The sequence below is a fragment of the Petromyzon marinus genome, unplaced genomic scaffold (genome assembly GCF_048934315.1).
Source record: "Petromyzon marinus isolate PM22_M1 ecotype Great Lakes invasive population unplaced genomic scaffold, UKy_Petmar_22M1.pri1.0 PM_Scaffold_234, whole genome shotgun sequence".
NCBI classification, from domain to species: domain Eukaryota; kingdom Metazoa; phylum Chordata; class Hyperoartia; order Petromyzontiformes; family Petromyzontidae; genus Petromyzon; species Petromyzon marinus.
The window spans coordinates 37,609-144,163 of NW_027423207.1; the positions used below are offsets into that span (position 1 = coordinate 37,609).

At 52.1% G+C, this 106,555-nt stretch overlaps 3 protein-coding genes across 3 annotated transcripts; all 3 read right to left on the reverse strand.

The window, feature by feature from the left end:
- Positions 1-11,682: 11,682 nt before the first annotated feature.
- Positions 11,683-16,267, reverse strand: LOC142922966 (uncharacterized). The gene is made up of 2 exons (XM_076063904.1): positions 14,521-16,267; positions 11,683-14,283 (listed from the first exon to the last, which is right to left on the reverse strand). The coding sequence occupies exons 1-2, from the start codon at positions 16,265-16,267 to the stop codon at positions 13,697-13,699; spliced, it is 2,334 nt and encodes a 777-aa protein (XP_075920019.1). The 3' UTR covers positions 11,683-13,696.
- Positions 16,268-16,304: 37 nt separating this feature from the next.
- Positions 16,305-56,527, reverse strand: LOC142922967 (two pore channel protein 2-like). Its single transcript, XM_076063905.1, has 8 exons — positions 56,481-56,527; positions 47,805-47,876; positions 45,733-45,806; positions 43,085-43,163; positions 40,053-40,135; positions 29,394-29,475; positions 27,587-27,687; positions 16,305-17,472 (listed from the first exon to the last, which is right to left on the reverse strand). The coding sequence occupies exons 2-8, from the start codon at positions 47,871-47,873 to the stop codon at positions 17,394-17,396; spliced, it is 567 nt and encodes a 188-aa protein (XP_075920020.1). The 5' UTR covers positions 47,874-47,876; positions 56,481-56,527; the 3' UTR covers positions 16,305-17,393.
- Positions 56,528-58,667: 2,140 nt separating this feature from the next.
- LOC142922965 (two pore channel protein 2-like) lies at positions 58,668-104,680 on the reverse strand. Its single transcript, XM_076063903.1, has 11 exons — positions 104,613-104,680; positions 98,372-98,437; positions 94,460-94,524; positions 91,093-91,196; positions 80,846-80,927; positions 76,111-76,197; positions 71,979-72,098; positions 65,943-66,002; positions 60,430-60,558; positions 58,822-58,872; positions 58,668-58,691 (listed from the first exon to the last, which is right to left on the reverse strand). Exons 2-11 carry the CDS (start codon positions 98,433-98,435, stop codon positions 58,668-58,670), a joined length of 786 nt encoding a protein of 261 aa, XP_075920018.1. The 5' UTR covers positions 98,436-98,437; positions 104,613-104,680.
- Positions 104,681-106,555: the final 1,875 nt, after the last annotated feature.

Genomic DNA, 106,555 nt, shown 5'->3' on the forward strand with positions numbered 1-106,555 from the left:
GATGTTGGCTGTAGTGGCCTGTAACCGCACCGCCTGTGCCAGGCTGGGTGCACTTTGTAGGCCACCACGTGAAGTGTCGAATGCTCGCTGCTGACAGGATAGTAGTCAGGGGACAGACCCACACGCACACGTCCAGTTCTCTGGATTCGTGGTCCGGATGGTGGACTAGGAGATGTTGACTACCTCGCCTGGTATGCAGGAGGTTGTGGGTTCGAACCGGACCCTGACAAAAAAATGTGATACTCCGACTGATGCTGCTGTTGTTGTGGAGTAACTCATACAGCCAGCTATGGCTCTAGGATTTGGTGTTAAATGTTATTTATGTAGTTTATTGGAATAGGTTTTACCCTTTTAACTGGCACAAAAACTGACACCTTTATTCAAGGCATCATGTTTGCAATAACCACAACACAAGCAGTCAAAATGCAAACAAAAGAGACAACTCTGATAATAATATCCACTGTCCTTGAATTTGATTGGTCCACACCCGAGACAGCTTTTCTTAGAGCCTAGTCTCCACTGGTGTTGGACCAGAAGACGCCTTTTGGCGCCTTTTGTCGTCTTCTGGTCCAACACCAGTGGAGACTTGGCTCTAAGAAAAGCCGTCTCGGGTGTGGACCAATCAAATTCAAGGACAGTGCTAATATTATTATCAGAGTTGTCTCTTTTGTTTGCATTTTGACTGCTTGTGTTGTGGTTATTGCAAACATGATGCCTTGAATAAAGGTGTCAGTTTTTGTGCCAGTTAAAAGGGTAAAAACCTATTCCTATATCTTGTTTCTGGCAAAGGAGGTCTCATAATATGTAGTTTATTGTTAAAATCCGGTCACAGTCCCTGTGATCACTGTTACGTTGCAATTATGGACTTTATTTTTTGGTGATTTGGAGAACGTTTTTTGGTTTGGACATGTTTGTTTTGTTGTAGTACGGAGTTAGACTGACGGCCTTAATCTAAGTTTTCTTGTGGTTGTTGTTGTTGTTGTTTGACTTTGCATCCCACTGGGATTTTTTGCACACAGCGCTGGTGGTGTACACGGTGCATTTTTTTCAGGAATATTTTTGCTGGTTTTTTTTTCCATGGATTTTCTGTTTGCACGGTCACACACACAAAGTCACTTTAAGATGTTTTTCTTGTTCATGTTTTTGTGTTTGTTGTAGTTGCACCCCGATTCAAGAGCCGAATGTCTCGCAGGGCTATACCCAAAATAAACTGAAACTGAACTGAACGATGCCTGGCTGCTACTGCTGCTGCTGTATATTTGGAGTCTGCGTCTCTCTCTCTCGCGTCATTGAGATTCACCGTTTCTCGTGAATGTCACGTCCTTTATTTAACCACCAGGTGAGAACCCCCCCACATTGAGATTCACCGTTTCTAGTGAATGTCACGTCCTTTATTTAACCACCAGGTGAGAACCCCCTCACATTGAGATTCACCGTTTCTAGTGAATGTCACGTCCTTTATTTAACCACCAGGTGAGAAACCCCCCCCCCCCCCCCCATTGAGATTCACCGTTTCTAGTGAATGTCACGTCCTTTATTTAACCACCGGGTGAGAACCCCCCCACATTGAGATTCACCGTTTCTAGTGAATGTCACGTCCTTTATTTAACCACCAGGTGAGAACCCCCCACATTGAGATTCACCGTTTCTAGTGAATGTCACGTCCTGTATTTAACCACCAGGTGAGAACCCCTCCCCCACATTGAGATTCACCGTTTCTAGTGAATGTCACGTCCTTTATTTAACCACCAGGTGAGAACCCCCCACATTGAGATTCACCGTTTCTAGTGAATGTCACGTCCTTTATTTAACCACCAGGTGAGAACCCCCCACATTGAGATTCACCGTTTCTAGTGAATGTCACGTCCTTTATTTAACCACTAGGTGAGAACCCCCCCACATTGAGATTCACCGTTTCTAGTGAATGTCACGTCCTTTATTTAACCACCAGCTGAGAACCCCCCCCCCCCCATTGAGATTCACCGTTTCTAGTGAATGTCACGTCCTTTATTTAACCACCAGGTGAGAACCCCCCCACATTGAGATTCACCGTTTCTAGTTAATGTCACGTCCTTTATTTAACCACCAGGTGAGAACCGCCCCCCCCCCCCAACATTGAGATTCACCGTTTCTAGTGAATGTCACGTCCTTTATTTAACCACCAGGTGAGAACCCCCCACCACATTGAGATTCACCGTTTCTAGTGAATGTCACGTCCTTTATTTAACCACGAGGTGAGAACCCCCCACATTGAGATTCACCGTTTCTAGTGAATGTCACGTCCTTTATTTAACCACCAGGTGAGAACCCCCCACATTGAGATTCACCGTTTCTAGTGAATGTCACGTCCTTTATTTAACCACTGGGTGAGAACCCCCCACATTGAGATTCACCGTTTCTAGTGAATGTCACGTCCTTTATTTAACCACCAGGTGAGAACCCCCCACATTGAGATTCACCGTTTCTAGTGAATGTCACGTCCTTTATTTAACCACCAGGTGAGAACCGCCCACATTGAGATTCACCGTTTCTAGTGAATGTCACGTCCTTTATTTAACCACCAGGTGAGAACCCCCCCCCCCCCCCCCCATTGAGATTCACCGTTTCTAGTGAATGTCACGTCCTTTATTTAACCACCAGGTGAGAACCCCCCCCCCCCCATTGAGATTCACCGTTTCTAGTGAATGTCACGTCCTTTATTTAACCACCAGGTGAGAACCCCCCCCCCCCCCCCCATTGAGATTCACCGTTTCTAGTGAATGTCACGTCCTTTATTTAACCACCAGGTGAGAACCGCCCACATTGAGATTCACCGTTTCTAGTGAATGTCACGTCCTTTATTTAACCACCAGGTGAGAACCCCCCCCCCCCCCCCCATTGAGATTCACCGTTTCTAGTGAATGTCACGTCCTTTATTTAACCACCAGGTGAGAACCCCCCCCCCCCCCATTGAGATTCACCGTTTCTAGTGAATGTCACGTCCTTTATTTAACCACCAGGTGAGAAACCCCCCCCCCCCCCCCATTGAGATTCACCGTTTCTAGTGAATGTCACGTCCTTTATTTAACCACCGGGTGAGAACCCCCCCACATTGAGATTCACCGTTTCTAGTGAATGTCACGTCCTTTACTTAACCACCAGGTGAGAACCCCCCCCCCCCCCCCCACATTGAGATTCACCGTTTCTAGTGAATGTCACGTCCTTTATTTAACCACCAGGTGAGAAACCCCCCCCCCCCCCCCATTGAGATTCACCGTTTCTAGTGAATGTCACGTCCTTTATTTAACCACCGGGTGAGAACCCCCCCACATTGAGATTCACCGTTTCTAGTGAATGTCACGTCCTTTATTTAACCACCAGGTGAGAACCCCCCCCCCCCCCCACACATTGAGATTCACCGTTTCTAGTGAATGTCACGTCCTTTATTTAACCACCAGGTGAGAACCCCCCACATTGAGATTCACCGTTTCTAGTGAATGTCACGTCCTGTATTTAACCACCAGGTGAGAACCCCTCCCCCACATTGAGATTCACCGTTTCTAGTGAATGTCACGTCCTTTATTTAACCACCAGGTGAGAACCCCCCACATTGAGATTCACCGTTTCTAGTGAATGTCACGTCCTTTATTTAACCACCAGGTGAGAACCCCCCACATTGAGATTCACCGTTTCTAGTGAATGTCACGTCCTTTATTTAACCACTAGGTGAGAACCCCCCCACATTGAGATTCACCGTTTCTAGTGAATGTCACGTCCTTTATTTAACCACCAGCTGAGAACCCCCCCCCCCCATTGAGATTCACCGTTTCTAGTGAATGTCACGTCCTTTATTTAACCACCAGGTGAGAACCCCCCCACATTGAGATTCACCGTTTCTAGTTAATGTCACGTCCTTTATTTAACCACCAGGTGAGAACCGCCCCCCCCCAACATTGAGATTCACCGTTTCTAGTGAATGTCACGTCCTTTATTTAACCACCAGGTGAGAACCCCCCACCACATTGAGATTCACCGTTTCTAGTGAATGTCACGTCCTTTATTTAACCACGAGGTGAGAACCCCCCACATTGAGATTCACCGTTTCTAGTGAATGTCACGTCCTTTATTTAACCACCGGGTGAGAACCCCCCACATTGAGATTCACCGTTTCTAGTGAATGTCACGTCCTTTATTTAACCACCAGGTGAGAACCCCCCCACATTGAGATTCACCGTTTCTAGTGAATGTCAAGTCCTTTATTTAACCACCAGGTGAGAACCCCCCCCCCCCCCCATTGAGATTCACCGTTTCTAGTGAATGTCACGTCCTTTATTTAACCACCATGTGAGAACCACCCCCACATTGAGATTCACCGTTTCTAGTGAATGTCACGTCCTTTATTTAACCTCCAGGTGAGAACCCCCCACATTGAGAGTCACCGTTTCTAGTGAATTTCACGTCCTTTATTTAACCACCAGGTGAGTAACCCCCCCCCCCACATTGAGATTCACCGTTTCTAGTGAATGTCACGTCCTTTATTTAACCACCAGGTGAGAACCCCCCACATTGAGATTCACCATTTCTAGTGAATGTCACGTTCTTTATTTAACCACCAGGTGAAAACCCCCCACATTGAGATTCACCGTTTCTAGTGAATGGCACGTCCTTTATTTAACCACCAGGTGAGAACCCCCTCCCCACATTGAGATTCACCGTTTCTAGTGAATGTCACGTCCTTTATTTAACCACCAGGTGAGAACCCCCCACATTGAGATTCACCGTTTCTAGTGAATGTCACGTCCTTTATTTAACCACTAGGTGAGAACCCCCCCCACATTGAGATTCACTGTTTTTAGTGAATGTCACATCCGTTATTTAACCACCAGGTGAGAACCCCCCACATTGAGATTCACCATTTCTAGTGAATGTCGCGTCCTTTATTTAACCACCAGGTGAGAACCTCCCCACATTGAGATTCACCGTTTCTAGTGAATGTCACGTCCTTTATTTAACCACCAGGTGAGAACCCCCCACATTGAGATTCACCGTTTCTAGTGAATGTCACGTCCTTTATTTAACCACCAGGTGAGAACCCCCCACATTGAGATTCACCGTTTCTAGTGAATGTCACGTCCTTTATTTAACCACCAGGTGAGAACCCCCTCCCCACATTGAGATTCACCGTTTCTAGTGAATGTCACGTCCTTTATTTAACCACCAGGTGAGAACCCCCCACATTGAGATTCACCGTTTCTAGTGAATGTCACGTCCTTTATTTAACCACCAGGTGAGAACCACGCACATTGAGATTCACCGTTTCTAGTGAATGTCAAATCCTTTATTTAACCACCAGGTGAGAACCCCCCCCACATTGAGATTCACCGTTTCTAGTGGATGTCACGTCCTTTATTTAACCACCAGGTGAGAACCCCCCACATTGAGATTCACCGTTTCTAGTGAATGTCACGTCCTTTATTTAACCACCAGGTGAGAACCCCCCACATTGAGATTCACCGTTTCTAGTGAATGTCACGTCCTTTATTTAACCACCGGGTGAGAACCCCGCACATTGAGATTCACCGTTTCTAGTGAATGTCATGTCCTTTCTTTAACCACCATGTGAGAACCCCCTCCCCCACATTGAGATTCACCATTTCTAGTTAATGTCACGTCCTTTATTTAACCACCAGGTGAGAACCCCCTACATTGAGATTCACCGTTTCTAGTGAATGTCACGTCCTTTATTTAACCACCAGGTGAGAACCCCCCACATTGAGATTCACCGTTTCTAGTTAATGTCACGTCCTTTATTTAACCACCAGGTGAGAACCCCCCCCACTGAGATTCACCGTTTCTAGTGAATGTCACGTCCTTTATTTAACCACCAGGTGAGAACCCCCCCACATTGAGATTCACCGTTTCTAGTGAATGTCACGTCCTTTATTTAACCACCAGGTGAGAACCACCCACATTGAGATTCACCGTTTCTAGTGAATGTCACGTCCTTTATTTAACCACCAGGTGAGAACCCCCCCACATTGAGATTCACCGTTTCTAGTTAATGTCACGTCCTTTATTTAACCACCAGGTGAGAACCCACCCCCCCCCCCCCCCCATTGAGATTCACCGTTTCTAGTGAATGTCACGTCCTTTATTTAACCACCAGGTGAGAACCCCCTACATTGAGATTCACCGTTTCTAGTGAATGTCACGTCCTTTATTTAACCACCAGGTGAGAACCCCGCCCCCACATTGAGATTCACCGTTTCTAGTGAATGTCACGTCCTTTATTTAACCACCAGGTGAGAACCCCCTCCCCACATTGAGATTCACCGTTTCTAGTGAATGTCACGTCCTTTATTTAACCACCAGGTGAGACCCCCCCCCCATTGAGATTCACCGTTTATAGTGAATGTCACGTCCTTTATTTAACCACTGGGTGAGAACCCCCCACATTGAGATTCACCGTTTCTAGTGAATGTCACGTCCTTTATTTAACCACCAGGTGAGAGCCCCGCCCCCACATTGAGATTCACCGTTTCTCGTGAATGTCACGTCCTTTATTTAACCACCTGGTGAGAACCCCCCACATTGAGATTCACCGTTTCTAGTGAATGTCACGTTCTTTATTTAACCACCAGGTGAGAACCCCCCACATTGAGATTCACCGTTTATAGTGAATGTCATGTCCTTTATTTAACCACTGGGTGAGAACTCCCCCACATTGAGATTCACCGTTTCTAGTGAATGTCACGTCCTTTATTTAACCACCAGGTGAGAGCCCCGCCCCCACATTGAGATTCACCGTTTCTAGTGAATGTCACGTCCTTTATTTAGCCACCAGGTGAGAACCCCCCACATTGAGATTCACCGTTTCTAGTGAATGTCACGTCCTTTATTTAACCACCAGTTGAGAATCCCCACATTGAGATTCACCATTTCTAGTGAATGTCACGTCCTTTATTTAACCACCAGGTGAGAGCCCCGCCCCCACATTGAGATTCACCGTTTCTAGTGAATGCCACGTCCTTTATTTAATCACCAGGTGAGAACCACCCCCACATTGAGATTCACCGTTTCTAGTGAATGTCACGTCCTTTATTTAACCACCAGGTGAGAACCCCCCCACATTGAGATTCACCGTTTCTAGTGAATGTCACGTCTTTATTTAACCACCAGGTGAGAACCCCCTACATTGAGATTCACCGTTTCTAGTGAATGTCACGTCCTTTATTTAACCACCAGGTGAGAACCCCCCACATTGAGATTCACCGTTTCTAGTGAATGTCACGTCCTTTATTTAACCACCAGGTGAGAACCCCCCACCATTGAGATTCACCATTTCTAGTGAATGTCACGTCCTTTATTTAACCACCAGGTGAGAACCCCGCCCCCACATTGAGATTCACCGTTTCTAGTGAATGTCACGTCCTTTATTTTACCAACAGGTGAGAACCCCGCCCCCACATTGAGATTCACCGTTTCTAGTGAATGTCACATCCTTTATTTAACCACCAGGTGAGAACCCGCCAACATTGAGATTCACCGTTTTTAGTGAATGTCACGTCCTTTATTTAACCACCAGGTGAGAACACCCCCACCATTGAGATTCACCGTTTCTAGTGAATGTCACGTCCTTTATTTAACCACCGGGTGAGAACCCCCCACATTGAGATTCACCGTTTCTAGTGAATGTCACGTCCTTTATTTAACCACCAGGTGAGAACCCCCCACATTGAGATTCACCGTTTCTAGTGAATGTCACGTCCTTTATTTAACCACCAGGTGAGAACCCCCCACATTGAGATTCACCGTTTCTAGTGAATGTTACGTCCTTTATTTAACCACCGGGTGAGAACCACCCCCTCATTGAGATTCACCGTTTCTAGTGAATGTCACGTCCTTTATTTAACCACCAGGTGAGAACCCCCCACATTGAGATTCACCGTTTCTAGTGAATGTCACGTCCTTTATTTAACCACCGGGTGAGAACCCCCCAAATTGAGATTCACCGTTTCTAGTGAATGTCACGTCCTTTATTTAACCACCAGGTGAGAACCCCCCACATTGAGATTCACCGTTTCAAGTGAATGTCACGTCCTTTATTTAACCACCAGGTGAGAACCCCCCCACATTGAAATTCACCGTTTCTAGTGAATGTCACGTCCTTTATTTAACCACCAGGTGAGAACCTCCCACATTGAGATTCACCGTTTCTAGTGAATGTCACGTCCTTTATTTAACCATCAGGTGAGAACCCCCCACATTGAGATTCACCGTTTCTAGTGAATGTCACGTCCTTTATTTAACCACCAGGTGAGAACCCCCCCACATTGAGATTCACCGTTTCTAGTGAATGTCACGTCCTTTATTTAACCACCAGGTGAGAACCCCCCACATTGAGATTCACCGTTTCTAGTGAATGTCACGTCCTTTATTTAACCACCAGATGAGAACCACCCCACATTGAGATTCACCGTTTCTAGTGAATGTCACGTCCTTTATTTAACCACCAGGTGAGAACCCCCCACATTGAGATTCACCGTTTCTAGTCAATGTCACGTCCTTTATTTAACCACCAGGTGAGAACCCCCCCACATTGAGATTCACCGTTTCTAGTGAATGTCACGTCCTTTATTTAACCACCAGGTGAGAACCCCCCACATTGAGATTCACCGTTTCTAGTGAATGTCACGTCCTTTATTCAACCACCAGGTGAGAACCCCCCACATTGAGATTCACCGTTTCTAGTGAATGTCACGTCCTTTATTTAACCACTGGGTGAGAAGCCCTCACATTGAGATTCACCGTTTCTAGTGAATGTCACGTCCTTTATTTAACCACCAGGTGAGAACCCCTACATTGAGATTCACCGTTTCTAGTGAATGTCATGTCCTTTATTTAACCACCAGGTGAGAACCCCCCACATTGAGATTCACCGTTTCTAGTGAATGTCACGTCCTTTATTTAACCACCAGGTGAGAACCCCCCACATTGAGATTCACCATTTCTAGTGAATGTCACGTCCTTTATTTAACCACCAGTTAAGAACCCCCCACATTGAGATTCACCGTTTCTAGTGAATGTCACGTCCTTTATTTAACCACTAGGTGAGAACCCCCCACATTGAGATTCACCGTTTCTAGTGAATGTCACGTCCTTTATTTAACCACCAGGTGAGAACCCCCCAACATTGAGATTCACCGTTTCTAGTGAATGTCACGTCCTTTATTTAACCACCAGGTGAGAACCCCCACCCACATTGAGATTCACCGTTTCTTGTGAATGTCACGTCCTTTATTTAACCACTAGGTGAGAACCCCCCACATTGAGATTCACCGTTTCTAGTGAATGTCACGTCCTTTATTTAACCACCAGGTGAGAACCCCCCACATTGAGATTCACCGTTTCTAGTGAATGTCACGTCCTTTATTTAACCACCAGGTGAGAACCCCCTCCCACATTGAGATTCACCGTTTCTAGCGAATGTCACGTCCTTTATTTAACCACCAGGTGAGAACCCCCCTAACATTGAGATTCACCGTTTCTAGTGAATGTCACGTCCTTTATTTAACCACCAGGTGAGAACCCCCCCCCCCATTGAGATTCAACGTTTCTAGTGAATGTCACGTCCTTTATTTAACCACCAGGTGAGAAACCCCCCACATTGAGATTCACCGTTTCTAGTGAATGTCACGTCCTTTATTTAACCACCAGGTGAGAACCCCCCCCCCCATGAGATTCACCGTTTCTAGTGAATGTCACGTCCTTTATTTAACCACTGGGTGAGAACCCCCCCTACATTGAGATTCACCGTTTCTAGTGAATGTCACGTCCTTTATTTAACTACCAGGTGAGAACTCCTCCCCCCACATTGAGATTCACCGTTTCTAGTGAATGTCACGTCCTTTATTTAACCACCAGGTGAGAACCCCCCACATTGAGATTCACCGTTTCTAGTGAATGTCACGTCCTTTATTTAACCACTGGGTGAGAACCCCCCCCCCCCCCCCCCACATTGAGATTCACCGTTTCTAGTGAATGTCACGTCCTTTATTTAACCACCAGATGAGAACCCCCCACATTGAGATTCACCGTTTCTAGTGAATGTCACGTCCTTTATTTAACCACCAGGTGAGAACCCCTACATTGAGATTCACCGTTTCTAGTGAATGTCACGTCCTTTATTTAACCACCGGGTGAGAACCCCCCACATTGAGATTCACTGTTTCTAGTGAATGTCACGTCCTTTATTTAACCACCAGGTGAGAACCCCCCACATTGAGATTCACCGTTTCTAGTGAATGTCACGTCCTTTATTTAACCACCAGGTGAGAACCCCCCACATTGAGATTCACCGTTTCTAGTGAATGTCACGTCCTTTATTTAACCACTGGGTGAGAACCCCCCACATTGAGATTCACCGTTTCTAGTGAATGTCACGTCCTTTATTTAACCACTGGGTGAGAACCCTCCCAACATTGATATTCACCATTTCAAGTAAATGTCACGTCCTTTATTTAACCACGAGGTGAGAACCCCCCACATTGAGATTCACCGTTTCTAGTGAATGTCACGTCCTTTATTTAACCACCAGGTGAGAACCACCCACATTGAGATTCACCGTTTCTAGTGAATGTCACGTCTTTATTTAACCACCAGGTGAGAACCCCCCACATTGAGATTCACCGTTTCTAGTGAATGTCACGTCCTTTATTTAACCACCGGGTGAGAACCCCCCACGTTGAGATTCACCGTTTCTAGTGAATGTCACGTCCTTTATTTAACCACCAGGTGAGAACCCCCCACATTGAGATTCACCGTTTCTAGTGAATGTCACGTCCTTTATTTAACCACCAGGTGAGAACCCCCTCCCCACATTGAGATTCACCGTTTCTAGTGAATGTCACGTCCTTTATTTAACCACCAGGTGAGAACCCCCCACATTGAGATTCACCGTTTCTAGTGAATGTCACGTCCTTTATTTAACCACCAGGTGAGAACCACGCACATTGAGATTCACCGTTTCTAGTGAATGTCAAATCCTTTATTTAACCACCAGGTGAGAACCCCCCCACATTGAGATTCACCGTTTCTAGTGGATGTCACGTCCTTTATTTAACCACCAGGTGAGAACCCCCCACATTGAGATTCACCGTTTCTAGTGAATGTCACGTCCTTTATTTAACCACCAGGTGAGAACCCCCCACATTGAGATTCACCGTTTCTAGTGAATGTCACGTCCTTTATTTAACCACCGGGTGAGAACCCCCCACCCCCCACATTGAGATTCACCGTTTCTAGTGAATGTCACGTCCTTTATTTAACCACCGGGTGAGAACCTCCCCACATTGAGATTCACCGTTTCTAGTGAATGTCACGTCCTTTATTTAACCACCAGGTGAGAACCCCCCACATTGAGATTCACCGTTTCTAGTGAATGTCACGTCCTTTATTTAACCACTAAGTGAGAACCCCCCCACATTGAGATTCACCGTTTCTAGTGAATGTCACGTCCTTTATTTAACCACCGGGTGAGAACCTCCCCACATTGAGATTCACCGTTTCTAGTGAATGTCACGTCCTTTATTTAACCACCAGGTGAGAACCCCCCACATTGAGATTCACCGTTTCTAGTGAATGTCACGTCCTTTATTTAACCACCAGGTGAGAACCCCCCCCCCCCCACATTGAGATTCACCGTTTCTAGTGAATGTCACGTCCTTTATTTAACCACCAGGTCAGACAGCCCCCCCAAACCCCCATTGAGATTCAACGTCTCTGCGATGTTTAAAAAGGGAGGGGCATATTTACAATAATTTAATCACAAATATAAATTCTGTTTCCTGTTTAAAAAAAAATAAAAAAATATCAGCCGTGAACGAACGCTCCTAATGGACCGCGTCTTGCAGGATAAGTCGACGACATCATCATGAACATCACCACCATCATCATCACCAACATCACCAACATCACCATTACCACCACCATCACCACCACCGCCATCATCATCATCACCACCACCACCAACACCACCACCACCATCACCACCATCACCACCATCATCATCACCACCACCATCATCATCACCACCACCATCACCATCATCATCACCACCACCATCACCACCACCACCATCACCACCACCACCATCACCACCATCACCACCAACATCACCACCATCACCACCACCGCCATCATCATCATCACCACCGCCATCATCATCATCACCACCACCAACATCACCACCACCGCCATCATCATCACCACCGCCATGATCATCACCATGATCATCACCATCATCATCACCACCATCATCACCACCACCAACATTACCAACATCACCACCACCGCCATCATCACCACCATCACCACAATCACCATCACCACCATCACCACCATCACCACCACCATCACCACCACCATCACTACCACCATCACCATCACTACCACCATCACCATCACTACCACCATCACCATCACTACCACCACCACCATCAACATCACCACCATCAACATCATCATCACCACCACCAACTCCGCCACCGCCATCGTCATCAAATCACCATCATCACTACCACCACCACCATCATCACTACCATCACTATCTGGGGGTGGGTGGGGGGAGTGCCACTAAAATCAATACTACTTTGCTGGATACGCGCCAAAGTTGTGGTCAACCCTACTACGGATGGACTCACCCCACTGGTGAGTCTCTCCGTCTCCCGTTTTGATTCCGAGAGAGACGCGAGGCAAGAACAGGAGGGGCTTGAACCTGGCCCCTCGGTGTCTCCGACACGGCCGTTATAACACAGACGCGGCTATTTGAAATTGATATGCTCGATTAGGAAATTTACACGGCGATTATACAATTCATATGCCCATTAGGAAATTGTCACGGGCCATTATGGAATTCATATGCCCATTAGGAAATTGTCACGGGCCATTATGGAATTCATATGCCCATTAGGAAATTTCCACGGGCCATTATGGAAGTCATATGCCCATTAGGAAATTGTCACGGGCCATGATGGAATTAATATGCCCATTAGGAAATTGTCACGGGCCATTATGGAATTCATATGCCCATTAGGAAATTGCCACGGGCCATTATACAATTAATATGCCCATTAGGAAATTGTCACGGCCGTTATGGAAGTCATATGCCCATTAGGAAATTGCCACGGGCTATGATGGAATTCATATTCCCATTAGGAAATTGCCACGGGCCATTATGGAATTCATATGCCAATTAGGAAATTGCCACGGGCCATTATAAAATTCATATGCCCATTAGGAAATGGGCACGGGCCATTATACAATTCATATGCCCATTAGGAAATTGCCACGGGCTATTATGGAATTCATATGCCCATTAAATAGCCACGGGCCATTATGGAATTAATATTCCCATTCAGAAATTGCCACGGGCCATTATGGAATTCATATGCCAATTAGGAAATTGCCACGGGCCATTATGGAATTCATATGCCCATTAGGAAATGGGCACGGGCTATTATGGAAGTCATATGCCCATTAGGAAACTGACACGGGCCATTATGACCCTGACACGCCCATTAGGAAATTGACACGCCCATTAGGAAATTGACACGGCTATTACGATCCTGACACGCCCATTAGGAAATTGACACGGCGATTACGATCCTGACACGCCCATTATGGAATTGATATACACATTAGTAAATTGACGCTGCCATTATAAATCTGACACGAGCATGTGTGTACACGTGTATGTGTGTGAAGGTGTGTACACGTGTATGTGTGTGTACACGTGTATGTGTGTGAACGTGTGTACGCGTGTATGTGTGTAACGCGTGTATGTGTGTGAAGGTGTGTACGCGTGTATGTGTGTACACGTGTATGTGTGTGAAGGTGTGTACACGTGTATGTGTGTGTACACGTGTATGTGTGTGAACGTGTGTACGCGTGTATGTGTGTAACGCGTGTATGTGTGTGAAGGTGTGTACGCGTGTATGTGTGTGAAGGTGTACACGTGTATGTGTGTACACGTGTATGTGTGTGAAGGTGTGTACACGTGTATGTGTGTAACGCGTGTATGTGTGTGAAGGTGTGTACACGTGTATGTGTGTACACGTGTATGTGTGTGAAGGTGTGTACACGTGTATGTGTGTAACGCGTGTATGTGTGTGAAGGTGTGTACGCGTGTATGTGTGTGAACGTGTGTACACGTGTATGTGTGTGAAGGTGTGTACACGTGTATGTGTGTAAAGGTGTGTACACGTGTATGTGTGTGAAGGTGTGTACACGTGTATGTGTGTGAACGTGTGTACGCGTGTATGTGTGTAACGCGTGTATGTGTGTGAAGGTGTGTACGCGTGTATGTGTGTGAAGGTGTGTACACGTGTATGTGTGTACACGTGTATGTGTGTGAAGGTGTGTACACGTGTATGTGTGTAACGCGTGTATGTGTGAAGGTGTGTACACGTGTATGTGTGTACACGTGTATGTGTGTGAAGGTGTGTACACGTGTATGTGTGTAACGCGTGTATGTGTGTGAAGGTGTGTACGCGTGTATGTGTGTGAACGTGTGTACACGTGTATGTGTGTGAAGGTGTGTACACGTGTATGTGTGTGAAGGTGTGTACACGTGTATGTGTGTGAAGGTGTGTACACGTGTATGTGTGTAACGCGTGTATGTGTGTGAAGGTGTGTACACGTGTATGTGTGAAGGTGTGTACGCGTGTATGTGTGTGAACTTGTGTACACGTGTATGTGTGTGAACGTGTGTACACGTGTATGTGTGTGAACGTGTGTACACGTGTATGTGTGTGAACGTGTGTACACGTGTATGTGTGTGTACGTGTGTGAAGGTGTGTACACGTGTATGTGTGTACACGTTTATGTGTGTGAACGTGTGTACACGTGTATGTGTGTGAAGGTGTGTACACGTGTATGTGTGTGAAGGTGTGTACACGTGTATGTGTGTGAAGGTGTGTACACGTGTATGTGTGTGAAGGTGTGTACACGTGTATGTGTGTGAACGTGTGTACACGTGTATGTGTGTGAAGGTGTGTACGCGTGTATGTGTGTGAAGGTGTGTACACGTGTATGTGTGTGAACGTGTGTACACGTGTATGTGTGTGAAGGTGTGTACACGTGTATGTGTGTGAAGGTGTGTACACGTGTATGTGTGTGAAGGTGTGTACACGTGTATGTGTGTGAAGGTGTGTACACGTGTATGTGTGTAACGCGTGTATGTGTGTGAAGGTGTGTACACGTGTATGTGTGAAGGTGTGTACGCGTGTATGTGTGTGAACTTGTGTACACGTGTATGTGTGTGAACGTGTGTACACGTGTATGTGTGTGAACGTGTGTACACGTGTATGTGTGTGAAGGTGTGTACACGTGTATGTGTGTGTACGTGTGTGAAGGTGTGTACACGTGTATGTGTGTACACGTTTATGTGTGTGAACGTGTGTACACGTGTATGTGTGTGAAGGTGTGTACACGTGTATGTGTGTGAAGGTGTGTACACGTGTATGTGTGTGAAGGTGTGTACACGTGTATGTGTGTGAACGTGTGTACACGTGTATGTGTGTGAAGGTGTGAAGGTGTGTACGCGTGTATGTGTGTGAAGGTGTGTACACGTGTATGTGTGTGAACGTGTGTACACGTGTATGTGTGTGAAGGTGTGTACACGTGTATGTGTGTGAAGGTGTGTACACGTGTATGTGTGTGAACGTGTGTACACGTGTATGTGTGTGAAGGTGTGTACACGTGTATGTGTGTGAACGTGTGTACACGTGTATGTGTGTGAAGGTGTGTACACGTGTATGTGTGTGAAGGTGCGTACACGTGTATGTGTGTGAAGGTGCGTACACGTGTATGTGTGTGAAGGTGTGTACACGTGTATGTGTGTGAACGTGTGTACACGTGTATGTGTGTGAACGTGTGTACACGTGTATGTGTGTGAAGGTGTGTACACGTGTATGTGTGTGAAGGTGTGTACGCGTGTATGTGTGTGAAGGTGTGTACGCGTGTATGTGTGTGATGGTGTGTACACGTGTATGTGTGTGAACGTGTGTACACGTGTGTGTGATGGTGTGTACACGTGTATGTGTGTGAACGTGTGTACACGTGTATGTGTGTGATGGTGTGTACACGTGTATGTGTGTGAAGGTGTGTACACGTGTATGTGTGTAACGCCTGTATGTGTGTGAAGGTGTGTACGCGTGTATGTGTGTGAACGTGTGTACACGTGTGTGAACGTGTGAACACGTGTGTGTCCACGCGTGTGTCCACGCATGTGTACACGTGTGTGAACACGTGTACACGCGTGTGTACACGCATGCGCGTTTGTACACGTGTGTGTGTACACGCGCGTGTGCGTGTGTGTGTACACGCGCGTGTGCGTGTACACGTGTGTGTGTACACAGCCAGTCATCTCAGTCAGTCGACCCGTGGCACCTGCTGGGTCTGCCCCGTGACCTCCTGCCAGCGGGCGTTCGACACTTCACGTGGCCTCAGGGTGCACATAGCCTGGCACAAGCGTCGTGGTGACGTCACCGCCACTTAGTGGCGCATGGCGGTTGTTGTTCTACACGTGTGTGTGCGTGTGTGTGTGTACACTGTGTGTGTACACGCGTGTGTGTGTGTGTACACTGTGTGTGTGTACACTGTGTGTGTGTGTACACTGTGTGTGTGTGTGTACACCGTGTGTGTGTGTACACTGTGTGTGTGTACACTGTGTGTGTGTGTGCACTGTGTGTGTGTACACTGTGTGTACACTGTGTGTGTGTGTGTACACGTGTATGTGTGTGTGAGTACACTGTGTGTGTGCACACGTGTATGTGTGTGTGTGTACACTGTGTGTGTGTACACTGTGTGTGTGTACACTGTGTGTGTGTGTACACTGTGTGTGTGTGTGTGTACACTGTGTGTGTGTGTACACTGTGCATGTGTGTACACTGTGTGTGTGTACACTGTGTGTGTGTGTACACTGTGTGTGTGTACACTGTGTGTGTGTGTACACTGTGTGTGTGTGTACACTGTGTATGTGTGTGTGTGTACACTGTGTGTGTGTACACTGTGTGTGTGTACACTGTGTGTGTGTGTACACTGTGTGTGTGTACACTGTGTGTGTGTGTACACTGTGTGTGTGTGTACACTGTGTGTGTGTACACTGTGTGTGTGTGTGTGTACACTGTGTGTGTGTGTACACTGTGTGTGTGTGTGTACACTGTGTATGTGTGTGTGTGTACACGCGCATCACGGCTCTTTGCTGTGAATCAGGAACGGATGAGTTTGCTGGGGCGGTCTTTGTCGTCGTCGTCGTCGTGAACCACAGCGACAGGAGTCCAGCCGCTGGCTGAGCGGGTGACCTCGTCCCTCCTCTAGGTCCGCTCCGACGCAAACGGTCCTGGCCGGAGCTGTCAGGGCCGCAGGTGGACGTGGGGGTGGTGCCTGAGGCTCTGCAGCAGCTCCTCCTCGGTGGGCTCCTCCACGTCCTTCCTGCAACGCGGCAGCAGCAGTGAGCCTCACGCTGACCCTGAGACTCAGTGAGACTCACGCTGACCCTGAGTCTCTCACTGAGTCTCACTGAGTCTCACTGAGTCTCTCACTGGGTGTCACTGAGTCTCTCACTGAGTCTCACTGAGTCTCACGCTGACCCTGAGTCTCACTGAGTCTCACTGAGTCTCTCACTGAGTCTCACTGAGTGTCACTGAGTCTCTCACTGGGTGTCACTGAGTCTCTCACTGGGTGTCACTGAGTCTCTCACTGAGTCTCACTGAGTCTCACTGAGTCTCACGCTGACCCTGAGTCTCACTGGGTCTCACTGAGTCTCACAGGGTCTCACTGAGTCTCAGTCTCACTGAGACTCAGTGAGACTCACGCTGACCCTGAGTCTCACTGGGTCTCACTGAGTCTCACTGGGTCTCACTGAGTCTCAGTCTCACTGAGTCTCACTGGGTCTCACTGAGTCTCACTGGGTCTCACTGAGTCTCACAGGGTCTCACTGAGTCTCAGTCTCACTGAGACTCAGTGAGACTCACGCTGACCCTGAGTCTCACTGGGTCTCACTGAGTCTCACTGGGTCTCACTGAGTCTCAGTCTCACTGAGTCTCACTGGGTCTCACTGAGTCTCACTGGGTCTCACTGAGTCTCACAGGGTCTCACTGAGTCTCAGTCTCACTGAGTCTCACTGGGTCTCACTGAGCCTCACTGGGTCTCACTGAGTCTCAGTCTCACTGAGTCTCTCACTGAGTCTCACTGAGCCTCACGCTGACCCTGAGACTCAGTGAGACTCACGCTGACCCTGAGTCTCACTGGGTCTCACTGAGTCTCTCACTGAGTCTCACTGAGTGTCACTGAGTCTCTCACTGGGTGTCACTGAGTCTCTCACTGAGTCTCACTGGGTCTCCCTGAGTCTCACGCTGACCCTGAGTCTCACTGGGTCTCACTGAGTCTCACTGGGTCTCACTGAGTCTCAGTCTCACTGAGTCTCACTGAGACTCAGTGAGACTCACGCTGACCCTGAGTCTCACTGGGTCTCACTGAGTCTCTCACTGAGTCTCACTGAGTGTCACTGAGTCTCTCACTGGGTGTCACTGAGACTCTCACTGAGTCTCACTGAGTCTCACTGAGTCTCACGCTGACCCTGAGACTCAGTCTCTCACTGAGTCTCACTGGGTCTCCCTGAGTCTCACTCTGACCCTGAGACCCGGTCTCCCTGAGTCTCACTCGGACCCTGAGACCCGGTCTCCCTGAGTCTCACTCTGAGTCTCACTCTGACCCTGAGTCTCACTGAGTCTCCCTGAGTCTCACTGAGTCTCACTGAGTCTCACTCTGACCCTGAGACCCGGTCTCCCTGAGTCTCCCTGAGTCTCACTCTGACCCTGAGACCTGGTCTCCCTGAGTCTCACTCTGACCCTGAGAGTCTCACTCTGACCCTGAGTCTCTCACTGAGTCTCACTGAGTCTCACTGAGTGTCACTGAGTCTCACTGAGTCTCACTGAGTCTCACGCTGACCCTGAGACTCAGTCTCTCACTGAGTCTCACTGGGTCTCCCTGAGTCTCACTCTGACCCTGAGACCCGGTCTCCCTGAGTCTCACTCTGACCCTGAGACCCGGTCTCCCTGAGTCCCACTCTGACCCTGAGACCCGGTCTCCCTGAGTCTCACTCTGAGTCTCACTCTGACCCTGAGTCTCACTGAGTCTCCCTGAGTCTCACTGAGTCTCACTCTGACCCTGAGACCCGGTCTCCCTGAGTCTCCCTGAGTCTCACTCTGACCCTGATACCTGGTCTCCCTGAGTCTCACTCTGACCCTGAGACCCGGTCTCCCTGAGTCTCATTCTGGCCCTGAGACCCGGTCTCCCTGAGTCTCACTCTGACCCTGAGACCCGGTCTCCCTGAGTCTCCCTGAGTCTCACTCTGACCCTGAGACCTGGTCTCCCTGAGTCTCACTCTGACCCTGAGACCCGGTCTCCCTGAGTCTCACTCTGGCCCTGGGACCCGTCTCCCTGAGTCTCACTCTGACCCTGAGACCCGGTCTCCCTGAGTCTCCCTGAGTCTCACTCTGACCCTGAGACCTGGTCTCCCTGAGTCTCACTCTGACCTTGAGACCCGGTCTCCCTGAGTCTTACTCTGGCCCTGGGACCCGGTCTCCCTGAGTCTCACTCTGACCCTGAGACCCGGTCTCCCAGAGTTTCCCTGAGTCTCACTCTGACCCTGAGACCCAGTCTCCCTTAGTCTCCCTGAGTCTCACTCTGACCCTGAGTCTCCCTGAGTCTCACTGAGTCTCACTCTGACCCTGAGACCCGGTCTCCCTGAGTCTCACTCTGACCCTGAGACCCGGTCTCCCTGAGTCTCACTCTGACCCTGAGACCCGGTCTCCCTAAGTCTCCCTGAGACTCACTCTGACCCAGAGACCCGGTCTCCCTGAGTCTCACTCTGACCCTGAGACCTGGTCTCCCTGAGTCTCACTCTGACCCTGAGACCCGGTCTCCCTGAGTCTCACTCTGACCCTGAGTCTCACTGAGTCTCACTCTGACCCTGAGTCACCGGAAGATGATGTGTAGGTTGCTGCCGTATGCGAGGTGCTCCTCCTGAGTCTCCCTGAGTCTCACTCTGACCCTGAGTCTCACTGAGTCTCACTCTGACCCTGAGTCACCGGAAGATGATGTGTAGGTTGCTGCCGTATGCGAGGTGCTCCTCCTGAGTCTCCCTGAGTCTCACTCTGACCCTGAGACCCGGTCTCCCTGAGTCTCCCTGAGTCTCACTCTGACCCTGAGTCTCCCTGAGTCTCACTCTGACCCTGAGTCTCACTGAGTCTCACTCTGACCCTGAGTCACCGGAAGATGATGTGTAGGTTGCTGCCGTATGCGAGGTGCTCCTCCTGAGTCTCCCTGAGTCTCACTCTGACCCTGAGTCTCCCTGAGTCTCACTCTGACCCTGAGTCTCCCTGAGTCTCACTCTGACCCTGAGTCTCCCTGAGTCTCACTCTGACCCTGAGTCTCACTGAGTCTCACTCTGACCATGAGTCTCACTGAGTCTCACTCTGACCCTGAGTCTCACTGAGTCTCACTCTGACCCTGAGACCCAGTCTCCCTGAGTCTCCCTGAGTCTCACTCTGACCCTGAGTCTCCCTGAGTCTCACTCTGACCCTGAGTCTCACTCTGACCCTGAGTCTCACTGAGTCTCACGCTGACCCTGAGTCACCGGAAGATGATGTGTAGGTTGCTGCCGTATGCGAGGTGCTCCTCCTGAGTCTCACTGAGTCTCACTCTGACCCTGAGTCTCACTGAGGCTCACTCTGACCCTGAGTCACCGGAAGATGATGTGTAGGTTGCTGCCGTATGCGAGGTGCTCCTCCTGAGTCTCCCTGAGTCTCACTCTGACCCTGAGTCTCACTGAGTCTCACTCTGACCCTGAGTCACCGGAAGATGATGTGTAGGTTGCTGCCGTATGCGAGGTGCTCCTCCTGAGTCTCCCTGAGTCTCACTCTGACCCTGAGTCTCACTGAGTCTCACTCTGACCCTGAGTCACCGGAAGATGATGTGTAGGTTGCTGCCGTATGCGAGGTGCTCCTCCTGAGTCTCCCTGAGTCTCACTCTGACCCTGAGTCTCCCTGAGTCTCACTCTGACCCTGAGTCTCACTGAGTCTCACTCTGACCCTGAGACCCGGTCTCCATGAGTCTCCCTGAGTCTCACTCTGACCCTGAGTCTCACTGAGCCTCACTCTGACCCTGAGTCACCGGAAGATGATGTGTAGGTTGCTGCCGTATGTGAGGTGCTCCTCCTGAGTCTCACTGAGTCTCACTCTGACCCTGAGACCCGGGCTCCCTGAGTCTCACTCTGACCCTGAGTCTCCCTGAGTCTCACTCTGACCCTGAGTCTCCCTGAGTCTCACTCTGACCCTGAGTCTCACTGAGTCTCACTCTGACCCTGAGTCTCCCAGAGACTCACTCTGACCCTGAGTCTCCCTGAGTCTCACTCTGACCCTGAGTCTCACTGAGTCTCACTCTGACCCTGAGACCCGGTCTCCCTGAGTCTCCCTGAGTCTCACTCTGACCCGGAGTCTCCCTGAGTCTCACTCTGACCCTGAGTCTCACTGAGTCTCACTCTGACCCTGAGTCTCTCTGAGTCTCACTCTGACCCTGAGTCTCCCTGAGTCTCACTCTGACCCTGAGTCTCACTGAGTCTCACTCTGACCCTGAGTCACCGGAAGATGATGTGTAGGTTGCTGCCGTATGCGAGGTGCTCCTCCTGAGTCTCCTTGAGTCTCACTCTGACCTTGAGTCTCACTGAGTCTCACTCTGACCTTGAGTCTCACTGAGCCTCACTCTGACCCTGAGTCTCACTGAGTCTCACTCTGACCCTGAGTCACCGGAAGATGATGTGTAGGTTGCTGCCGTATGCGAGGTGCTCCTCCTGAGTCTCCCTGAGTCTCACTCTGACCCTGAGTCTCCCTGAGTCTCACTCTGACCCTGAGTCTCACTGAGTCTCACTCTGACCCTGAGTCACCGGAAGATGATGTGTAGGTTGCTGCCGTATGTGAGGTGCTCCTCCTGAGTCTCACTGAGTCTCACTCTGACCCTGAGACCCGGGCTCCCTGAGTCTCACTCTGACCCTGAGTCTCCCTGAGTCTCACTCTGACCCTGAGTCTCCCTGAGTCTCACTCTGACCCTGAGTCTCACTGAGTCTCACTCTGACCCTGAGTCTCCCTGAGTCTCACTCTGACCCTGAGTCTCCCTGAGTCTCACTCTGACCCTGAGTCTCACTGAGTCTCACTCTGACCCTGAGACCCGGTCTCCCTGAGTCTCCCTGAGTCTCACTCTGACCCGGAGTCTCCCTGAGTCTCACTCTGACCCTGAGTCTCACTGAGTCTCACTCTGACCCTGAGTCTCTCTGAGTCTCACTCTGACCCTGAGTCTCCCTGAGTCTCACTCTGACCCTGAGTCTCACTGAGTCTCACTCTGACCCTGAGTCACCGGAAGATGATGTGTAGGTTGCTGCCGTATGCGAGGTGCTCCTCCTGAGTCTCCTTGAGTCTCACTCTGACCTTGAGTCTCACTGAGTCTCACTCTGACCCTGAGTCTCACTGAGGCTCACTCTGACCCTGAGTCACCGGAAGATGATGTGTAGGTTGCTGCCGTATGCGAGGTGCTCCTCCTGAGTCTCCCTGAGTCTCACTCTGACCCTGAGTCTCACTGAGTCTCACTCTGACCCTGAGTCACCGGAAGATGATGTGTAGGTTGCTGCCGTATGCGAGGTGCTCCTCCTGAGTCTCCCTGAGTCTCACTCTGACCCTGAGACCCGGTCTCCCTGAGTCTCCCTGAGTCTCACTCTGACCCTGAGTCTCCCTGAGTCTCACTCTGACCCTGAGTCTCACTGAGTCTCACTCTGACCCTGAGTCACCGGAAGATGATGTGTAGGTTGCTGCCGTATGCGAGGTGCTCCTCCTGAGTCTCCCTGAGTCTCACTCTGACCCTGAGTCTCCCTGAGTCTCACTCTGACCCTGAGTCTCACTGAGTCTCACTCTGACCCTGAGACCCGGTCTCCATGAGTCTCCCTGAGTCTCACTCTGACCCTGAGTCTCACTGAGTCTCACTCTGACCCTGAGTCACCGGAAGATGATGTGTAGGTTGCTGCCGTATGTGAGGTGCTCCTCCTGAGTCTCACTGAGTCTCACTCTGACCCTGAGACCCGGGCTCCCTGAGTCTCACTCTGACCCTGAGTCTCCCTGAGTCTCACTCTGACCCTGAGTCTCCCTGAGTCTCACTCTGACCCTGAGTCTCACTGAGTCTCACTCTGACCCTGAGTCTCCCAGAGACTCACTCTGACCCTGAGTCTCCCTGAGTCTCACTCTGACCCTGAGTCTCACTGAGTCTCACTCTGACCCTGAGACCCGGTCTCCCTGAGTCTCCCTGAGTCTCACTCTGACCCGGAGTCTCCCTGAGTCTCACTCTGACCCTGAGTCTCACTGAGTCTCACTCTGACCCTGAGTCTCTCTGAGTCTCACTCTGACCCTGAGTCTCCCTGAGTCTCACTCTGACCCTGAGTCTCACTGAGTCTCACTCTGACCCTGAGTCACCGGAAGATGATGTGTAGGTTGCTGCCGTATGCGAGGTGCTCCTCCTGAGTCTCCTTGAGTCTCACTCTGACCTTGAGTCTCACTGAGTCTCACTCTGACCTTGAGTCTCACTGAGCCTCACTCTGACCCTGAGTCTCACTGAGTCTCACTCTGACCCTGAGTCACCGGAAGATGATGTGTAGGTTGCTGCCGTATGCGAGGTGCTCCTCCTGAGTCTCCCTGAGTCTCACTCTGACCCTGAGTCTCCCTGAGTCTCACTCTGACCCTGAGTCTCACTGAGTCTCACTCTGACCCTGAGACCCGGTCTCCATGAGTCTCCCTGAGTCTCACTCTGACCCTGAGTCTCACTGAGTCTCACTCTGACCCTGAGTCACCGGAAGATGATGTGTAGGTTGCTGCCGTATGTGAGGTGCTCCTCCTGAGTCTCACTGAGTCTCACTCTGACCCTGAGACCCGGGCTCCCTGAGTCTCACTCTGACCCTGAGTCTCCCTGAGTCTCACTCTGACCCTGAGTCTCCCTGAGTCTCACTCTGACCCTGAGTCTCACTGAGTCTCACTCTGACCCTGAGTCTCCCTGAGTCTCACTCTGACCCTGAGTCTCCCTGAGTCTCACTCTGACCCTGAGTCTCACTGAGTCTCACTCTGACCCTGAGACCCGGTCTCCCTGAGTCTCCCTGAGTCTCACTCTGACCCGGAGTCTCCCTGAGTCTCACTCTGACCCTGAGTCTCACTGAGTCTCACTCTGACCCTGAGTCTCTCTGAGTCTCACTCTGACCCTGAGTCTCCCTGAGTCTCACTCTGACCCTGAGTCTCACTGAGTCTCACTCTGACCCTGAGTCACCGGAAGATGATGTGTAGGTTGCTGCCGTATGCGAGGTGCTCCTCCTGAGTCTCCTTGAGTCTCACTCTGACCTTGAGTCTCACTGAGTCTCACTCTGACCCTGAGTCTCACTGAGCCTCACTCTGACCCTGAGTCTCACTGAGTCTCACTCTGACCCTGAGTCACCGGAAGATGATGTGTAGGTTGCTGCCGTATGCGAGGTGCTCCTCCTGAGTCTCCCTGAGTCTCACTCTGACCCTGAGTCTCCCTGAGTCTCACTCTGACCCTGAGTCTCACTGAGTCTCACTCTGACCCTGAGACCCGGTCTCCATGAGTCTCCCTGAGTCTCACTCTGACCCTGAGTCTCACTGAGTCTCACTCTGACCCTGAGTCACCGGAAGATGATGTGTAGGTTGCTGCCGTATGTGAGGTGCTCCTCCTGAGTCTCACTGAGTCTCACTCTGACCCTGAGACCCGGGCTCCCTGAGTCTCACTCTGACCCTGAGTCTCCCTGAGTCTCACTCTGACCCTGAGTCTCCCTGAGTCTCACTCTGACCCTGAGTCTCACTGAGTCTCACTCTGACCCTGAGTCTCCCTGAGTCTCACTCTGACCCTGAGTCTCCCTGAGTCTCACTCTGACCCTGAGTCTCACTGAGTCTCACTCTGACCCTGAGACCCGGTCTCCCTGAGTCTCCCTGAGTCTCACTCTGACCCGGAGTCTCCCTGAGTCTCACTCTGACCCTGAGTCTCACTGAGTCTCACTCTGACCCTGAGTCTCTCTGAGTCTCACTCTGACCCTGAGTCTCCCTGAGTCTCACTCTGACCCTGAGTCTCCCTGAGTCTCACTCTGACCCTGAGTCTCACTGAGTCTCACTCTGACCCTGAGTCTCCCTGAGTCTCACTCTGACCCTGAGTCTCCCTGAGTCTCACTCTGACCCTGAGTCTCACTGAGTCTCACTCTGACCCTGAGACCCGGTCTCCCTGAGTCTCCCTGAGTCTCACTCTGACCCGGAGTCTCCCTGAGTCTCACTCTGACCCTGAGTCTCACTGAGTCTCACTCTGACCCTGAGTCTCACTGAGTCTCACTCTGACCCTGAGTCACCGGAAGATGATGTGTAGGTTGCTGCCGTATGCGAGGTGCTCCTCCTGAGTCTCCTTGAGTCTCACTCTGACCTTGAGTCTCACTGAGTCTCACTCTGACCCTGAGTCTCACTGAGGCTCACTCTGACCCTGAGTCACCGGAAGATGATGTGTAGGTTGCTGCCGTATGCGAGGTGCTCCTCCTGAGTCTCCCTGAGTCTCACTCTGACCCTGAGTCTCACTGAGTCTCACTCTGACCCTGAGTCACCGGAAGATGATGTGTAGGTTGCTGCCGTATGCGAGGTGCTCCTCCTGAGTCTCCCTGAGTCTCACTCTGACCCTGAGACCCGGTCTCCCTGAGTCTCCCTGAGTCTCACTCTGACCCTGAGTCTCCCTGAGTCTCACTCTGACCCTGAGTCTCACTGAGTCTCACTCTGACCCTGAGTCACCGGAAGATGATGTGTAGGTTGCTGCCGTATGCGAGGTGCTCCTCCTGAGTCTCCCTGAGTCTCACTCTGACCCTGAGTCTCCCTGAGTCTCACTCTGACCCTGAGTCTCACTGAGTCTCACTCTGACCCTGAGACCCGGTCTCCATGAGTCTCCCTGAGTCTCACTCTGACCCTGAGTCTCACTGAGTCTCACTCTGACCCTGAGTCACCGGAAGATGATGTGTAGGTTGCTGCCGTATGTGAGGTGCTCCTCCTGAGTCTCACTGAGTCTCACTCTGACCCTGAGACCCGGGCTCCCTGAGTCTCACTCTGACCCTGAGTCTCCCTGAGTCTCACTCTGACCCTGAGTCTCCCTGAGTCTCACTCTGACCCTGAGTCTCACTGAGTCTCACTCTGACCCTGAGTCTCCCAGAGACTCACTCTGACCCTGAGTCTCCCTGAGTCTCACTCTGACCCTGAGTCTCACTGAGTCTCACTCTGACCCTGAGACCCGGTCTCCCTGAGTCTCCCTGAGTCTCACTCTGACCCGGAGTCTCCCTGAGTCTCACTCTGACCCTGAGTCTCACTGAGTCTCACTCTGACCCTGAGTCTCTCTGAGTCTCACTCTGACCCTGAGTCTCCCTGAGTCTCACTCTGACCCTGAGTCTCACTGAGTCTCACTCTGACCCTGAGTCACCGGAAGATGATGTGTAGGTTGCTGCCGTATGCGAGGTGCTCCTCCTGAGTCTCCTTGAGTCTCACTCTGACCTTGAGTCTCACTGAGTCTCACTCTGACCTTGAGTCTCACTGAGCCTCACTCTGACCCTGAGTCTCACTGAGTCTCACTCTGACCCTGAGTCACCGGAAGATGATGTGTAGGTTGCTGCCGTATGCGAGGTGCTCCTCCTGAGTCTCCCTGAGTCTCACTCTGACCCTGAGTCTCCCTGAGTCTCACTCTGACCCTGAGTCTCACTGAGTCTCACTCTGACCCTGAGACCCGGTCTCCATGAGTCTCCCTGAGTCTCACTCTGACCCTGAGTCTCACTGAGTCTCACTCTGACCCTGAGTCACCGGAAGATGATGTGTAGGTTGCTGCCGTATGTGAGGTGCTCCTCCTGAGTCTCACTGAGTCTCACTCTGACCCTGAGACCCGGGCTCCCTGAGTCTCACTCTGACCCTGAGTCTCCCTGAGTCTCACTCTGACCCTGAGTCTCCCTGAGTCTCACTCTGACCCTGAGTCTCACTGAGTCTCACTCTGACCCTGAGTCTCCCTGAGTCTCACTCTGACCCTGAGTCTCCCTGAGTCTCACTCTGACCCTGAGTCTCACTGAGTCTCACTCTGACCCTGAGACCCGGTCTCCCTGAGTCTCCCTGAGTCTCACTCTGACCCGGAGTCTCCCTGAGTCTCACTCTGACCCTGAGTCTCACTGAGTCTCACTCTGACCCTGAGTCTCTCTGAGTCTCACTCTGACCCTGAGTCTCCCTGAGTCTCACTCTGACCCTGAGTCTCACTGAGTCTCACTCTGACCCTGAGTCACCGGAAGATGATGTGTAGGTTGCTGCCGTATGCGAGGTGCTCCTCCTGAGTCTCCTTGAGTCTCACTCTGACCTTGAGTCTCACTGAGTCTCACTCTGACCCTGAGTCTCACTGAGCCTCACTCTGACCCTGAGTCTCACTGAGTCTCACTCTGACCCTGAGTCACCGGAAGATGATGTGTAGGTTGCTGCCGTATGCGAGGTGCTCCTCCTGGTTGCAGTCGGCAGGTCCCTGGTTCTGGCTGCGGTCCCACTTGGTGATGAAGCTCTGCCCATCACCAACATCACCACCAACATCACCATCATCATCAACATCACCAACATCACCATCGTCACCATCGTCACCATCGTCACCACCAACATCATCATCATCAACACCACCAACATCACCATCATCACCAACATCATTATCAACATCACCAACATCACCATCATCATCAACATCACCATCATCATCACCACCAACATCGTCACCATCGTCACCACCAACATCACCATCATCATCAACATCACCAACATCACCAACATCACCATCATCACCATCGTAACCATCGTCACCACCGTCACTATCATCACCAACATCATCACCAACATCATCATCAACATCACCAACATCACCATCATCACCAACATCATCATCACCAACATCACCATCGTCACCATCATCATCAACATCACCACCAACATCACCATCATCACCAACATCACCATCATCAACATCACCAACATCACCAACATCATCAACATCACCACCGTCACCATCGTCACCATCGTCACCAACATCATCACCAACATCATCATCATCAACATCACCATCATCACCATTATCATTAACATCACCATCATCATCAACATCACCATCGTCACCAACATCACCATCATCAACATCACCAACATCACCATCGTCACCAACATCACCACCAACATCACCATCATCATCAACATCACCATCGTCACCAACATCATCACCAACATCACCATCATCACCAACATCACCATCATCATCAACATCACCACCAACATCACCACCGTCACCACCGTCACTATCGTCACCATCACCACCATCACCAACATCATCACCATTATCATCAAACAGAGACAAAGATCCCCCGTGTAGCCTCTAACAGGCTGCAGGGGCAAGTGCTGTTAGCTAGCACCTCACACACAGACAAAGGTCCCCCGTGTAGTCTCTAACAGACTGCAGGGGCAAGTGCTGTTAGCTAGCACCTCACACACAGACACAGACAAAGATCCCCCGTGTAGCCTCCAACAGACTGCAGGGGCAAGTGCTGTTAGCTAGCACCTCACACACAGACACAGACAAAGATCCCCCGTGTAGCCTCTAACAGACTGTAGGGGCAAGTGCTGTTAGCTAGCACCTCACACACAGACACAGACAAAGGTCCCCCGTGTAGCCTCTAACAGGCTGCAGGGGCAAGTGCTGTTAGCTGATCGGTACTGCTCATCAGTGGCAGGGTTGTTCTATCGATGATCGATCGGTGGGTATTGATCGCCAGGTTCAGAGTTGTTCCATCATTGATCTATCGGTGGGTACTGATCGCCAGCGGCAAGGTTGTTCCATCATTGATCGATCGGTGGGTATTGATCACCAGGTTCAGGGCTGTTCCGTCATTGATCGATCGGTGAGTACTGATCGCCAGCGGCAAGGTTGTTCCGTCATTGATCGATCGGTGGGTATTGATCATCAGTGGCAAGGTTGTTCCATCATTGATCGATCGGTGGGTATTGATCATCAGTGGCAGGGTTGTTCCATCAATGATCGATCGGTGGGTATTGATCACCAGGTTCAGGGCTGTCCCAACATTGATTGATCTGTGGGTATTGCTCGTCAGGTTCAGAGTTGTTCCGTCATTGATCGATCGGTGGGTACTGATCGCCAGCGGCAAGGTTGTTCCATCATTGATCGATCGGTGGGTATTGATCATGTATTGATCATCAGGCCCGGGTTATCACCTCGAGAATGAGTGCCACGAAGAGGTTGACCCAGATGACGGAGGAGACGAACCACCAGCACACAAAATAGAGCTGAGACCACCTGCAGGGAGACACGCGGAGACACGCGGAGACACAGTGGAGACACAGTGGAGACACAGAGACACACAGAGACACACAGAGACACAGTGGGGACATAGTGGAGACACACAGAGACACACAGAGACACAGTGGAGACACACAGAGACACACAGAGACATAGTGGAGACACACAGAGACACACAGAGACACAGTGGAGACACACAGAGACACAGTGGAGACAGTGGAGACACACAGAGACACACAGAGACACAGTGGAGACACACAGAGACACACAGAGACATAGTGGAGACACACAGAGACACACAGAGACACAGTGGAGACACACAGAGACACACAGAGACACAGTGGAGACACACAGAGACACACAGAGACACAGTGGAGACACAGTGGAGACACACGGAGACACAAAGAGACACAGTGGAGACACAGTGGAGACACACAGAGACACACGGAGACACAGTGGAGACACACAGAGACACACAGAGACACAGTGGGGACATAGTGGAGACACACGGAGACACAGTGGAGACACACAGAGACACAGTGGAGACACACAGAGACACAGTGGAGACACACAGAGACACACAGAGACACACAGAGACACAGTGAACCAGATGACGGAGGAGACGAACCACCAGCACACAAAATAGAGCTGAGACCACCTGCAGGGAGACACGCGGAGACACAGTGGAGACACAGTGGAGACACACAGAGACACACAGAGACACACAGAGACACAGTGGAGACAGTGGGGACACACAGAGACATAGTGGGGACACACAGAGACACAGTGGAGACTCACGGAGACACACAGAGACACACAGAGACACACAGAGACACAGTGGGGACACACAGAGACACAGTGGAGACACACAGAGACACAGTGGAGACTCACGGAGACACACAGAGACACACAGAGACACACAGAGACACAGTGGAGACACACAGAGACACACAGAGACACACAGAGACACACAGAGACACAGTGGGGACACACAGAGACACACAGAGACACACAGAGACACACAGAGACACACAGAGACACAGTGGAGACACACAGAGACACACAGAGACACAGTGGAGACACACAGAGACACACAGAGACACAGTGGAGACACAGTGGAGACACACAGAGACACACAGAGACACACAGAGACACACAGAGACACAGTGGAGACACAGTGGAGACACACAGAGACACACAGAGACACACAGAGACACAGTGGAGACACACAGAGACACACAGAGACACACAGAGACACACAGAGACACAGTGGGGACACACAGAGACACAGTGGAGACACACAGAGACACAGTGGAGACTCACGGAGACACACAGAGACACACAGAGACACACAGAGACACAGTGGAGACACACAGAGACACACAGAGACACACAGAGACACACAGAGACACAGTGGGGACACACAGAGACACACAGAGACACACAGAGACACACAGAGACACAGTGGAGACACACAGAGACACACAGAGACACAGTGGAGACACACAGAGACACACAGAGACACAGTGGAGACACAGTGGAGACACACAGAGACACACAGAGACACACAGAGACACACAGAGACACACAGAGACACACAGAGACACACAGAGACACAGTGGGGACACACAGAGACACAGTGGAGACACACAGAGACACAGTGGAGACACAGTGGAGACACAGAGACACACTGAGACATACAGAGACACACAGAGACACACAAAGACACACAGAGACACACAGAGACACACAGAGACACAGTGGAGACACAGTGGAGACACAGAGACACACAGAGACACACAGAGACACACGGAGACACAGAGAGACACACAGAGACACACAGAGACACAGTGGAGACACACAGAGACACACAGAGACACAGTGGAGACACAGTGGAGACACAGTGGAGACACACAGAGACACACGGAGACACACAGAGACACACGGAGACACACAGAGACACACAGAGACACACAGAGACACAGTGGAGACACCGTGGAGACACACAGAGACACACAGAGACACACAGAGACACAGTGGAGACACAGTGGAGACACACAGAGACACACAGAAACACACAGAGACACACGGAGACACACAGAGACACAGTGGAGACACACAGAGACACACAGAGACACAGTGGAGACACAGTGGAGACACACAGAGACACACAGAGACACACAGAGACACAGTGGAGACACACAGAGACACACAGAGACACACAGAGACACACAGAGACACAGTGGGGACACACAGAGACACAGTGGAGACACACAGAGACACAGTGGAGACTCACGGAGACACACAGAGACACACAGAGACACACAGAGACACAGTGGAGACACACAGAGACACACAGAGACACACAGAGACACACAGAGACACAGTGGGGACACACAGAGACACACAGAGACACACAGAGACACACAGAGACACAGTGGAGACACACAGAGACACACAGAGACACAGTGGAGACACACAGAGACACACAGAGACACAGTGGAGACACAGTGGAGACACACAGAGACACACAGAGACACACAGAGACACACAGAGACACAGTGGAGACACAGTGGAGACACACAGAGACACACAGAGACACACAGAGACACAGTGAACCAGATGACGGAGGAGACGAACCACCAGCACACAAAATAGAGCTGAGACCACCTGCAGGGAGACACGCGGAGACACAGTGGAGACATAGTGGAGACACAGTGGAGACACACAGAGACACAGTGGAGACACACAGAGACACAGTGGAGACACAGTGGAGACACAGAGACACACTGAGACATACAGAGACACACAGAGACACACAAAGACACACAGAGACACACAGAGACACACAGAGACACAGTGGAGACACAGTGGAGACACAGAGACACACAGAGACACACAGAGACACACGGAGACACAGAGAGACACACAGAGACACACAGAGACACAGTGGAGACACACAGAGACACACAGAGACACAGTTGAGACACAGTGGAGACACAGTGGAGACACAGTGGAGACACAGTGGAGACACACAGAGACACACGGAGACACACAGAGACACACAGAGACACACAGAGACACAGTGGAGACACCGTGGAGACACACAGAGACACACAGAGACACACAGAGACACAGTGGAGACACAGTGGAGACACACAGAGACACACAGAAACACACAGAGACACACGGAGACACACAGAGACACAGTGGAGACACACAGAGACACACAGAGACACACAGAGACACAGTGGAGACACAGTGGAGACACACAGAGACACACAGAGACACACAGAGACACAGTGGAGACACACAGAGACACACAGAGACACAGTGGAGACACACAGAGACACAGTGGAGACACACAGAGACACACAGAGACAAAGTGGAGACACAGTGGAGACACACAGAGACACAGTGGAGACACACAGAGACACAGTGGAGACACACAGAGACACAGTGGAGACACACAGAGACACACAGAGACACAGTGGAGACACACAGAGACACACAGAGACACAGTGGAGACACAGTCTAGACACAGAGACACACAGAGACACACAGAGACACACGGAGACACAGAGAGACACACAGAGACACACAGAGACACAGTGGAGACACACAGAGACACACAGAGACATACAGAGACACACAGAGACACAGTGGAGACACAGTGGAGACACACAGAGACACACAGAGACACACAGAGACACAGTGGAGACACACAGAGACACACAGAGACACACAGTGACCCAGATGACGGAGGAGATGAACCACCAGCACACAAAATAGAGCTGAGACCACCTGCAGGGAGACACGCGGAGACACAGTGGAGACACAGTGGGGACACACAGAGACACAGTGGAGACATAGTGGAGACACACAGAGACACAGTGGAGACACACAGAGACACACAGAGACACAGTGGAGACAGTGGGGACACACAGAGACACAGTGGGGTCACACAGAGACACAGTGGAGACACACAGAGACACACAGAGACACACAGAGACACAGTGGAGACACACAGAGACATAGTGGAGACACACAGAGACACAGTGGAGACACACAGAGACACAGTGGAGACACACAGAGACACACGGAGACATAGTGGAGACATAGTGGAGACACAGTGGGGACACACAGAGACACACAAGAGACACACGGGGACACAGTGGAGACACACAGAGACATAGTGGAGACACACAGAGACACACAGAGACACAGCGGAGACACAGTGGAGACACACAGAGACACAGTGGAGACACAGTGGAGACACACAGAGACACAGTGGGGACACACAGAGACACACAGAGACACACAGAGACACACGGAGACACACAGAGACACACAGAGACACACAGAGACACAGTGGAGACACAGTGGAGACACAGTGGAGACACACAGAGACACACAGAGACACACAGAGACACAGTGGGGACACACAGAGACACACAGAGACACAGTGGAGACACAGTGGGGACACACAGAGACACACAGAGACACACAGAGACACAGTGGAGACACAGAGACACACAGAGACACACAGAGACACAGTGGAGACACACAGAGACACACAGAGACACACAGAGACACACAGAGACACAGTGGAGACACAGTGGAGACACACAGAGACACAGTGGGGACACACAGAGACACACAGAGACACACGGAGACACAGTGGAGACACACAAAGACACACAGACACACACAGAGACACAGTGGAGACACAGTGGAGACACACAGAGACACAGTGGAGACACACAGAGACACACAGAGACACACGGAGACACAGTGGAGACACACAAAGACACACAGAAACACACAGAGACACAGTGGAGACACACAGAGACACACAGAGACACAGTGGAGACACAGTGGAGACACACGGAGACACACAGAGACACACGGAGACACACGGAGACACACAGAGACACACAGAGACACAGTGGTGACACAGTGGAGACACACAGAGACACACAGAGACACACAGAGACACACGGAGACACACAGAGACACACAGAGACACACATAGACACACAGAGACACAGTGGAGACACACAGAGACACACAGAGACACAGTGGAGACACACAGAGACACACAGAGACACACAGAGACACACAGAGACACAGTGACCCAGATGACGGAGGAGACGAACCACCAGCACACAAAATAGAGCTGAGACCACCTGCAGGGAGACACAGTGGAGACATAGTGGAGACACAGTGGAGACACACAGAGACACACAGAGACACACAGAGACACACAGAGACACAGTGGAGACACAGTGGGGACACACAGAGACACACAGAGACACAGTGGAGACACACAGAGACACACGGAGACATAGTGGAGACATAGTGGAGACACAGTGGGGACACACAGACACACACAGAGACACACGGGGACACAGTGGAGACACACAGAGACATAGTGGAGACACACAGAGACACACAGAGACACAGCGGAGACACAGTGGAGACACAGTGGAGACACAGTGGAGACACAGTGGGGACACACAGAGACACACAGAGACACACAGAGACACACAGAGACACAGTGGAGACACACAGAGACACACAGAGACACACAGAGACACAGTGGTGACACAGTGGAGACACACAGAGACACAGTGGAGACACACAGAGACACAGTGGGGACACACAGTGGAGACACACAGAGACACACAGAGACACAGTGGAGACACAGTGGAGACACACAGAGACACACAGAGACACACAGAGACACAGTGGAGACACACAGAGACACACGGAGACACAGTGGAGACACACAGAGACACACAGAGACACAGTGGAGACACAGTGGAGACACACGGAGACACACAGAGACACACGGAGACACAGGGAGACACACAGAGACACACAGAGACACAGTGGTGACACAGTGGAGACACACAGAGACACAGTGGAGCCACAGTGGAGACACACAGAGACACACAGAGACACACAGAGACACAGTGGAGACACAGTGGAGACACAGTGGAGACACAGTGGGGACACACAGAGACACACAGAGACACAGTGGAGACACACAGAGACACACAGAGACACACAGAGACACAGTGGAGACACACAGTGGAGACACACAGAGACACAGTGGAGACACACAGAGACACAGTGGAGACACACAGAGACACAGTGTGGACACACAGAGACACACAGAGACACACAGAGACACAGTGTGGACACACAGAGACACACAGAGACACAGTGGGGACACACAGAGACACACGGAGACACACAGAGACACACAGAGATACACGGAGACACACAGAGACACACAGAGACACACAGAGACACAGTGGAGACACAGTGGAGACACACAGAGACACACAGAGACACACAGAGACACACAGTGACCCAGATGACGGAGGAGACGAACCACCAGCACACAAAATAGAGCTGAGACCACCTGCAGGGAGACACGCGGAGACACAGTGGAGACATAGTGGAGACACACAGAGACACACAGAGACACAGTGGAGACACACAGAGACACACAGAGACACAGTGGAGACACAGTGGAGACACACAGAGACACACAGAGACACACAGAGACACACGGAGACACACAGAGACACACAGAGACACACGGAGACACACGGAGACACACAGAGACACATGGAGACACGCGGAGACACACAGAGACACACGGAGACACATGGAGACACGCGGAGACACAGCGGAGACACACGGAGACACACAGAGACACGCGTAGACATGGAGACACACGGAGACACACGGAGACACAGCGGAGACACACGGGGACACGCGGAGACACACGGAGATACGCGGAGACAGGGAGACACACGGGGACACACAGAGACACGCGGAGACACAGCGGAGACAGGGAGACACACGGGGACACACAGAGACACAGTGGAGACAGGGAGACACACGGGGACACACAGAGACACGTGGAGACACAGCGGAGACACAGTGCGTGTGCGTGTGCCCATCAACTGCTTCAGCATCGGTGATGGGTCAGTGGTGGAGAGTTAGTGGAGAATTCCACACTAGCCATGTGTCTCTGTGTCTCTGTGTCTCTGTGTCTCCCCGTGTGTCTCTGTGTCTCCTTGTCTCCCCGTGTGTGTCTGTGTCTCCCCGTGTGTCTCTGTGTCTCTCCGTGTGTCTGTGTCTCCTTGTCTCCCCATGTGTCTCTGTGTCTCCTTGTCTCCCCGTGTGTGTCTGTGTCTCCTTGTCTCCCCGTGTGTCTCTGTGTCTCCTTGTCTCCCCGTGTGTCTCTGTGTCTCCTTGTGTGTGTCTGTGTCTCCTTGTCTCTCCGTCTGTGTCTCCTTGTCTCCCCGTGTGTCTCTGTGTCTCCTTGTCTCCCCGTGTGTGTCTGTGTCTCCTTGTGTGTGCCTGTGTCTCCTTGTCTCTCCGTGTGTGTCTGTGTCTCCTCGTCTCCCCGTGTGTCTCTGTGTCTCCTTGTCTCCCCGTGTGTCTCTGTGTCTCCTTGTCTCTCCCTGTGTGTCTCTGTGTCTCCTTGTCTCCCCGTGTGTGTCTCTGTGTCTCCTTGTCTCTCCGTGTGTCTCTGTGTCTCCTTGTCTCCCCGTGTGTCTCTGTGTCTCCTTGTCTCCCCGTGTGTCTCTGTGTCTCCTTGTCTCTCCGTGTGTGTCTGTGTCTCCTTGTCTCCCCGTGTGTCTCCTTGTCTCCCCGTGTGTCTCTGTGTCTCCTTGTCTCTCCGTGTGTCTCTGTGTCTCCTTGTCTCCCCGTGCGTGTCTCTGTGTCTCTGTGTCTCCCCGTGTGTCTCTGTGTCTCCTTGTCTCTCCGTGTGTCTCTGTGTCTCCTTGTCTCCCCGTGTGTCTCTGTGTCTCCTTGTCTCCCCGTGTGTGCCTGTGTCTCCTTGTCTCTTCGTGTGTGTCTGTGTCTCCTTGTCTCCCCGTGTGTGTCTGTGTCTCTCCGTGTGTCTCTCTGTCTCCTTGTCTCCCCGTGTGTCTCTGTGTCTCCTTGTCTCCCCGTGAGTCTCTGTGTCTCCTTGTCTCCCCGTGTGTCTCTGTGTCTCCTTGTCTCCCCGTGTGTCTCTGTGTCTCCTTGTCTCCCCGTGTGTCTCTGTGTCTCTGTGTCTCTCCGTGTGTGTCTGTGTCTCCTTGTCTCTCCGTGTGTGTCTGTGTCTCCTTGTCTCTCCGTGTGTCTCCTTGTCTCCCCGTGTGTCTCCCCGTGTGTCTCTGTGTCTCCCCGTGTGTCTCTGTGTCTCCCCGTGTGTCTCTGTGTCTCCCCGTGTGTCTCTGTGTCTCCCCGTGTGTCTCTGTGTCTCTCCGTGTGTCTCTGTGTCTCCTTGTCTCCCCGTGTGTCTCTGTGTCTCCTTGTCTCCCCGTGTGTCTCTGTGTCTCCTTGTCTCTCCGTGTGTGTCTGTGTCTCCTTGTCTCCCCGTGTGTCTCTGTGTCTCCTTGTCTCTCCGTGTGTGTCTGTGTCTCCTTGTCTCCCTGTGTGTCTGTGTCTCCTTGTCTCCCCGTGTGTCTCTGTGTCTCCTTGTCTCCCCGTGTGTCTCTGTGTCTCCCCGTGTGTGTCTGTGTCTCCCCGTGTGTCTCTGTGTCTCCTTGTCTCCCCGTGTGTCTCTGTGTCTCTCCGTGTGTCTCTCTGTCTCCTTGTCTCTCCGTGTGTGTCTGTGTCTCCTTGTCTCCCCGTGTGTCTCTGTGTCTCCTTGTCTCCCCGTGTGTCTCTGTGTCTCCTTGTCTCCCCGTGTGTCTGTGTCTCCTTGTCTCTCCGTGTGTGTCTGTGTCTCCTTGTCTCTCCGTGTGTGTCTGTGTCTCCTTGTCTCCCCGTGTGTCTCTGTGTCTCCTTGTCTCCCGGTGTGTCTCTGTGTCTCCTTGTCTCCCCGTGTGTCTCTGTGTCTCCCCGTGTGTGTCTGTGTCTCCCCGTGTGTCTCTGTGTCTCTCCGTGTGTCTCTCTGTCTCCTTGTCTCTCCGTGTGTGTCTGTGTCTCCTTGTCTCCCCGTGTGTCTCTGTGTCTCCTTGTCTCCCCGTGTGTGTCTGTGTCTCCTTGTCTCTCCGTGTGTGTCTGTGAGCAGTGGACAGTTATATCCTGTGCCTCCCCTAGGTCGACTCAGCCTCAACTGAGTAGCTGGTGTAGCGGTGTGCAGTGAACATCGCTACCACTGGGGGAGAGACAAAGGCGGCCGGGCGTGGTGCTGGCCACCCACCCCATCTGTGTGTGCCACAGTGCCGGTAGCCTTCATAGGTTGCTGCTGCTACTCGCTACTAACAGCACTTGCCCCTGCAGTCTGTTAGAGGCTACACGGGGGATCTTTGTCTGTGTCTGTGTGTGAGGTGCTAGCTAACAGCACTTGCCCCTGCAGCCTGTTAGAGGCTACACGGGGGATCTTTGTCTGTGTCTGTGTGTGAGGTGCTAGCTAACAGCACTTGCCCCTGCAGTCTGTTAGAGGCTACACGGGGGATCTTTGTCTGTGTCTGTGTGTGAGGTGCCAGTTAACAGCACTTGCCCCTGCAGTCTGTTAGAGGCTACACGGGGGATCTTTGTCTGTGTCTGTGTGTGAGGTGCTAGCTAACAGCACTTGCCCCTGCAGTCTGTTAGAGGCTACACGGGGGATCTTTGTCTGTGTCTGTGTGTGAGGTGCTAGCTAACAGCACTTGCCCCTGCAGCCTGTTAGAGGCTACACGGGGGACCTTTGTCTGTGTCTGTGTGTGAGGTGCTAGCTGACAGCACTTGCCCCTGCAGCCTGTTAGAGGCTACACGGGGGATCTTTGTCTGTGTCTGTGTGTGAGGTGCTAGCTAACAGCACTTGCCCCTGCAGCCTGTTAGAGGCTACCCGGGGGACCTTTGTCTGTGTCTGTGTGTGAGGTGCTAGCTAACAGCACTTGCCCCTGCAGCCTGTTAGAGGCTACACGGGGGACCTTTGTCTGTGTGTGAGGTGCTAGCTAACAGCACTTGCCCCTGCAGTCTGTTAGAGGCTACACGGGGGACCTTTGTCTGTGTCTGTGTGTGAGGTGACACCTAACAGCACTTGCCCCTGCAGTATGTTAGAGGCTACCCAGGGAACCTTTGTCTGTGTCTGTGTGCGAGGTGCTAGCTAACAGCACTTGCCCCTGCAGTCTGTTAGAGGCTACACGGGGGATCTTTGTCTGTGTCTGTGTGTGAGGTGGGTGCTAGCTAACAGCACTTGCCCCTGCGGCCTATTAGAGGCTACACGGGGGACCTTTGTCTATGTCTGTGTGTGAGGTGCCAGCCAACAGCACTTGCCCCTGCAGCCTGTTAGAGGCTACACGGGGGATCTTTGTCTGTGTCTGTGTGCGAGGTGCCAGCTAACAGCACTTGCCCCTGCAGTCTGTTAGAGGCTACACGGGGGATCTTTGTCTGTGTGTGAGGTGGGTGCTAGCTAACAGCACTTGCCCCTGCGGCCTATTAGAGGCTACACGGGGGACCTTTGTCTATGTCTGTGTGTGAGGTGCCAGCCAACAGCACTTGCCCCTGCAGCCTGTTAGAGGCTACACGGGGGATCTTTGTCTGTGTCTGTGTGCGAGGTGCCAGCTAACAGCACTTTCCCCTGCAGCCTGTTGGAGGCTACCCGGGGGACCTTTGTCTGTGTAACTCACGGGCCTGCGTATCTGGAGAAGACGTCCAGGAAGACTTGCCAGTTGTTCACGACCATCACGTCCCACAGCAGCATCAAGGCAGCCTACAGCAAGGCCGTAGTGAAGATCATCACAGAGAGACACAGACAGACACAGACAGAGACACAGAGACACAGAAACACAGAGACCCAGAGACACCCAGACCCAGGACTCAAACCCAGACCAGAGACACAGAGACACAGACACACAGAGACACACAGAGACAGAAACACAGAGACACAGATACAGAGACACACAGAGACACAGAGACACACAGAGACACAGACAAACAGAGACACAGACACACAGAGACACAGAGACACATAGACACCCTGACCCAGGACTAGAACCCAGGCCAGAGACACAGAGACACAGAAACACAGAAACACAGAGACACAGAGACACAGACACAGAGACACAGAGACACAGATACAGAGACACAGAGACACAGAGAGACACAGAGAGACACCCTGACCCAGGACTAGAACCCAGGCCAGAGACACAGAGACACAGAAACACACAGAGACACAGAGACACAGACACAGAGACACAAAGAGACACCCAGACTCAGGACTTGAACCCAGACCAGAGACACAGAGACACAGAGACACACAGAGATACAGAGACACAGAGACACACAGAGATACAGAGACACAGAGACACACAGAGACACAGAAACACACAGAGACACAGAGACACACAGACCCAAGGACTCGAACCCAGACCAGAGACATAGAGACAGAGACACAGAGACACAGAGACACAGACACACAGAGACACACAGAGACAGAGACACAGAGACACACAGAGACAGAGACACACAGAGACACAGATACAGAGACACAGAGACACAGACACAGAGACACAGAGACACAGACACACAGAGACACAGACACACAGAGACACAGACACACAGAGACACAGAGACACAGACACACATAGAGACACAGAGACACAGACACACAGACACAGAGACACAGACACACAGAGACACAGACACACAGAGACACACAGAGACACCCTGACCCAGGACTAGAACCCAGGCCAGAGACACAGAGACACAGAAACACAGACACAGAGACACAGAGACACACAGAGACAGAGACACAGACACAGAGACACACAGGGACAGAGACACAGAGACACCCAGACCCAGGACTCGAACCCAGACCAGAGACACAGAGACACAGAGACACACAGAGACAGAGACACAGAGACACACAGAGACAGAGACACAGAGACACACAGAGACACAGAGAGACACAGAGACACAGAGACAGAGACACAGAGACACAGACACACAGAGACACAGACACACAGACACACAGAGACACATAGACACACCCAGACCAGAGACACAGAGACATAGAGACACAGAGACACAAACACACCCAGACCCAGGACTCGAACCCAGACCAGAGACACAGAGACAGAGACACAGAGACACACAGAGACACACAGAGACACACAGAGACACAGAGACACACAGAGACAGAGACACAGAGACACACAGAGACAGAGACACAGAGACACAGAGACACAGAGACTCAGGACTTAAACCCAAGCCAGAGACACAGAAACACAGAGACACAGAGACACAGTGAGACAGAGACACAGACACACACAGAGACACAGACACAGAGACACCCGGACCCAAGACTCGAACCCAGGCCAGAGACACAGAGACACAGAGACACAGACACCCAGGACGCGAACCCAGGCCAGAGACACAGAGACACAGACACACAGAGACACAGAAACAGAGACACAGAGACAGAGACACAGAGACACAGAGACACAGAGACACACAGAGACACACAGAGACAGAGACACAGAGACACAGAGACACACAGAGACACAGAGACACACAGAGCCACAGATACAGAGACACAGAGACACAGAGATACACAGAGACACAGACACACAGAGACACAGACACACAGAGACACATAGACACCCTGACCCAGGACTAGAACCCAGGCCAGAGACACAGAGACACAGAAACACAGACACAGAGACACACAGAGACAGAGACACAGAGACACAGACACAGAGACACAGACACACAGAGACACAGAGACAAAGAGACACAGACACACAGAGACACAGAGACACAGAGACACCCAGACCCAGGACTCGAACCCAGACCAGAGACACAGAAACACAGAGACACAGAGACACAGAGACAGAGACACAGACACAGAGACACAGAGACACAGACACACCCAGACCCAGGACTCGAACCCAGGCCAGAGACACAGAGACACAGAGACACACAGAGACACAGACACACAGAGACACAGAGAGACACAGACACACAGAGACACAGAAACACAGAGACACAGAGACACAGAAACACAGAGACCCAGGACTCGAACCCAGACCAGAGACACAGAGACACAGACACAGAGACACAGACACAGAGACACAGAGACACAGAGACACAGAGACACACAGAGACAGAGACACAGAGACACCCAGACCCAGGACTCAAACCCAGACCAGAGACACAGAGACACAGACACACAGAGACACAGAGACACACCCAGACCCAGGACTTGAGTGGGTGGGTGAGCGGGTGGCTGAGCGGGTAGGTGAGTGAGCGAGTGGGTGAGCGAGTGGGTGAGCGAGTGAGTGAGTGGGTGGGTGAGCGAGTAAGTGGGTGAGAGAGTGGGTGAGTGAGCGAGCGGGTGGGTGAGTGGGTGGGTGAGTGAGTGAGTAAGTGGGTGAGCGAGTGAGCGAGTGAGAGGGTGGGTGAGCAAGTGGGTGAGTGAGCGAGTAAGTGAGTGGGTGGGTGGGTTAGTAAGTGGGTGAGCGAGTGAGCGAGTGAGTGAGTGGGTGCGTGGGTGGGTGAGCGAGTGAGCAAGTGAGTGGGTGAGCGAGTGAGTGAGTGAGTGGGTGGGTGGGTGAGTGAGTGGGTGGGTGAGCGAGTGAGTGAGTGAGTGGGTGAGTAAGTGGGTGAGTGAGTGGGTGAGCGAGTGGGTGAGCGAGTGGGTGAGTCACTCTGTTCTCACCGCAAAGTCATCAAAGTTGCTGGACCAGTACTGCAGCTGCTCGTAGCTGCCACACGCCGAGGCGTTTCGGACACCGGTCCTACATCAGCAGCAACGCCATCAGCATCGCCGTCACCGTGATTACGAGCGTCCCTGTGTGGTGTCTCTGTCTCTGTGTGAGTCTCTGTGTGAGTCTCTGTGTGTCTCTGTGTGTCTCTGTGTGTCTCTGTGTGAGTCTCTGTGTGTCTCTGTGTGGTGTCTCTGTGTGTGTCTCTGTGTGGTGTCTCTGTGTGTGTCTCTGTGTGTCTCTGTGTGTGTCTGTGTGTGTGTGTGTCTCAGTGTGTCTCAGTGTGTCTCTGTATGTGTCTCTGTGTGTCTCTGTGTGGTGTCTCTGTGTGTGTCTCTGTGTGTGTCTCTGTGTGTGTCTCTGTGTATGTCTCTGTGTGTGTGTCTCTGTGTGTGTCTCTGTGTGTGTCTCTGTGTGTCTCTGTGTGTGTGTCTGTGTGGTGTCTCTGTGTGGTGTCTGTGTGTGATGTCTCTGTGTGTCACTGTGTGTGTGTCTCTGTCTGTGTCTCTGTGTGTCTCTGTGTGTGTCTCTGTGTGGTGTCTCTGTGTGGTGTCTCTGAGTGTCTCTGTGTGTGTGTCTCTGTGTGTGTCTCTGTGTGTCTCTGTGTGTGTCTCTGTGTGGTGTCTCTGTGTGTGTCTCTGTGTGTGTCTCTGTGTGTGTCTCTGTGTATGTCTCTGTGTGTGTCTCTGTGTGTGTCTCTGTGTGTGTCTCTGTGTGTCTCTGTGTGTGTGTCTGTGTGGTGTCTCTGTGTGGTGTCTGTGTGTGGTGTCTCTGTGTGTCACTGTGTGTGTGTCTCTGTCTGTGTCTCTGTGTGTCTCTGTGTGTGTCTCTGTGTGGTGTCTCTGTGTGGTGTCTCTGTGTGTCTCTGAGTGTCTCTGTGTGTGTGTCTCTGTGTGTGTCTCTGTGTGTCTCTGTGTGTGTCTCTGTGTGTCTCTGTGTGTGTGTCTCTGTGTGTCTCTGTGTGTCTCTGTGTGTGTCTCTGTGTGGTGTCTCTGTGTGTGTCTCTGTGTGTGTGTCTCTGTGTGTGTCTCTGTGTGTGTCTCTGTGTGTGTCTCTGTGTGTGTCTCTGTGTGTGTCTCTGCGTGGTGTCTCTGTGTGTGTCTCTGTGTGTGTCTCTGTGTGTGTCTCTGTGTGGTGTCTCTGTGTGTCTGTGTGTGTGTCTCTGTGTGTGTCTCTGTGTGTCTCTGTGTGGTGTATCTGTGTGGTGTCTCTGTGTGGTGTCTCTGTGTGTCTCTGTGTGTCTCTGTGTGTCTCAGTGTGTGTCTCTGTGTGGTGTCTCTGTGTGTCTCTGTATGTGTCTCTGTGTGTGTCTCTGTGTGTGTCTCTGTGTGGTGTATCTCTGTGTGTCTCTGTGTGTGTCTCTGTGTGTGTCTCTGTGTGTGTCTCTGTGTGTGTCTCTGTGTGGTGTATCTCTGTGTGTCTCTCTGTGTGTCTCTGTGTGTGTCTCTGTGTGGTGTCTCTGTGTGGTGTCTCTGTGTGTCTCTGAGTGTCTCTGTGTGTGTGTCTCTGTGTGTGTCTCTGTGTGTCTCTGTGTGTGTCTCTGTGTGTGTGTCTCTGTGTGTCTCTGTGTGTCTCTGTGTGTGTCTCTGTGTGGTGTCTCTGTGTGTGTCTCTGTGTGTGTGTCTCTGTGTGTGTCTCTGTGTGTGTCTCTGTGTGTGTCTCTGTGTGTGTCTCTGTGTGTGTCTCTGCGTGGTGTCTCTGTGTGTGTCTCTGTGTGTGTCTCTGTGTGTGTCTCTGTGTGGTGTCTCTGTGTGTCTGTGTGTGTGTCTCTGTGTGTGTCTCTGTGTGTCTCTGTGTGGTGTATCTGTGTGGTGTCTCTGTGTGGTGTCTCTGTGTGTCTCTGTGTGTCTCTGTGTGTCTCAGTGTGTGTCTCTGTGTGTCTCTGTGTGTGTCTCTGTGTGTCTCTGTGTGTCTCTGTGTGTGTCTCTGTGTGGTGTCTCTGTGTGTGTCTCTGTGTGTGTCTCTGTGTGGTGTATCTCTGTGTGTCTCTGTGTGTGTCTCTGTGTGTGTCTCTGTGTGGTGTCTCTGTGTGTCTCTGTATGTGTCTCTGTGTGTGTCTCTGTGTGTGTCTCTGTGTGGTGTATCTCTGTGTGTCTCTGTGTGTGTCTCTGTGTGTGTCCCCGTGTCTCCGTGTCTCCATGTGTCCCCGTGTCTCCGTGTGTCCGCGTGTCTCCATGTGTCTCACCCATTGGTGTCCACGTGTCTCCGTGTGTCTCCGTGTGTCTCCGTGTCTCCGTGTCTCCGTGTGTCTCCGTGTGTCTCTGTGTGTCCCCGTGTCTCCGTGTGTCCCCGTGTGTCTCCGTGTGTCTCCGTGTCTCCGTGTGTCCCCGTGTGTCCCCGTGTCTCCGTGTGTCCGCGTGTCTCCATGTGTCTCACCCATTGGTGTCCACGTGTCTCCGTGTGTCTCCGTGTGTCTCCGTGTGTCTCCGTGTCTCCGTGTGTCCCCGTGTGTCCCCGTGTCTCCGTGTGTCCGCGTGTCTCCATGTGTCTCACCCATTGGTGTCCACGTGTCTCCGTGTGTCTCCGTGTGTCTCCGTGTCTCCGTGTCTCCGTGTGTCTCCGTGTGTCTCCGTGTGTCTCCGTGTGTCCCTGTGTGTCTCACCCGTTGGTGTCCACGTAGATGATGCTGCCTCTGAACAGCTCCATGCCCACGATGGCAAATGCATAGTAGACGACCTAGACAACAACAACAACATCAACAACAACATCAACAACAACAACATCAACAACAACATCAACAACAACATCAACAACAACATCAACAACAACAACAACAACGACAACAACATCAACAACAACAACATCAACAACAACAACATCAACAACATCAACAACCCATAGTAGACGACCTAGACAACAACAACAACAACATCAACAACATCAACAACAACAATAACATCAACAACAACCCATAGTAAACTACCTAGACCATCACAACAACATCATCAACATCAACAACATCAACAACAACAATAACATCAACAACAACCCATAGTAAACTACCTAGACCATCACAACAACATCATCAACATCAACAACATCAACAACAACATCATCAACAACAACAACATCAACCCATAGTAGACCACCTAGACCATCACAACACCATCAACAACACCAACAATAACATCAACAACATCAACAACAACAACATCAACAACAACATCAACAACATCAACAACCCATAGTAGACCACCTAGACCATCACAACAACAACAACATCATCAACAACATCAACAACATCATCAACATTAACAACATCATCAACAACATCATCAACATCAACAACAACAACATAACAACAACAACAACAACAACCCATAGTAGACTACCTAGACCATCACAAAAACAACATCAACAACAACATCAACAACATCAACAACAACATCAACATCATCAACATCAACAACATCAACAACATCAACAACATCAACAACAACCCATAGTAGACTACCTAGACCATCACAACAACATCAACAACATCAACAAGATCAACAACATCAACAACATCAACAACAACATCAACAACATCAACAACAACATCAACAACAACAACCCATAGTAGACTACCTAGACCATCACAACACCATCAACAACAACAATAACATCAACAACAACACCATCAACAACAACATCAACAACATCATCATCATCAACAACAACAACAACAACCCATAGTAGACTACCTAGACCATCACAACAACAACAACAACATCAACAACAACATCAACAACAACATCAACAACATCAACAACAACATCAACAACATCAACAACAATAACATCAACAACAACAACAACAACCCATAGTAGACCACCTAGACCATAATAACAACAACATCAACAACAACAACATCAACCCACAGTAGACCACCTAGACCATCACAACAACAACAACATCATCAACAACATCAACAACATCATCAACATCAACAACATAACAACAACCCATAGTAGACCACCTAAACCATCACAACAACAACATCATCAACAACATCAACAACAACAACATCAACAACATCAACAACATCATCAACAACAACAACAACAACCCATAGTAGACCACCTAGACAACATCATCAACATCATCAACAACAACAACATCAACAACATCAACAACATCAACAACATCAACATCAACAACAACCCATAGTAGACTACCTAGACCATCACAACAACAACAACATCAACAACATCAACAACATCATCAACAACATCAACATCAACAACAACATCAACAACATCATCAACAACAACAACAACCCATAGTAGACTACCTAGACCATCACAACAACAACATCAACAACATCAACAACAACATAATCAACATCAACAACATCATCAACATCACCACCACCACCATCACCACCACCACCGTCACCACCGTCACCACCGTCACCACCTCCTCCACCACCACCATCACCACCACCACCTCCACCACCTCCACCACCACCACCACCACCACCACCTCCACCACCTCCACCACCACCTCCACCACCTCCACCACCACCTCCTCCACCTCCTCCACCACCTCCACCTCCTCCACTTCCTCCACCTCCACCACCTCCACCACCTCCACCACCTCCACCACCTCCACCTCCTCCACTTCCTCCACCTCCACCACCTCCACCACCTCCACCACCACCTCCACACTCACCGCGCTCACCACACTCACCAGGAGGATTCCAGCGAAGGATCTCAGGTTACGGATGAGGTCCAGCAGAGTTCCTGCGACCAGCGCCATTCCCTTCACACAGACACACACACACAGAGATACACACAGACACACACACAGAGATACACACAGAGATACACACAGAGATACACACAGAGATACACACACAGAGATACACACAGAGATACAAAGAGATACACACAGACACACACACAGACACACACACAGACACACACACAGAGATACACACATAGAGATACACACATAGAGATACACACAGAGATACACACATAGAGATACACACATAGATACACATAGAGATACACACATAGAGATACACACATAGAGATACACACATAGATACACACATAGAGATACACACAGAGATACACATAGAGATACACACATAGAGATACACACATAGAGATACACACAGAGATACACACAGAGATACACACAGAGATACACACAGAGATACACAGACACACACAGAGATACACACAGAGATACACACAGATACACACAGAGATACACACAGAGATACACAGAGATACACACAGAGATACACACAGAGATACACACATAGAGATACACACAGAGATACACACACAGAGATACACACAGAGATACACACACAGAGATACACACAGAGATACACACATAGAGATACACACATAGAGATACACACACACAGACACACACACAGAGATACACACATAGAGATACACACAGAGATACACACAGATACACACACACAGAGATACACACACAGAGATACACACAGAGATACACACAGAGATACACACACAGACACACACACAGAGATACACACAGAGATACACACACAGAGATACACACAGAGATACACACAGAGATACACACATAGAGATACACACAGAGATACACACAGAGATACACACAGAGATACACACATAGAGATACACACAGAGATACACACAGAGATACACACAGAGATACACACATAGAGATACACACAGAGATACACACAGAGATACACACAGAGATACACACACAGAGATACACACAGAGATACACACATAGAGATACACACAGAGATACACACAGAGATATACACATAGAGATACACACGGAGATACACACAGAGATACACACAGAGATACACACAGAGATACACACAGAGATACACACAGAGATACACACATAGAGATACACACAGAGATACACACATAGAGATACACACACAGATACACACAGAGATACACAGAGATACACACATAGAGATACACACATAGAGATACACACAGAGATACACACACAGAGATACACACAGAGATACACACATAGAGATACACACAGAGATACACACATAGAGATACACACAGAGATACACACATAGAGATACACACAGAGATACACACATAGAGATACACACAGAGATACACACATAGAGATACACACAGAGATACACAGAGATACACACAGACACACACACAGACACACACACAGAGATACACACAGAGATACACACAGACACACACACAGAGATACACACAGAGATACACACATAGAGATACACACAGAGATACACAGAGATACACACAGAGATCCACACAGAGATCCACACAGAGATACACACACAGACACACACACAGACACACACACAGAGATACACACAGAGATACACACAGAGATACACACATAGAGATACACACAGAGATACACACATAGAGATACACACATAGAGATACACACAGAGATACACATGGAGATATACACATAGAGATACACACAGAGATACACAGACACACACACAGAGATACACACAGAGATACACACATAGAGATACACACAGAGATACACACATAGAGATACACACAGAGATACACACAGAGATATACACATAGAGATACACACAGAGATACACAGAGATACACACAGAGATACACACAGAGATCCACACGGAGATACACACATAGAGATACACACAGAGATACACAGAGATACACACAGAGATACACACAGAGATCCACACAGAGATACACACAGAGATACACAGAGATACACACATAGAGATACACACAGAGATACACAGAGATACACACAGACACACACACAGAGATACACACATAGAGATACACACACAGAGATACACACAGAGATACACACACAGAGATACACACAGAGATACACACATAGAGATACACACAGAGATACACACATAGAGATACACACAGAGATACACACAGACACACACACAGAGATACACACATAGAGATACACACACAGAGATACACACAGAGATACACACACAGAGATACACACAGAGATACACACATAGAGATACACACAGAGATACACAGAGATACACACAGACACACACACAGACACACACACAGAGATACACACAGAGATCCACACAGAGATACACACATAGAGATACACACATAGAGATACACACAGAGATACACAGAGATACACACAGAGATACACACAGAGATACACACAGAGATACACACATAGAGATACACACAGAGATACACACATAGAGATACACACATAGAGATACACACAGAGATACACACATAGAGATACACACAGAGATACACACAGAGATACACACAGAGATACACACACAGAGATACACACATAGAGATACACACATAGATACACACAGAGATACACAGAGATACACACAGAGATACACACATAGAGATACACACAGAGATACACAGAGATACACACAGAGATACACACAGAGATACACAGAGATACACACAGACACACACACATAGAGATACACATAGAGATACACACAGAGATACACAGAGATACACACAGAGATACACACATAGAGATACACACAGAGATACACACAGATACACACACAGAGATACACACAGAGATACACACAGAGATACACACAGACACACACACAGACACACACACAGACACACACACAGAGATACACACAGAGATACACACACAGAGATACACACACAGAGATACACACGGAGATATACACACAGATACACACAAAGAGATACACACAGAGATACACACAGACACACACACATAGAGATACACACAGAGATACACACAGAGATACACACAGAGATACACACAGAGATACACACAGAGATACACACAGAGATACACACAGAGATACACACAGAGATACACACACAGAGATACACACATACACACACACAGAGATACACACAGACACACACACAGAGATACACACATACACAGATACACAGAGATACACACATAGAGATACACAGAGATACACACATAGAGATACACACATAGAGATACACACAGAGATACACAGAGATACACACAGAGATACACACATAGAGATACACACATAGAGATACACACAGAGATACACACAGAGATACACACATAGAGATACACACATAGAGATACACACATAGATACACACAGAGATACACACAGAGATACACACATAGAGATACACACAGAGATACACAGAGATACACAGAGAGATACACACAGAGATACACACAGAGATACACACAGAGATACACAGAGATACACACAGAGATACACACAGAGATACACACACAGAGATACACACAGAGATACACACAGAGATACACACAGAGATACACAGAGATACACACAGAGACACACACACAGAGATACACACAGAGATACACACATAGATACACACATAGAGATACACACAGAGATACACACAGAGATACACACAGACACACACACAGAGATACACACATAGAGATACACACATAGAGATACACACAGAGATACACACAGAGATACACACAGAGATACACACAGAGATACACACAGAGATACACACATAGAGATACACACAGAGATACACAGAGATACACACAGAGATACACACAGAGATACACACACAGAGATACACACACAGAGATACACACATAGAGATACACACAGAGATACACACATAGAGATACACACAGAGATACACACATAGAGATACACACAGAGATACACACAGAGATACACACAGAGATACACACAGAGATACACACAGAGATACACACAGACACACACACAGAGATACACACATAGAGATACACACATAGAGATACACACAGAGATACACAGAGATACACACAGAGATACACACAGAGATACACACAGAGATACACACATAGAGATACACACAGAGATACACACAGAGATACACACACAGAGATACACACAGAGATACACACATAGAGATACACACAGAGATACACACAGAGATACACACAGAGATACACACAGAGATACACACATAGAGATACACACAGAGATACACAGAGATACACACAGAGATACACACAGAGATCCACACAGAGATACACAGAGATACACACAGAGATACACACAGAGATACACAGAGATACACACAGAGATACACACATAGAGATACACACATAGAGATACACACAGAGATACACAGAGATACACACAGAGATACACACAGAGATCCACACAGAGATACACACAGAGATACACACGGAGATATACACACAGATACACACAAAGAGATACACACGGAGATACACACAGAGATACACACAGAGATCCACACAGAGATACACACAGAGATACACACGGAGATACACACATAGAGATACACACAGAGATACACAGAGATACACACAGAGATACACACATAGAGATACACACAGAGATACACACAGAGATACACACAGAGATACACACATAGAGATACACACAGAGATACACAGAGATACACACAGAGATACACACAGAGATCCACACATAGAGATACACACAGAGATACACACAGACACACACACAGACACACACACAGAGATACACACAGAGATACACACATAGAGATACACACAGAGATACACAGAGATACACACAGAGATACACACAGAGATCCACACAGAGATACACACAGACACACATAGAGATACACACAGAGATACACACAGAGATACACACAGAGATACACACGGAGATCCACACAGAGATACACACGGAGATATACACACAGATACACACAAAGAGATACACACAGAGATACACACAAAGAGATACACAGAGATACACACAGAGATACACACAGAGATACACACATAGAGATACACACAGAGATACACACAGAGATACACACAGAGATACACACAGAGATACACACATAGAGATACACACAGAGATACACAGAGATACACACAGAGATACACACACAGACACACACACAGAGATACACACAGAGATACACACAGAGATACACACAAAGAGATACACACAGAGATACACAGAGATACACACAGAGATACACACAGAGATACACACAGACACACACACAGAGATACACACAGAGATACACACATAGAGATACACACAGAGATACACAGAGATACACACAGAGATACACACATAGAGATACACACAGAGATACACAGAGATACACACAGAGATACACACAGAGATCCACACAGAGATACACACGGAGATATACACACAGATACACACAAAGAGATACACACAGAGATACACACAGAGATACACACAGACACACACACAGACACACACAGAGATACACACAGAGATCCACACAGAGAGCCACACAGAGATACACACAGAGATACACACACAGATACACAGATACACACAGAGATCCACACAGAGATACACACACAGACACACACAGAGATACACACAGAGATACACACAGAGATACACACAGAGATACACACATAGAGATACACACAGACACACACACAGACACACACACAGAGATACACACAGAGATACACAGAGATACACACAGAGATCCACACAGAGATACACACAGACACACACACAGAGATCCACACAGAGATACACACAGAGATACACACAGAGATACACACATACACACATACACACAGAGATCCACACAGAGATCCACACAGAGATACACACAGAGATACACACACAGATACACACAGAGATACACACGCAGATACACACATACACACAGATACACACATACACAGATACACACAGAGATACACACAGAGATACACAGAGATACACACACATACACAGATAGACACACAGATACACACAGATACACACATAGATACACACAGATACACAGAGATACACACAGAGATACACAGAGATACACACAGAGATACACACATACACAGATACACACATACACACATACACAGATACCCACAGATACACACAGACACAGAGACACACATAGAGACACAGATACACACACAGAAATACACACAGAGATACACACAGAGATGCACACATACACAGATACACACATACACAGATACACACATACACAGACACACACATACACAGATACACACACAGATACACACAGACACACACAGAGATACACACAGAGACACACAGACACACACAGAGATACACACACAGATACACAGATACACACAGACACACACAGATACACACAGACACACACAGATACACACAGAGACACACAGACACACACAGAGATACACACAGAGATACACACAGACACACACAGACACACATACAGACACAGAGATACACACATAGATACACACAGAGATACACACACAGATACACACAGAGATACACACACAGATACACACCGAGATACATACACAGACACACACAGATACACACAGACACAGAGACACACATAGAGACATAGAGACACACAATGATACACACAGATACACACACAGACACACAGATACACACAGAGATACACACACAGACACACACAGATACACACAGACACATAGAGACACACATAGAGACAGAGATACACAGTGATACACACAGATACACACACAGACACACAGATACAAACAGATACAGAGATACACACATACACAGATACACACAGAGATACACACACAGACACACAGATACACACAGACACATAGAGACAGACATAGAGACATAGAGATACACACAGACACACACAGATACACACAGATACACACACAGACACACACAGATACACAGAGATACACACAGATACACACAGAGATACACAGAGATACATACACAGATACATAGATACATACAAATACACACAGAGATACACACAGACACACACAGATACACACAAATACACACAAATACACAGATACACACAGATACACACAGACACATAGAGACAGACATAGAGACATAGAGATACACACAGACACACACAGATACACACAGATACACACACATAGACAAACACAGATACACACAGATACACACAGATACACACAGAGATACATACACAGATACATAGGTACATACAAATACACACCGAGATACACACAGATACACACAAATACACACAGACACACACAGATACACACAGACACACACAGACACACACAGACACACACAGACACACACAGAGACACACAGACACACACAGAGATACACACAGAGATACACACAGACACACACAGACACACATACAGACACAGAGATACACACATAGATACACACAGAGATACACACACAGATACACACAGAGATACACACACAGATACACACCGAGATACATACACAGACACACACAGATACACACAGACACATAGAGACACACATAGAGACATAGAGATACACAATGATACACACAGATACACACACAGACACACAGATACACACACAGATACACACACATACACAGATACACACAGAGATACACACACAGACACACAGATACACACAGAGATACACACACAGACACACACAGATACACACAGACACATAGAGACACACATAGAGACATAGAGATACACAGTGATACACACAGATACACACACACACAGATACACACAGATACAGAGATACACACATACACAGATACACACAGAGATACACACACAGACACACAGATACACACAGACACATAGAGACAGACATAGAGACATAGAGATACACACAGACACACACACAGATACACACAGATACACACACACAGACACACACAGATACACAGAGATACCCACAGATACACACAGAGATACATAGAGATACATACACAGATACATAGATACATACAAATACACACAGACACACAGATACACACAAATACACACAGACACACACAGATACACACAGACACACACAGATACACACAGACACACACAGATACACAGACACACACAGATACACAGAGAGGTGGTAGAGCTATCACTGTGGTGGTGGTGGTGGAGCTGTGGTGGTGGTGGTGGTGGTGCAGCTATCACTGTGGTGGTGGTGGAGCTATCACTGTGGTGGTGGTGGTGGAGCTATCACTGTGGTGGTGGTGGTGCAGCTATCACTGTGGTGGTGGTGGAGCTATCACTGTGGTGGTGGTGGAGCTATCACTGTGGTGGTGGTGGTGCAGCTATCACTGTGGTGGTGGTGGAGCTATCACTGTGGTGGTGGTGGAGCTATCACTGTGGTGGTGGTGGAGCTATCACTGTGGTGGTGGTGGAGCTATCACTGTGGTGGTGGAGCTGTGTGGTGGTGGTGGTGGAGCTATCACTGTGGTGGTGGAGCTGTGTGGTGGTGGTGGTGGAGCTGTGTGGTGGTGGTGGTGGTGCTGTGTGGTGGTGGTGGTGGTGCTGTGTGGTGGTGGAGCTGTGTGTGGTGGTGGTGGTGGTGGTGGTGGAGCTATCACTGTGGTGGTGGAGGTGGTGGAGCGTCCCCCACCTTGATGTGAGGGATGATGCGCACGAGTCTATCACTGTGGTGGTGGAGCTGTGTGGTGGAGCTGTGGTGGTGGTGGAGCTGTGTGGTGGTGGTGGAGCTGTGTGGTGGTGGTGGTGGTGGAGCTGTGTGGTGGTGGTGGTGGTGGAGCTGTGTGGTGGTGGTGGAGCTGTGTGGTGGTGGTGGTGGTGGAGCTGTGTGGTGGTGGTGGAGCTGTGTGGTGGTGGTGGTGGTGGAGCTGTGGTGGTGGAGCTGTGGTGGTGGAGCTGTGTGGTGGTGGTGGAGCTGTGTGGTGGTGGTGGTGGTGGAGCTGTGGTGGTGGAGCTGTGGTGGTGGAGCTGTGTGGTGGTGGAGCTGTGTGGTGGTGGTGGTGGAGCTGTGTGGTGGTGGTGGTGGAGCTGTGGTGGTGGAGCTGTGGTGGTGGTGGAGCTGTGTGGTGGTGGTGGTGGTGGAGCTGTGGTGGTGGAGCTGTGGTGGTGGAGCTGTGTGGTGGTGCTGTGTGGTGGTGGTGGTGGTGGAGCTGTGTGGTGGTGGTGGAGCTGTGTGGTGGAGCTGTGTGGTGGTGGAGCTGTGTGGTGGTGGTGGTGGTGGAGCTGTGGTGGTGGTGGTGGTGGAGCTGTGTGGTGGTGGTGGAGCTGTGTGGTGGAGCTGTGGTGGTGGTGGAGCTGTGTGGTGGTGGAGCTGTGTGGTGGAGGAGGTGGAGTGTCCCCCACCTTGATGTGAGGGATGATGCGCACGAGTTTATCACTGTGGTGGTGGTGGAGCTATCACTGTGGTGGAGCTGTGTGTTGGTGGTGGAGCTATGTGGTGATGGAGGTGGTGGAGCTGTGTGGTGGTGGTGGTGGAGCTGTGTGGTGGTGGTGGAGCTGTGTGGTGGAGCTATCACTGTGGTGGTGGAGCTGTGTGGTGGAGCTATCACTGTGGTGGTGGAGCTGTGTGGTGGAGCTATCACTGTGGTGGTGGAGCTGTGTGGTGGTGGTGGAGCTGTGTGGTGGAGCTGTGGTGGTGGAGCTGTGGTGGTGGAGCTGGTGGAGTGTCCCCCACCTTGATGTGGGGGATGATGTGAACGAGTCTATCACTGTGGTGGAGGTGGTGTAGCTGTGTGGTGGTGGTGGAGCTGTGTGGTGGTGGTGGAGCTATCACTGTGGAGGAGGTGGAGCTGTGTGGTGGAGGAGGTGGAGCTGTGGTGGTGGAGCTGTGTGGTGGTGGTGGAGCTGTGTGGTGGAGCTATCACTGTGGTGGTGGTGGAGCTATCACTGTGGTGGAGCTGTGGTGGAGCTGTGTGGTGGAGCTGTGGTGGTGGAGCTGTGTGGTGGAGCTGTGTGGTGGAGCTGTGGTGGTGGAGTGTCCCCCACCTTGATGTGAGGGATGATGCGCACGAGTCTGAGGACGATGAGGAGGTTGACGATGCGAACGATCTCCCACAGTGAGAGGGACCCACGCACCTCGGGGTTCCTGAAGCACGCGGGGGGAGGGGCCGTGGGGGGGGGGAGGGGCCGTGGGGGGGGGGAGGGGCCGTGGGGGGGGGGCGGTGGGGGGGGCGGTAGCGGGGGAGGGGCCGTGGGAGGGGAGGGGCCGTGGGGGGGGAGGGGCCGTGGGGTGGGGAGGGGCCAGTGGGGGGAGGTGCCGGTGGGGGAGGGGCCGTGGGGGGGGAGGGGCCGTGGGGGGGGGCGGTGGGGGAGGGGCCGTGGGGGGGGGGAGGCGCCAGTGGGGGGAGGCACCGGTGGGGGAGGGGCCGTGGGGGGGGGGAGGGGCGGTGGGGGGGGCGGTAGGGGGAGGGGATGGTGAGGGGGGGAGGGGCCGGTGGGGGGGAGGGGCCCGTGGGGGGGGAGGGCCGTGGGGGGGGGATGGTGAGGGGGGGAGGCGCGGTGGGGGGGGGAGGGGCCGTGGGGGGGGCGGTGGGGGGGCGGTGGGGGGGAGGGGATGGTGAGGGGGGGAGGGGCCGTCGGGGGGGAGGGGATGGTTAGGGGGAGGAGGCGCCGGTGGTGGGGGAGGGGGGGTCATCGGGTTCGAGAGGTCACGTGGAGGTCAAACCAAATATTCTTTCGGTAAAAGTGACGACGATTGAAACATTTAAAACGCGGACAAAATAAATAAAAAAATAACGCCGACAAAATGTAAATAATGTCGACTGTAGCCTGCTTCTTAACCTCGGTGAGCGTGCTTTCATTATTTTTTTATTATTATTCTTCAATATTCGTGACAGCACAATTCCTGCAGTTGCGGAAAGTTTTAAGTGACACATTTTTCGCTTCAAAAGTCAAACCGAATGTTCGTTTTATTATTTGTGTGACTCGAGCAGAGATGAGGTGAGATGATGAGGCGATGAGGAGGTCCCCCTTACCAGCCTGGGTGTGGGGAAGCCGTAGACAGACACACAGACGATCTCCACCACCTGCAACATCATCGCCATCATCATCACCATCATCATCATCACCACCATCATCATCATCAGCACCATCAGCACCACCATCATCACCACCATCATCACCATCACCATCAGCACCATCATCATCAGCACCATCAGCACCACCATCATCACCACCATCATCACCATCACCATCAGCACCATCAGCACCATCATCATCAGCACCATCACCACCATCATCACCATCAGCACCACCTTCGCCACAACCCTCACCACCACCCTCGCCACCACCACCACCACGCTCACCACCACGCTCACCACCACCACGCTCACCACCACCACCCTCACCACCACCCTCACCACCACGCTCACCACCACCCTCACCACCACGCTCACCACCACCCTCACCACCACGCTCACCACCACCCTCGCCACCACCCTCACCACCACGCTCACCACCACGCTCACCACCACCCTCACCACTACGCTCACCACCACCTTCGCCACCACCACGCTCACCACCACCCTCGCCACCACGCTCACCACCACACTCACCACCACGCTCACCACCACGCTCACCACCACGCTCACCACCACACTCACCACCACCTTCGCCACCACCCTCACAACCACCCTCGCCACCACGCTCACCACCACCACCTTCGCCACCACCCTCACAACCACCCTCACCACCACGCTCACCACCACGCTCACCACCACGCTCACCACCACGCTCACCACCACCCTCACTACCACGCTCACCACCACCCTCACCACGCTCACCACCACCACCCTCACCACCACCACCTTCGCCACCACCCTCGCCACCACGCTCACCACCACCACGCTCACCACCACCACCCTCACCACCACCACGCTCACCACCACCACGCTCACCACCACCACCCTCACCACCACCACGCTCACCACCACCACTCTCAGCACCACCACGCTCACCACCACCACGCTCACCACCACGCTCACCACCACCCTCGCCACCACGCTCACCACCACCACGCTCACCACCACCACCCTCACCACCACCACGCTCACCACCACCACTCTCAGCACCACCACGCTCACCACCACCACGCTCACCACCACGCTCACCACCACCCTCGCCACCACGCTCACCACCACCACGTTCACCACCCTCACCACCACGCTCACCACCACCAGCACCCTCACCACCACCACGCTCACCACCCTCACCACCACGCTCACCACCACCACCACCACTCTCAGCACCACCACGCTCACCACCCTCGCCACCACGCTCACCACCACCACCACCACTCTCAGCACCACCACGCTCACCACCCTCGCCACCACGCTCACCACCACGCTCACCACCCTCACCACCACGCTCACCACCACCAGCACCCTCACCACCACCACGCTCACCACCCTCGCCACCACGCTCACCACCACCACCACCACTCTCAGCACCACCACGCTCACCACCCTCGCCACCACGCTCACCACCACCACCACCACTCTCAGCACCACCACGCTCACCACCCTCGCCACCACGCTCACCACCACGCTCACCACCCTCACCACCACCACCACCAGCACGCTCACCACAAGACAAAGGGTAAAGGCTCCGTCCATTGCGTTGCTGGTGGAGGTGGTGAACGACCTCCAGCCCAGAGCCAGGAGCTTGAGCAACTGCTCCAGCAGATAGTAGGCAATGAAGGAGCAGTTCATTACCTACACACAAACACACACACAGTGACACACACACAGTGACACACACATAGTGATACACACACAGTGACACACACACAGTGACACACACAGTGACACACACAGTGATACACACACAGTGACACACACATAGTGATACACACACAGTGACACACACACAGTGACACACACACACAGTGACACACACACAGTGACACACACACAGTGATACACACAGTGACACACACACACACACAGTGACACACACACACAGTGACACACACACACAGTGACACACACACAGTGATACACACACAGTGACACACGCAGTGACACACACAGTGACACACACAGTGACACACACACAGTGACACACACACAGTGACACACACACAGTGACACACACAGTGACACACACACAGTGACACACACACACAAACACACACAGTGACACACACAGTGATACACACACAGACACAGTGACACACACACAGTGATACACACACAGTGATACACACACAGTGACACACACACAGTGACACACACACACAGTGATACACACACACAGTGACACACACAGTGATACACACACAGTGACACACACACAGTGACACACACACACAAACACACACAGTGACACACACACACACACAGTGATACACACACAGACACAGTGACACACACACAGTGATACACACACAGTGATACACACACAGTGACACACACACAGTGACACACACACAGTGACACACACACACAGTGATACACACACACAGTGACACACACAGTGATACACACACAGTGACACACACACAGTGATACACACACATACAGTGAAAACACACACAGTGATACACACACAGTGATACACACACACACACACACAGTGATACACACACACAGTGATACACACAAACACACACAGTGATACACACACAGTGATACACACGGTGATACACACACACAGTGATACACACAAACACACACAGTGATACACACACACACGGTGATACAATCCTGCGGAACCCGTCCAATGGTCCAGACTGTTGTTATGATCTCATATAGGGCAGTCAGTGCACAAACGCCACCCTCCCTCAGCATTTCGCTTGGGAGATCATCTCTGCCCGGTGCCTTTCCTGGTCTCAAACTCCGGATCGCCTTCAGTACTTCCCCAACAGATGGCACCGCAGCCAGCCACTCACAGGGGGTGACTTCTTCCAATATTTGAGGCACTGCAGCCTCAGCAGGGTCATCCCCACTTTGTGCCACGATGTTATCCTGGCTGAGGGATTTCCCCTCCCCCAGGATCTCACAGAAATGCTCAGCAAATCTGCAAAACTGTTCCTGGGGGGTCGAAGATTGAATCACCGTTTTTTCCTCTGATGGTAATAGGTGTGGCGCTACAGGTTACTTTCTTGATGGAGTTAAATCTTTCCAATCGTGCACCAAAAGCAGCCATTGCTGCTTCGGGTGCATGATCAGGAGGAGTGGGGGACGATGCCAACCCCAGCCGCAAGCGATGATGAAATTCTCGCTTGCAACTTTCATCAGCTAGCTGAGACCAGGCCACTCTCTGAGTTTGATTGTGATCCTGGGTGTACACCCACCACCGGAGTGGAAGAATGTCAGGCGCATCTTACAGATGACTAGTCGAAGGTCAGAGGGCAGATCAGCTCCACGGTAGGTCCTGGTGTCAAGGACATAGGCTCGCATCCACTGGTCCGTCACTATGTAGTCCAGCAGATGTTCTTGCTTGGACCCGGCGTGCATCCATGATGCTGTGTGGATGCGCCGATGCCGGCACAGCGTGTTGGTAATTACAAGCCCATGGGCTGCACAAAAATCTAGCAGCCTCCTACCGTTGTTATTGAGCTGATCTGGCCCATGTCTTCCAATCATTCCAGACCAGGTGCTAGCATCATGACCAACTCGGGCATTGAAGTCACCCAACAAGATGACTATCCCGAGGGGCCACTTTAGCCAGCACCTGTGACAGGAAGTCATAGAAGGCATCTGACTCATCGGCCTTGCCTGCATCCCTCCACGGATGTTCATCTTCGGTGGGGGCATAAGTAACCACGACCACCAATCCTCGCCTCCGATTGATGGGAAGGCGAGCCCAAAGTAGCCTGGGGCTTACAGCTTCCCACACCTCACCACCATGCTCCCACGCCCCCTTCATTCTTTTGTTCAGAAGAAGAGCCACTCCCTGTTGTTTGGCAGTCTGCTGCCCCAAGTAGAGGACTGTCCACCCCTCATGGTGGCAGGAGCCAGAACCGATCCACCGGACCTCCTGAACACCACAGAGATCCAGGCGGTACCAGTCCAGCTCCCGTCAGAGGAGTGGCAGCCTCTCCTCCGCAGTGAGCGTTCGAACATTCCACGTGGCCACACGCAGTGGCTTTTTGCTTCTTCCGGAGGAACCCCGAGGGTAAGGATTCAGTCTCCTGGCTCCGCCAAATGGGGTTTGGCCAGAATACGTCAGGAACGGCTGTTCCCCCCGGGGCCTCCGGCAAAAGCTTCGCTTGATATTTTTCTCATGGTAATTCATCTGAAGGTGGTGGAGGGGTCACCAGACCCTTGCACTCCGTCTAGAGCCTCCATTTGGCCGCTGTGGAGGCTACAAACGCCCCAATCGAAATTGGCCCTCACCCCCCACGGCACTGCTCACCACAGCGTTGCCGTCCGGCACCAACGAGGAGGTATATACAGTGAGGGAAAAAAAAGTATTTGATCCCCTGCTGATTTTGTACGTTTGCCCACTGACAAAGAAATGATCAGTCTATAATTTTAATGGTAGGTTTATTTGAACAGTGAGAGACAGAATAACAACAAGAAAATCCAGAAAAACGCATGTCAAAAATGTTATAAATTGATTTGCATTTTAATGAGGGAAATAAGTATTTGACCCCCTCTCAATCAGAAAGATTACTGGATCCCAGGTGTCTTTTATACAGGTAACGAGCAGAGATTAGGAGCACACTCTTCAAGGGAGTGCTCCTAATCTCAGCTTGTTACCTGTATAAAAGACACCTGTCCACAGAAGCAATCAATCAATCAGATTCCAAACTCTCCACCATGGCCAAGACCAAAGGGCTCTCCAAGGATGTCAGGGACAAGATTGTAGACCTACACAAGGCTGGAATGGGCTACACGACCATTGCCAAGCAGCTTGGTGAGAAGGTGACAACAGTTGGTGCGATTATTCGCAAATGGAAGAAACACAAAATAACTGTCAATCTCCCTCAGCCTGGGGCTCCATGCAAGATCTCACCTCGTGGAGTTGCAATGATCATGAGAATGGTGAGGAATCAGCCCAGAACTACACGGGAGGATCTTGTCAATGATCTCAAGGCAGCAGGGACCACAGTCACCAAGAAAACAATTGGTAACACACTACGCCGTGAAGGACTGAAATCCTGCAGCGCCCGCAAGGTCCCCCTGCTCAAGAAAGCACATATACATGCCCGTCTGAAGTTTGCCAATGAACATCTGAATGATTCAGAGGACAATTGGGTGAAAGTGTTGTGGTCAGATGAGACCAAACTGGAGCTCTCGTTGGCATCAACTCAACTCGCCGTGTTTGGAGGAGGAGGAATGCTGCCTATGACCCCAAAAACACCATCCCCACCGTCAAACATGGAGGTGGAAACATTATGCTTTGGGGGTGTTTTTCTGCTAAGGGGACAGGACAACTTCACCGCATCAAAGGGACGATGGACGGGGCCATGTACCGTCAAATCTTGGGTGAGAACCTCCTTCCCTCAGCCAGGGCATTGAAAATGGGTCGTGGATGGGTATTCCAGCATGACAATGACCCAAAACACACGGCCAAGGCAACAAAGGAGTGGCTCAAGAAGAATCACATTAAGGTCCTGGAGTGGCCTAGCCAGTCTCCAGACCTTAATCCCATAGAAAATCTGTGGAGGGAGCTGAAGGTTCGAGTTGCCAAACGTCAGCCTCGAAACTTTAATGACTTGGAGAAGATCTGCAAAGAGGAGTGGGACAAAATCCCTCCTGAGATGTGTGCAAACCTGGTGGCCAACTACAAGAAACGTCTGACCTCTGTGATTGCCAACAAGGGTGTTGCCACCAAGTACTAAGTCATGTTTTGCAGAGGGGTCAAATACTTATTTCCCTCATTAAAATGCAAATCAATTTATAACATTTTTGACATGCGTTTTTCTGGATGTTTTGTTGTTATTCTGTCTCTCACTGTTCAAATAAACCTACCATTAAAATTATAGACTGATCATTTCTTTGTCAGAGGGCAAACGTACAAAATCAGCAGGGGATCAAATACTTTTTTACATCACCGTACATACACACAGTTACACACAGAGATACACACAGACACACACAGTGATACGTACAGACACACAGATACACACAGATACATACACACAGTGATACACACAGACACAAAGTGATACAAACAGACACACACAGTGATACACACAGATACATACAGTGATACACACAGACACACACAGTGATACACACAGATACACACAGTGATACATACAGATACACACAGTGATACAGACAGATACACACAGTGATACACACAGACACACACAGTGATACATACAGACACACAGATACACACAGACACACACAGACACGCAGACACACAGATACACACAGATACACACAGTGATACATACAGACACACACAGATGCACACAGATACACACATAGATACACACAGATACACACACAGATACACACAGAGATACACACACAGATACACACAGAGATACATACAGACACACACAGATACACACACAGATACACACAGACACACACAGATACACACAGTGATACATGCAGACACACACAGATACACACACAGATACACACAGACACACACAGATACACACAGTGATACATGCAGACACACACAGATACACACAGACACACACAGATACACACAGTGATACATGCAGACACACACAGATACACACACAGATACACACAGACACACACAGATACACACAGTGATACATGCAGACACACACAGATACACACACAGATACACACAGACACACACAGATACACACAGTGATACATGCAGACACACACAGATACACACACAGATACACACAGACACACACAGATACACACAGTGATACATGCAGACACACACAGATACACACAGTGATACATGCAGACACACACAGATACACACACAGATACAGATCATCATCAGCCCATCTCTTGTCCAGCCCCAATCACCCACCCACTCCCTCACCCACTCCCTCACTCACCCCCTCACCCACCCCCTCACCCACCATCCCCCTCACCCACCCCCTCACCCACCCCCTCACTCACCATCCCCCTCACCCACCCACCCACCCCACCGTGAACCCCCCCCCCCCCCTGTGTGGTGAGAGTTGGGTGCTCACCCCCAGGAAGTAGTCGTCCCTCTTGTCCGGAGCCTTGCGAGCGTCGATCGCCAACTCCACCTGAGCAGGGCGAGGATTCCCCAGCCACACACCCAGCCACACACCCAGCCACACACACAAACACCCAGCCACACACCCAGCCACACACCCAGCCACACAGCCACCCAGCCACACAGCCACACACCCAGCCACACACACACCCAGCCACCCAACCACCCAGCCACCCAGCCACCCAGCCACACACACAGCCACCCAGCCACACACAAACACCCAGCCACCCAGCCACCCAGCCACCCAACCACCCAGCCACACAGCCACACACACAAACACACAGCCACACAGCCACCCAGCCACACACACAAACACCCAGCCACACACCCAGCCACACACACAAACACCCAGCCACACACAAACACCCAGCCACACACCCAGCCACACACACAAACACACAGCCACCCAGCCACACACCCAGCCACACACACACCCAGCCACCCAGCCACCCAGCCACACACACAAACACCCAGCCACACACACAAACACCCAGCCACACACAAACACCCAGCCACACACCCAGCCACACACACAAACACACAGCCACCCAGCCACACACCCAGCCACACACACACCCAGCCACCCAGCCACCCAACCACACACACAAACACCCAGCCACACACACAAACACCCAGCCACACACACAAACACCCAGCCACCCAGCCACCCAGCCACCCAACCACCCAGCCACACAGCCACACACACAAACACACAGCCACACAGCCACCCAGCCACACACACAAACACCCAGCCACACACCCAGCCACACACACAAACACCCAGCCACACACAAACACCCAGCCACACACCCAGCCACACACACAAACACACAGCCACCCAGCCACACACCCAGCCACACACACACCCAGCCACCCAGCCACCCAGCCACACACACAAACACCCAGCCACACACACAAACACCCAGCCACACACAAACACCCAGCCACACACCCAGCCACACACACAAACACACAGCCACCCAGCCACACACCCAGCCACACACACACCCAGCCACCCAGCCACCCAACCACACACACAAACACCCAGCCACACACACAAACACCCAGCCACACACAAACACCCAGCCACACACCCAGCCACACACACAAACACACAGCCACCCAGCCACACACCCAGCCACACACACACCCAGCCACCCAGCCACACACACAAACACCCAGCCACACACACAAACACCCAGCCACACACAAACACCCAGCCACACACCCAGCCACACACACAAACACACAGCCACACAGCCACACACCCAGCCACACACCCAGCCACACACACAAACACACAGCCACACACACAGCCACACACCCAGCCACACACACAAACACACAGCCACACAGCCACACACCCAGCCACACACCCAGCCACACACACAGCCACACAGCCACACACCCAGCCACACACCCAGCCACACACACAAACACCCAGCCACACACCCAGCCACACACACAAACACACAGCCACACAGCCACACACCCAGCCACACACCCAGCCACACACACAAACACACAGCCACACACCCAGCCACACACACAAACACACAGCCACACAGCCACACACCCAGCCACCCAACCACCCAGCCACCCAGCCACACAGCCACACACCCAGCCACACACACACCCAGCCACCCAGCCACACACCCAGCCACACACCCAGCCACACACACAAACACAGCCACCCAGCCACACACCCAGCCACACACACAGCCACACACACAGCCACACACACAGCCACCCAGCCCACACACACAAACACACAGCCACACACACAAACACACAGCCACACACACAAACACACAGCCACACACACAAACACACAGCCCACACACCCAGCCACACACACAAACACAGCCACCCAGCCACACACACAGCCACACACCCAGCCACCCAGCCACCCAGCCACCCAGCCACCCAGCCACACACACAGCCCACACACAAACACCCAGCCACACACACAGCCACCCAGCCCACACACCCAGCCACACGCACAGCCACCCAGCCACACACACAAACACACAGCCACCCAGCCACCCAGCCACACACCCAGCCACACACCCAGCCACACACCCAGCCACACACCCAGCCACACATACAAACACACAGCCACCCAGCCCACACACCCAGCCACACAGCCACACACACAGCCACACACCCAGCCACACACCCAGCCACACAGCCACCCAGCCACCCAGCCACACACCCAGCCACACACCCAGCCACACACACAGCCACACAGCCACACACCCAGCCACCCAGCCCGCACACAGCCACACAGCCACCCAGCCACCCAGCCCACACACAGCCACCCAGCCACACAGCCACCCAGCCACCCAGCCACACACCCAGCCACACACACAGCCACCCAGCCACACACACAAACACCCAGCCACACAGCCACCCAGCCCACACACACAAACACCCAGCCACACAGGCACCCAGCCCACATACACAAACACACAGCCACCCAGCCACACACACAGCCACACACCCAGCCACCCAGCCACCCAGCCCACATACACAAACACACAGCCACCCAGCCACACACACAGCCACACACCCAGCCACCCAGCCACCCAGCCCACATACACAAACACACAGCCACCCAGCCACCCAGCCACACACCCAGCCACACACACAGCCACACACACACAGCCACACAGCCACACACCCAGCCACCCAGCCCACACACCCAGCCACCCAGCCACACACCCAGCCACACACCCAGCCACACACACAGCCACCCAGCCCGCACACACAAACACACAAACACAACGCGTAGCCCTTCAACACACCGCAGGATGACGGTGGCTGTTCGTAGTAGCGAGCGGCGAGCGGCGACAGCGGCCAAAGTGAAGGCGACCGGGCGCTGTGGCAAGGTGGGGGAGTGTGGGGGGGGGGAGGGGATGGTGGGGGGGGGATGGTGGGGGGGCCGGCGGCTACCCCGGCACCGGCCCCGGCACCGGCCCCGGCACGGGCACCGGGCGGCCTCCGCCATGCAACCGCCCACCGCTAACGTGTCAGCTACGTCGCCTTCTCGGCTCTTTCGGTAAGGTCACGGGGGAAGGGGGGAACGGTGACGTAATAAAAAAAAACTTAAAACATCGTGAGATTAATCGAAATGTAAATTTTTTTTTTTTTTTTAAAAAGGGAGCTACTTCCGTTGTGGGAGTCCGCTTAGGTCAGGGGCTGGGGAAACTTGCCGGGCCCGCGGAATCATTTGGCCTCCGTGGCCCTGGCCAAGGGCAACCGGAATTTTTAATGAATCTAGGAGAGCAAAGCGTGGAAAAGCGGTCTGCGGGCAGCGGCGGCGGCGGCGGCGGCCAAACATCATCACCGCACTCCTCGCCGAGGAGGAGGAGGATGAGGAGGAGGAGGATGAGGAGGAGGAGGAGGAGGATGAGGACGAGGAGAAGGAGGATCAGGATGAGGAGGAGGATGAGGATGAGGAGGAGGATGAGGAGGAGGATCAGGATGAGGAGGAGGATGAGGAGGAGGATGAGGATGAGGAGGAGGAGGAGGATGAGGAGGATGAGGAGGAGGATGAGGATGATGAGGATGAGGAGGAGGATGAGGAGGATGAGGAGGAGGAGGAGGATCAGGATGAGGAGGAGGAGGATGAGGAGGAGGATGAGGATGAGGAGGAGGATGAGGAGGAGGATGAGGAGGATGAGGATGAGGAGGAGGATGAGGATGAGGAGGAGGATGAGGATGAGGAGGATGAGGAGGAGAAGGAGGATCAGGATGAGGAGGAGGATGAGCATGAGGAGGAGTTGCCAGCCCATCGCAATTAGGGGGCGAGCAAATCAAATGTTGGACGAAAATATATAACGGGCAAAAACATTTTTTTTGACAATAGGGGGTTTTTCTCTCTCACTCGCCTTTTTTTTGCCCCGCCGGCAAAACTGGAACCTTTTTTTTATGTTTTTGACGAGGATTCATATCTGCTGCATTAACCACAGTACCTGCGGTCAAAATGCAAACAAAATACAACCTACCGTGATAATATATAAACGTGGCATTGTCCTTGAAACTGATTGGTCCACACCAAGGGACGGCTTTCTTTTGAGCCTCGACCCAATTGGTGCTCGGCCACGTGACGTCAAAAGACGTCACACAGCTCAGAGACAATGCCGCTATCAAAGTAATGAGGCGCTCGGGGTGAGCATCTACATCATCATTAGACCTCCTTTGTCAGTACCAAAATATAAGAATAATAATAGGGTTTTTCCCCTTTTTTCTAGCAACAAAACTGAAACCTTTTTAACAAGGATTCATATCTACTGCATTAACCACAGTACCTGCGGTCAAAATGCAAACAAACAACATACTATGAAAATATAAACGTGGTATTGTCCTTGAAACTGATTGGTCCACAGCAAGGGACGGCTTTCTTTCGAGCCTCGACCCAATTGGTGCTCGGCCACGTGACGTCAAAAGACGTCACACAGCTCAGAGACAATGCCGCTATCAAAGTAATGAGGCGCTCGGGGTGAGCATCTACATCATTAGACCTCCTTAAAAGTACCAAAATGTAATAATAATAGGGTTTTTCCCCTTTTTTCTGGCAACAAAACGGAAACCTTTTTAACAAGGATTCATATCTACTGCATTAACCACAGTACCTGCGGTCAAAATGCAAAAAAAACCAACACACTATGATAATATAAACGTGGCATTGTCCTTGAAACTGATTGGTCCACAGCAAGGGACGGCTTTCTTTTGAGCCTCTACCCAATTGGTGCTCGACACAGCTCAGAGACAATGCCGCTATCAAAGTAATGAGGGCTCGGGGTGAGCATCTAAAATGTTGAAGTTGATGAGTTCGTATGGCCCACGAATGATGTTATGTAAATATCCGAATGGCACTTGACAGAAACACAGGTTCCTCCACCCCTGGCCTGGAGTGAGGCCCGGGACCGGTTCAGGTTAATCGTCCCAACGGCGTTGATGGCCGTGAGAAGGAATCGAGTTTGTGGCGCAGCGTGGCACTGTGTGTGTCACTGTGTGTGTCACTGTGTGTGTCACTGTGTGTTTCACTGTGTCACTGTGTGTGTCACTGTGTGTGTGTGTCACTGTGTGTGTGTGTCACTGTGTGTGTGTGTCACTGTGTGTGTGTCACTGTGTGTGTCACTGTGTGTGTGTGTGTGTCACTGTGTGTGTGTGTCACACTGTGTGTGTGTGTCACTGTGTGTGTGTCACCGTGTGTGTGTCACACTGTGTGTGTGTCACACTGTGTGTGTCACTGTGTGTGTCACTGTGTGTGTGTGTGTCACTGTGTGTGTCACTGTGTGTGTGTGTCACTATGTGTGTGTCACTGTGTGTGTCACTGTGTGTGTGTTTCACTGTGTGTGTGTCACTGTGTGTGTGTGTCACTGTGTGTGTCACTGTGTGTGTGTGTCACTGTGTGTGTCACTGTGTGTGTGTTTCACTGTGTGTGGCGCTGTGTGTGTCACTGTGTGTGTGTGTGGCGCTTTGTGTGTGTGTGTATCACCGTGTGTATCACTGTGTGTGTGTCACTGTGTGTGTCACTGTGTGTGTGTCACTGTGTGTGTGTCAGTGTGTGTGTCAGTGTGTGTGTCAGTGTTGTGTGTGTCACTGTGTGTGTGGCGCTGTGTGTGTGTCAGTGTGTGTGTGTCAGTGTTGTGTGTGTCACTGTGTGTGTGTCAGTGTGTGTGTGTGTCACACTGTGTGTGTCACACTGTTTGTGTGTCACTGTGTGTGTGGCGCTGTGTGTGTGTCAGTGTGTGTGTGTCAGTGTTGTGTGTGTCACTGTGTGTGTGTCAGTGTGTGTGTGTGTCACACTGTGTGTGTCACTGTGTGTGTCACTGTGTGTGTCACTGTGTGTGTCACTGTGTGTGTGGCACTGTGTGTGTGTCAGTGTGTGTGTGTCAGTGTTGTGTGTGTCACTGTGTGTGTGTCAGTGTGTGTGTGTGTCACACTGTGTGTGTCACACTGTGTGTGTGTCACTGACGGTGATGCACAGCACGTTGGCGAGCGCGAAGACGTTGCCCACGTAGTCAAAGTAGCGGTGACGACAAACTCTCTGCAGGAGCACGAGGAGGCGATGATCGTACTGAGGGGCACTGGGGACCTGGCACAGTGACACACAGTGACACACACACACACAGTGACGCACACAGTTACACACACACACACACACAGTGACACACACACAGTGACACAGTGACACACACAGTGACACAGTGACACACACAGTGACACAGTGACACACACAGTGACACACACACACAGTGACACACACACACACACAGTGACACACACAGTGACACACACACAGTGACACAGTGACACACACACACAGTGACACACACACACAGTGACACACACAGTGACAACAACAACAACCGCCATTCGCCACTAAGTGGCGGTGACATCACCACGACGCTTGTGCCAGGCTATGTGCACCCTGAGGCCACGTGAAGTGTCGAACGCCCGCTGGCAGGAGGTCACGGGGCAGACCCAGGTGCCACGGGTCGACTGACTGAGATGACTGGCTGATGCACCACCTGTGCCCCTACTGTGCCAACCTGCTGTGCTTTAGCCACCCGGCGTTCCGCTCGTTGTTCTGAGCGTCGCTCCTCCGCCCTCCGTTGTTGTTGGAGGGCGACTGCCTCCAACTACCCAGTAGCATCCTTCACGAGCCTCCTCCACAGAGGCCGATCTTGACACCGCTGGTACCAGTCATCGGCAAGTCCACTCATCTCCACGTCCTCCTGTACCACATCACTCCATCTCTTCTCTAGCCCGTGCCGCGCCCGCTTAGCCCCCTCAATCCGGCCAAACAAAAGCTGTTTCGGCATGTGGTGGCTGGGCATGCGGGCTACATGACCCAGCCATCGCAGCCTTGCCTGCCGGAGGAGCTCACTGATGGGACCTTTCCCAGATCTTTCAAGGATTTGTGAGCTCCTCACACAATCCAGTCCGGTTAAACCCAGGATGGATCGTAGACAGGCCAGCCTAAATGTTTCTAACCGGCGAAGATGTTCCATTAGGGGGGTCCACGTTTCGCAAGCGTAGAGAAGGTAGGGAATGACCGCGGCCGAGAAGACCTGAAGCTAAGTGCGGAGCGACAGACCATGTAGCTTCCACACAGTGTTACACAAACGATGAAAAGATATTGCCACTCGACTGATTCGGAGTGAGACCTCTGCTGTTAAACTGGAGCCGGTCATAGGCACACTGCCCAGGTATGGGAAACTCTCCACTTTCTCCACAACTGCCCCATCACCAATTGGGAGTTGTGGGGGTGGAGTGTCCGATGGTACAAAATACCCAGGCAGGTGCTTACTTTTGGTGGGGCTGATGGTAAGGCCCCACCTCTTAGTGGCACGCTCCAGTCTCAGCAGCAGCGTCTCCAACTCCTCCTCCGAATGTGCAGCTATTACCAAGTCATCAGCATACATAACGTGTTTGAGCAATAGGGAGCCATCCCTTGACCGCACCTGGGCATCTATCAGCCTCCCATTATATATGTACCAAATGGAGATTCCCCCGGTACAGCTATTAAAGGCTTCACGAACTACGTGGTCAAAATAGATGTTTAATAATGTGGGAGCCAGAGGACATCCCTGTCGCACCCCAAGGTGTACAGGGAATGGCTCTGACTCCAGGCCACGTAGTTTTACCCGGGACCGCTCATCATCATGAAGGTACTTAATGATCGTGAGCAGAGGGTCAGATACTCCAAAAGCACGAAGAACGACCCAGAGCCCAGGGCTACTGATGGTATCATAGGCCTTGACCAGGTCATTAAAGCAGAGATGTAGGTCTTGTTGGAATTCCCTACACCTCTGCTGTAGCAGACGGACAGAAAATATGGCATCTGTGCAGGACCGCCCCATCCTGAAACCGCATTGGGGCTCCGCAAGCCTCTCCTTAGCGTGCCTGGCAAGGTGATGTTGAATAATCCTTGCCAGGACCTTTCCCGGCACACTGAGGAGTGAGATGCCCCTGTAGTTGTTACAGTCTGTGCGGTCCCCCTTCTTAAAGAGGGGGACCACCAGGGCATCCTTCCAATCCTGCGGAACCCCCCGTCCAGTGGTCCAGACTGTTGTTATGATGTCATATAGGGCAGTCTGTGCACAAACGCCACCCTCCCTCAGCATTTCGCTTGGGAGATCATCTCTGGCCGGTGCCAATCCAGGTCTCAGACTCCAGATCGTCTTCAGTACTTCCTCAACAGATGGCACTTCAGCCAGCCACTCACAGGGGGTGACTTCCTCCAATGTTTTCCCGGCTGAGAGATTTCCCCTCCCCCAGGACCTCACAGAAATGCTCAACAAATCTCCAAACCTGTTCCTGGGGGTCGGAGATTGGATCACCGTTTTTTTCCCCTAATGATGGTAATGGGTGTGGTGCTGCAGGTTACTTTTTTGATGGAGTTAAATAGAGATTTGTGATCGCGGGCCACTGAGGCAGATTCCATCTCCTCAGCAACCCGCGACCACCACCCATCCTTGCAGCGCCTCACGGCTCTCCGAACCTCCGAGCGAAGGCTGCGGTAAGCCTCCTCATTCTCTTATGTGGGATTCTGTAGCCGATGACAGTGGGCCTGTCGCTTTTTCTCAACTATCCTGAACACCTCCTCTGTCAGCCAGGGACTCTGGGGAGGTCTGGACCACGTGCCCAAAGCAGCCATTGCAGCTGCATGAGTCGCAGTCCTAAACCTCGTCCATTTACCCTTGACATCAGGAGTGGGGGATGATGCCAACCCCAGCCGCAAGCGATGATGAAATTCTCGCTTGCAACTTTAATCAGATAACTGAGACCAGGCCACTTTAGGTTGGAATGGGGTCCTGGGTATACACCCACCACAGGAGTGGAAGAATGGCAGGCGCATCTTACAGATGACTAGTCGATGGTCAGAGGGCAGATCAGCTCCACAGTAGGTCCTGGTGTCAAGGACATGGGCTCGCATCCGCTGGTCCGTCACTATGTCGTCCAGCAGATGTTCTTGCTTGGACCCGGCATGCATCCATGATGTTGTGTGGATGCGCCGATGCCGGAACAGCGTGTTGGTAATTACAAGCCCATGGGCTGCACAAAAATCTAGCAGCCTCCTAGCGTTGTTATTGAGCTGATCTGGCCCATGGCCTCCAATCACTCCAGACCAGGTGCCAGCATCTTGACCATCTCAGGCATTGAAGTCACCCAACAAGATGACTATCCCAAGGGGCCACTTTAGCCAGCACCTGTGACAGGAGGTCATAGAAGGCATCTGACTCATCGGCTTTGCCTGCATCCCTCCACGGATGTTCATCTTCAGTGGGGGCATAAGTAACCACGACCACCACTCCTCGCCTCCGGTTGATGGGAATGCGAGCCCAAAGTAGCCTGGGGCTTACAGCTTCCCACACCTCACCGCCACGCTCCCACGCCCCCTTCATTCTTTTGTTCAAAAGAAGAGCCACACCCTGTTGTTTGGCAGTCTGCTGCCCCGAGTAGAGGACTGTCCACTCCTCATGGTGGCAGGAGCCATAACCGGTCCACCGGGCCTCCTGAACGCCACAGAGATCCAGGCGGTACTGGTCCAGCTCCCGACAGAGGAGTGGCAGCCTCTCCTCCGCAGCGAGCGTTCGAACATTCCACGTGGCCACACGAGTGGCTTTTCGTTGTTTCTGGAGGAGCCCCGAGGGTAGAGATTCAATCTCCTGGCTCCGCCAATTGGGGTTTGGCCAGGAGACGTCATAGACGCCTGTTCCCCTGGGGCCTCCGGCACAAGCTTATTAGTAAAAAATTGTATTCGTGGTTTCGTAGTAAAAATGTTGAAGGTGGAGGGGTTACCAGCCCCTCGCACCCGTCCAGAGCCCCCGTTTAGCCACTGTGGTGGTCACAGACGCCATGAGAGGAGGGCCAATCGGATTTGGCCCTCCCCCCACAGCACTGTCCACGACAGAGTTTCCCGTCCCCCAGGAAGTAGTCGTCCCTCTTGTCAGTGACACACACAGTGGCACACACACAGTGGCACACACACAGTGACACACACACAGTGACACACACACAGTGACACACACACAGTGACACACACACACACACAGTGTCACACACACACAGTGACACACACACACACACAGTGTCCACACCTCCTTCACGGTGTCTTTGTCCATCTCCTCGAAGATTTTCTGGAACGTCTCAGAGGAAATGGAGCCGTCGCCCACGCCACTCAGATGCTGCTCGCACGCACAACACAAACAACAACAACAAAACAACAACACAAACAACAACAACAAAACAACAACACAAACAACACGGTCAACAACACAAACAACAACACAAACAACACAAACAACAACACAAACAACAACAACAAAAACAACAACAAAAACAACAACACAAACAACAACACAAACAACACGGTCAACAACACAAACAACAACAACACAAACAACACAAACAACAACAACAAAAACAACAACAAAAACAACAACACAAACAACAACACAAACAACAACACAAACAACAACACAAACAACAACAAAACAACAACACAAACAACAACACAAACAACAACAAAAACAACAACACAAACAACAACACAAACAACAACACATACAACAACACAAACAACAACAACACAAACAACAACACGGTCAACAACAACAACACAAACAACAACACAAACAACAACACAAACAACAACACAAACAACAACAACAAAAACAACAACACAAACAACAACACAAACAACAACACAAACAACAACACAAACAACAACAACAAAACAACAACACAAACAACAACACAAACAACAACAACACAAACAACAACAACACAAACAACAACACAAACAACAACACAAACAACAACACAAACAACAACACAAACGTCAACACAAACAACAACACAAACAACACAAACAACAACACAAACAACAACAACGCAAACAACAACGCAAACAACAACACAAACAACAACACAAACAACAACACAAACAACAACACAAACAACAACAACACAAACAACAACACGGTCAACAACAACACAAACAACACAAACAACAACACAAACAACAACAACACAAACAACAACACAAACAACAACACAAACAACAACAACACAAACAACAACAACACAAACAACAACACAAACAACAACACAAACAACAACACAAACAACAACACAAACAACAACACAAACAACAACACAAACAACAACACAAACAACACAAACAACAACACAAACAGCAACACAAACAACAACACAAACAACACAAACAACAACACAAACAACACAAACAAGAACACAAACAACAACAACACAAACAACAACACAAACAAGAACACAAACAACAACACAAACAACAACACAAACAACAACACAAACAACAACAACATGGTCAACATAAACAACACAAACAACAACACGGGCAACAACAACAACACAAACGTCAACACAAACAACAACAACATGGTCGATATCACCAACGCTAAGACTGCTGCCGCGTGGATCTGTACCCTAGGGGCACCCCCAGCGGCAGTTGCCCCTGTGCGTGAGTTCACCTCCGACACCAGCTGACAGTGATGCCGCGTGGATCTGTACCCTAGGGGCACCCCCAGCGGCAGCTGCCCCTGCGCGATAAGTCTGGGCAACTCTGGGCTGGCTAAAAATGTTTCATTCAATTAAAAAAAAACATTTTTTTTTTAAGTTTGTTCTGATCTAGGGGGACGGTTCTCGTGCCAACCGCGCCGCGCCCTGGACGCCCCTGAAGTTGCCGGGCATCTGTTCACAAAAAAAGTTAAATCAAGAGCTTGACAAGCCGGCGAGATTCCTCCTCGAGCACCAGTTACAGCACCAGTGGCGGAGTCCCGCCGACGAACGTTTACCGGGCAGGCCGAGAGATTCCAACCACGCACGGTGTAGTGGTGGTGTAGTGGTGGTGGTGTAGTGGTGGTGGTGTAGTGGTGGTGTAGTAGTGGTGGTGTAGTGGTGGTGGTGTAGTGGTGGTGGTGTAGTGGTGGTGTAGTGGTGGTGGTGGTGTAGTGGTGGTGGTGTAGTGGTGGTGGTGTTTTGGTGGTGGTGTAGTGGTGGTGGTGTAGTGGTGGTGCAGTGGTGGTGGTGGTGTAGTGGTGGTGGAGGTGGTGGTGTAGTGGTGGTGTAGTGGAGTGGTGGTGGTGTAGTGGTGGTGGTGTAGTGGTGGTGTAGTGGTGGTGGTGTAGTGGTGGTGTAGTGGTGGTGGTCTAGTGGTGGTGGTAGTGGTGGTGTAGTGGTGGTGGTGTAGTGGTGGTGCAGTGATGGTGGTGGTGTAGTGGTGGTGGAGGTGGTGGTGTAGTGGTGGTGTAGTGGTGGTGGTAGAGTGGTGATGGTGTAGTGGTGGTGGTGTAATGGTGGTGGTGTAGTGGTGGTGTAGTGGTGGTGTAGTGGTGGTGGTGTAGTGGTGGTGCAGTGGTGGTGGTGGTGTAGTGGTGGTGGTGGTGTAGTGATGGTTGAGGTGGTGGTGTAGTGGTGGTGGTGTAGTGGTGGTGTAGTGGTGGTGGTGTAGTGGTGGTGTAGTGGTGGAGGTGTAGTGGTGGTGGTGTAGTGGTGGTGGTGTAGTGGTGGTGTAGTAGTGGTGGTGTAGTGGTGGTGTAGTGGTGGTGGTGTAGTGGTGGAGGTGTAGTAGTGGTGTAGTGGTGGTGGTGTAGTGGTGGAGGTGTAGTGGTGGTGGTGTAGTGGTGGTGTAGTGGTGGTGGTGTAGTGGTGGTGGTGTAGTGGTGGTGGTGTAGTAGTGGTGGTGGTGTAGTGGTGGTGTAGTGGTGGTGGTGTAGTGGTGGTGGTGTAGTAATGGTGGTGTAGTGGTGGTGTAGTAGTGGTGGTGTAGTGGTGGTGTAGTGGTGGTGGTGTAGTGGTGGTGTAGTGGTGGTGGTGTAGTAGTAGTGGTGGTGTAGTGGTGGTGTAGTGGTGTAGTAGTGGTGGTGGTGTAGTGGTGGTGGTGTGGTGGTGGTGTAGTGGTGGTGTAGTGGTGGTGTAGTGGTGGTGGTGTAGTAGTGGTAGTGGTGTAGTGGTGGTGGTGTAGTAATGGTGGTGGTGTAGTGGTGGTGTAGTAGTGGTGGTGTAGTAGTGGTGGTGGTGTAGTGGTGGTGGTGTAGTGGTGGTGTAGTGGTGGTGGTGTAGTGGTGGTGTAGTGGTGGTGGTGTAGTAGTGGCAGTGGTGTAGTGGTGTAATAGTGGTGGTGTAGTGGTGGTGTAGTAGTGGTGGTGTAGTGGTGGTGGTGTAGTGGTGGTGGTGTAGTGGTGGTGTAGTGGTGGTGGTGTAGTGGTGGTGGTGTAGTAGTGGTGGTGGTGTAGTGGTGGTGGTGTAGTGGTGGTGTAGTAGTGGTGGTGGTGTAGTAGTGGTGGTGGTGTAGTGGTGGTGTAGTGATGGTGGTGTAGTGGTGGTGGTGTAGTGGTGGTGGTGTAGTAGTGGTGGTGTAGTGGTGGTGTAGTAGTGGTGGTGTAGTGGTGGTGTAGTGGTGGTGTAGTGGTGGTGTAGTGGTGGTGGTGTAGTAGTGGTGGTGGTGTAGTGGTGGTGGTGTAGTGGTGGTGGTGTAGTAGTGGCAGTGGTGGTGGTGTAGTAGTGGTGGTGGTGTAGTGGTGGTGTAGTGGTGGTGTAGTGGTGTAGTAGTGGTGGTGGTATAGTGGTGGTGGTGTAGTGGTGGTGTAGTGGTGGTGTAGTGGTGGTGGTGAAGTGGTGGTGTAGTGGTGGTGGTGTGGTGGTGGTGTAGTGGTGGTGTAGTAGTGGTGGTGGTGTAGTGGTGGTGTGGTGGTGTAGTGGTGTAGTAGTGGTGGTGGTGTAGTGGTGGTGGTGTAGTGGTGGTGGTGGTGTAGTGGTGGTGGTGTAGTGGTGGTGGTGTAGTAGTGGTGGTGGTGTAGTAGTGGTGGTGGTGTAGTAGTGGTGGTGGTGTAGTGGTGGTGGTGTAGTGGTGGTGGTGTAGTAGTGGTAGTGGTGTAGTGGTAGTGGTGTAGTAGTGGTGTAGTGGTGGTGTAGTAGTGGTGGTGGTGGTGTAGTGGTGGTGGTGTAGTGGTGGTGTAGTGGTGGTGTAGTGGTGGTGGTGGTGTAGTGGTGGTGTAGTGGTGGTGGTGTAGTGGTGGTGGTGTAGTGGTGGTGTAGTGGTGGTGTAGTGGTGGTGTAGTGGTGTAGTGGTGGTGCAGTGGTAGTGGTGGTGCAGTGGTGGTGGTGGTGTAGTGGTGGTGGTCTAGTGGTGGTGGTGGTATAGTGGTGGTGGTGGTGTAGTGGTGGTGGTGGTGTAGTGGTGGTGTAGTGGTGGTAGTGCTGTAGTGGTGGTAGTGGTGTATAGTGAAGGTGGTGGTGGTGTAGTGGTGGTGTAGTGGTGGTGTAGTGGTGGTGTAGTAGTGGTGGTGTAGTAGTGGTGGTGGTGTAGTGGTGATGTAGTGGTGGTGTAGTAGTGGTGGTGTAGTAGTGGTGGTGGTGTAGTGGTGGTGGTGTAGTGGTGGTGGTGTAGTGGTGTAGTAGTGGCAGTGGTGTAGTGGTGGTGTAGTGGTGGTGTAGTGGTGGTGTAGTGGTGGTGGTGTAGTGGTGTAGTAGTGGCAGTGGTGTAGTGGTGGTGTAGTGGTGGTGTAGTGGTGGTGGTCTAGTGGTGGTGGTGTAGTGGTGTAGTAGTGGCAGTGGTGTAGTGGTGGTGTAGTGGTGGTGTAGTGGTGGTGGTGTAGTGGTGGTGGTGTAGTGGTGGTGGTGTAGTGGTGTAGTGGTGGTGGTGTAGTGGTGGTGTAGTGGTGGTGTTGTAGTGGTGGTGGTGTAGTGGTGGTGTAGTGGTGGTGGTGTAGTGGTGGTGTAGTGGTGGTGTAGTGGTGGTGGTGTAGTGGTGGTGTAGTGGTGGTGTTGTAGTGGTGGTGGTGTCAGTACCTGGATCATCGCCTTGCGGTGTGCAGAGTCGACGCTGATCGTGCGCAGAACTCGCATCACCAGCGCCCCCGTCACGCTCTCCCTGTAACACACAGTACACACACACAGTACACACACAGTACACACACAGTACACACAGTACACACACAGTACACACAGTACACACACACAGTACACACACAGTACACACACAGTACACACACACAGTACACACACAGTACACACAGTACACACACACAGTACACACACACAGTACACACACAGTACACACACACAGTACACACAGTACACACACACAGTACACACACAGTACACACACACAGTACACACACACACACAGTACACACACACACACAGTACACACACAGTACACACACAGTACACACACAGTACACACACACAGTACACACACAGTACACACACACACACAGTACACACACAATACACACACAGTACACACACACAGTACACACACACACACAGTACACACAGTACACACACACAGTACACACACAGTACACACACAGTACACACACACAGTACACACAGTACACACACAGTACACAAACAGCACACACACACAGTACACACACAGCACACACACACAGTACACACAGTACACACAGTACACACACACAGTACACACACAGTACACACAGTACACACACAGTACACACACAGCACACACACATAGTACACACACAGCACACACACACAGTACACACACAGTACACACAGTACACACACACAGTACACACACAGTACACACAGTACACACACACAGTACACACACAGTACACACACACAGTACACACACAGTACACACACACAGTACACACACAGTACACACACACAGTACACACACAGTAAACACACAGTACACACACACAGTACACACAGTAGACACAGTACACACACACAGTACACACACAGTACACACACACTCTACACACACACACAGTACACACACAGTACACACACACAGTACACACACACAGTACACACACACACAGTACACACACAGTACACACACAGTACACACACAGTACACACACACACAGTACACACACAGTACACACAGCACACACACAGTACACACACAGTACACACACAGTACACACACACAGTACACACAGTACACACACAGTACACACACAGCACACACACACAGTACACACACACAGTACACACAGTACACACAGCACACACACAGTACACACACAGTACACACACACAGTACACACACAGTACACACACAGCACACACACACAGTACACACACAGTACTCACAGTACACACACTACACACACACAGTACACACACACAGTACACACACACAGTACACACACAGTACACACACAGTACACACACACAGTACACACACAGTACACACACAGTACACACAGTATACACACACAGTACACACACAGTACACACAGTACACACACACAGTACACACACACTCTACACACACACACAGTACACACACAGTACACACAGTACACACACACAGTACACACACAGTACACAAACACAGTACACACACAGTACACACACACAGTACACACACAGTAAACACACAGTACACACACACAGTACACACAGTAGACACAGTACACACACACAGTACACACACACACACAGTACACACACACAGTACACACACACAGTATACACACAGCACACACACAGTACACACACACAGTACACACACACAGTACACACACCGTACACACACAGTACACACACAGTACACACACAGTAAACACAGTACACACAGTACACACACAGTACACACACAGTATGCACACAGTACGCACACAGTAGGCACACAGTACGCACACACACAGTACACACACAGTACACACACACAGTACACACACAGTACACACACACAGTATACACACAATACACACACACACAGTACACACACACAGTACACACACAGTACACACACACAATAAACACAGTACACACACAATACACACACACACAGTACACACACACAGTACACACACACAGTACACACACACAGTATACACACAGTACACACACACAGAACACACACAGTATACACAGAACACACACACAGTACACACACAATACAATCACACACACAGTACACACACACAGTACACACAGCACACACACAGTACACACAAAGTACACACAGTACACACACACAGTATATACACAGTACACACAGTACACACACAGTACACACACAGTACACACAGTATATACACAGTACACACAGTACACACACAGTACACATACACAGTACACACAGTACACACACACAGTACACACAGTACACACACACAGTACACACAGCACACACACACAGTACACACACAGTACACACACACAGTATATACACAGTACACACACACAGTACACACACAGTACACACAGAGTACACACACACAGTGTACACACACAGTACACACACAGTACACACACACACAGAACACACACACAGTACACACACACAGTACACACACTGTACACACAGTATATACACACACACACACAGTACACACAGTACATACACACACAGTACACACACAGTACACACACAGTACACACACAGAACACACACACAGTACACACAGTACACACACACACAGTACACACACACACACATTACACACAGTACACACAGCACACACACACAGTACACACACACAGTACACACACACACAGTACACACACAGTACACACAGTACACACACAGAACACACACACAGTACACACACAGTACACACAGTACACACACAGTACACACAGCACACACACAGTACACACACAGTACACACAGCACACACACAGTACACACACACAGTACACACACACAGTACACACACACAGTAAACACAGCACACACACACAGCACACACATAGCACACACACAGTACACACACACAGTCCACACAGTACACACACAGTACACACACACAGTACGCACACAGTACACACAGATCACACAGTACACACACACAGTACACACACACAGCACACACACACAGCACACACACACAGCACACACACACAGTACACACACAGCACACACACAGCACACACACACAGTACACACAGTACACACACAGCACACACACAGTAAACACACAGCACACACACAGTACACACACAGTACACACAGCACACAGTACACACAGCACACACACAGTACACACACAGTACACACACAGTACACAGTACACACACAGTACACACACAGCACACAGTACACACACACAGTACATACACACATTACACACAGTACACACACACAGTACACACAGCACACACATAGCACACACATAGTACACACAGTACACACAGCTCACAGTACACACAGCACACAGTACACACACAGTACATACACAGCACACAGTACACAGTACACACACACAGTACATACACACATTACACACAGTACACACAGTACACACACACAGTACACACAGCACACACATAGCACACACATAGTACACACAGAGCACACACACAGCACACACACAGTACACACACACAGTCCACACAGTACACACACAGTACACACACACAGTACGCACACAGTACACACAGATCACACAGTACACACACACAGCACACACACACAGTACACACACAGCACACACACACAGTACACACAGCACACACACAGTACACACAGCACACACACAGCACACATACAGTACACACACAGCACACACACAGTACACACACAGTACACACAGCACACACAGTACACACACACAGTACACACAGCACACAGTACACACAGTACACACAGCTCACAGTACACACAGCACACAGTACACACACAGCACACACACAGTACACACAGCACACAGTACACACACAGTACACACACAGTACATACACAGCACACAGTACACAGTACACACACAGCACACAGTACACACACAGTACACAGTACACACACAGTACACACAGCACACAGTACACACACAGTACACACAGCACACAATACACACACGGTACACACACAGCACACAGTACACACACAGTACACACAGCACACAGTACACACACAGTACACACACAGTACACAGTACACACACAGTACACACAGTACACACACAGTACACAGTACACACACAGTACACACACAGTACACACACAGTACACACAGTACACAGTACACACAGCACACTCTCGCTGCGTGTGTATGCGAGTGTGTGTGCATGTAAGTGTGAATGCATGCGTGTGTGTGTGTCCGCGTGTGTGTGCGTGTGTGCATATGTGTGTGTACGCACGTATGTGCGTGTGCGTGTATGTGTGAATGCTTGTGTGTACATGCGCATGCGTGTGTGTGTACGTGTGTGTACATGTGTGTGTGTGCGATTGCGTGTACATGCGTGTATGAATCCGTGCTTGTTTGTGTGTGTGTACGTGCGTGTGTGTGTACGTGTGTGTACGTGTGTATGTGTAGGAGGTCTGCCCCGTGACCTCCTGCCAGCGGGCGTTCGACACTTCACGTGGCCTCAAGGTGCACATGGCCTGGCACAAGCGTCGTGGTGACGTTGTTGTTGTGTGTCACTGTGTGTGTGTCACTGTGTGTGTGTGTCACTGTGTGTGCGTCACTGTGTGTGTGCGTCACTGTGTGTGTGTACGTGTGTGTGTGTGTCACTGTGTGTGTATGTGTGTGTGTCACTGTGTGTGTGTGTCACTGTGTGTGTGTGTGTACGTGTGTGTGTCACTGAGTGTATGTGTCACTGTGTGTGTGTATGTGTGTGTCCCTGTGTGTATGTGTGTGTATGTGTATGTGTGTCACTGTGTGTACCACTGTGTGTGTATCACTGTGTGTGTGTGTCACTGTGTGTGTGTGTGTCACTGTGTGTGTGTGTTAGGTGCTCGCTAACAGCACTTGCCCCTACAGTCTGTTACAGGCTATATGGGGGATCTTTGGTTTGATCTTTGGTGTGTGTGTCACTGTGTGTGTGTGTGTATCACTGTGTGTGTCACTGTGTGTGTGTGTACACTGTGTGTGTGTGTTTGTCACTGTGTGTGTATCACTGTGTGTGTACACTGTGTGTGTGTACACTGTGTGTGTGTCACTGTATGTGTATGTGTCACTGTGTGTGTGTGTCACTGTATGTGTGTGTGTCACTGTGTGTGTATCACTGTGTGTGTACACTGTGTGTGTACACTGTGTGTGTGTCACTGTGTGTGTGTGTTAGGTGCTCGCTAACAGCACTTGCCCCTACAGTCTGTTACAGGCTATATGGGGGATCTTTGGTTTGATCTTTGGTGTGTGTGTCACTGTGTGTGTCACAGTGTGTGTGTGTATCACTGTGTGTGTGTCACTGTGTGTGTGTGTACACTGTGTGTGTGTTTGTCACTGTGTGTGTATCACTGTGTGTGTACACTGTGTGTGTGTACACTGTGTGTGTGTCACTGTATGTGTATGTGTCACTGTGTGTGTCACTGTGTGTGTGTCACTGTGTGTGTGTGTCACAGTCCGGCAAAACAACCCCCTACCTCCTCGCGGTGCCGGACGGGCAACTCTGTCGTGGACAGCGCTGTGGGGGGAGATCCAATTTTGATTGGCTCCTCCCCTCATGGCATATGTGTCCACCACAGGGGCTAAACGGGGGCTCTGGACGGGTGCGAGGGACTGGTAACCCCTCCACCTTCAATTAATTACCACGAAACCACGAATTAAACTGAAATATGTAACAACTAAGCTTGTGCCGGAGGCCCCGGGGGGCCAGGCGTCTATGACGTCTCCTGGCCAAACCCCAATTGGCGGAGCCAGGAGATTGAATACCTACCCTCGGGGCTACTCCAGAAACAACGAAAAGCCACTACGGGTGGCCACGTGGAATGTTCGAACGCTCACTGCAGAGGAGAGGCTGCCACTCCTCTGTCGGGAGCTGGACCGGTACCGCCTGGATCTATGCGGCATTCAGGAGGTCCGGTGGACCGGCTCTGGCTCCTGCCACCATGAGGGGTGGACAGTCCTCTACTCGGGGCAGCAGACTGCCAAACAACAGGGTGTGGGTCTTCTTTTGAACAAAAGAATGACGGGGGCGTGGGAGCGTGGCGGTGAGGTGTGGGAAGCTGTAAGCCCCAGGCTACTTTGGGCTCGCCTTCCCATCAACCGGAGGCGAGGAATGGTGGTCGTGGTTACTTATGCCCCCACCGAAGATGAACATCCGTGGAGGGATGCAGGCAAAGCCGATGAGTCAGATGCCTTCTATGACCTCCTGTCACAGGTGCTGGCTAAAGTGGCCCCTCGGGATAGAGTCATCATGTTGGGTGACTTCAATGCCCGAGTTGGTCATGATACTGGCACCTGGTCTGGAGTGATTGGAGGGCATGGGCCAGATCAGCTCAATAACAACAGTAGGAGGCTGCTAGATTTTTGTGCAGCCCATGGGCTTGTAATTACCAACACGCTGTTCCGGCATCGGCGCATCCACACAACATCATGGATGCATGCCGGGTCCAAGCAAGAACATCTGCTGGACTACATAGTGACGGACCAGCGAATGCGAGCCCATGTCCTTGACACCAGGACCTACCGTGGAGCTGATCTGCCCTCTGACCATCGACTAGTCATCTGTAAGATGCGCCTGCCATTCTTCCACTCCGGTGGTGGGTGTACACCCAGGACCCCATTCCAACCTAAAGTGGCCTGGTCTCAGTTATCTGATGAAAGTTGCAAGCGAGAATTTCATCACTGCTTGCGGCTGGGATTGGCATCGTCCCCGACTCCTCCTGATGTCGAGGGTAAATGGGCGAGGTTTAGGACTGTGACTCATGCAGCTGCAATGGCTGCTCTGGGTACGCGGTCCAGACCTCCCCAGACACCCTGGATGACAGAGGAGTTGTTCAGGATGGTTGATAAAAAGCGACAGGCCCACTGTCATCGGCTACAGAATCCCACGTCAGAGAATGAGGAGGCTTACCGCAGCCTTCGCTCGGAGGTTCGGAGAGCCGTGAGGCGCTGCAAGGATGGGTGGTGGTCGCGGGTTGCTGAGGAGATGGAGTCTGCCTCAGTGGCCCGTGATCACAAATCTCTATTTAACTCCATCAAAAAAGTAACCTGCAGCGCCACACCTATTACCATCATTAGGGGAAAAAACGGTGATCCAATTTCCGACCCCCAGGAACAGGTTCGCAGATTTGCTGAGCATTTCTGTGAGGTCCTGGGGGAGGGAAAATCCCTCAGCCAGGAAAACATCGTGGCACAAAGTGAGGATGACCCTGCTGAGGCTGCGGTGCCTCAAATATTGGATGAAGTCACCCCCTGTGAGTGGCTGGCTGAGGTGCCATCTGCTGAGGAAGTATTGAAGGCGATCCGGAGTCTGAGACCAGGAAAGGCAGCGGGCAGAGATGATCTCCCAAGCGAAATGCTGAGGGAGGGTGGCGTTTGTGCACAGACTGCCCTATATGACATCATAACAACAGTCTGGACCACTGGACGGGTTCCGCAGGATTGGAAGGATGCCCTGGTGGTCCCCCTTTTTAAGAAGGGGGACCGCACAGACTGTAACAACTACAGGGGCATCTCACTCCTCAGTGTGCCGGGAAAGGTCCTGGCAAGGATTATTCAGCATCGCCTTGCCAGGCACGCTGAGGAGAGGCTTGCGGAGCCCCAATGCGGTTTCAGGAAAGGGCGGTCCTGCACAGATGCCATATTTTCTGTCCGTCTGCTACAGCAGAGGTGTAGGGAATTCCAACAAGACCTACATCTCTGCTTTATTGACCTGGTCAAGGCCTATGATACCATCAGTAGGCCTGGGCTCTGGGTCGTTCTTCGTGCTTTTGGAGTACCTGACCCTCTGCTCACGATCATTAAGGACCTTCATGATGGTGAGCGGGCCCGGGTAAAACTACGTGGCCGGGAGTCAGAGCCATTCCCTGTACACCTTGGGGTGCGACAGGGATGTCCTCTGGCTCCCACATTATTTAACATCTATTTTGACCACGTAGTTCGTGAAGCCTTCAATAGCTGTACCGGGGGAATCTCCATATGGTACAGATATAATGGGAGGCTAATCGATGCCCGGGTGCGGTCAAGGGATGGCTCCCTATTGCTCAACCACGTTATGTATGCTGATGACTTGGTAATAGCTGCTCAGTCAGAGGAGGAGTTGGAGACGCTGCTGCTGAGACTGGAGCGTGCCACTAAGAGATGGGGCCTTACCATCAGCCCCACCAAAACTAAGCACCTGCCTGGGTATTTTGCACCATCGGACACTCCACCCCCACAACTCCCAATCGGTGATGGGGCAGTTGTGGAGAGAGTGGAGAGTTTCCCATACCTGGGCAGTGTGCTTATGACTGGCTCCAGTTTAACAGCAGAGGTCTCACTCCGAATCAGTCGAGCGGCAATATCTTTTCATCGGTTGCGTAACGCTGTGTGGAAGCTACCTGGTCTGTCGCTCCGCACTAAGCTTCAGGTCTTCTCGGCCACGGTCATTCCCTCCCTTCTCTACGCTTGCGAAACGTGGACCCCCCTAATGGAACATCTTCGCCGGTTAGAAACATTTAGGCTGGCCTGCCTACGATCCATCCTGGGTTTAACCAGACTGGATTGTGTGAGGAGCTCACAAATCCTTGAAAGATCTGGGCAGGGTCCCATCGGTGAGCTCCTCCGGCAGGCAAGGCTGCGATGGCTGGGTCATGTAGCCCGCATGCCCAGCCACCGCATGCTGAAACAGCTTTTGTTTGGCCGGATTGAGGGGGCTAAGCGGGCGCAGCACGGTCTAGAGAAGAGATGGAGTGATGTGGTACAGGAGGACGTGGAGCTGAGTGGACTTGCCGATGACTGGTACCAGCGGTGTCAAGATCGGCCTCTGTGGAGGAGGCTCGTGAAGGATGCTACTGGGCAGTTGGAGGCAGTCGCCCTCCAACAACAACGGAGGGCGGAGGAGCGACGCTCACAACAGCGAGCGGAGCGCCGGGTGGCTAAAGCACAGCAGGTTGGCACAGTAGGGGGCACAGGTGGTGCATCAGCCAGTCATCTCAGTCAGTCGACCCGTGGCACCTGCTGGGTCTGCCCCGTGACCTCCTGCCAGCGGGCGTTCGACACTTCACGTGGCCTCAGGGTGCACATAGCCTGGCACAAGCGTCGTGGTGACGTCACCGCCACTTAGTGGCGAATGGCGGTTGTTGTTGTTGTTGTGTGTGTACACTGTGTGTGTGTGTACACTGTGTGTATGTGTGTGTGTACACTGTGTGTGTGTACACTGTGTGTGTGTACACTGTGTGTCACTGTGTGTGCGTGTACACTGTGTGTGTACACTGTGTGTGTGTGTGTACACTGTGTGTGTGTACACTGTGTGTGTGTGTACACTGTGTGTGTACACTGTGTGTGTGTACACTGTGTGTGTGTACACTGTGTGTGTGCACACTGTGTGTGTACGTGTGTGTGTACACTGTGTGTATGTACACTGTGTGTGTGTGTGTAAACTGTGTGTGTGTACACTGTGTGTGTGTGTACACTGTGTGTGTACACTGTGTGTGTGTGTAAACTGTGTGTGTGTACACTGTGTGTGTGTGTACACTGTGTGTGTGTGTGTACACTGTGTGTGTACACTGTGTGTGTGTGTACACTGTGTGTGTGTACACTGTGTGTGTGTGTGTACACTGTGTGTGTGTGTACACTGTGTGTGTGTACACGTGTGTGTGTGTACACTGTGTGTGTGTACACTGTGTGTGTACACTGTGTGTGTGTGTACACTGTGTGTGTGTACACTGTGTGTGTGTTTGTCACTGTGTGTGTGTGTACACTGTGTGTGTACACTGTGTGTGTGTACACTGTGTGTGTGTGTACACTGTGTGTGTGTGTACACTGTGTGTGTGTACACTGTGTGTGTGTACACTGTGTGTGTGTACACTGTGTGTGTGTGTGTGTACACTGTGTGTGTGTGTGTGTACACTGTGTGTGTGTACACTGTGTGTGTGTACACTGTGTGTGTACACTGTGTGTGTTTGTCACTGTGTGTGTGTACACTGTGTGTGTACACTGTGTGTGTGTACACTGTGTGTGTGTACACTGTGTGTGTACACTGTGTGTGTGTGTACACTGTGTGTGTGTGTACACTGTGTGTGTGTACACTGTGTGTGTGTGTACACTGTGTGTGTACACTGTGTGTGTGTACACTGTGTGTGTGTACACTGTGTGTGTACACTGTGTGTGTGTACACTGTGTGTGTGTGTGTGTACACTGTGTGTGTGTGTACACTGTGTGTGTGTGTACGTACTCGTGTGCGTCCGTGGGGTTGCGCTGCAGCTCGTGGGCGCTGAGGATCTCGAACGCGGCTCGAACCCCGACCCTCCTCCTCAGCAGCATCGTGCGGATCGAGTTCTGCAGCCCGCACAGACAAAGGTCCCCCGTGTAGCCTCTAACAAGCTGCAGGGGCAAGTGCTGTCAGCTAGCACCTCACACACAGACACAGATCCCCCGTGTAGCCTCTAACAGGCTGCAGGGGCAAGTGCTGTCAGCTAGCACCTCACACACAGACACAGATCCCCCGTGTAGCCTCTAACAGGCTGCAGGGGCAAGTGCTGTCAGCTAGCACCTCACACACAGACACAGACAAAGGTCCCCCGTGTAGCCTCTAACAAGCTGCAGGGGCAAGTGCTGTCAGCTAGCACCTCACACACAGACACAGACAAAGATCCCCCGTGTAGCCTCTAACAGACTGCAGGGGCAAGTGCTGTTAGCTAGCACCTCACACACAGACAAAGATCCCCCATGTAGCCTCTAACAGGCTGCAGGGGCAAGTGCTGTTAGCTAGCACCTCACACACAGACACAGACAAAGGTCCCCCGTGTAGCCTCTAACAGGCTGCAGGGGCAAGTGCTGTTAGCTAGCACCTCACACACAGACACAGACAAAGGTCCCCCGTGTAGCCTCTAACAGGCCGCAGGGGCAAGTGCTGTTAGCTAGCACCTCACACACAGACACAGACAAAGGTCCCCCGTGTAGCCTCTAACAGGCTGCAGGGGCAAGTGCTGTTAGCTAGCACCTCACACACAGACACAGACAAAGATCCCCCGTGTAGCCTCTAACAGGCTGCAGGGGCAAGTGCTGTTAGCTAGCACCTCACACACAGACACAGACAAAGATCCCCCGTGTAGCCTCTAACAAGCTGCAGGGGCAAGTGCTGTTAGCTAGCACCTCACACACAGACACAGACAAAGGTCCCCCGTGTAGCCTCTAACAGACTGCAGGGGCAAGTGCTGTTAGCTAGCACCTCACACACAGACACAGACAAAGGTCCCCCGTGTAGCCTCTAACAGACCGCAGGGGCAAGTGCTGTTAGCTGGCACCTCACACACAGACACAGACAAAGATCCCCCGTGTAGCCTCTAACAGACTGCAGGGACAAGTGCTGTCAGCTAGCACCTCACACACAGACACAGACAAAGGTCCCCCGTGTAGCCTCTAACAGGCTGCAGGGGCAAGTGCTGTCAGCTAGCACCTCACACACAGACACAGACAAAGGTCCCCCGTGTAGCCTCTAACAGGCTGCAGAGGCAAGTGCTGTTAGCTAGCACCTCACACACAGACAAAGGTCCCCCGTGTAGCCTCTAACAGACTGTAGGGGCAAGTGCTGTTAGCTAGCACCCCACACACAGACACAGACAAAGATCCCCCGTGTAGCCTCTAACAGGCTGCAGGGGCAAGTGCTGTTAGCTAGCACCTCACACACAGACACAGACAAAGATCCCCCGTGTAGCCTCTAACAGGCTGCAGGGGCAAGTGTTGTTAGCTAGCACCTCACACACATACACAGACAAAGATCCCCCGTGTAGCCTCTAACAGGCTGCAGGGGCAAGTGCTGTTAGCTAGCACCTCACACACAAAGATCCCCCGTGTAGCCTCTAACAGGCTGCAGGAGCAAGTGCTGTTAGCTGGCACCTCACACACAGACACAGACAAAGATCCCCCGTATAGCCTCTAACAGGCTGCAGGGGCAAGTCCTGTTAGTAGCGAGTGGCCACTGTGGCACAAGAGGGGGTGGGTGGCCAGCACCACGCCCACCCGCCCGGCCGCCTTTGTCTCCCCAGTGGCCGCATATGAGTACTCATTTGAGGCCTAGGGGTTCAGGTAGTCGTCACCGGTGTTGGCCTTGAGCGGGAATCGAACTCGGAGAGCCGGGTTTGTAGCGCTGAACGCTGCACCGCCGCTCCCCACTTTACAGCCCACACACACAGACACCTGTGTCTCCGTGTCTCTCCCTGTGTGTCTCCCTGTGTCTCCGTGTGTCTCCGTGTGTGTCTCCGTGTGTGTCTCCATGTGTCTCCGTGTGTCCCCCGTGTGTCTCCCTGTGTCTCCGTGTGTCTCCGTGTGTCTCCGTGTGTACCTGTGTGTCTCCCTGTGTGTCCCCCGTGTGTCTCCGTGTGTCTCCGTGTGTACCTGTGTGTCCCCCGTGTGTCTCCCTGTGTCTCCCTGTGTGTCTCGCTGTGTCTCCGTGTGTCTCCCTGTGTGTCTCCCTGTGTCTCCCGTGTCTCCCCGTGTGTCCCCGTGTCTCCCTGTGCCTCCCCGTGTCTCCCGTGTCTCCCCGTGTGTCCCCGTGTGTCTCCCTGTGTCTCCGTGTGTCTCCGTGTCTCCGTGTGTCTCCCGTGTCTCCCTGTGTGTCTTGCTGTGTCTCCGTGTGTCTCCCTGTGTCTCCGTGTGTCTCCCTGTGTCTCCGTGTGTCTCCCTGTGTCTCCCTGTGTCCCCCGTGTCTCCCTGTGTCTCCCTGTGTGTCTCCCTGTGTCTCCGTGTGTCTCCGTGTGTCCCCCGTGTGTCTCCCTGTGTCTCCCTGTGTGTCCCCCGTGTGTCTCCGTGTCTCCCTGTGTCTCCGTGTGTCCCCCGTGTGTCTCCCTGTGTCTCCGTGTGTCTCCCTGTGTGTCTCGCTGTGTCTCCCTGTGTCTCCCGTGTCTCCGTGTGTGTCTCCATGTGTCTCCGTGTGTCTCCCTGTGTCTCCGTGTGTCTCCCTGTGTCTCCGTGTGACCCCGTGTGTCCCCGTGTGTCCCTGTGTCTCCGTGTCTCCCTGTCTCCCCGTGTGTCCCCGGTGTCTCCGTGTGTCTCCCTGTGTGTCTCCCTGTGTCTCCCTCTGTGTCCCCGTGTGTCTCCCTGTGTCTCCGTGTGTCTCCGTGTGTCTCCCTGTGTTTCCCTGTGTGTCTCCGTGTGTCTCCGTGTGTACCTGTGTGTCCCCCGTGTCTCCGTGTGTCTCCCTGTGTGTCTCGCTGTGTCTCCGTGTGTGTACCCGTGTGTCCCCGTGTCTCCCTGTGTCTCCCTGTGTCTCCCTGTGTCTCCCTGTCTCCCCGTGTGTCCCTGTATCCCCGTGTGTCCCTGTGTCCCCGTGTCTCCCCGTGTGTCCCCGTGTGTCCCTGTGTCTCCTGTCCCCGTGTCTCCCCGTGTCTCCCCGTTATTCCCCGTGTGTCCCCGTGTGTCTCCCCGTGTGTCCCCGTGTCTCCCCGTTATTCCCCGTGTGTCCCCTATCTACCTGTGTCCCCGTGTCTCCCCGTGTCTCCCCGTGTGTACCCGTGTGTCCCCGTATCTCCCTGTGTCCCCGTGTCTCCCTGTGTGTCCCCGTGTCTCCCCGTGTGTCTCCCCGTGTGTGTCCCCCATCTCACCACCAGGTATCCGCGGAACTGATTGTAAATGATCGCAGTCAGGAGATTCATGAGAAAATACGTGCCTACACACAGACACACAACAACAACACAACAACAACAACCGCCATTCGCCACCAAGTGGCGGTGACATCACCACGGTGCCTGTGCCAGGCTAGGTGCACTGTGAGGCCACGTCAAGTGTCGAAGGCTCGCCGCTGACAGGACGTCACAGATGCAACCAGTCATCTGGCAGGTCCGCCCACCCATCCGCCCACCCACCCGCCAACTCACACACCCACCCACTCACCCGCCAACTCACCCACCCACCCACTCACCCACCCACTCACTCACCCACTCACTCACTCACCCATCTACTCACTCACCCACCCACTCACTCACCCACCCACCCACCCACTCACCCGCCAACTCACACACCCACCCACCCACTCACCCACTCACTCACCCACTCACTCACTCACCCATCTACTCACTCACCCATCTACTCACTCACCCACCCACTCACTCACCCACCCACCCACCCACTCACCCACCCATCCACCCACCCACTCACCCACCCTCTCACTCACTCACACAGTCATCGGCAAGTCCACTCAGCTCCACGTCCTCCTGTACCACATCACTCCATCTCTTCTCTAGCCCCGTGCCTCCTGTACCACATCACTCCATCTCTTCTCTAGTCCCGTGCCGCGCCCGTTTAGCCCCTTCGATCCGGCCGAACAAAAGCTGTTTCGACATGCGGTGGCTGGGCATGCGGGCTACATGACCCAGCCAACGCAGACCTGCCTGTGGTTTTCACCACCTGATGATGATTGCTTGTGTTGCAATCGAAACATCGTTATATTTTATTGTTTTATTTTTTCATATTATTTTACTCTTTCCCTTCTACGTCACTTTACCGAAATAACCAATAATATGAACCCGCTGGTAGGTTCTAGAAAGGGGGCGTGGGCGTGGCTGTGGGCGTGGCCGTGGCCTTGGGCGTGGCTGTGGGCGTGACCGTGGGCGTGGCCTTGTCCGTGGGCTTGGCCGTGGGCGTGTCTGTGGGCGTGGCTGTGGCCGTGGGCGTCGCCGTGGGCGTGGCCGTGGGCGTGGCCGTGGGCGTAGCCAGGCCACGCTGACAGTACAAAAGAGGGGCCCCCTGTAGGGGACCGCGAGGCTGTCGTGTGGAGTGGGGAGGGGGGAGGGGATCCCTGTCGTGATGCTGCTGGAGCCCTTCTGGTCGTCTACGCCGTCCCGAGGCGTCAGCGGTGACAGGCAGCCGAGCGGCTGTCCTGAGCGGCTGTCCTGACCGGCTGCCCTGAGCGGCTGTCCTGACCGGCTGCCCTGAGCGGCTGTCCTGACCGGCTGTCCTGACCGGCTGTCCTGAGCGGCTGTCCTGACCGGCTGTCCTGACTGGCTGCCCTGACCGGCTGCCCTGACCGGCTGTCCTGACCGGCTGTCCTGAGCGGCTGCCCTGTCACCGAGCGACGTCACCGAACACACACGTGCCGACTTGGTAAAGGCGTCAACCCCGATAGTCCCGCCGACTCTTTTGTGCCTCCAAGTTGGCCACCGACACATTCACACGTGGTCCCAGCCAAACTAAACGCGCGGTAGGCAGGGGGGGGGGGTGTCCACGTGACAGGGAGGGGTGTGGGGGTGTCCACGTGACAGGGAGGAGGGGTGTCCACGTGACAGGGGGTGTGGGGGTATCCACGTGACAGGGAGGGGGGGTGTCCACGTGACAGGGAGGGAGGGGGTGTGGAGGTGTCCACGTGACAGGGGGTGTGGGTGTGTCCACGTGACAGGGTGTGTGGGTGTGTCCACGTGACAGGGAGGGAGGGGTGGGTATGTCCACGTGACAGGGTGTGTGGGTGTGTCCACGTTACAGGGTGTGTGGGTGTGTCCACGTGACAGGGAGGGGGGGTGTCCACGTGACAGGGAGGTGTATCCACGTGACAGGGAGGGTGTGTCCACGTGACAGGGTGGGTGTGTCCACGTGACAGGGTGTGTGGGTGTGTCCACGTGACAGGGAGGGTGTGTCCACGTGACAGGGTGTGTGGGTGTGTCCACGTGACAGGGGGGTGTGTCCACGTGACAGGGGGTGTGTCCACGTGACAGGGTGGGTGTGTCCACGTGACAGGGTGGGTGTGTCCACGTGACAGGGGGGTGTGTCCACGTGACAGGGGGGTGTGTCCACGTGACAGGGTGTGTGGGTGTGTCCACGTGACAGGGGGGTGTGTCCACGTGACAGGGGGGTGTGTCCACGTGACGGGGGTGTGTCCACGTGACGGGGGTGTGTCCACGTGACAGGGGGGTGTGTCCACGTGACAGGGGGGTGTGTCCACGTGACAGGGGGGTGTGTCCACGTGACAGGGTGGGTGTGTCCACGTGACAGGGGGGTGTGTCCACGTGACAGGGTGGGTGTGTCCACGTGACAGGGTGTGTGGGTGTGTCCACGTGACAGGGTGGGTGTGTCCACGTGACAGGGGGGTGTGTCCACGTGACAGGGGGGTGTGTCCACGTGACAGGGAGGGAGGGGGTGTGGAGGTGTCCACGTGACAGGGTGGGTGTGTCCACGTGACAGGGAGGGTGTGTCCACGTGACAGGGGGGTGTGTCCACGTGACAGGGAGGTGTGTCCACGTGACAGGGAGGTGTGTCCACGTGACAGGGTGGGTGTGTCCACGTGACAGGGGGGTGTGTCCACGTGACAGGGGGGTGTGTCCACGTGACAGGGAGGGTGTGTCCACGTGACAGGGGGGTGTGTCCACGTGACAGGGGGGTGTGTCCACGTGACAGGGTGGGTGTGTCCACGTGACAGGGAGGGTGTGTCCACGTGACAGGGGGGTGTGTCCACGTGACATGGGGGTGTGTCCACGTGACAGGGGGGTGTGTCCACGTGACAGGGGGGTGTGTCCACGTGACAGGGTGGGTGTGTCCACGTGACAGGGTGTGTGGGTGTGTCCACGTGACAGGGTGGGTGTGTCCACGTGACAGGGAGGGTGTGTCCACGTGACAGGGGGGTGTGTCCACGTGACAGGGGGGTGTGTCCACATGACAGGGGGGTGTGTCCACGTGACAGGGTGGGTGTGTCCACGTGACAGGGGGGTGTGTCCACGTGACAGGGTGGGTGTGTCCACGTGACAGGGAGGTGTGTCCACGTGACAGGGGGTGTGTCCACGTGACAGGGGGGGTGTGTCCACGTGACAGGGGGTGTGTCCACGTGTCAGGGGGGTGTGTCCACGTGACAGGGTGGGTGTGTCCACGTGACAGGGGGTGTGTCCACGTGTCAGGGGGGTGTGTCCACGTGACAGGGTGGGTGTGTCCACGTGACAGGGGGGTGTGTCCACGTGACAGGGTGTGTGGGTGTGTCCACGTGACAGGGGGGTGTGTCCACGTGACAGGGGGGTGTGGGTGTGTCCACGTGACAGGGTGGGTGTGTCCACGTGACAGGGGGGTGTGTCCACGTGACAGGGTGTGTGGGTGTGTCCACGTGACAGGGGGGTGTGTCCACGTGACAGGGGGGTGTGTCCACGTGACAGGGTGTGTGGGTGTGTCCACGTGACAGGGTGGGTGTGTCCACGTGACAGGGGGGTGTGTCCACGTGACAGGAGGGTGTGTCCACGTGACAGGGTGGGTGTGTCCACGTGACAGGGTGGGTGTGTCCACGTGACAGGGGGGTGTGTCCACGTGACAGGGAGCCCCCATGATCTCCGCGCGAGCAGCCGACAGACCGGGGGGGGGGGGGGTAGGGGGGCGGCTTCGGCACGGCGACGTCACGCCGCCGGTTTTAAAGGAGGATGACCACGTGGCCCCCCCCCCCGCCCCCCCCCCCGCCCCCCCCCGCGATCAAAGAGCTTCACGGATCATCGGATTCCTCCACCGGCGGTCTCAGACGAGGGCCGAGCGTCCGCGCCTCGCGGCTTTACCGATGACGCTGAAGGCCAGGAAGAAGACGGCGTAGAGGCGGTTCGCGGAGTAGGCGGGGATCATCACTGCAGGGCGCACGTGACACAGCACGTGACACACCACGTGACACACCACGTGACACACCACGTGACACACCACGTGACACACCACGTGACACACCACGTGACACACCACAGCACGTGACACACCACGTGACACACCACAACACGTGACACACCACAACACGTGACACACCACGTGACACACCACAGCACGTGTCACACCACAGCACGTGACACACCACGTGACACACCACAGCACGTGTCACACCACGTGACACACCACAACACGTGACACACCACAGCACGTGACACACCACGTGACACACCACAACACGTGTCACACCACAGCACGTGACACACCACGTGACACACCACAGCACGTGTCACGTGACACACCACAACACGTGACACACCACGTGACACACCACAACACGTGACACACCACGTGACACACCACAACACGTGACACACCACAGCACGTGACACACCACAGCACGTGTCACGTGACACACCACAACACGTGACACACCACGTGACACACCACAGCACGTGACACACCACAACACGTGACACACCACAGCACGTGACACACCACAACACGTGACACACCACAGCACGTTACACACCACAACACGTGTCACGTGACACACCACAACACGTGACACACCACGTGACACACCACGTGACACACCACAACACGTGACACACCACAACACGTGACACACCACAGCACGTGACACACCACAACACGTGACACACCACAGCACGTGACACACCACAACACGTGTCACGTGACACACCACAGCACGTGACACACCACGTGACACACCACGTGACACACCACAACACGTGACACACCACAACACGTGACACACCACAGCACGTGACACACCACAACACGTGACACACCACAGCACGTGACACACCACAACACGTGTCACGTGACACACCACAACACGTGACACACCACGTGACACACCACAGCACGTGTCACGTGACACACCACAGCACGTGACACACCACGTGACACACCACAACACGTGACACACCACAGCACGTGACACACCACGTGACACACCACAACACGTGACACACCACAGCACGTGACACACCACGTGACACACCACAACACGTGACACGTGACACACCACAGCACGTGACACACCACAGCACGTGACACACCACGTGACACACCAAAACACGTGACACACCACAGCACGTGACACACCACAACACGTGACACACCACAACACGTGACACGTGACACACCACAACACGTGACACACCACAACACGTGACACACCACAGCACGTGACACACCACAGCACGTGACACACCACGTGACACACCACAACACGTGACACACCACAGCACGTGACACACCACAACACGTGACACACCACAACACGTGACACGTGACACACCACAACACGTGACACACCACAACACGTGACACACCACAACACGTGACACACCACAGCACGTGATACACCACAGCACGTGACACACCACAACACGTGACACACCACGTGACACACCACAACACGTGACACACCACGTGACACACCACAACACGTGACACACCACAACACGTGACACACCACAACACGTGTCACGTGACACACCACGTGACACACCACAACACGTGACACACCACAACACGTGTCACGTGACACACCACGTGACACACCACAACACGTGACACACCACAGCACGTGACACACCACAGCACGTGACACACCACGTGACACACCACAGCACGTGACACGTGACACACCACAACACGTGACACACCACAGCACGTGACACGTGACACACCACAACACGTGACACACCACAGCACGTGTCACGTGACACACCACAGCACGTGTCACGTGACACACCACAACACGTGACACACCACAACACGTGACACACCACAGCACGTGACACACCACAGCACGTGTCACAACACAGCACGTGTCACGTGACACAACACAGCACGTGTCACGTGACACACCACAACACGTGACACGTGACACACCACAACACGTGACACACCACAACACGTGACACACCACAGCACGTGACACACCACAGCACGTGTCACAACACAGCACGTGTCACGTGACACACCACAACACGTGTCACGTGACACACCACAACACGTGACACGTGACACACCACAACACGTGACACACCACAACACGTGACACACCACAGCACGTGACACACCACAGCACGTGTCACAACACAGCACGTGTCACGTGACACACCACAACACGTGTCACGTGACACACCACAACACGTGACACGTGACACACCACAACACGTGACACACCACAACACGTGACACGTGACACACCACAGCACACCACGGCACGTGACACACCACAGCACGTGACACACCACAACACGTGTCACGTGACACACCACAGCACGTGACACGTGACACACCACAACACGTGACACACCACAACACGTGACACGTGACACACCACAACACGTGTCACGTGACACACCACAACACGTGACACACCACAACACGTGACACGTGACACACCACAACACGTGACACACCACGGCACGTGACACACCACAACACGTGACACACCACAGCACGTGACACGTGACACACCACAGCACGTGACACACCACGACACGTGACACACCACAGCACGTGACACACCACAGCACGTGACACACCACGTGACACACCACAGCACGTGACACACCACAACACGTGACACACCACAGCACGTGACACACCACAACACGTGACACGTGACACACCACAGCACGTGACACACCACAACACGTGTCACGTGACACACCACAACACGTGACACACCACGGCACGTGACACACCACAACACGTGACACGTGACACACCACAGCACGTGACACACCACGTGACACACCACAACACGTGACACACCACGGCACGTGACACACCACAACACGTGTCACGTGACACACCACAGCACGTGACACACCACAACACGTGACACGTGACACACCACAGCACGTGACACACCACAACACGTGTCACGTGACACACCTCGACACGTGACACACCACGACACGTGACACGTGACACACCACAACACGTGTCACGTGACACACCACATCACGTGACACACCACAGCACGTGACACGTGACACACCACAACACGTGACACGTGACACACCACAGCACGTGACACACCACGGCACGTGACACGTGACACACCACAGCACGTGACACACCACAGCACGTGACACGTGACACACCACAGCACGTGACACACCACAGCACGTGACACACCACAACACGTGACACACCACGACACGTGACACACCATGGCACGTGACACACCACGGCACGTGACACACCACAGCACGTGACACACCACAACACGTGACACACCACGGCACGTGACACGTGACACGTGACACACCACAACACGTGTCACACCACGGCACACCACAACACGTGACACACCACGGCACGTGACACACCACAACACGTGTCACACCACGGCACACCACAACACGTGACACACCACGGCACGTGACACGTGACACGTAACACACCACGGCACGTGACACACCGTGCACAGACACAGACGCGGGCAAAGTTCACCGTTAGCCCGGCACGGCCGTGGTGACACCACTGCCGCTTGGTGGTGAATGGCAGGGGTTGGTGATGGTGGTGGTGATGGTGGTGGTGATGGTGGTGGTGATGGTGGTGGTGGTGGTGATGGTGGTGGTGGTGGTGATGGTGATGGTGGTGGTGATGGTGGTGGTCGTGGTGATGGTGATGGTGGTGGTGGTGATGGTGGTGATGGTGGTGATGGTGATGGTGGTGATGGTGGTGATGGTGGTGGTGATGGCGGTGGTGATGGTGGTGGTGATGGTGGTGGTGATGGTGGTGGTGGTGATGGTGGTGGTGATGATGGTGGTGATGGTGGTGATGGTGGTGGTGGTGGTGATGGTGGTGATGGTGGTGGTGGTGATGGTGGTGGCGATGGCGGTGGTGGTGATGGTGATGGTGGTGATGGTGATCGTGGTGGTGATGGTGGTGGTGGTGATGGTGGTGGTGATGGTGATCGTGGTGGTGATGGTGGTGGTGGTTTATGGTGGTGATGGTGATGATGGTGGTGGCGATGGTGGTGGTGGTGGCGATGGTGTTGGTAATGGTGGTGGTGATCATAATGATGGTGATGATAGTGATCATGACGATGGTGATGGTGATCGTGATGATAGTTACACTATATCATGGTCATTATGAAGAGATGATGATGATGATGATGAAACTCATGAAGGGAAGACGACAATGGTGATGAGGAGGACTATGGTGATACACAGACAAAGGTCCCCCGTGTAGCCTCTAACAGGCTGCAGGGGCAAGTGCTATTAGCTAGCACCTCACACACAGACACAGACAAAGATCCCCCGTGTAGCCTCTAACAGGCTGCAGGGGCAAGTGCTATTAGCTAGCACCTCACACACAGACAAAGATCCCCCGTGTAGCCTCTAACAGGCTGCAGGGGCAAGTGCTGTTAAGCTAGCACCTCATATACAGGTGGTTGTGGTGGTGGTGGTTGTGGTGTTTGTGGTGGTGGTTGTGATGAAGGTGGTAGTGGTTGTGGTGGTGGTTGTGGTGGTGGTGGTGTTTGTGATGGTGGTGGTGTTTGTGATGGTGGTTGTGGTGAAGGTGGTGATAGTTGTGGTGGTGGTGGATGTGGTGATGATGGTGGGTGTGGTGGTGAGGGTGGTTGTGGTGGTGAGGGTGGTGGTAGTTGTGGTGAAGGTGGTTGTGGTGATGAGGGTGGTGGTGGTTGTGATGGTGGTGATGTTTGTGGTAATGGTGGTTGTGTTGATGGTGGTTGTGGTGAAGGTGGTGATGGTTATGATGGTGGTTGCGGTGGTTGTGGTGGTGGTTGTGGTGGTGGTTGTGGTGAAGGTGGTGGTGGTTGTGGTGGTGGTGGTGGTGGTGGTGGTGTTGTGGTGGTGGTTGTGGTGAACGTGGTGATGGTGGTGGTGGTGGTGAGGGTGGTGGTGAGGGTGGTGGTAGTTGTGGTGAAGGTGGTGGTAGTTGTGAAGGTGGTTGTGGTGGTGAGGGTGGTGGTGGTTGTGATGGTGGTGATGGTTGTGGTGAAGGTGATGGTTATGATGGTGGTTGTGGTGGTGATGGTGGTTGTGGTGGTTGTGGTGGTTGTGGTGATGGTGGTTGTGGTGGTTGTAGTGGTGATTGTTATGAAGGTGGTTGTGGTGATGGTGGTTGTGGTGGTGGTTGTGGTGGTTGTGGTGGTGGTTGTGGTGGTGGTTGTGGTGAAGGTGGTGGTGGTTATGATGGTGGTTGTGGTGGTTGTGGTGGTGGTTGTGGTGGTGGTTGTGGTGGTGGTGGTTATGAAGGTGGTGGTGGTTGTGGTGGTGGTTGTGGTGGTGGTTGTGGTGAAGGTGGTGGTGGTTATGATGGTGGTTGTGGTGGTTGTGGTGGTGTTGTGGTGGTTGTGGTGGTGGTTGCGGTGGTGGTGTTTGTGGGGGTGGTTATGGTGAAGGTAGTAGTGTTTGTGGTGGTGGTTGTGGTGAAGGTGGTGATGGTTGTGGTGAAGGTTGTGGTGAAGGTGGTGGTGGTTGTGGTGGTGCTGGTGGTGGTGAGGGTGGGTGATGGTTGTGGTGAAGGTGGTGGTGGTTGTGGTGGTGCTGGTGGTGGTGAGGGTGGTGATGGTTGTGGTGAAGGTGGTGGTATTGTGGTGGTGTTTGTGGTGAGGTGGTGATGGTTGTGGTGAAGGTGGTGGTGGTTGTGGTGGTGGTGAGGGTGGTGATGGGTGTGGTGAAGGTGGTGGTGTTTGTGGTGGTGGTGGTGAAGGTGGTGATGGTTGTGGTGAAGGTGGTGGTGGTTGTGGTGAAGGTGGTGGTGGTTATTAAGGTGGTTGTGGTGAAGGTGGTGGTGTTTGTGGTGGTGGTGAAGGTGGTGATGGTTGTGAATATGGTGGTGGTTGTGGTGCTGGTGGTGGTTGTGGTGGTTGTGGTGAAGGTGGTGGTGGTTATTAAGGTGGTTGTGGTGAAGGTGGTTGTGGTGGTGCTGGTGGTGGTGAGGGTGGTGATGGTTGTGGTGAAGGTGGTGGTGGTTGTGGTGGTGCTGGTGGTGTTTGTGGTGGTGGTGAAGGTGGTGGTGTTTGTGGTGGTGGTTGTGGTGGTGCTGGTGGTGGTGGTGAGGGAGGCTGCTGACCGTCGGGGTTGTTGGCCGTGGTGAGCAGCACGAGCAGCGAGGTGAGTGACTGAGTGAACGTCTCAAAGTAAAGAAAGTAGCCACTCGGAGTTACCGACCTCCACCTTGCAACATTACCAACAACACACACAACCACAACACCACAACCAACACATCACCACCACAACACCACACAACCCAACACCACCACCACAGCCACAACATCACCACCACAACACCCACCACCACAAACCACACACAACACCACACACCACACACACACCACCACCACCACCACAACACAACACAACCACCACACACCCACAACACCACACACAACCACCACAGCCACAACACCACCACAACCAACATCAACACAACCACAACAACACCACAACAACCAACATCAACACAACCACAACACCACCACAACAATCAACACAACACACAACACCACCACAACCACAACCACCACAACCAACATCACAACCAACATCAACACCACCACCACAACCACAACCACCAACATCAACACAACCACCACAACCAACATCAACACAACCACCACAACCACAACACCATCACCACAACCAACATCAACACAACCAACATCAACACAACCACCACCATCACCCTCACCACCACAACCAACATCAACACAACCACCACCATCACCCTCACCACCACAACCAACATCAACACAACCACCACAACCACAACACCACCACAACCAACATCAACACAACCACCACAACACCACCACAACCACCACAACCAACATCAACACAACCACCACAACCACAACACCACCACAACCAACATCAACACAACCACCACAACCACAACACCACCACCACCCTCACCACCACCACAACCACCACAACCACCACACCACCACAACCACCCTCACCACAACCAACACAACCACAACATCACCACCACAACCAACATCAACACAACCACCACAACCACAACACCACCACCACCCTCACCACCACAACCACCACAACCACCACACCACCACCACAACCACCCTCACCACAACCACCACAACCACAACATCACCACCACCACAGCTACAACACCACCACAACCACCACAGCCATCATCACCCTCACCACAACCACCACAACCACAACACCACCACAACCACCATCACCCTCACCACAACCACAACACCACCACAGCCACCATCACCCTCACCACAACCACAACACCACCACAGCCACCATCACCCTCACCACAACCACCGCAACCACAACACCACCACCACCACAACCACCATCAACGCAACCACCACAACCGCCACAACCACCACCACCACCTTCACCACCACCACCCTCACCATCACGACCACCACAGCCACCATCACCACAACCGCCACAAACCACCACCACCACCATCACCACAACCACCACAGCAACCACCACCCTCAGCACAACCAGCACAAACCACCACCACCATGCAGGGAGTTGTAGTGACGAGGTGGAGAGAGACAGAGAGTTGTAGTGACGAGGTGGAGAGGGACAGGGAGGTGTAGTGACGAGGTGGAGAGAGACAGGGAGGTGTAGTGACGAGGTGGAGAGAGACAGGGAGGTGTAGTGACGAGGTGGAGAGAGACAGGGAGGTGTCGTGACGAGGTGGAGAGAGACAGGGAGGTGTAGCGACGAGGTGTGAGAGAGACAGGGTGATGTAGTGACGAGGTGGAGAGAGACAGGGTGATGTAGTGACGAGGTGGAGAGAGACAGGGAGTGTCATGACGAGGTGGAGAGAGACAGGGTGTTGTAGTGACGAGGTGGAGAGAGAGACAGGGAGGTGTAGTGACGAGGTGGAGAGAGACAGGGAGTTGTAGTGACGAGGTAGAGAGAGAGAGAGTGATGTAGTGACGAGGTGATGAGGACACTCACCTTGCCCCTCTGGAACAGCAGCATACCCAGCACAGTGAAGAAGTACAAGTGCAATGC

What these genes read in the sequence shown, in the direction of transcription:
- LOC142922967 (XM_076063905.1), bottom strand. Translation starts at nt 47,873, where the DNA reads ATGGCGCTGGTCGCAGGAACTCTGCTGGACCTCATCCGTAACCTGAGA. An exon ending in CCTTCGCTGGAATCCTCCTG is followed by an intron (nt 45,807 to 47,804) that starts GTGAGTGTGGTG and finishes GTTGTTGTCTAG; the next exon opens with GTCGTCTACTATGCATTTGC. An exon ending in ATCTACGTGGACACCAACGG is followed by an intron (nt 43,164 to 45,732) that starts GTGAGACACACA and finishes CTGCTGATGTAG; the next exon opens with GACCGGTGTCCGAAACGCCT.
- LOC142922965 (XM_076063903.1), bottom strand. Translation starts at nt 98,435, where the DNA reads ATGATCCCCGCCTACTCCGCGAACCGCCTCTACGCCGTCTTCTTCCTG. An exon ending in AACCCCACGGACGCACACGA is followed by an intron (nt 80,928 to 91,092) that starts GTACGTACACAC and finishes TGTGTGTTACAG; the next exon opens with GGAGAGCGTGACGGGGGCGC. An exon ending in ACCGCAAGGCGATGATCCAG is followed by an intron (nt 76,198 to 80,845) that starts GTACTGACACCA and finishes GCGTGCGAGCAG; the next exon opens with CATCTGAGTGGCGTGGGCGA.
- LOC142922966 (XM_076063904.1), bottom strand. Translation starts at nt 16,267, where the DNA reads ATGCGTGGACACACGCGTGGACACACACGTGTTCACACGTTCACACAC. An exon ending in ACACATACACGCGTACACAC is followed by an intron (nt 14,284 to 14,520) that starts CTTCACACACAT and finishes ACGCGTACACAC; the next exon opens with GTTCACACACATACACGTGT.